At 42.7% G+C, this 141,230-nt stretch overlaps 7 protein-coding genes across 12 annotated transcripts; 4 read left to right on the top strand and 3 right to left on the bottom strand.

The window, feature by feature from the left end:
• Positions 1 to 18,056: 18,056 nt before the first annotated feature.
• On the top strand, positions 18,057 to 47,995 carry MMEL1 (membrane metalloendopeptidase like 1). Of its 2 annotated transcripts, none has more exons than XM_072884037.1 (22): positions 18,057 to 18,290; positions 26,363 to 26,398; positions 27,257 to 27,418; positions 27,837 to 27,917; positions 28,413 to 28,508; positions 29,158 to 29,276; positions 29,963 to 30,028; positions 32,885 to 33,019; positions 33,638 to 33,727; positions 33,999 to 34,135; positions 34,636 to 34,729; positions 35,009 to 35,137; positions 35,421 to 35,519; positions 36,184 to 36,267; positions 36,552 to 36,655; positions 39,886 to 39,944; positions 42,075 to 42,194; positions 43,308 to 43,441; positions 44,010 to 44,075; positions 46,353 to 46,448; positions 47,389 to 47,465; positions 47,896 to 47,995. In XM_072884037.1, exons 1-22 carry the CDS (start codon positions 18,137 to 18,139, stop codon positions 47,993 to 47,995), a joined length of 2,238 nt encoding a protein of 745 aa, XP_072740138.1. In that variant the 5' UTR covers positions 18,057 to 18,136. The 2 variants fall into 2 exon arrangements, with proteins under 2 accessions (XP_072740138.1, XP_072740136.1); XM_072884035.1 differs by having other exon boundaries at positions 18,127 to 18,290; positions 26,339 to 26,398.
• Positions 47,996 to 56,980: 8,985 nt separating this feature from the next.
• Positions 56,981 to 66,639, bottom strand: TNFRSF14 (TNF receptor superfamily member 14). The gene is made up of 8 exons (XM_072884038.1): positions 66,259 to 66,639; positions 65,903 to 66,008; positions 65,290 to 65,415; positions 60,547 to 60,702; positions 60,032 to 60,122; positions 59,324 to 59,481; positions 58,995 to 59,011; positions 56,981 to 58,392 (listed from the first exon to the last, which is right to left on the bottom strand). Exons 1-8 carry the CDS (start codon positions 66,355 to 66,357, stop codon positions 58,285 to 58,287), a joined length of 861 nt encoding a protein of 286 aa, XP_072740139.1. The 5' UTR covers positions 66,358 to 66,639; the 3' UTR covers positions 56,981 to 58,284.
• A 6,809-nt stretch (positions 66,640 to 73,448) lies between these two features.
• On the bottom strand, positions 73,449 to 100,457 carry LOC140661453 (transcription factor HES-5-like). Its single transcript, XM_072883569.1, has 5 exons — positions 100,325 to 100,457; positions 75,665 to 75,775; positions 75,033 to 75,100; positions 74,671 to 74,851; positions 73,449 to 74,542 (listed from the first exon to the last, which is right to left on the bottom strand). The coding sequence occupies exons 3-5, from the start codon at positions 75,093 to 75,095 to the stop codon at positions 74,301 to 74,303; spliced, it is 486 nt and encodes a 161-aa protein (XP_072739670.1). The 5' UTR covers positions 75,096 to 75,100; positions 75,665 to 75,775; positions 100,325 to 100,457; the 3' UTR covers positions 73,449 to 74,300.
• Positions 88,166 to 89,248, top strand: LOC140661456 (transcription factor HES-5-like). Its single transcript, XM_072883572.1, has 3 exons — positions 88,166 to 88,246; positions 88,568 to 88,748; positions 88,983 to 89,248. Exons 1-3 carry the CDS (start codon positions 88,181 to 88,183, stop codon positions 89,246 to 89,248), a joined length of 513 nt encoding a protein of 170 aa, XP_072739673.1. The 5' UTR covers positions 88,166 to 88,180.
• On the top strand, positions 97,516 to 98,218 carry HES5 (hes family bHLH transcription factor 5). The gene is made up of 3 exons (XM_072883570.1): positions 97,516 to 97,569; positions 97,704 to 97,869; positions 97,965 to 98,218. Exons 1-3 carry the CDS (start codon positions 97,516 to 97,518, stop codon positions 98,216 to 98,218), a joined length of 474 nt encoding a protein of 157 aa, XP_072739671.1.
• On the top strand, positions 100,332 to 133,654 carry PANK4 (pantothenate kinase 4 (inactive)). 5 transcript variants are annotated; one of them, XR_012045763.1, is made up of 22 exons: positions 100,332 to 100,490; positions 103,922 to 104,004; positions 104,857 to 105,065; positions 107,179 to 107,362; positions 107,913 to 108,005; positions 109,514 to 109,667; positions 110,643 to 110,824; positions 112,369 to 112,450; positions 113,597 to 113,697; positions 115,625 to 115,780; positions 116,738 to 116,850; positions 117,436 to 117,523; positions 119,437 to 119,588; positions 121,068 to 121,123; positions 121,713 to 121,762; positions 123,174 to 123,281; positions 123,701 to 123,801; positions 124,306 to 124,374; positions 124,952 to 125,061; positions 127,165 to 127,236; positions 132,654 to 132,721; positions 133,374 to 133,654. XR_012045763.1 is itself a non-coding variant. In XM_072883566.1 (20 exons), exons 1-20 carry the CDS (start codon positions 100,337 to 100,339, stop codon positions 127,185 to 127,187), a joined length of 2,268 nt encoding a protein of 755 aa, XP_072739667.1. In that variant the 5' UTR covers positions 100,332 to 100,336; the 3' UTR covers positions 127,188 to 127,440. The 5 variants fall into 5 exon arrangements, 4 of the variants coding, with proteins under 4 accessions (XP_072739667.1, XP_072739666.1, XP_072739669.1 ...); XM_072883566.1 differs by lacking the exons at positions 132,654 to 132,721; positions 133,374 to 133,654 and having other exon boundaries at positions 127,165 to 127,440; XM_072883567.1 differs by lacking the exons at positions 132,654 to 132,721; positions 133,374 to 133,654 and adding an exon at positions 101,290 to 101,415 and having other exon boundaries at positions 100,394 to 100,490; positions 124,952 to 127,738.
• LOC140661455 (probable glutamate receptor) lies at positions 127,083 to 140,961 on the bottom strand. The gene is made up of 11 exons (XM_072883571.1): positions 140,810 to 140,961; positions 138,663 to 138,773; positions 135,557 to 135,588; positions 133,040 to 133,099; positions 132,056 to 132,235; positions 131,156 to 131,382; positions 130,228 to 130,325; positions 129,457 to 129,674; positions 128,657 to 128,882; positions 127,768 to 128,015; positions 127,083 to 127,206 (listed from the first exon to the last, which is right to left on the bottom strand). The coding sequence occupies exons 2-11, from the start codon at positions 138,733 to 138,735 to the stop codon at positions 127,105 to 127,107; spliced, it is 1,464 nt and encodes a 487-aa protein (XP_072739672.1). The 5' UTR covers positions 138,736 to 138,773; positions 140,810 to 140,961; the 3' UTR covers positions 127,083 to 127,104.
• Between the last annotated feature and the right edge of the window lie 269 nt (positions 140,962 to 141,230).

Genomic DNA, 141,230 nt, shown 5'->3' with positions numbered 1-141,230 from the left:
TTTGCAATGATGAGCACCAATATAGGGGAGTGGAGCAGTACAAATGCCGAGTAAACTGTTTTTCTGTCCCAGGGAACACAGATAATATGAAGGATGAGACTCAACAGAGATGAAACATCCAATCCAGTGATTAATACCCTGTTATCTGGGACACACAGGCAGCTATACTCCAGACTTCACCTTGGACTTCCAGATCCCTGGGTCTCAGTTTGTCAGTGCAGAGTCATGGAGATAATCTCTCAGTAGGGGTGTCTACAAGAGCCCGCTAAATATCATCTTTCACACTCCTGGATGTTTGTGCAGAAAAGACAGCACTGGAGCATGAACTAATCAAGAAGTGATCAATGTACAAGTAGGAGGTCAGGGTTGGAGGCAACAGCCAAGATGGTAATGTGATTGCAGGGATTCAGCACTCATTCTTCCTCATCCATGCTGGACAGCATGGGAATCAACATCTCACATGCTCTGAAGGGTTTTGCCCTCTGTCACGTATATAGTTTCACCACCTGTAAGGACAGCTAGACTTAGCGGGCAGCACAGAGATAGTGCCGATATACCCAGTCTCTGCATGGTTTGGTGTTTCGTCTGTGCAATGGGAGCCTATAGCTTAGCGTGGAAGCAGTATGCCTATGCTGTGCGAAAAGGAAGCCATGAGGTGGGGCCCAAACCAACAGACTTGTACATTTGTTTTGACTGCTCCAAGTGAATTCCTCCCAATGTTTTTGGAGTGTGATAATACAACCATGAAGAAAAATAGAAACTACTATTGAAAACAAAGATTAAAGCAATACTGAGAACTGCTCTCCTGCTTTGATTAGGAAGAAAGGGAAACGGAACATTTTCTTTTTTGTTACATTGTTTTCTGAAAGGAACATTCCAGAGTGAAACTTCATTCAGCAGCCGTGCTATCAACCCAATATGCGATGATACCATCTGTACCCTTGCATCTTTTTTTCTTCTCTGCATGCTCCTTTTTTTCTTCCTTAAGAGCACAGATAAGAGTGGGCTTCTTTCCTTTCCAATTCAAGAAAAGTTACTCTGATTTTAATCCTAGTGACACTGAGGAGTACTTTTTACTCCTAATTGGCATCAAGATGCTACAGGATAGTTTCTTTCCAAGCATGAAATTATATCCTTAAACAAGTGTTGTCTACATTTGCAAGCTGAAAGAAATAACTTTGCTCATTTTTCTTCAAGTAGTAATCAACAGATAGGAATTTCTCTGTGTCTCACGGTGAAATTTTTGAGAAGCAGTTGTTTAGGGCTTTGGAATTTTTTTTTTCCTTCATTTTTGTTTTGGGTTTTTGATTGACTGGAATAATAAATCTCTTTACAGCTTCACATTAGCTATTCTGTTAGCATTCCCTCTTTTAGTTGCAGGTTTGGTTCAGTGTCAGTCAGGCAACAGTATCTCTCTTTAGCAGTTTGATCCTTCTGTGGCTTTTAGAATAGAACAGTTCTGGTTGGAAGGGACTTACAATGATCATCTAGTCCAACTGCCTGACCACTTCAGGGCTGACCAAAAGTTAAAGCATATTATTAAGGGCATTGTCCAATTGCCTCTTAAACACTGACAGCCCTGGGGCATTGACCACCTCTAGGAAGCCTCTTCAGTGTTTGACCACCCTCTCGGTAAAGAAACTTCCCTAATATCTAGTCTGAGATGTCTATGACTATACAATGTATTTGCTCACTGTACAGACAGTTGAGACAATATGTAGTCTCCATTGCCACAATTAATATTGCTGAAGATGTTATATAAGCATGGAAATCTAGACACACAAAGAACAGACACACAGATGTTCAGCTGCACTCGAGTAAAATAACTTCATTACAGAGAGACAATGAATCTGGTTCTCCTCCCACTTATCCATGCTGACAGACAGGAATAATATCAGTACACAAACTGTGTGAAGAAAGAATCAGGGTTTAAATCAAAAAGAGAAGAAAACAGTCCACATAGCCTACTGGATTCGTAGCCTCTCTGCTGAGAGAAGCAGAACCAACTCTCTGAATTTTCCTATGTAATTTCTAGTAAACTGAGATTTTCTTAAAGCCCCAAGTCTTTCCATTATGTAAAAACAGGATACTCAACTTTTCTCGGACCACCTGATAGTCATGGAGAGTACTGGGAAGACAATCGAGTTGTCCTGTCTCCTGGGCTAATATTCCATCCATTGGCCTGGGCTGCCTCTTAGGAAGTTTGGGGCGTTTTGGCATGTTTTGTTTTGTTAAGTAATATATATTCTTCTTTGCTGCTCTGAATAGAGTGCATTTATTGCTCCTAAAGAAATTATTCCTTAAAAATAGGGACCACTTGCATCCCTGCAAGATTGCTATAGAGTTATGCTGAGGAAAAATTTGTTTTCAGGTGCCTATAGCTGCTGTTTAGGTACCAGGAAGGCACATAACTTCTTATCTATTCCTCATGGTCTAGATTAATGGCTGCTTCTCTCAGCAGATCCTAACTGTTCTCATCAGCATTTTTATTTGTTTCTTTTATCTTCTCTGTCCTCTTTCTGTGCCCACTAAACCACTGTGATCAAAGTCCTTATCTTTGCCTGTGCCTAAGCTTTTGATTTGTTCTTTATTTCTCCGTTACGCACTTGCTCTTCCAACTAATTTCTTGGAATATCAAGTAGATCTTTCTGATTAGACACAGTGAGAGGGGTTTGATTAGTAGCGTCACTGCATTATGCACGCCTAGCACAATTTCACACTCACCACAACCCATTCTGACACTCATTTCCTGGAGTCCTGGGGAGCAGACAGGTTTAAATGTGACCCACCTATTTCAGCTACTGCCCAGTCTATGCACCTAATAGCCAAAAGCATCCCTATGCCTGCACATTCACATACCTCCACCTCTCTGTTACACTCTGCTTTGCCAGAAGATGGTATCTTCCAAAACAACATGCTGCAGTTTGCAGGGAAGGAGTCCTTTCTGAGTACCCAGCATTTTTAATAGACAGTGACCATCACTGGCTTTGGTCATAACTCAGGCTAATTGTGGTCTTTCATTCAGTGCTAGTGAGGCCATGAAGATCATTTAAGATGCCTTAATAGGATCACTGCACTTGAGTCTGGCTCTAGCCAGACTGCTGCTATGTTTAAACAAGCTATCGCAGCAATCGGCTGAGAAGGCATTGTTCTCGCTAGGGAGCTAGCTTTGGCTGCTTTCCTTTCAGCCCAGTCTCCCCTGCCAGCAATAGTTATGCACCAGAAATCTATCAGTATTTATCAACAAACATCTCCCTCCCCTCCAGGCTGATAAATCTCATTCTTATCTGTTGCCATACCCATCTCAGGGTCTGGGGCCACTCAGCTGAATCACCTACTTTGTTATATACATGCCATTTTCTAACAGGGTATTGTTTCCACTTCTTCCAGATCGAAGAATCCGGATAGAAAAACTGCAGTGGTCATTTCTGTATGTTTCTTTAACGTTAAGCTGCACTTCATAAAGATTGCGGAGCTGTTTCCAACTGCTTTGAGATGCAGCCCTCATTCTGTGCGTGCAGCCGATGGTTGAAGTTATTTAGAAAAAGAACTCTGTTGTAACACTTGCTCCTTGAAAGTCTCTTGTGCAACGTGCTTTAGGACATATTCTTATGGCATGATGCTGTAAATGTTAGATACCTGTGAAGAATTTATATTTAAGTATATTTATATGAATCAACACTAATGTAATCAAGAAGAGAATATGGCCTGATAACCTCTGTAAATAGCAGAACTGGATACCCGTTGATTTGTAAACCAGCTTGAAGCTACATTCATCCCAAGGAAAGATGACATATCTGTAGCTTATCAACTCTGAGCTGTATAGAGACACTACCAAATACTTCTTTGCTCCCTATGAATTTTGTTCCCTTAAAGTATTCTGCAACCTTAGTAATGCACCAGTCAGGCTGTAATAATTGCAGAAAGACTACCTTGTTGCACATTGTCACCAGGTAATGAATAATGAAAGAAAACTTTGAAATCATGACTGAGAATGTTTCTACACAAACGATTGCCTGCCAGTCTTGCCTCTATGAAGTATTCAACATTCCTTACAAGAATATAAAAGGAAAATCAGATGTGAGAATATTTGCATCGCACATACAGTTACACAGGTAAAGTTTCCTGACCTTTATGCTCTGCGGTCCAGCAGGCAAAGAGCAGCTTAGAAATGATGGCAAATTGTTTGGAATTAAATATTCAACGGGAAGCTTTTCCTCAGTGTTCAGACAGAGCTAAACTTCGAACTTTTGTGATCTCAAAAGGTTTTATTTCCTTTAAACTCATATCACTCACATTTATTTTTCCTATTTCAGTTAGTTATGTGCTCCCAGATACTAAGAGAATCTAAACACATCAGCCAACTTGAGCAACTGATCAAATGCATTTTTGAAGCTGACATATTGCCTAGGAAGTCATCTTCCTGACTTTCAGTCTAATTCATTGTGCTTCCCAGATTTACATCGTGGTGGAAATTTGGCTCTGGCTTACAGCCATGCAAACCCAGTAACTTTAATGAGTTTCCGTGTGCATAAGTGAGGACATTCCACTTGACTTGCAGAGGCAGATGTTTCACTTTAATGACAGCTAATCTAAAAGCCATTTCTTTTACTATCATTTCCCTGCGGAAGATTAACCATGTTATCATTGTACTGCTTCTGCATCAAGCAATTTCCAATTTGCCAGGGCTCTGAGGAGTCGCTGTCACCATTAATTTAATATGTTACATGAAATTATCACTGCCATTATAGTCTGCCTTTGCAGTCTTGGCTATTTCAATCATATTTCAGCTAAACTGGTCTATGTTGGAATCTGTTGGTTCAGTCAGCCATTACTCAATGACACCTTAAGGAAAGTGACTCATTACTTAGAAGGCACAGCACTCCAAAGCTGTGGGATTCCGAAGGCTCTTTCTTCTCCCACTCCTGCTGTGGGTTCCAGAAATGACTTTTTCATGTTCATTTGTTCTGTAGGATGCCAAAGAATACTGCAGACCTGCACCTGCCTCACAGATGTGCACAACTTTGACACCCCAAGCACAGAACCAGTGGTTTATTTGGTCACAAAAGGGCTTGGAAGGTAGAAGACAAATACAGGATGATAGTGCTGTTTGTAGCATTCAGCAGTTGAGACTGTATGCGGATAGGTGGGCAACAAATTGCTATCCCAAATGGCAAGGTTAGAGAACATGAGCCAGTCCCAAAGATATGTCAGCAGAGAGTGGAAGACAATCATGATCATAGTGATGTTATTTTCAGTTTCTCACCAATGGACTGGCAGTAGGTGTGCAAGTTAAAAAACACAGCTTCTATGCCGCTCAGCTGCCATTGCCCAGTCTTGGCCTTCCCTTTTGTCTCAGCCTGGTGCCACTGACCCTCTGGGTTCCACACCTCAATACAGATGTATAACCGACACATCTAAGACCCGTGCAACTATTTAATTTTCAATTAATTTCATTTCCAAAGTTTATTTTGCGCATATGATGCACGGCCAAAACCTCCTTGAGACCTTGACAAGTCTGCTCTGTGTTCCTGAGAGCTGCTCAGTACTTGTTCTGCATGCAATGCAAGACTGAGTTTAACCTGCCAGATTAGCTGTGGCTTTAGCTGTCTTACCATCCAACCCGATCTTTTTTGTATTTGTATGTTCCCTACATGATTCCAAAAAGTCAAGAGTTACAGAGAATAAACTAGCATAAGGATTTCCCCACAGACTGTAAAGGAAATTAGGAACAGTATCTGATAATAAGTTTGCATATCTCATTCCTGAACTGCGTCACAGTAAATGAGAAAATTTAGCTGTAAAGCCAGAGGGGGAGTGTAGGAGGGAGCAGGAAACACAGGAGGATGTTAATGATTCCATTCCATTCCATTCCATTCCATTCCTGTTTTGCATTTTGTTATGCCCCTCAGTTGTACTTTCGTCTCCAGGTCAGTGCTGTGTATGCCTAATGCAACTTAGCAAATATGCTTCATGGGTGTCACATAGCATGATGTATGGGGATCTGAAGTCACAAGGGGGACAGATGTTTAGATGCAGATCAGTAGTGGATGAAATGAAAAACTGACAGTGATTAGTATTTCCCCACTTAAAATGACCATCTCATGGAGCATCTTGATTGCTTAGAAACCTCAGATGTCATATTATAAGGCATTCAAACACTGGAAACATACTCGATATGTTCTCTAAAAGTTACATTAAAATCTTACAATATTAGGAACACCTCTGAGTGCTGGTAACGGTGTAGAGTTTGTTCTTTTAGTATAGAGTTTTAACAATAGAAACATTTATACCTTGCAATTTTCTTTTTTTTTTTTTTTTTTGCAACCTTGCCAACCTTGCCAACAGTATTTTTGCAATGCTGTTTCTTTTCTTCTCATGCATCATTTGTCCATTCTTGGGCAATAAAATCTACTTACTGGAGAAAACAGGTAATTAGCCATCTACACAAATTGCCCTGTGTCTACATCATTAATGTGTTTGGATGTTTTAATTGATTGCATTCTCAACTGTTTTGGATGGCTTAAATGCCAGCTAATGCAATCCAATTAAGCCTCCTAATAAACCTGACTGATGAACTGCAATATAATCACACATCAAGTAGAGATGTAGAGGGAAATGCCACAGAACTGACAGTTTAGAACAGACCGTGTCATTTTGAACAACCCAAATCACTTCTCAACAGGGAAACTTCTAATTGACTATAACTGGTGGTGGATTTGGTATCCAAGACCTGATTCAACACACCTTTTAAGCACACACTTAAGCCAATTCCTATCCACAAAACATTTTTCACATAATCATGGAACAGTCCAGGTTGGAAGGGACCTCAAAAGATCATCTGAGCCAACCTCTCATGGGAAAGAGAGCCTAGATGAGATTATCTAGTACCCTGTCCAACCGCATCTTGAAAACCTCCAGTGATAGGGACTCTACCATGTCCCTGGGGAGGCTGTTCCAGTGATTGATTGCTCTCACTGTAAAAAAAAAAAAAATTATTTATTGTATCAAGATGAAACCTTTCCCAGTGCAACTTGCACCCATTGCCCCATGTCTTCTCTGTGCTGCTCCTTGTGAAGAGAGTGCCTCTGTCCTCTCCGTAGCTGCCCTTTAAGTACTGGAATACTGTGATGAGGTGCCCCTGAGCTTTCCCTTCTACGGGCAGAAAAGTCCTAGCTCCCTCAGTCTTTCCTCATGGGGCAGGTTCTCCAGCCCTTTGATCATCGTGGCCCTCCTCTGGACCTTCTCCAGCCTGTCTGCGTAAGTCTGTTACTGACTGAGATTCCTCCCAAGAGCTTCCCCTAAAATTGTCCTCTCCATTCTGTAACATTTGCTAAAATTTATTGCCGTTTCTGAAATTATTTATTTTCTAGACTTTTCAAACTCATAGGGACATCAATTTATTCAATTCATAGACATCTAAAAAGTTTATTCAACAAATACGTAAAGTCATAAGAGTCCTAGAGGTAAGATTAGGAGTTTTACTTTAAGCTAAGCTAAACTAAGTAGTAATTTTACTAGAAAACTGCCTTTTAATAGTCTGTGATCAGTCACCTGAGTACCAACTGTAGAGTTAAGGTTTCTCAAGTTGATTGTATTGCTATTATTTTTGGTGTATTACACACAAATAGTAATGCACAGAAGACCTTATTAATGAAGGCTCTAATTCTACAAACACCGGACCACTCATATTTCCAAAGATTCTCATACTATAGGCATTGCAATAGGGGCCAAAATTTTTTTTAAAATGCAGCAGAGAAATAAACCAGACAAGGTGGGAGAGAAGAAATTAACAGTAAATACTATGGACACTTTCTAAAAATAATCTAGCATTTCTTTTAATTTTGAAAAGCCTAAGCCCTTTTACGTAAAAAAATGAGTTAAAAACATGTGTAGACTAAAGCAATAAAGAAACTCAGTGTTGTCAGCTTATCCCGGAGAAGGTAGCAACTTGATAATTATCTCTAGGCAGCAGAAATGCAAAGGAAATTTTAGGCAATATGGGGGCCTCTTAAAAAAAAACATTATTCAAACAAATCTAGATGAGGCAGCTAGAAGTTAAATAAACTCATACTGGAATATGATGCAAACTTCCAATAGTGCCCTGCAAGCAACTTACTTAAAGATGGTGTAGTGTCTTTATGGCAGCTCTGGAGGTCTTTTTCTAAGTCCAAACAGAGGTTATAGATTTAATGGAGTAATCTGCATGAAATTCTCTGCTCTGTTCTGCCAGATGCTGAACAAGACATAATAGCTCCTCTGGCATCAATGTCTATTAATCTAATCTTGACTTTGATTCTCTGTGTGACTTTCTTTCATCTGTAAAATGGGGATAATACTCTATTTCAGATGCTTGTCAGTATCTCTTTGTTCTGGGTACAAAGTGCTTTGAAGATTACATTATTTTTACATTTTACATTATTGTTAAAGAGCTGCGGGTTGTCACCAAACCCCTTCCCCAATCAGCGATGCTGGTAAAGGTCACCCCTCTGTTCTGTGTCCGATCCCCGCCTGTTTATTTGTACCACTGTCTCTGGCGCAAGTAAAGGCAGAGCCTCAGCCCTCAGTGGGAACAAGAAAGCATCCTGGGCACCCCACAGCATGCAGCCCACGGGTACTGATTTTGTGTTTACTTTGTTGACAATAGCAAGGGTTAAGAAACAAAAAACCATTTAGATACCTTCCTATAGGCATGACGCTGCCTAAGTTTTAGCCCCAGAGTCTTTGCTGTACATTGGAATCCACATGCCACTTAGGCCCCCTGTACTGCACGCAGAGTTGGCTGCTTCTGAGGGTAAACCATGTGCCATCCAACTCGTACCTAATGGGAAACTCTAACCACCGAGGTGCATCCAGAATCCAAATCCTTTTCTAGTGGGCAGTCAGGTACCTCTCTGCATCTCCAGAGCCAGCGTCCATTCCTAACGAAAGGCCCCTCCAGCAGTTCCCTCGTGAAGGAACTGACCAGACCCCTCTACCTTCTTTCATCCTGCAGCTCCTGATGCTGCCACAACCACTTTCCACACAACCACCAATTGTTCATTCAGGATGCAAGTTCAGTACCTCTTCAGGCTGAATGATGCAGCCCTTCTAGCTTCCACAACAGTGTCCTAACTGTCAGTGGGCATGCAAGAAAGAGGTAAGGTATGGGTAAAAAGGGGAAGTTTGCTAGAAGTTAAGCATATTTATAAGCATTTTGATAATTCAGGACTTCATACCATGGACAGTCTTGCCGAAACCAAGCGTAACAATTTATTGAAGAGGACTGGACTGGTTTGGCCTTCTGTGTTCAATTAAATGATATGTGCATGGTGTCTAAATGCATACGACTATGGTTATATACTGTAAATTTTTCAACTGGTCTGAATATCTTTCCTTGGAAAATGGAACTATCTTCTGTCATTTGTAAGATATAAACAGTACATTTAATGGATATCACAGCTGAAATTTGAATGTGCTCTAGCCAAAAATAATTTCATGTAAAATGTCTTAAATTCATTTTGTTTGTAATCCATCTTCCCATACAGCAAAATAATGCAAAAATATACCCTTTAAGTCACGTGCACACAATTTTAAAACATTGTGCCATTAAAAATATAATTGCAATATTCATCACTGTACTGAAATTAAGCGTACGGAAAATGAGACACTGCCTTCCAGAAGAAGTCTTCCTGCCATAGATTCTTGAAAAATCTCTTGGGAAAGAAGTAAAGCATGTCATGTAAAATGAGAACTTTCCTAAGAACGAATTACTATAATAGAAGAAACTTTCTAAATGCTAACAAGCTAGGAAATCATCTTGTCCACTTAAGGACAGCATTGCTCGTGCCTGCTGCACAATTTTCCAGTCTAGATAGAAAATCAACTGATTTCAAATATGGTGGAAAGGGTTAATTCTCCCTGCTAAGTCTCTGAGCACAGCATTTGATTCATTGGGCATTCTAAGCCACCTGTGTGCGAGAGTGAATGTACCAGGGAAAGAGAGAGGGAGATTTAGGCACAGTACTTTGCAAGACCATTATTGGGGAGAGCCTGTCAAAGAGATCAATGCTGATGGTACGAATAAGCATTTGCTTCTGACTGCCAGAAAATGTAAACATTCCAATTACATCCCAGAAACTACACAAGCCACCTGACCTCTGCAGCTGAAAACCATTCTCCACAAGACAGAGGTAAGACAACGTCACATTTTTACCTGCTTCTCTGTGCAAAGTGCATGCATTTAGAAATTCATTGCAGAAATCATTGCATACCTTTTATACATAACACCACTGATGTCTGATATTTTTTTCTTCCGATGATGTTCAAAAGATCATTATCTCTAAAGGGAGGGTGAGTGAAGAGTTTTGAAACATCATCTAAACTTCAAGGTTTTCCCAATTCTAATCTGTTTCAGGTGTGCATCTACTAGGACTTATTTACACGACACACATCTGGTAGCCAGCCAGCTATAAGAAGATATTTGAGTACTGATTTATTTTTTTTTTAATGCTAGTTGACAGATGACAGGGTTACACTGGGTCTCAAAGACAAGCCCGTTATTTTGGGGGACAATGGGTTATCCTCTGTAGTCGGCATCCCTGCTACAATAAATCAAAGGGTAGCGTCCAGCCATTGTCCTGGAGTCATTCATTGTGCTGATTTACTGGGGACTAGGCTGTTTGGTTGTTTGCTTTTTTAACGTCACCCTACAGCTTCAGATTGTCTTCTGTATTTAAGGTAAATGTGTATACTAGGCTCATTTCTATCACAGATTCTTAAGTACTCCTTTCACTCTTGAGAAGGCAACGGCTTGGACTGAGGAGGCTGAGGTTAATGACGACATTTACTAACATTCGACAGCACTGGAATAGTGCATACTGGTTTGGTTACTAAACAAAACTAGTGATGTTGATAGTAAATCTGACAATTTTAGACATGCATTATAAATCATGGTTCAGGTGAGTTTTCCTTTTGAGATTAATTCATACACAGAGAAGAAATATATCTTTGTGGCTGTGTAACCTGAACATTGAAACTCGGGTCACAACCCAGATTAGCTGTCTTTCCAGACTTGTGGTTCTTTATTGTACAAAAGACAAAGAGGTAGGCAACAAAAGAGTTTTTAAGCAGTCTCTTCGGAGAGTTTTGAAGCTACTCTCCATACCCCTGCCTCACACACACCCACAGGAGGTGGTAATTTGTAATCTGCACTAAAGAAGAAATGTGAAATATTTCACATGCAAGTGATTTCAGATCTGGTATTGCACTTCTACCGGGATATGGGGATAGATACAGTTGCTGGATAAAACCAACTGAAAGGAAAAAAAATTAAGCTTTCACACATTTAAAAAAATCCACTCTTAACTGACCCATCTGTTCCGAGTATGAAATACTTGTTATCCATCAGTAGCAGAAACCAAAGCAATAGAATCAAAGTGAAATGCAAAGCTGCAATGCAAGGTAGCATAAGCATGTGCTTTGCCTATTAACACATTCATTTACATTCTTTATTTTGCCCTCATTAGAATTAAGGTGTCACCAGGTCCTAAAACTCTCGTAAGTTAAATAGAACACAATATCCCATATTGCTGTGTATTCCTCTATTGAAAGAGGAAAGGGCTCAGAAAGAAATCAGAAAGGAAAAAAGCAGACATGTAGGAAAAAAAGTATGAAGTTCATTGGTAAACCACTTGTCTTTGTGTTCTCACCTATGGATGACTTTTCAAAACAAGCTGCTTTTGCTGTTTGTTATCAGAGACACAGAAAATATCTTTCCACAGAGCAATTCTTGTTGAATTACTATTAGAAGAAAACTGTCCATCCAACACACATCACAGAATTTTTGCTTCCTAGATTTTGCAGCGTCCTTCTTTTTGCATGTGTGAGTCAAAAATCCCTGTCTATGTATGGTGTTTGTATATATGCATACATTACAGAATTGGGACATGAAACAGAGAAGTTTTCCAGCTAATCAGTTCTCATTTCTAAAGCCAGACTCAAAACATATGATCAACAAGTACGAAAGCAACACCCTTTCTGCAGGATTTGTGCTGAATTTTCAGAGACATTATTGCATGATGAAGTGCAGGGTCCTCTCCAGTCCTTCCTTGGAAGCTGCATCTGCATTATGTCGGTTTGACAATAGTGCTGCTGCATCAAAACAGAGATAGCTCTTCACACTTTCCCGTGCCAGCAGTACCCAGAACAGAAGGTTTGGCCGTTCCGGGGAAATAAATTTATAGAAAAGTTGCACATCATAGCCACATCACGCTCCACTAGGAGTTGCAGTGAATTCTTGTGGAATGTCACATTGCAAGTAGTTGCCAAAGCCAGCCCATTAGAGTCCTTCAAAAGCCTCTGCACTAACCACCTTGTACAGAAGTGATGTCACGACAGAAGCTGCACGCCCACACCACTCAAAAGGCTTTGGATGACTGCCTAAAATTCAAGATTTATATATGACTTTTGGATGGGCAAATTATTCAGGGCAAAGTACAAAACCCTGGCAGCCAGAGGTACGTGATTTTCTCTCACATCTTAGTATGGCTCAGTTTGTAAGGAGACACAAAGTGTACCAGATAGAGATGGATACCATTGTTTCCATGGTAACAATACTCAAGACACATCATACTACGGATGACGTCAGCGCCACGTCCTGTTTGGTTTTGACTGCTTTAGGACACTGAGTTGTTTATACATTTCATGTAGCTGTTTAATACCTGCAGGAGAACTCCAGAGCACTGGCTGGGAAATAACTGCCCTATTGTTCCCGCAGTCCCTGATTTTCTTGGGGTGTACAGAGAGCAGCAACCATTACAACACCTATTCAGATGACGCAGCCCATTCGATTACATCAATACTAAACACAGCAAATTGTCTTAGTGCAACCTGAATAAGTTGTTGGGAGAAGGTCATAGTCAGCACTGAGGAAAGACTGTGCAAAACCTCAGGATGGCAGGGAACTAAATTAGGTAATATATTCTCATATAATCCTAGAACAGGGTTTTTGAGGTACACATCACTGCTGGTAAAACAAACATATGCAGAGAAAAAAAAATGCACAACCCTTCACAATTTTTATCTTTAGAATCAATTGAAGAGTTGAAGGTCAATTTGACATCGTAGGCAACTAAGACAGAGCAACCAAACTTTTGAGAAAGGTAGTAGTATTGTTGAATACTATCTTCTCCCAGCGCAGTGTCCCAGGTGTAGCCATGGTTATTCCAGATTGTCCAAGGGAAATACGAAATATTTCACAGCCCTGAATCAAGTACAGTCTCCCAGGCAAGTGAGGCACCGGCTCGCCTATTTGCTGTTCAGGGCTGGAGATCTGTGACCATAAATTCCTCCCAGACTTGAGAAATTTCCCAAGAAGAAAAGCATTGCATAAAAACTCCAGACCAGCTCCCTCTCTCTATACCAGAACTGCAATAGTTCTGTGCGGTTTGGGAGGCCTTATGCCTGAGGAAGCACCTCTTTAGTAAATAGTCATAGGTGGGGTCTTAAAGTTCACCGTAAAAACATCCTCAAAGGAGGCGGTCATCCAGATTGGCTACTCAAGCCCCACCCCTCCAGGATCCAAGTGTAAAAATCTATGAGTTGAGGCTTTTTAAAAACTGCAACCCTGCCATTGCAAGTTCTTTACAAATCCGAATTCCAGTAACAGAAGAACCTCCTTTAGTTACAAAGCAAGCAAAAAGGGAAAAATCCTTTCAAAGTAGCCCAATACAAACAGCAAATACCTCATTGCTTCGTATGTTTTGCATCTACGTTGCTTTGGGGAAAGAGCACGTTTTCCAATAACTGAAAACCCTTACTGTTTCTCAGTTTCTGGAAGAAGAAATCCCCAGATCAGTGTTCACCTTCACATTACTGTAAATAGAGAGAACACTTTCTAAGCTGATTTGTAAAATAAGGGTCTAATGGATTGTGGACTAGACCAGCAGATGAAAGACTAGTACGTGAAAACTTCTGCAGGCAGCGACTGCCATCGTAACTTTGGCAAGTCACAACACTTTCCTGTGCTTCAGTTTCCGCATTAGGATATAAAGCAACTGAACTTCTTTTAGCAATTTCTGGTTGAAATGCACTGCAGAAAGAAAAGTTTTATGAATAATTTAGTTGACTGTGAGATTTAGGAAAAAAAAAAAAAAAACCCAAAAAACCCCACTTCCACTTGGCATCATCAGATCTCCTTTGCCATAAAGGCTACAAGGTGATACCGAGACTGTGTCAGAAACCAAAATAGGTCTTTCCCCTTAGAAGCAATGAACAGAACAGGGACCTCCCTGCACTGGTGGAGAACTGTCAAAATGACGGATTACTCTATTTCAGTGACCACACAAAGTTGCTCAAGACAATCAAAATTAATGATTCTGCAAATACGTCCTTTACAGTTGCTGGTCCTTCTCATACAGAAGAGGAGCACTTTTTTTTTTTTTTTTTTAGTTTCTTACAGCACAGCAATTTAAATACTTGTTACCAGATTTCAGATTTCCCATCACAAAGAGAAACAGCTAATAAAAACAAGATACATCATTCTTAAATCAAAATCATACTGTCTAGTATTGCTATCTCTGTGTCTATCAACGTGTATTTTATAGCTCATGTCTCCCTCTCAAACTCTCAGCACAAACCAGAAACATATCATGTCACAAGATCCTCTCAGACCCGTAAAAGTCCTTTACAAAATATTCAAGTCTTCCCACCCTCAGCATGTCCATACTAAGGGCATAATTCTGCTCTCACATACATAATTACAGCTCCCTTGACTGCCTTTAACATTAGCTCTGCTTGCCCCTCCTTAGGGAGGGAATTTGCCAATAGATGCATCAAGTACAAGAAAAAAATGTTTCCTTCTGAGTTAAAAGGTACGAAAGGATTCTCTTCAGGAATGTCCATGTCAAATTTTCCTAGTGTATTTCATCAGCAAAAGTGCCGAGTGGTTCATTTCACCGATACCTTGAGAACAACGACCCATTTCAGCTTCTTTAGGTCCAGCGCATGGGATTTTATTATCTGCTTTCTGTATATTCTGTATAATTTAATTGTCTGAAAGCACACACTGATGGGATGTTCATTAGTTGCAACAATTGCTCCTAAGCCTACAGGCCGTTCCGGTTGTCTTCAGAGCCTGTGTTGGCACTGTCGGGCACATCCCATTGCCTTCCAGTTGGCTTGGTCATACTTGCCTGGAAAAGACAATGTATATATACCCAAGACACTTAAATTATATGCTGTGTTTGCCAGTTAGTCTAAATTTGAATCTTAAGAGGATAAAAACAACTTTACCCAATAGAAAATGGTATTAATAGTCAGGCACTTCCTTTACTTCTCTGCAACAACTGGAAACTTCTGGATGACTGCTTTGGGTTGTGCACTGCTACTGCTCACCCAGATGCTGACTTAGTGTAAAAACACAGGTAAAAAAAATAATTTAAAATAGGACCTGAAGGAACGTGATAAACTTACTAATCCGTTTTCTCCCTTTTCTGACATTCTCTAACCCAAACAGGCTCAGCACTACCTAAACCATGTCCCTGATACCTGCCTGAGAAGTGACAATGGAAGTATTTTCATTACAAATACTAAGCAGTATATTTCAGAGCTAAACTGCAAGAGTAAAAGAAATACAAAATATTTGCCACTACTGACTTTCCAGTCTAATGTTCAAATTGGCCTAACATAGCCTTTAGAAAATGCAAGCCAATGCCATTGCTACACCCAAAGTTCCTTGTACTTCCTATTGGAAACAGTACACCTTTTCCTCAGCTCTACAAGGAAGCGAAGCCATTATAGATACAGGAAAAAATTCTTGATATAGTTCCCACTTCCTCACAAAGTTTAAAAAAAAAAAAAAAGTATTTTCTTTATGGTTAGATTAATGCTTTTTGAGGGAATCTATGAATTTTCTGAGGACATAAGAGAGATCTACATTCTTGGTGCTCATGTATGACCTCAATTAAGTCACTTTGGGCTACGCTCAAATCATTTATTACAGATGCTACTTAGGGCTTTGTAAGTCCTTTGGCTCTCAATTACATGGGGGGCCAGGGTCCGCACCCTGAGTAGCAGGCAGTCTGAATCACTCATAGCACTGAGCGATGAGACCCTGCCAGTCACGATGGCTACAACAGGCATGCAGAGGAAGCAGAGGAATAACGCCCTCAGATTCTTGGCATCTTGATTCTCCACCTGTGAAATGGGCAAAATAACACCCTTCCATATCTTATAGCCACGTTACAAGAATAACTACGTTAAATCCTGTGAGGCGCTTGTCTGTTGCAGTATTATGGACCTGAACTTGGTAGACCTTCCTCCGAGCAAGCTACAATGTAAGGTACCAATAAAACTGTTCAGCAATAAGGAAGATTCACATACACAGAAAACTAATCCTTTGTTAGATGTAGAACTTAGTGCAAACAGAAATAAGAGCTCACTTAACTCATCGTTAAATGTATAGCTTTGTCCTTATAAGCAACCTTCCCTTCTGTAGCTAGTTGTCACATATGGACACCCAGGATCTGCAAGTGCATCGATTTCTTTCAGATCTTTGTGTTCTTATACTCCTCTTCAGATGGTGGGATGAGAATAGCTGCCTTCACACTTGACAGAAGCCTAAGATAACATGACTCTGAAAAAAAAAAAAAAAGCAAATTCTCATAGGGGTTTTGAGGCAGAGCACTGACTAGCAGAGGAGGCTTAGACTCCTGGCAGAAGAAACTGGCATTCATTGTTTCCTACCCCATTCACGGAAACAGGTCTGCGTTCACATTCTTGGAACATTCTGCGTGTACGTTCCCAGTAAACAGGACTGCTGCAAAGAAATCCCTGCTCTGCCCTCAGCACCTCCTCCTGAATACACACAAAACTTGGAGTGCTGGTGAAGCACTCAGGTCGAGAGAGGTACCAACCAAAAAATTTATATAGTGTGAACTTTGGCAGCGAGTGACACTAGCTCAATAAAGCAGTTTGCAGGGGTGTGGGTGTGTGTGTGTGTGTAAAACCACCAACCTGCTTCTCCCTCATTCCAAAGTCAGTTCTGGAAAAGAATAAAATAAAACCCGAGGGAAATCACATGCATATCCTGCCCTTGCTTTACTCTCTTTCCCAGTTGTTACCAGATAGATTTCCAAGCAGCAGCATAAAAGAATTCTGTGCGTAGCCTGCAACAATCTATAAATCGGTGTGTTTTCAAACAAGAAGCTGTTCCCATACATCGCACCCAAAAGCCGCCAGCCCTCTCGGAGCCAGAGGGTTTCAATAGGTTTGCACCTCTCTGACTTCACGCTCCTTCTGTGAGCGCAGCAGCCAAATAACCTGGCGGCAGATCGCAGGAAAGCCAGAGGAAACTTCGGAGAAGCTGCAGCAGAGCGGAGCTGGTGCTGCTTGCAGGCTGGGAGTGCGCAGCCCTGGCTGGTGCTGTCATGCAGCCCCTCCTCCTGCTGCTCAGGAGCATTTGCCTGGAGCTGGGAGCTGCACAGGCTGAGCTGGAAGTTTGAGGATGGCTCTGAGAAGACTGAGAAGCCGGAGGTCACAAACTCCTGCAGACCTGGCAGCTGACACGTGTTCTAGGAGCCTTCTACTTTCCAAACCCTTCATCTGTGCTAAGGACGGAGCAGGCACAGCTCAAAGGCACTCGCACCTGGAAGGATCTCTCTTTGGATTCTACGGCTGTTAACAGAGCTCTGCAGACCTACTCGTATCCACCGAGGAAAAAGAGGAAAATTCTTTGAAACAGCAAGACACTTTCCAAGTGGGGAGTGGAAGGAGGCAGTTTTTCCCCTCCTCCCCTGCTTGGGAGAAAGGAGTTGCCCAACCTGGCCGTGAGACTTTCCCATACTTCCCCAAAGCGGGCTCCTGAAGTTATGACGCTGCACCACGGGGAGCCCAGGCTAGCGTAGTCCAGAACAGCCCCCCAGCAGCGCGCCCCGAGTGCGGCCAATCTGGTAGGCACAGGAGATGGAGAATGAGGTTGGCAAATCTGTGGACAATCAAATGGACAAATACATGTAATAATTTGGAAGTTTTCTTTATCTTTGCTTTTATTCTGCTTCCTTTTTCTCCCTGATTTGTCATGCATTTATCCCTATATTGATTTAGCTGTGCTGTTAATTCTTTTTTACCCTCCCCTCCTCGATTTAGAGTTACAATAATGGGGAAATCAGAAAGTCAAATGGATATTGTGGAAAAATCAACAAAATCTGGGAAGAAATCCTGGAGCTTTGTGGCAATCGGTCTGGCTGTCTTGCTGCTCCTCATGACTTGTGCAGTGGTCGCCCTGGTGATCCTGTATGCCAGCAGCAGAGGTAAGGAACCTGTGAATAATTCTCCTCTTCCCTCTGCAAACAACATACAAGTCTTTTTGCAGAGCTAAATGAAAACAAAAATACAGGGAGACAGTGAGGTCACCTCTGTGAGGGACTTGGCTATCTCTGCCTTGTTCCAAGCTTATGCACAGAAAGGATTATATTGGATTTTATTTCATTTTTAAATTATGTGATGTAAGATTCTATGTTTTTAATTAATGCTATGCCTTTTATTGAATTCAGCAGTGTTTTGACAAAGGTAAGAAAAATGTTGCGCTATTTTAGAGGGGAAGGTGTGCATTTGTGTGTAAAGCTTGACATTTCCTTATTTTATAGAAGCCTGAGTCAAGATTCATTATTGCCAGGAGTTATAAAGCAACAGCTGCTTAGCAGATCTGAAGGGGAGATTGCTTATTACAATGTGAAAGCTTTTTTTTTTTTTTTTTTAAAAGAGATGGCAGTGTGCTGCTGAGGAAAGGGAGACTTTTGTAGTATTACATCAGGCAATTTGATCTCTAGGTGAGATTTGGTTCAGAGACTTTCATGCAAATGTCATGCCAGGAACCTGACAGTGAGGCATATTACTCTGAGGTGCTTTGCCTAAATATGTTAACTGCAGAGCATGCTTACTCTCAAAACGAAGTTTTTCCACTAGCACACCAAATGCAAAGTCCTGTTTAAAAATTCTGTGAAGCAATCAAGGTGATTGGTAGCAGCACCTGCCTCCTGTTTGTCATTTCCATGAACGCCTCTGGGATTCAGCCCTTTGCTAAAACACGAGAGAATACAACGAAGAAGTACGAGTAGCAAAACTGAAGCAAGGCATTGTTTTCTCCTTACATTGTCTCTGCATCCCCTGCCTGCAGTGATCTGCTTTCCTCAGCACTTGTAAGTACAACGCTGCACAATTCCGAGTAATAATTCATGAGAAAAGCCTTTTTATTGTTTACTCCTTCTGCCACCAGCAATTGAATGTTACCAGCTTTGTTCCAGTGTTAGATGAAGTCTCTGAGTATTTGGTATTCATAATATTCATCAGAAAGTTACTTATATTTATTCTATTAGCTCAGGAGACAGAAGGAAAAATATTCCCCAGAGCTAGGTCCTAGGATAGGAGTTTCTGTATCAAAATATTGAGCTATGCAGAGATTTGTTGCTTGCATGCATAAGGCTTTGAGAAATCTGCTCTACATCTTGCTGCTTGGGTTCAGGCAAATCAGACTTCAGGTATTAATAATGTTTGCCCAAATATTGGTAGCTCATCCAAAGCCATGGGAGGAGCCTGTGCGTTGTAAAGGAAGTGCTAACTATTACATTTTTTTTAATGAAAGGCTTATCTGTGAGAAAGCAGTTCCAAAATCTAAATATTTTGCAGGCTCATATCATCAGTTAAACTTTCATTGGAAATGTTTCCCAAATTCAGACATTCCTGAGCAAACTCTGAGGGCACAGCGATTGCCGAGCTGATACGCTGCTTGTCCTGTACAGCGCGCAGCTCCTCCCGGCTGCTTTCTCATGCCTTAAAGGAGTGTTTGCAGCACTGACCTACAGTCAGCTTCTCCCTCTCTCAGCTTACATTTAAGCGTGCATAGCTGAACTACTGCAACAGGAGACACCAAGATGTAGTCATACCCTCGGGTAGCCACGAGCTTTAGGCGATTCACAGGTAGGAATTGAGCAGCGGGAACTTTAGTCTACACCATCTTTTAGATGCGTGCCTATGTGCACTATTTGCATCTAACGCCGAGAAAGCAAGAGCTCCTCAGTGCAACCAGTGAATGTTCCTGCAGAACAGGAACTTTTTTTGGCTTGAAAAGTTTTGTCCAACTACTCCACTTGGTTCTGTTTTGATGTTACATCTAGGCCCATACCCAAAGCTCAGGCAAAAGGCTGAAGTCTCTCAGACTTACCAAGTAAAAAGCACGTATTGCTCAAAGCTGTGTAACATAAATATAAATCCTACACAGCAACAGGAAAAAAAAAATGTGGCTGAGCAGCATTCTTGTGATAGAACTGAGAATATTATCCTTGGGATTCTTTTATTTCTAATTTCACTCAAATGTTAATTTTGAAATGCGTATAGGGCGGTAGATTGTTTACGAAGAGCAGCTTCAGGTTCACCACTTCATCTTTGTACATCCTTTATCAGAATGACACTACCCAGACAGGCTTCTAGAAAATAATTCTGTTTAGCTAACGGAAAATAAAAAGGATTACCTGGGACAGGCCTTACATTCTCTCTTTTTTTATATATGAAGGTATATATAGGCTTTGTGGTTCAGGGAGAGGGAGTATATTTTTGTTCTGCTTGTATATAGCTTGCAGAAGAGCACTGTGGTGCATGAAACTGGCCTCTGGTTATAGCAATAATGCCTGTAATACATGTTAATACTGACTGCGATTTTCATCTATATACCCAGACAAAAAAACCCACTGAAGCTCTCACAGCAATGCAGTTACATAGTTCTAGAAGCAGTTTGGGGATTTTTGACATCCAAAGAAGTTTTCGTACCCATAAAACCTTGTCTAAATAAGCTAAAAGAAAATATAGTAAGAATAGCAGAGTAATATTTGGGTGATCATAGAAAGGGAAGCAGACAGAACTGAAGTCGTTCGTTTTTGAATACACCATGCTCTCAATCTTTCCATCACGCCCACACATACATCTTTGCAGCCTTTTCACAGCTCTCTCTCAGCTATGTTCTACAAATATTTACTAAACTCCAAATCTCATCACTTGTTGGAAAGGTTACAATCTGAAGAACATTGCAACACTTACGGTAGCATCAAGTCACAGTCAGTGACTTCTCCAGACAACTTTGTTACAAACAACTTCCATTCTCACCTAATTGCTGGTCCTGACTGCTCAGAAGTCACGTTATTAGTTTAATTGATATTTTATTCACTTCCTGGCTTCCAAGTTAGTAGGGTTTCTCACAAGGAACATTCGCAGATAATTTTTTTGTGTGTCTGCATCCCCACAGGTTGTCACTATTCACATCTGTTATAGAGGCTGTTACAAAGCTGGAAGGCATGCTTATGCTCTGCCCTTTTAGGCAGGCTACCAACAAATAACCAAAGAGAAATACAACACTTGGACTAAGCAGCACCTTGTTCTGGGAGTGGATTTCAAAAAGCCATGTTACGCCCCTGCATTTCCTACGCCGTAAATGCCATTAATGTGCACTTGAAGAATAGATTCGCAAGAACCTGCTGACTAGGGGCAATATCTGAACTGGTCACTGGCACACTAAGAAAAGGATCTGGCCTGTCTCCTAGACTGATGCCTGGTCATTCTTTGACTTCGTGAATGTTCATGAATGAGGCATCTATTCAAAGGAAGTGGAGAATTTAAAGAAGCGGCAGCTAACACAAAAGTCATGATGAAATGACATTTGGGTGGCAAGACTCCTCTCAATTCTACTCAGATGGAGCTACATGAATGTAAAGTGTGAACGTGAAGTGACAGGCCATACAGGGCTGCAAAAGTGGGCAAGTACTCAGTTTACTGATTCTCAAGAAATTCTGTCTCAGCCATGCTTACAGATAAACTATAGGTAAGAAATCATAAGAAAGGTGGAATAAAAACCAAACACTTGTGTTATGGAGTCCATTTGAAGACACTGACATCTGGTATAGACAGCCGTCTCAGAGGACGAAAAGCTACATTTGGCAACTACATTATTTGCTGCGAACAATTCACTGTTATAACAGTAACAAAGGCAGTCTGCAGTGCTGACAGCACTTCTGCAGCTGAGATATGTGTCAGAAATAGATAAGGTGCTGAAAGGTAAAGCTCACACTTGACTGCCTGATGACAACTGTGGATCTAATTGTTCCAATGTGTGCCATCCCCAGCCATCTGTGGTCTTCAAAACGCACAGTGGGGAAACACTAAACACAAACTGTGTGCTTCAGACACTGTACAGAATGATTTGCTTCGCTTTTGTTGTCTAAAAAGGAACTTCTATAAGGTTGTGAAAAGCAACTTGTATTTTAAAAAATTGTCATTCAAAAGATGAACTGCTGAAGAGCGCTACAGTGCTCTACAGATCTCAGAAGTTACTCTTATGTCCTGCTGCTGATCAGTAAATGCAGTACTGTTCAGTGGCTGCTTGTAAAGTCAAATTAAGACAACAGAATTCTCTACAGTGAATCCAGTAGGGTCTGAACCATGTCCCAGCTCTGCCATTTTTCAGGTGAGCAGTTGACCTCTGAAGTAGTGTCTAGAGTGCTTATTTTCCCTCAATTTCTTCCATCTGGAGTAGTCCCACAGCTAAGGTTATTTTATTTAGCTTCATTAAAGCTTACCTTCCCTTACAAATTCTCTGATGGTGCTCTGTCAGACTGAAAGTGAGGAAAGTCTTCAGTCTGCAGAGGGTTCAACGGTTCTTTTCTACTTACAAGACCATCAACAGAGCAAGAGCATGACTTTCTTAATGAAATAAATGCAAGGGTAATACTGCAGAGGTCCTGAATTTTGAGAGCCATGAAGGAACTTAGTACTGCACAAAGTAGTTCCCATGATGAAATCTTTCTGGCCCATTTCTGTTCTTTTGACATCCCTCTTTGATAGTTTTAAAAGGTATACCCAAGGAAGGGTAGCTCAGAAGAAAGAGATGGGAAAATGGAGTGATTAATTTTAAAAGAGAAAAAAAAATGTTGTAAGAAGCTAGATCCTAGATGAACCTGGCTGTGGGAGAAGACAAGTGGGAGGTAAGGTTTGATAGGAAGAAACAAGCATTGCTTCTCCACAAACCCTTCCTCTGATGTGTTTACTTTCTATGCAGCAGGGGCAACATGGGATTCAGAGCAGAACAATCTGTGCCAGTGTTCCTCTGCTACAAATCACTATCTTCATGCCTTACATTATTGTCAAACATGAGCCCAGGTCCCACTCATGACTTTACGTTCAGAAATTTCCCGTCACATCCGTCTAAGCCCTGCTAGAAATGTGTTTTGTTTCAACTTTTAGGCTTCACAGAACATTAACCTGAGTTCTCCCTCCCATGTCTGTACTTGCAGCAGTCTTTTCCATGGATGTCAAAGGAGAAGTCTCTGTGTCATTATAGCTCAATCTGTCAGCAATATTTAACCAGGGAGGAAAAATAAATATATAGAGAAATACCTATATTTATCCTGAAAATTTGGGCCAGTTTTTAGCAAAGTAGTTTGAGAAAATGAAGTGCATAGTTGTCTAGCTGAGACCTTAGAAGGTGCATTTTACATTTGTTTCTAGTTATTTGAAGCTCAAGAGGTGCAGTAGACAGAGCCTCAGTCAAGTGAGCAAAGACCCAACAAATATATTGCGAAGTAAAACAGGGCAGTGTTGGTCATATCTCATACAGAGTCAGGTTGGCTTGGTTCTTTGTCAGGAATGGTACTGAGGCATGAGAGATAATTGATAGAAAAACAAAGGAGCCACTTTTAGAAGTAAACTGAGAGCCCCTCACCAGCCATTTCTAATCATCTGGTTTTGTGGCAGAGTTTCAGAGCCCTGAGTGTGCAACCAAGGTTTCAAAACAGATTTGGCTTCCCTGCTTATACAGCTCCGTTACCTTTTCACAATCATAAGGCCTTTTTTGAATGTGGGCAGTTAGAATCTTGTTGAAAGCAGTTGGGTTCTGGAAACTGAAGTTAGACATTGTCAGGTTATATTAAAGAGAGAAGCTTTGATTTAAAAAAAAAAAAAAAGCGGCTTCATTTGAGTCCTCCCTGGTCCCTGAGAAACGATGAGAGACATACAGCATACTTGTAGTGCAGTTATCTCTTTCTCACCTTACCCATTGCTATTTCTCCTTTATGGAAAATTTCCATATGCCTTTGAACTACTAGTTTCTTTTCCCCAAAAGGATTTTTTTTTTTTTTGGTCTTGGAAATACCCTGGGCTTTTAGTTTTTGTTTGGTTGGGTTTTTTTAATTATTAGAGAGTTTAGGAAACTCAAAAAATTTGGTTTAGCTTCATCCAGTACAAAAAAAAAACCCAACCAAAAAAAAGCAGCACTAAACCCTTCTATGTGAAGCTTCACATTGTTACATGTATTTTGCTCATCCCATGTTCAGATTGCTAGACAGCAAACTATAATAAGGCATGCAGTTATTCTAATGCAGATCTACTCCCACGCAGCACGACGGCACTCGGCTGAACCCTGAATGTTACATTCCCAATCACAGTGGGGGCTTTTTATGTTGCTTCCACTGATGAACTTCAAAGCCCTCTTTTCTTCCCTACTGTTTTATTTCTATCTGAATTACTGTAATCTTGTTTGCTCTCATGTAAAACACTTGTTTTCATTGGAAGGATTTTTTTTTTCCGTAACTCTTTTCTGCAAACATCCTAGTGTAAGGATCAAAAAAAAGTTTAAAAACATGGCTAATCCTGTTGGAAAGTGAGGGTATCAAGATTTTGTTTTCCAGTGTGGAACCAAGTAGTTGTCTATTTAACAGAAGCAGATACTAAGCTAGTCCACTTTCACAAATGGGAAATTAAAACAGCAAAATTAGTTTTCTTGTGCCCAGGGTCAAGGCCACTCATCAGGCTGGGGTGCTTAGATACCTCCCGTTCCAGTTCTATAGTGAGCAGCACACAAGAGAGTGACATGACCAGCATCACAAACACATTCACTCTAGTATTCAGCGTAAGAAGTTATGTGTTCATGTACAAAGGCTTCGATGTAAGTCTGCAGCAGAACTTATGGCTCTGAATTCACATCGAGACCCTCCGTAATCGCTGCCATCAAACTCATAGCAGTATATTTAGTGGAGAGCACCAAGCAATAAGAGCTAGGGACTGTTCCAGTTTCAGTTTCTGCTCACCACTGACGCATTAGGCTTTTTGTGGATCTTCTTCACCAGAAGAATTTCACAAACCAAGACTAAGTGGTCAAAACCAGAAAATTAATAGCCAAGAGTAACGCTTTCCAGCTTCTGCTGGAATGAGCATACAGACCCATTTCCCCACGTAGAGGCACACATCATTTTCTTCTGTTTTAGAAGTCACAGCAAAATGCTTCTGCTAAGGTTTCATTGCCTGTGCTCCCCCTCAAATTCCTTGTCACATCACTCCTTCTCTGCAGGCTGAAACTAGCAAGTCGTGAAGGTCCCCAGAATTCCTAAGTCTGATTACTTTCAGACTACTGAGGAAAGTGAGCAATAGGACTGAGCCAAGGTCTTAATGGAAAAATATTCATATTTTATTAGAGAGGTGTCTCATGTCACAACAGACCCAGCTGACACTAGCACACCCGTTAGCTCGTAGCACAGGTTGTACGACACTTACTCAGATCTGCCTCTTGGAGTACTGAGATGCATTGAGATGACCGATAATGACTTCACTGGACTTTTCCAGGCTGATCTCAAAGGCAGAATGCAGACTTGAACATAGGTCCACAGTCTCCTTCATTACACACTATTTCATCAGCCCTAAACATTACTGATTAGGGAGCAACCTCTCTGCTGAACAGCAAGGAGTAACCTTAAAGGGCACATCAGAAATTTTGACCAGACACAGGTCTGTTACCTTCTTCCACCCCCCACCACCCTACCCCCTCACCCCCCCGTAGAGAAGTAAAAATAATTTCTTTTCTTAAATTTGCTCTTTGACTCAAAGCAGCATGAAAGCGTTAATCCAGCTATGGACTTTTTGCCTCCTGTTGAAACCTCTCAGTCACAGTGACTTTGAAGATCGTGAAAGAGCTCAGATGCTCAAAGCATCTTAGTATATTGTCTAGAAAGGGATCTCATCCTTTCAGTATGTGTCAGAAAGACTGTGGAGACAGTTAGCCGGTAAAAAAACTGGTTGTCTTCTCCTTCCAGGAGAGTTAAAACTCACTGTCAATACTGCTTCCAATAAATTTTCCTCATAAATCTGCAGATAAGAGATTTCTTCACAGTTGTCATTTGGTATATTTTACTGGCACTAATATTCACTCCCTTGCTCTGAAGCTAACAGAGCTGTCACTACGGCTGGGCTGCTGGCATGTGACATTGGTAGCAATTTCTTTCCAAAACAACTAATTCTATCTGCTTTCTTGTTCCTCTCCCTGCAGGCACTCGCTATGGCACCAATTCAGGCAACATATGCACCACACCTGGATGTGTTACAGCAGGTAATTGTTACTATGAATGATTATTGCAGAGGTGACGTTTTACATGTTGCTACTTCTACCGAACCTGAATAAACAACAGTTCGGGCTTTAAGACTGAAGAAGTTGAAAAGGAATTAAATTTCCCCTTGGGCTAGATACACATTGCTGTTACTGTCAAAGGCAGCAAGTACAGCTGTCCTCAAATACAGTTCCATGTGTAAACACTGAGCAAAAACCCCCTATTCTTCTCCGTTGTATGCTTAGTTTGTCACCAGGAGTATCATTCATAAGGAAGCAGTACAGTAAAATTGCCAGTGTGGTCAACAGTTCTCTGGCTCTGGGCTGAGCCACTAGGATGTGGCTTGACCAACACGGTCTGTATCTATGAAGTGTATAAGAATCCCCTTAGACCAAATTTTCTCTCAAAGAGAATGCATTCTACACATGGGGCTATTCACCTTCTAATTTTTGGCATCTACTTGTACACCTCAGGAGAGGCAAGACTCCACCACAGGTGTTCCCAGTTGCCCCTGGGAACGCTGCCTTCACAGGCAGGTACTGAAGCCAGGGCCGCAGGCAGAGCACCGGGCAGCACGCTCCTGCCTGTAAGGCACCGTGCTCTGGGAGAATGACTGCCATTTAGAGGCTCTCTCTGTAAAGCAGTGCAATTGCAGTGCAAATGTCTGCTGTCAGATGCTTCCTTGCATTTTTAAGCAGAAAATAGGATCCTTTGAGTCTCAATACATGAGAATGAGTCTTATCCACTATAAGCAGCATAAGCAAGGTGCCTTCTTACCAAGCAGCTTCTTGACAGTCTTTGGTAGTCCCAGAGATTACTGGGCAGCCTGTGGAATTCAACTCTCCAATTTTGATACCTAGCTGCTAGAATAATTCAGAATATGGACCCAACAGCTGACCCTTGCAAGGATTTCTACCAGTATGCCTGTGGGGGCTGGCTGAACCGGCACGTTATCCCAGAAACTAGCTCCAGATACAGCATTTTTGACATCCTGAGAGATGAGCTGGAGATCATCCTAAAAGGTAGGAAAGAGGCTACCTCTATCCTTGGTTATGCACTTGTGTTTAGTTTCAGATGTTATTTACTGCATGTTATACAGAGAAATAAACTTCCAGAGAAGTGTTGATTGTGATTTTTTTCTCTGGTCCTTTAATCTCTACATGTCTTACTACACCCATTTTGTGGGAACATCCTGTTCCCACTGAAAATTAGCCATAGGTGATTTGGTACTAACTTCAAAAGGAGCAGGACAAGCTGTATGCATGCCCTCCTTTCCTGACACTTTTTCCATTAATAGCTCCTTTAAAGAGCACTCTAGTTTCACAGTAATTGAAGCATACAGTAACAAGTATTTATCATAGCCCTGAATTCTCAGTGATTTCTATGAAAAGATCAAAGCTCTCCAGGGCAAAAATCTCACTGCAACGATTCCTTCCCCAGGTGTGCTGGAGACTTCAGATCAAGGGGACAGAGAAGCATTTCAGAAAGCTAAAATACTTTACAAGTCATGCATGAATGAGAGTGAGTCTCTTCTTGTTCCATTGATTCTCTTGTTCAGTACCAAATGTACAAAAGTACCAATGTACTTTTAAGCAAAAGTCCAGTCAATATCTATCTAATCTGCATGGCCTTGCCTGGAAAGCTAATCTCCAGATGAATGAAGATGCCTTAGCACATCATTAAGGCTTAATATACACATTCTGGGATATAGAAAGGCTGGATGTCTATTACCTACCTCTGGTATCAATGCAAAGCCTTCCCTTCTGAAGGCAAAAAATGTGTCTCGTTTCAGCCTTTCCAAACCGATTCAGTCAAAATTGGTACTGAAGTCAACAGAAGTATTTTCATTACTTTTCTGAAGACTAATGTAGGAGACCGATGATTTCATGGCATCTCTTATTTTCATAACTGAATTATGACAAATTCAGTTTCAGATTTAAACTGTTAGGCCCATTACCTATTTGTCTTCATTATTTTTCTGTGAAAACAATATAGTATTTGTTTTTCCTCTCTCAGGTCTTATAGAGCAACGAGATTCATTGCCTCTGCTAGAGGCCTTAACGATGGTTGGAGATTGGCCAGTGGCTTCTGCAGACTGGAATAAGACCAAAGGTAATGCTGTGCTGAAGAGTTCAGCAGTGTTAAGTCAGAATTATCCACTGCACTAAAGAGACTACTGTCATTGAATGAGATCCTCTGTTTTAACTTTTTCTTCGTAAACTAAAGTCAGGGTATCATACATATTTAGCACATAGTAATCTGTATAAATAAGAGTATAAATTTAATACCCGTGTTATAAGATCTCATTCATGAACAGTGTACATTTTAAGACAGTTAGGAAACCTAAAGGACCAACATGAATAATGAAAACAAAAGCAATAGAGCCAATATAGCTGTGTTCAAATGCTTGCGTATTAATTAGGGTTTGGAGCATAACTGCCTAACTAGGCAAGGTCATGGTGATTTATACTATGCATAGGCAGGTTTTTTATGTATAAAATACAATATAATTATATAATATATATATTTATATATATATGAAAACTATCATTTACTGATTACTTTATATCACTGAGACAGATAAGGCCAGTAAGAACAGTCTAGCAATTTCTAGCCACTATGGGAATGTCCTGTACAAATATCCTTACATCCTGTCCAGTCTGGTTTTAAACAATTTCAGCAATAAGCTTGCAAACTGTACAACTTAATCAGTCCTGATACATATTGATAAATTATGTATATTTTCCCTTTTACCTCCCAGAGCCAAATTGGAGCATGGAAGAAAAACTCTCCATAATGAACTCCCGATTTAACAAACGTGTCCTCATTGACATGTTTGTATGGAATGATGACCGGGATTCCAGCAGACACATCATTTACGTAAGAAAAAAATGCAGGGAATTATTCATATGCCAGAATTATAATGGCTAGTTATTTACACTGCATACAGATTAGCTTTCCATAAGTCAATGGGTATGCCTAATACTGGCAAAATGTATGCAACAGTTCTGTACCCCAAGAGGTAGGTCTGTCTCAAAGTCATATTGGGAAGCATTTTATGGTAGCATAATTTTTGTTTCAGTTAAATAAATAAAAATCAATGGACCTTTGCAGAGTTACAGCATTTAAGGGTTGTAAATTCTTGTGACTTGCAAAATGATGGTGAGGTTTAATATATAGCAGGAAACCATGTTTTTAAAACATGTAAATAATATTTCAGAGTTTGTTCATGTATGCTTATGCACGAAGTCTAGCCCTCAAGTCAAGCAACTTCTTTTCTAAGTTGCTTGAATTTATTCTTAGATCCCAATGGTTACCAAAAGATTTTGCTTAATAACCCACACTAAGTATCCATCGTGTCCTCATCTAGAAATCCAGAGGCAAAAGTTGTACTTCCCAGTTCCTAGAAAGGTAAAGTTCTTCGATTGTTTGGTAAGGGTCTACTATTGTCGTTCCAACACTGAAAGGATGGCACATGCAGCATTTCGTGGTGCCTTTCAAGGATACCGTGGGACATCACCAGTTCCTGTTCATCACTAACTAAAGAAATGTATGATTTCCTTCAGATTGACCAGCCAAGTTTAGGAATGCCATCCAGGGATTACTACTTTAATGGGGGCAACTATCAAAGAGTAAGTATTCCTTGTAATTTATTTACTATGTGCGACTAAAACAACTTTATTACTTATCCCTGTGTTTTGGAAAACTCAAATATATGAACCCTTCATGTTACATAACAATCAGAATGAGACTGTGACATTCATTGCTACATTTTTTCCTCACCATGCCAAAATTTAGTGAAGTTTACAAAAGGACTGAATAGCTGTATAAATATCAAGCCTCCCCAGAACTGGCCAATTCATACAGATGAGAAGGTTGTGGGAAAATAAATCATCATGTTTTATAGCTTAAAACAGTCTCTAATTTTGAAGGATAGATTCACATTATCAGTGCAGGTTATCCTGGATTCACTTATATCTTCTTCTAAAGCCACTGATTCTGGACACTATTTTACAAGATACTGGAAAGATGGATTATAGATATAGGAGAAGAATTGTCATACTGGATCATATTTGAACATACAATACCCCAAAATACATTTTGTTGAGCACTGAAGTATTCAGAATTTTTCACGTGTTCATTCAGGGGAAAAAAAGTTAAAAAAAATAAAGAAGGTTTACATGGAGCAGCAAAAGCTATATCAATGGAACAGATACTCCGCTAGTAAGAATCTGCTGCCGCTTACCCCCCCCTTTCCCCAAAATTACATGAGAATTGTGAGAGATTATTTTCTAGCTGCCTTTCTCTGCCAGTGCTCAGAGCAAAAATGTGAGGGTTTCTGTAAATACAGAGAAAGCTGTTGCAAACATAGCCAGATAATTTATCAGTTTCCAAGATGAAAATACTGCTTCAGTACATTTTCTTTTCCTCAATTATGTCACACTAACAAAGAGTATTTGCAGCCTAACATCAAACTAATTTTCCTAACACGAATGGAAGGGAATACAGAGAGACAACAATCAGCATTTTAGACTCTTTTGTCTAGTGGTTGTAAAGGCAGATGAAAACATCAGCGAGACTAGTTTTCTTCGTACTTCAATATATTTGACTATATTCTCATATATAATATAGTCTAAAATATAGTCCTGTGAAGTTTTTATGGGATTGTTTCCACACCTTCTGGACACCTTTATAAACTACCAACTTCTGTTAATCTGTCTCATGATACAAAACAATCTCCACGCAGTTGTGTTGGGAACTGCGGATAGCTACTGGAACTAGGATTCTATTCTGCAAGTTTCATCTATGTAGCGGCAGTTACAGTAGAAAAGAGGGATATTTATGCATCGTTGCATGAAAGTCAGACTTGGATTGACTTGTAGGAGGTAGAAAAGCAGGTACAGTACATAGATGATCCTAAATTAGCAAAAGAAAACCAGTACTGCTTAATACAGTTTTAATTTGAAGCTACAAAGAGGAAGGGCTAAGGCTGTGTTTTTAACCTTAATGAATAAGAAGGAGACACAACCCCTTTTTATTTGCTATTTAACAGCTCACTTCCCACAGACAATGAACCAAACTCTGATGACCCAAACTCCCCCTGTGCTTAGTCCAGCATCTTTTGGCAAAACTCATACTGAGGCCTGTGGGAGTCTGGCCTGATTAAGGCCTCAGCATTCAGCCTAAAAACACAAATCATCATCATGTAAGTGCCCAGACTCAATTTCACAACAGTTACTGTATTTTATCTGGTTTCCAAGGTCTATGGAGGAAGAAAAGTATGCAAGAAGACAAGGTAGTATTAAGGTTTCCTGCATCAGAGATCAGTACTCCCTCAGCAGCCAAATATCTTTTCAAGATCCATTCTGAGACATAAATCACAGCCATACCCTCCTGTTAGAAATAAAGCAAAGGTATCACTGAGAACCATCCGAGACAGAACTTTTCTTTCAGAAAGCAGAAGCAGAGAGCGTACAAAACTTACGGTATTACTTTCAGAGAACTTAAATCTTCCATGTTTACCCTGGTATTTTGGCTAGTAGGGATCACTATTCCCATAGCGTAACTCAAAGCCCAGAACTTTCTCTTTGCTCAAGTAGTAATTCTAACCCAGAATGCCAGAGTTGGATTGCACAGGGAAGCAGAAAGTGTTGCTTTCACTATGTATTTTGAGACTGGCAATGCACTGTAAGGTACTCCAGGATGAACTGAGGTCCTAGGCATTGCACTAGCATCTGTTATAGTAGAAAAAAAAGACGAGAATAATGGAGTGGGGAGGGTTGCATTGGAGACAAGGGCAGAGGCTGTGACCCCTGGGCCAAACTTCTTCACAGCACACTGTAAAGCTAAAATAACAAAAAGAATGGTTTGCTGAATGAGAAATGATAGACAGCAAATCTTTTCTTCACAATTGTCCTGGTTTCGGCTGGGATGGAGTTAATTTTCTTCCTAGTAGCTGGTATAGTGCTGTGTTTTGGATTTAGTAGGAGAATAATGTTGATAGCAACAACTAAAACATCAGTGTGTAAGTAGTGCTTACACTGGTCAAGGACTTTCCAGCTTCCCCTGCTCTGCCGGGTGCACAAGAAGCTGGGAGGGGGCACAGCCAGGACAGCTGACCCCAACTGCCCAAAGGGACATTCCATACCATAGGGCGTCGTGCTCAGTATAGAAACTGGGGGAGTTGGCCGGGGGCAGCAATCGCTGCTCAGGGACGGGCTGGGCATCGGTCAGTGGGTGGTGAGCAATTGCATTGTGCACCACTTGTTTTGTACATTCTTTTATCATTATTATTATTATTTTCTCTTCCTCTGCTGTGCTATTAAACTGTCTTTATCTCAACCCACAGGTTTTACTTTTTTTTCCCCCAATTCTCTCCCCCATCCCACCGGGGGGAGGACGAGCGAGCAGCTGTGTGGTGCTTAGTTGCTGACTGGGGTTAAACCACGACAACAATGCTACACACGTGTTCTGTCTCTTGTGTGCAGGTGAGAGAAGCTTACCTGCAGTTCATGATCACCATTGCCAAAATGATCCGGGAAGACAAGAATATGTCTAAAGATGATTCCTTTGTCCAAGAGGAAATGGCAAAGGTTATGGAGCTTGAAACAGAGATTGCAAATGTGAGTACAGAAATCAAGAACTTCTCAGGATGTTGGGGGGGCAAGGGGTGAGGGGGAGAGTCTCTTGCTCTTTTGTGCAGCAGTGTTCAACACAGTAGAAAACTCATGGCCTAGAATAAGGCAGAGGGAAGAAGACTTCTTGTGCCCTCAGCAGCCCAGAAATCAGAGCCTCTGTGTGTATAATTATGCCTACTGTATACACTGCTGCTGTGTCTGCTCTAGTCCTAGCCATATTTATTTTTGGAAGTCTCCTAAAGCAGGATAATCTATCTTCTGCTAAACATACACTATGATAACACCAGGGCTAGCTCCCTTGCATCCTTAGAAGTCTATAGCATGCTAAAAGTCTCTAAGAGCTTACTCTTCCATTCTAAAGAGGATAGGGGGAACCGCTTGGCTCAACATATTACGGAAACATTATTGAACTGGGGGGCCTGGGTTCCTGTACTGAAATTTAGAAAGCAGCACTGGACACCATCAAATGACCTTTCTTTTCCAAAATAAACTGTTTTATTGGCATGTTATTTGAGTGTGTATATGTGCACATGCATGCATGCAATTTCAGCCGTTGACACTTGTGTCAGTTGATTCTAGTAATAACCTTGTGAATGTCTTCAGGCAACTACCCCAGCAGAAGAAAGGCATGATGTAACCTTGTTGTACAACAAAATGACCTTAAAAGAGCTACAGGAAAAGTTTGCATTGAACGTAAGTGTTTAATGAGCAGTCTAATACTTTCAGCCTCCTCTTATTACTGTGCCAATTGGTACGGTAAAGGCTTTGTGAATTTATCAGTGATGCAACAGGAAGACATATAAAATCATTCCCATTCTTAATCTTGTCTTCAGAGTCTCTTAAAAAGCATTTTTCTACTGAACAACACTATAGCTACATTGAATCCCATGGACTGTATAAAGTCCAGACAGTTACTAAGACACTTAAACACCTGGCATTGGTACATGTCTTTCTGTCTGCCTAGGAATTTAACTGGACCTTCTTCATCCAAGGTGTCATGTCTTCAGTAAGTGTTCAGGTTGACCCAGAAGAAGAGGTTGTTGTATATGGCATGCCCTATCTGCAAGAGCTGAAAGCAATTATCTCAAAGTACTCAGCAAGGTAAAGAAACTGGAGAATATCCAAGACAAAAGTTATGGAAGTATGGTGGAAATGTAAATTATTGGGCCCACTTGCTAGTTCTGCCAGAGCTTCTCTGAGAAAAGTGACACCACTTCACTGTAAAACATGGGAAATGTCTTCTAAGGTCCTAGGCTCCCAAAGTACTGTTGTACTGGGTGTCTCGCCTGCTCACATGCTTAGAAAAGGTTAAATAGGAAGAAAAAGATGTAACATTTTTTAGCTCGTTACGTTCTAGAAGGGGAAAAAAAAAGTAATAAATTAATCCCTGAACAGATATGTAGTACACTCCTCAGTCTGGATGCCTCTACAGTTAGCCAGCCTGTTAAATAAGAACAGTCACCTGTAGATGCTATGAAACCGATGACTGGCACCAATCAGTTGCTTTCTTATCTCCATCCAAAACTAAGATCCCCCTCTGACTGTCTGGACTAGTGTTGCTTTTTACAGGGGATTAAACTCAGCTTTGCTTTCCCACACAGCACCATCCAGAACTACCTCATTTGGCGATTGGTAATTGATCGAGTCAGCAGCTTGAGTCGGCGTTTCAAGGATGCTCGGGCCAGCTACAGGAAGGTATTTCCTCTCTTCCGACAGAGACCATAGAGCAGAGTACTGGAAGAGAGTCCCAAAACAAGTCCTTGTCAATACAGTGATATTATGTCACGTAATCCCCAAACAAATCTAAGAACAGCAATCACAACAATGGAAGCCTTTGTCATAGGTTAACCTCCTCTCCAGGCAATCATAGGTTAACCTCCTCTTCAGGCAATCATAGGTTAACCTCCTCTTCAGGCAATCATTTAGAAGAGAGATGCGTAGGCAGAATTAATCCTGCGGTGTCTTGTGTTGCAGGCGCTTTATGGGACAACACTGGAAGAAGCCCGCTGGAGGGAGTGTGTGAGCTACGTCAACAACAACATGGAGAACGCAGTGGGAGCAATGTATGTCAGGGAGACATTTGCTGGTGAGAGCAAGAGGATGGTATGTAGTTTACCCTTCATACTATTGTACATCCACAATGTCTACAGTGCCCATTCCCCTCCATCTGATGTCCCAACCTATTTTGTCTGTTAAAGATATCCATCAGCCAAGAGTCAGAAGGCATAAGAACTCATTTATGATGCTCTTTTAAATGCCGAGTACCATGTTTTAGAGCATAGAATCTGGGGACATAATCTCTCAGTAGGAAGCTTTTCACCCCTCCTTAGCTGTGCCTGGGAAAAATAGCATGTAAATGACTAATTTCTTACTGCCTCTCTTTTAGGTCCGAGACTTAATAGATAAGATTCGTGAAGTGTTCATTGAGACTTTAGATGAGTTACAGTGGATGGATGAGGCATCTAAAGAGAAAGCTCGTGAGAAGGTCAGAGATAATGAGGAACTTCAGTATTCTGTCATGAATATGAAATCTTTGAAATTTTGTAGCACCACTATTCCCAGTTCCTCTACAATTGAGAGGAATAAGACCTTTGATGTTCACTATCCTGTTATTCATTATCCTGTTACATTGTCCTTTTCTTTTTAATCCTTTGTTAGCTCACATACATTTTTATTTCCTTTAATGAATCTTGTGAACCATGTTATAAATGAGAAGATGGCACCCAATGCATCAACGAGAATGACAACTGAATACAATGCAGTCCCCCAAAGAAAACTTTTTAAACTTTTCATTGACTTTAGGACCATCAGCACTGTTCCAATAGCAAAGGGGGGGGGGGGGGGGTACTAAATGAGGGTTAAGCCCAATCCCTGTCGGATGGTGCTGTAGGGTCTGCAAGTCTGCCATAGTGGCTGGACACCAGGAGATGAGGGGAAGGCTGTATGTTCCATACTAAAAAAAAAGTCTCACTAGGCAATAGGGTGCATTTGAACAAGGTCTTTAAATATTTGCATCCAGTTTCTCACAAACAGGTGGAAAATAGCAATAAAGAATTTGAACATGAATTCAATTATATTTATTGAAACTTAAAAAAAAGCCCCAAAACACTCCCACAATTAAGAGGAAACATTAAACTCTTTTCTTCTAGGCAATGGCAATTAAAGAACAAATTGGCTATCCAGATTACATTTTGGAAGATCAGAATGAAAAACTAGATCAGGAATATGCCAATGTAAGTATGCTGTGCATATCTCAATAAGTACCTCAATATAGAAGCCTACACTTATTTCTTGCCACTTGGAATACTTATTACCTGTGCAACTGCTATTTCCGAGTGTCTGGACAGCATACAAACTTGATTGTGTTGAACATTTTATTTATAAGTGCATGCAAAGAGCTAACAATTAAGTGATACCTTGCAATCAAAACATTTTTTAGAAGATAAATCCAGTGGCATGAGAAATTCCTCTTTCTTACTAATAGCTTACTAATATACTTGGATATCTGTTTCTTTAGTTAAACTTCAGTGAACACAATTACTTTGAAAACATTCTGGAAAACCTGAGAGCTGGAGCCCAAAAGAGCTTGAAAAAACTTCGAGAGAGAGTTGACCAAGATATGTAAGTTTCCAGACTGCATGCTACAGACACAATCTAAATTCTGAAATAATGGGTATCATGTTTAAGTCATATGCTGTGGATAGCCAAGAATGCTTATGTCCAAGATCTTCTAAGTTATTTTCTGGAATTAGACAGGTAGTTCATTGCCTCTTGTGGTAGGAATTCATGCAGTTCTCTTGGAATCTCTAATCCTTCATCAAGCTGCTTCACATTCAGATATTACATTGAAGCTACTTAACACAAAAGCAGTGACAGATCCTTCAGACAACTCAGCAAGGAGGAGACGAGATAGGCAATATCATGGAGCCTCTAGATGTTTATAATCAGAGGGAGAAAGCTTAAAATATTCTGGCCAGAATTCTGTTGGAAGTGTGCCCAATCTTGGGGAAGTTGCACACCAGATCTAATTTATGTCCCATTTCCAGCCGATTACTTCGCACTGCACCTAGTGAAGTGTAAGTGTCTTTTTCAGGCAGTGCCTGTCATAGGTGCAGGTTTGGCTGCTTCACAATCCCTTCTTTGACTCCATGAATGCATCCTGAGTAGGCCTCAGGTCTTAGCCTGTATTGTCCTAGCTGTTACCTCACAGTTCTCTAGTCTTAAGCAAATCCTCAGCTAATGTTAGTCTTAAAACAATCAAAAGTAGCATGTTCATAAGTTGTTACTAACAGCTCCAAGGTGAGCAGCTGGCGTCACTAACCAGTATAAGCATTACTACACAACAACACCAGGACGACTCCTCCAGTCCTTCACGTGCAGTTGAGCTCCTGCCAAGTCCATGACATGGATACATCCCAGAAGCCCTGGCTTGCACGGTCAGCAACAAATGCCTTGGAATGTGACCTGATTTCCAGAGCTATGAGCTAGCCAATCTGAACTTTTAATAGTCCAGTTAGCTGCGTTGGAGGTATCCAGCTCAAGGGAGCTGTCTGGCAAAGCTACTACTGAATACATTCATGACAGATACACTGCAATGGAAGGCAGAAGTAAGGAAGCCAATACCAACTTGATGTGTTGTTCGCTAGTAACAACATCAAGCAACACGTGATGTTCACCACAAGTACCAACTCGATGTGTTGTTCACAGACGCTTAGAAACCTCCAGTGAATTACTGATTAATAATTCACCAAGGGAGTTTTCTGATCAGTCAGCTAAATAACAGAGCATTTTTTCTGTTTCCTCATTTCTTGAGGAATCAGTCGTGGTGCTCTTCAGAGCAAAAAAATTCTTGCACAGCAGTGGTGTCCTTAATCCACAATCACATGCCTGTGCGATGCTGGAAGAGAATGTCTTGAGAGGAAGGAAAGTAGATTCCAACAAGAATTTCAAACACCTCTTCACAAAATGTAAAACAACACAGACTTATTAATAAGCAAGCAAACAAAAACTCTCCAAAGGGAAGCATTAGTCAAATTGTTGCAGAGCCTATTCATTTTTTCTATCCCTCTTCCTGTGAAGTGGTTTTAACTCAAAATGTGACCACACAACGCAGACACTTAGAAACCTCTAGTGAATTACTGATTAATAATTCACCAAGGGAGTCTTCTGATCAGTCAGCTAAATAACCGAGCATTTTTTCTGTTCCTCATTTCTTGAGGAATCAGTCGTGGTGGTCTTCATAGCAAGATTTCTTGCACAGCATTGGTGTTCTTAATCCACAAACTGTGTTACAGATCACTGCTGCCTTTTACAGTCTGTCCACAGAGACGGATGGTAGCCCTTTAGCCAAAATGCCCAATACCTCCTAGAATACAATCACTCTAGGTGTGGTTTAAAGCACATTTGTGGGAACCTTTTCATGGATTCAGGAATTAGACTGCCTTTGCCTGGTAGTTTGGTGATACATGAAATACCAATAATTTGCACTTTTTCCATGTTAATGAACTACATCTTTCTAGTGATGCCTCTCCAGCAGCTTGAAGGGTTTCCCCAAGGAGACATAAAACCACTTGTCACTCCAGATCACTGTTTAATTAAAGTGAAGGAGAGTATATAACTAATGCTGCTGATATTATTAGCTAATCACTGCAATTAAGAAAATTAGCTATTGTTCATAATCATAGCCTTCGGGGTGGTGGGGGGATAGTTATTACAAGCTACCTGGCCAGCTACAAACATTTCATGTCAGGCATGCCAAGGAGAAGCTTATGGACCAAGAACATGTTTTGACAACAGGCTGGCCTTCAGAGCAAAACTGTTTTGAAAAATTCTCAAGTACCCCCTCGAATTCAGAAACAGATTCCTACTCCCTCTCTATGCACGTTACACACAGGTTCGTGGCAATATCAGCACAACCCATTTCGACCACTTATTCCTGTTCCCAGGCTGTGATGAGCAGTCCTCTCTGTTCTGTTAGTCCAGAACAACCAGCTTCTCAAAAACTGAAAGCTATAGACCTGTGCTGTATTTCTTAAGCAGGAAATTTGATTCCATTCCAGAGCAGCCCATGAGTAGTTATGTCAAAATAACAGCAGATACAGCACCTAGGACATGACAAGATACTATAAGGACAAGAGATGTGGCAAGAAGAGTATCTTAGGCTGATGCTGCTGAATACTTATCATGAGTTCATGGTTTCAGACTGTTATTGCATGGTTCATTAGAGCAGGGTGACTAGAAGTGTATGTCAGAGGTAGAAGAGAAGGGGAGGAGAAAGAGAAATACAAAGAATAACTTTATCAAATTATTGGAGAGAGTTTCCAGAAGTAGCCTACTTAAAAATTACTTCTCAAAGTTAACACTCATTATCTAAGAAATATTGGAGCCCCAATGCAGACATGTACATATCTGACTGTGATTCTTCAGTTTTAATTTTTCAACAAAGTTTGGTCTTAACGTCCAATTTGAGTAACTGCCTTCTGCTGCTCAAAGTGTCCTCTAAATGCTAATTTTCTTTTGAATGTAAACTATTCGTTTCTTCTCAAGCTCAGATAGTGTTAAGATGAGCTGGTAAACAGTTACCACATTCCACCCCAACGTGGCTGTTGGGCACTCGAGCAAATGCATTTCTCACTTTAACTTGGCATTGTTTTGGATGAAAGCTGCCCATAAATGAGACCCCAGTTATTTCCTGGGGTTAGTATTTCTTTACAGCTGTGTTCAATGCCACCCTTCTTCCCTACCTCAATCCTTTCCTTATATGCAGCCTGCAGTTTTTTAACAATAATAACTCAATAAAAACAATGTCTAAAAAAAGCATTACTAACTTTGTGTGCAACATTTATTTTTAGATGGATAATTGGAGCTGCAGTGGTCAATGCATTCTATTCCCCCAATCGGAACCAGATAGGTACGTCTACAACAGTTTTAAACAGCTGCATGGAACTAATTAATCAGGTTTTGCACCATAAGGGTGCAAGTCTGCTCTCCAGAGGCAAACCTGCCTGTGCCCTTATGGAAGTTCTGGGCAAGGTAGACAAGCTGTTCTTTTCAAGCAGTCATTTTGTTGATGAATATCCACCTCCCCCCCACCACACTTGGCAGGCATAGTTTATATACTGTAATTGGAACAGCCTTATGTTTGAAAGCCTGAGACAGTAACTGCTACTATACGAGTGCCAGCTTCAGAGATCAGAGAATGCTCACAGTGTGTTCTGGGCTGTTTGCACTCACGTTTCCACATTCCCGATAAACATATGGGCAGCACTCCAGTTTGCTATCTGTACAGATGGTACCGAAATGATATTGGTAAGAGGCATACCAGACTAAAGAAACCTGCCTCTGCTTACAGAATGGCAGATCTGCCACTTTTTGTAGAGGTGCTAGGCTGACCTTTCTTGTTCTTAGCAGAGAAGATGATCTTCAGACTTCAGACACAGTGAACCTGTCTGGCTCCCCGTGCTCCCTGATCTCTGAGCTGGTGCAGGTGGCCAGAAGTTTAGGTTAAGCCCACAGATGCTGTAGTCTTTGCTGAATTCTGAGCACCCCAAACAGGAGAAGAACCAAATAATTTCTACTAAGTAGTGCTTATGCAAATTCCCAGACTGCCAAGAAGATCTGCTATCCAAGTACTGCCAAGTACCATAAGAGGAAAAATCCATGCCTTTTTTAGACCAGGCAGCAACCGTATCCTGCTCACAGGGCAAAGGCCAGAAATGGAAAACAACTCAACCAACCAACAGTCACAAGGGAAAACTTAGATAATTGCTAAAAGCAGAAACATCCAAAATGCTCAGAATTGAGCCCTCTAGCCTCATCAGAAAGAGCTGGTTTCCATTTTTGTAGCTTCCACTTACCTCCATATTATGGGCACAGTAAAAGCTGTGACCAGTCCTTCAGCCATAGCAGGGCCCTCCGTCAGCTTGCTAGTGCATGTCCTCTTGGAGCCATACTTGTAGTCAAGCTCAGGCTCCCTGTTGATGCACAGTGGTTTTATGCTGATCGTAATCAGCTGTGAGCCAGCTTTCCAGACAGGGAACTCAGGTCTTAAAGAACACTGGTTCCTCTACAATTTTGCCCTTATAAGTAATATGGAAGTAACTGGTTTAAGCAACTTGAAGATGAATATGCAAGCCAAAAATCCAAGCATAGCTACCCACAATAGTGTAGATGTCAGTTAAATCCTGTTTCTTCCTGTCTCCAGTTTGAGGAAAATCATTTTCCACGCTACTTTCAGTTTCCTGCTTCTGTCTTACTGCAGTCTGTCTTATACATTTCTCCGCAAAATTGTACAGATAAAACCTTCTATATAGTCAAAATGTTTTTTGTCTCTAAATTAAGTATTTGCTATATAATTTCAATATCTCCCTTCTTAGAAAGTATCTTATTAGAATGAATTGCTCGTGGTCTTAATTCTTCTAGGAGTGTATATGCTTTTCATCTTATGTACATGGGATGAAGACTAAATCCCATGGATTCTATACAAGCTTTTGCCAGTAGACTGAAGGACAGACCTCCTTCTGCCCCCCCCACCCCAGACTGGCATCCAAGTGCACTTGGTGGTTTGTAGGAATTACTACTGTGCGTGTTTTACACACCGAGTGTTGCTGGTAATCACCATATGATTGCTAACCTTTCTTTAACAAAAATTAAGCAATAAAACATCCATTAGTTCCCCTAGAAAATGGCTCTAAAACACAAACTGTACTTCTCTCCAAAAGACAGTTACTAAACATTTTGGTCTTGACTTACTGCAGCATACATTATAGATCAAATTAGGCTGAAGTTGAAATGTAAATGATACTTGGTTCTCAAACAAGGAGATATTGTAGTTGCAGATGTGCTAAATTAAACCTTTATTAACTTGTCATTTTCCATTTATCAAGGGAAACAATTTCACATGAGGAGACATGATGTTCTTTTTAATCATTTTATATATTATGTTCCTTCCCGATCCTCAAACCAAGCAAAAATCTGTCTGCAAAGTATGCAAAAATAAAGCTACCTTACAGTATCTGCCTCTCTCTCCCCCTCTTTGCAGTTTTTCCTGCCGGGATTCTACAGCCCCCCTTCTTCAGCAAACACCAACCACAAGCCCTGAACTTTGGAGGGATCGGAATGGTTATTGGGCATGAAATTACTCATGGGTTTGATGACAACGGTGAGAAAATAACTGAGAAAATACTGTTCTTTCAGTTGCACTCATTGCACTGTAAGAAATCAGAGTTACGCACTGCTGTGACTGAAGTATCGGTGCAGACACGATCACACGCCCGTGCAGACGCTGTCTGGGAGCAACACCAGGCACACTATCAACGTTCTGTTGAACGTTTTGCAGTGAGTGTTTCATGAGCTAAGCAGGTTGCACAAGAAGTAAGCGGACGTTAAAAATAAATTGAGTCAATGACAATTCTCAGGAAGAGCTGTTACTTTTACAGCATCGTCAGATTGGAAATACAATGCAAGCAGATATGCTGGCTCCTAAAGTAAAATGAAATCTGTGAACTACATTCTTGGGATAAAAGAGCTGTCAGTAGTGTCTTGAAATCACAGGAGACTTTTTTTTTTCCCCCAACATGAACATTTGAAATAAATTGACTTTATTATCTTTCTAGAATGCTATGTAAAATAGTTTTGGGCAAAAACTCATTTCTGATACAATAAGCCAGTAATTTCTTATACATGCATTTTCTTCAATGTGTTTTTTAATGTTAATTAAGCTTGTGCACACATTACACATAAGCACACAATATACCCTCAGAAATCTAGATCCATAGTAAATAAAAAGCATGCTCCAGCCAGAGAGCCGAGCACACAAACACCAGAACTGCAACTCCAGCTTTCCCCTGCTGTGGCAAAGTAATTAATTCTCTATTCTGTCTCATGGACACACAGAATAAGCACCTTAGACACCTCAAAGGTGGTGGTAAGCTTTGTCACATGATCTCTGCATAATCCAATTTGAAATAAACCTAGGCCTTAGTGCTGTAACTGAAGTCAGGGCTGCTGGCTGAACAGGAAATCACAGAATAATAGAGAATACAGACGAAAGGACCGCAGTTGATCTTGTTCATTCCCTTGTGCCAAAGGAGAATCAACTGTGCCAAAAACATTTCTGATAAATCTCTGTAGCACAGGCCATCTAAATCAAAGGAGGAAAGAGGGGAGGAAGTGCAGCTCTCACATCAAAAAGAAACAGGTGCTACCCTGGAAGAACGGCTGCTCTAACAGACTCTCACTCAAAACTTTCCTTTTTTCTTGGATTTTTGTACAGGTAGAAATTTTGATAAAGATGGAAATATGTTGGACTGGTGGAGCAATTTCTCAGCTATGCATTTCAAGGAGCAGTCTCATTGCATGGTTTATCAGTATGGGAACTACACGTGGGAGCTGGCTGGAGGACAAAATGTAAGTAAAAACAAACCATTTCCACACCACTGGCTTTCTACACAGAAAAATAATGAATGTAAATGGAGAATCTCTACAGACGATAAGCATAAAGCCCCACATACTACAGGATAATTGTTCTGGAAATAAGATACAAGGGTTGTTTCTTGTAAATTAGGGACACCAGCATAGCCTAGAAAACCAGCAATATCTGTGCGCAGTTGGGTTAATGGTGAACTGGGCCCACGCGTGCTTTTGCTGCCAGACCCCCTTGCAAAAAACACCTCCTAGGGAGGGAAATCTGGTGTTTGCTACTGTATTTTGCCAGTCCTGGTAGCATACGGTCCACCCAGCAGCCCATATTCTGCTCATGTTATATTCATCTATATCCTCTCTATTCTAATCTACAGCTCTTACCCTATTAGTTTTTTATTTTCATTCTCTCCTTTCTTTGCCCCAGCACAAAGTCACTGCTTCCTTCTGTTCCAGACATGACTGTCTATCTGTGATGTATGGCTGTGCTTCAGCTTGTGGCTCTTAGGGTTGCTGTTACCGACTCTAGAGTGAATGAATGATTATTCTTTTACAGGTCAGTGGAATAAGCACATTAGGAGAAAATATTGCAGATAACGGAGGAGTCCGACAGGCTTATAAGGTAACTTTCAAACATATTGTGAGTTAACTTCACCCCTGGGATTCAGCAATGGGGTTACCTATTCTGTCACTAAAAAATTTGACAATTAACATGTTATTACCATATTCAAAAACTTAAAGCCGCAATTATATATCTAGAAGCTTATGTCCCCATAGATCTAATCACAGTGTAGGATTGCTGGCATTCTTGCACCCAGGAGAAGACCACCTAATTCTCCTAGCTATTCTTTGATGTACTACAGTGCTTGATGCTGCATACTTCTGTCTCAGGTAAACAGGGCGATGTTCATAAATAGGCACAGTATTAGCTAGGCAAAAGCTAAAGCACCCTCCATTTTCTAAACCCCTTAATTCTGCAAATGGCAGCTACAACTTCAAACAGCTTGTCACATGGCAACAGAGCAGTAATTTCTTGGCAACCCAGTTTGGTGATACTAGGAAGCAGAGCAACTGTTTTTTCCAAGTTTATTTCTCTCACACTTTTCATCTTTGATCTCAAAAGCGACACGTCAGGTACGACATGAAAAGAATAGATGGAAACACCATCTCTTTCCCAAGAGGGATACAGATCCAAAATACCTGTCTTTAAAAGCCAAGCTCCTTTTCATGTGTTCTTTATGTGTTTTATAAGCTTTAGGAAAATAACACAGAGAAGTCCCTTCTACCTTGCTGCTATTTATTTTTCATGCAGCTAGAAAGCAGAATAAAAATGCAAGGATTGATAATCTCAGGACTGCCTGCCTCTTTCCAAGGTAAAAGGTTGCTTCAAGCAGTCAATTATTTTCAAAACAAGAGAAATGCAACTGATATTTCAGAGCACTACCTCCGTGCTGTGGTTGAAAAACTATGTTGTTCAGCATGGTTTTACCCGTTACAAACACTATTGCATATCGCCTTATTTTTCCTGCTCTACCACGGGAAGTCATCTTCCAGGCTCAGGGAAGTCCAGTATCTTTAATCCTCCAGGTTTACAAACCATCGTTATGAATAGGAACACAGTATTTGTCAGCACAAAGGCTCTTTCCATATGGAGCTCAGGTGTGAGCATGGAATGTTCTTTTCTACGAATAATCCTAACAGATGTCATGGTAAAACTTTTTCGCTCTGGTGTTTTGAATATGGCAACAGTTAAGGGTGTTTATAGAAGAACAGAGATTTCTGAATTTTCAGAAATCTAAACTGACAATTCTGACTCTGAGGGATACCGTTAAGATTAATTATTCAGTTAAAGTGAATATGTACATTGTTCTAAAAGCTGTTACAAATGTGGAAGAGTAGTGTGGTACGACATAAACCGCCTGCATACAGAGTCCTCTGATGTTCTGTGGTGCTGAATGTATTTTTACCCTCAGCTCTACCTTTTATGTTTGGTGTGCTTTGGGACTCAGAGGTAACAGAACGTTTGAAATTAACCAGCATGAGGACACATTAACTTGTCTCCATTATGTCAATATACCTAAAAAAAGAAAATTGGCCAATTAATGTGTAACAATAACAGGTAATGGATTTAACATTGAGCAAGGTTATTATCTGCTATTTTATGAGCAGTTACCTGAAGAGATAAAAATCATCACCATAGAACTGTGGAGAAGACTTAACACTTTATTTCCAGATACAAATGCCTATAGAAAAAGTAATGTGAAAGCTGATGATTTTACTTCAAACTGCAGTCACGGGCATTCAGTCTCCGTAGCATTATTGACTTAATATATATCACCAGCTACACTTAAACATGATATTAGCAGTCACGCTTTGTCATGCCTGCTTGCCGAGACACAACGGCAACCTAGTGGTCCATCAGGGTAGTGGCATACCTTTCGCTAACGCGGTGTGTTGCCACCTTGCTCAAGAAATTCAGAATAGATCTCCAAGTGACTCCATGGAGAACACGCATAGCTTCTTGCGGCAAAGGTCAACTGGCCAACAATAACTACTACTCTAAACCTCCACTTCCATAGAAGAGTTTGGTATTTTTTCCTGCTTTATAACAGTTTTCAGTTCAGAGATTACTGTACTTAAGAAGCTGAATGCCAATTATCTTTGTGTTTCATTTTTTTCCTAGAAAAGTCAACAGAGTACTTATGATGACAGCTTTTTCATCGAATTAGCTGTACTACTTGTATTAGATAAAAACTACAAAAATACAGAAGGGAAGACAGGTTGGGTTCATACACATTGTGACTAAAATCTCTCACCCCAAAATAACATTCAAAATACCCATCATGCCTGAATATGCCATCCTCCTGCTTCTCTGAATTGAATCTGTGATCATTTCTAGGCCTACTTAAAATGGCTGGAATGGGAAGGGAAGGAGCCAAAGTTGCCTGGACTGAATCTGTCCCACAAACAGCTTTTCTTCCTCAACTTTGCCCAGGTAAGAACACTTGGATGCAGCCACTACATGCTGCACAAATGTATAAATTAGGTGATCCTGAAGGTTAGAGAGAAAAATCAGTCCCCAGCTCTACTTGGGACAGTGATTCACCATTGACTGCACTCATCAAAAGGTCCCCAAGACCTTCTGAAAAGGTGAAAAAGATGGTTTAGTGATTAGGGGAGTTTTCAGTAACTTTTCTGAGGGCACTACTGCAACCTGCTGGAGTGAGGATACAGAGAGACAGGGCATCTACCAACAAAAAGGCACATCAGACAACAACTTACAGGGGACAACAACTTTCAAGAGCTTGCCATTTCATGTAATATTGGTTCCACTAACATTTATGAGAAAACTCCTTTTGCTTTCGATACGGACAGGGTTTCATCCATTTTTTTAACATGTGCCGGAGAAAACTCAATGCCCGAGAAATACCAAGCCAGTAGCCCTGAAATAGGAATACATATTCAGATCACAGACGTTGCTACAGATTCCACTTATTTTCCTCTATACCACTTTATTACAGTGCAGAAACAGTAAGTTTGCCGAGTTGAATTTCACCCTTCAGCCTGGATGAGAAACTCCCATATGTTTACACTCCTAGAGTAACAAATATTTAACAGTAGGTCAAATATTTGACAGTAGGCCAACACATTTAGTGTTGTGCCTCAGACTCTCGGACTTCAGCTCATCTGGTTGAGGAATCACATGGGTGAAATCAAGAGCTAATATATCTATCCCAGAGCATCAGATCTTGATCCAAGAACTTGATAAAACAAAAACTAATTGTATCTATTCTGCCTCCTCTATAAAATGTACTCCAACTATATTGTAACAAATTGGGATGGCTCTTAGGAAAAACTTTGAAAAACAGTGAGAAGGTCCCCAAACTGAATTCCCTTTAATACTGACCCACTAATGATTAATCTTCCTTGTCTAGGTTTGGTGTGGTTCCTACAGACCAGAATATGCTAGCCAGTCAATAAAGACAGATGTCCACAGCCCTCTGAAATACAGGTGGGTTTTACAAACTGATTTACTAATTGGTAACTTACTTGGTTCAACCCCTTGCACCAATACAGTGCAAAAGGAGAGAGTGGCTCGTTGCCAGCAGCTATATTCTAACAGACAAGATAAATCTAGGCTAACTTTCAGAATTTCTCCCATAGCTTGTAGGACGCTGCTGAAGAGTACATTCCTTTACTTGGCCTGGTAAATTTGCCAGTCTATAGGGAATGGAGCAGAACCCACTTACTGTGTGCTCTGTTTGTTCTAGCATTTTCTTCGTCATATTAGCTATATTTTTCTTGCATAATGTATCCCATATTCTGAGACTGTAATTGACTCATGAGACTCTAAATCACTTTATGGACATAGCTTTCTGTTTGCCAGAGCAACAATCTCCATGCACCGTACCCATGTAAATAAGTTCCTTCTCTTTGTTTAGGGTGATGGGATCTTTGCAGAACTTTGAAGCATTCTCAGAGGTGTTCCACTGTAAAAAAGGCACAGCCATGCATCCTGCAGAGAAATGCAGAGTGTGGTAACCAAAAAGAACACTGGGAGAATGACACATACTCTGGTGACACAAGGAACAGTTCTTGCCAATGATGTGCCTGATGTGCTCCCATTCAGTCGCAGCCAAGGCTAACGGTGCAGCTACTGTAGTGAGAATCAAGGAAACGGCAGCACTCAAGCTCTTACAGTTCCACGGGGAAGTACACAGGTATCGCGGTGACTGACGGGCTGTGCTGAAAGCCACGGTATGCTCCAGAACAGAACCGACTGTTTCAAATGACATCCTGACTGTTATTAAGATACCGCATCAGGGTTACAAAGACTAGTTCTTAAATAAAAAACAAAACCAACAAACAACTATATTTTTCAGAAAGGAACAATAATTTTAATATGTCTTACAACTACGCCTTCTGAGACTCAGCAAACCTGTTTGAGATGTTTCACTGAACTGTTTTCCGGGATTCTGATTCAGTTTCTGGTGCACTCTTCCCAAATTCAGGTTAGAGCTAGCTTAAACTCTCGTGCTGTCTGTATACTTGCACTTTGATTACTGCTTTGTTGTAAGAGATTGCTATTTGTCTTGGTATGTTACAAAGTGAGCCGTATGTGAAGATGCCTGTTGGCTGCCAACTTAATGCAAAGCTGCACTCGAGTTCCTCTGCTCCAAAGAACAACTGAAACGTGACCTTAAAGTGAGGTATTCCTAGATAGAAAGATCGCATTTTTAGGCGTACAAATTCTGTTGTTATGGTTAAAATTACAGAGTCCCTCCCTTCAGAGATATATTTAAAATGATGCTTATTCTTGTAGAAAGTGTATAAAATACGTTTTGCCAAATAGCAAACATGTATCCATGGAAACAATTAAGCTGTTTTTAATCCTGTGCCTTTTCATTTTGCCATAGGCTATTTTTCAGTATTTACACTTGAAAATGTAACAACTATTAATTTTTAATAAAAAAAAAAAATCACAGTAGCCAATTCAGCAAGCATTTTACTATAGAGAGTTTTGGGTGGCTTTTCTCAGTAAGAATTCTAATATAATGATAATATTTTAAACTGCCAACACTTAATAGTGAATTTTAAATACTCTTTCAGCAAATGCTTTTCTTTCTAGCACAGAAATCACTAGAAAGCAAGACAGTACCTACTAGTGCTTAGCTTACAAAGTGCCAAATCCCACTATTGATTTGCTTCCCAGGTTTCGTTAGCGCACCACTACCACCAGGTCTGATTATCTAAACAGCAGGGGAGGAAATGAAAATCACTGCACAGAAGCAGCTTTGCCAGAAGAGGTGACCCACTGAATTATTCTGGGCATCTGACAATAAGAGCTGGCTAAGTCACTGAATGCAACCCTCCTGATTTTTGCATGAATTTTACCTGCTAAAGCAAAATCAGCCTACAGATAAATTGCCGCTTTTACCGTAGCTGAGACTATATAGTTCGATTACATTGTATTTCTATCTTAAAAGTAATCCGGGAAGATAACTTTGTCAGAGAATCAGTGCTACCTCAGGGATCAACCACCCTTCTATGCCCTTCAAAGGCTGAGAGTTAAGTACAGAAGGGAGGATAAGTCGTAAGAGGGTTTAGTTGCAAGTTTGTTTATTTAATCTCTTCAAAAGGCTAAGAACAGACTGTTCAGCACCCACCAGTAGAGTTGCCTACTGCAAATAAATATTACACAAAGCATGGAATTTGGCTTTCAACGCAGTTAATAGTAATAGAAAAAGCATTTAAAATCTAATTCTTTCCTAGGCTGTACCTCAGATGACCATATATACAGACCTCTTCAAGGGAATGCAACCTGAATTACCTTTTGGGTTTGTGTTTATTTCAGCTATGTCTGTCACCTGAGGAGAACTGCACTTGACCGCATTAATTCTAACAAAGATCCTGATTCAAGGCAGATTAAGGGGGAGGAGAGGATATTTTTTTCAGATGGGAATTGTTGGATCCACATATACAAGTGCCTGGAAACCTTACGATTGACCCACACTAAAAAAAACCACCACAAAAAAATGGTGACTAGGAGAGTGCACTAACAAGCTCTGAGAGCCCTTTAAAAAAAAAAAAGTTACAATATTCTACACTAGGATTAAGCTCCCTTTTAAGTGACTTAAAAGCTCTTAAAGGAAACCTGGAGGTACAGAACCTGGCACGTCTGTGTCCTGCTCACACCTCCATACAGTTTGAAGTGCTTCAGACGTTAAAACTTCTGGTTCTGCCGAGACACATGAGATGTTTCTTTCCTGCTCGACAGTCGGATAAGGTACCGTGTGTTCCTGGTACTTCACCTCAGAGCTGGATTAGTTTAGAATACAACCCCCCCCACATTCACAGCCGTGAATCACTACATCATCACTACACTTGATGCTTGTCCGTTTTGGTAAGTTCCAGTTCTCTCTGATACTGAGCACCAAAACCTTTTGAAGTCAGACTTAATAATGCTACTAAAACACGACAGAAGCAATTTCGTATAATATCATAGTAAATCATCCATACGACTTAAAGATTAACAAAGAGGATACAAGTTAAAGCTAGTTAGGAGATAACACAGACTTTGTAAAACACAGATGGACAGTAACTAATTTAGACATTAATCATGGTTCAACTCAAACTATGACTAACCATGAGCTTTTGGCTCCATCTGGGACTAGAACCGTGTAGTTAGATTACAGATGTAGCGGATTGGTGAGATTCCGACGTCCTAAAAGGCTTCATGCCAATTATATTATTTTCTGCCTACCATCATTAGAGAGGTAAGAGGCCAATATATCGTGATCTGGTGAGAATTATGAAGCCTAAGTTCTGCATAACAACAGTGCTTTAAGACGTTTGCAACTGGATGTTGAAGACAAGCCTAATTATGTTCCATTCTGGTTTTTATTCACTTTAAAAGAGCTTTTGCTCTTGAATTAACCAAATGCTCATGGCCCATGCCTTGTTAAAACTGACTCTCATACAGACGAGGTTTGTATTTGCTCCTGGATTGGATTATACATGTAATAGGCTAGGGACTTTATTTTTCTAAATTGTTCTTTATCTGTATAAAAACTGACATGATCTACAACCCTCCTTAGTATGAAATTCCATCCAAGCTTTGTTCTGGTCATTAACTGAGGTTCACCTTTCTCATCACATCTACAACTGACGTTCATAGAAAGATCATTTGACTACTGTTTCCTATTGGAAGGATTTTAATTTGTTTTAACATTAAATGACTGGTTGCAAGACAGTCAAGTGCTCTGATAAATCGGCTTTTGTTATTTAATTATTTGTGTATGGTGGCAGGCAAAATAAACTGTATTTAACTGCATTTTGTCCATTTTCACTTACTCAGATTTTCCATGTCAGATTGCACGCATACAGTAAAGCTAAATTTCATAGTCAGGTAATAAAAACTTTTTCCCTTGTGTAGCTGATATTTTCACATAGCACTTCCAGTGAGCTAAGCTGGCCAAAGTGCCTTTCTTTCCTCTGTCCTCGCATGCCTTTAAAAGCCAGGTGTTCACAGTGCAACGGACTCTCCAAGAAAAGCATCCTGGCCTGAGATGCCTTTAATATTTGCCCCCTAGACATCATAGTAATAGACACCTATTTTCTCAGCTTGTTCTGAGAAAAAGGAGTTATCCTAGGACACCTCAGGGGAGTCCTGCTACGCTGTGAACGTACAATTCCTTTTGCCAGCTTCTGCTCAGAGATTCATCCTAACAATTAGGTCTAGATTAGCCTGACAATCACAGATTTCATCACAGATTCAGGTAGTTTGCCTGCCATCATGAAAATGTTTTTATTCTAGGGTTAAGAAGAGCGTGGCATTTTAAATACTACACTGTTCAATAGTTTAACTTGTCTATTAAGTTGCCAGTAACAGTACCTCAGGATAAACTACAACTGGAATTCTTCTTTAGGGACGGAAAAATGAGGTAGCCTACATATTTTGGCAGCAGAATATCAGTAAAAAGAAGCAAATTTGAGGAGGAACTTTTTAATGTAAAATCCAAGAGAAAATATACGAAGGGGAAAAAAAAAAAGAAATAACACAAACTATTGATTGCCAATATGAACAATATCACAAATTCAAGGACATAATCTGGCACAGTATCTTTTACATATAACATTTACTCATATTTGCAGTGGTCCAGCTATCGTACAAGACTATCACTGCAAAAATGCAAGTTTACTGCAAAGAGGGAGTCACAGAACAAAGACAGTTCATGCTCCTGGCTTTTGTTATCACATGTAAACCTCTTCATTGCACTGTAAGAAATACAGACGTAATTATGGTTGGGGAGCAGGGTATATAGCCCAGTATGTTCCCAACACGCTGGAAAGGTCCCTTGCTCACGGGACAGGTGACACACAAGAACAAAAGCCTGAGATTACAGAAGAGTCAACCAAAGCTGTGACCAGTAATACGGTGCTATTAACTGTTTTAATTGGACTGTACCAGCTACACTATACAACAAATATTACAGTGATATTAACTTAGCACGTACTCTACAGGTAACAGAAATGGTGCTAGGGCTGGTCAGATTTGCAGATAATCCTTCTCTAACAGTACAAGTTATTGTTCTTTGTCACCATATTCATAGGACAGCTTTGGCCTTGAGAATTGCATTCTTCTATATTTGTTCGCTTAAGTCTTAGCAGAAGGACTGTGAAACTGTCTGATACTAGATTGCTAGGCACTCACTGCCTACCGTGAGGGAACTCGGGAAAGCGACAACAGTACGTATATGCCAAGCAAGGGAAACAGCACCCAGCCGTGCAGAGGTCAGGTGGAGGAGGTTCACATGGCTGACAATTTAATTACTCTGCAAAATCATTAAGCTCTGGAGATGTGCCATTAGAAGTTCTGGCACATGCAACTGCTAAAGGGATAATTAAAATGTGCCTGGGAGGTTTTATTCCAAGTTATTATTACAGCACATGGAAGTTACTTTATTTTTTCATGTAAGTTTATTACGCCTCCCACCTGCAGAAGACTCTTTCCATCTGTCGCTTTGTGTCTGTGCCAGCACAACCCAAGTGCATAAGCTACAACCTCCCTTTACAGTCCCACATGCGTCCTTCTATTTTAGCCCTACTGCATTGACACCTCCCCTCTCCAGTTACAGCCCCCTACATCACCCTCGCTACCAATGACCTTGACGAAACAAGAACAGAGATAAGAGATAGGCTCAAAACAACGAGGAAATCGCACTCCCTATTGACCACTATGTTACTTTTCCATAATCATAGGGTCACAGAAGAAGAGGAGATGTGCTACCACAAGCGAGAAAGAATTCAAGCTGAGGACAGGGGCAGCAGCAGAGTTTCACTGACCTTAACCTATCAGGGAGGGAACATCTACAAAGATAGAAATGCAGAGGACTTTCAAATTAAGATCGTGGCTCGTTAAGCAGGGTCTGTTACTGTGCACCTAGTTCACCATGTGGCAGTTGGTTTCCATCTGACACCTGTGCCATCTGTAAGCTTCCCTTCCATCTAAGTTTAACGCAACTGCCAACTCAAAGTTCAGAGCAGAGATGACAATACCTTTCCAGGAAGATCCAGGTCCTGACCAGATGGAGCTTCAAAAACCTTCAGTCTGTCAAGTAAAATTTTCCAGCACAGCTTGTTAGTATCGGGTGGTACAATCAGGCATCCTACTGTCCAGCCATTCTGCTGGACTCTCTGGCGTCTGGCCGTTACGTTGCTGGTGGCAGCAGCTACACGCTCAGTTGGTGAACACCAATGGTAGTGACAGAACACAGCTTTACAAGCATTCTACGTTCAAGAGCCGCTGTTGGTAGTACAGGGAGCATTTGCTGTGCTCCTAAGACACTGATTATCATTTATCCCCTGATCAGGTGAGGTTTAAGCTACAACTGGTTTCCCCATTTCAAATCAGGACAGCCGTTTCAGCTACAAGCAACACCTGCCCCTACCTGAGGTTTCATACTGTCTTCAGCAGTTGGGATGACTTTGCAGTTATTTTCAAAGGAACAGCGTCACCTGGGGAGCCCTGTACAGGACCATCTTTTTCTCCACCTGCACAAGTAAATAACGTATTTAGTGTTAGGTAAGAGTGAAACTGTTTGTCCCCAAAACAAGGTCTGTAATATTTTTTAAAGGAATTCCCAACAATCCAGAGCTTTCACTACCGAAACAGGGCTTATGCACTCCAGGAAGGAACAAGATGCATATTCATAACCTGCAGAGCTTTCAGACACGAAGGATTCTCCACACACATACTGCCCTACCCGAACCCAGACAATCTGTCAGACAGCAAGTCCGACACACACACCGTGCTTCTTTTGTCATTTACAGTTGCTTCCAGGCTGAGTTATGTATAACATATGTCCGTACGTCTCAGTCAGAGACTCTGCTGAACAGCCTCCATTTTAGCCCCTCTAACACCCCTCGCCCCAGCCACAACAGAGCACCTTAATCAATAACTAAGATAGTGGACAAATACATGTAACCGGACAAATACATGATACAGATCCTGCAGAAAATACTTTAGCCTAGTGGAAAATTCTGTACCCAGAGATGTTTTGGGCGGATCTAATTCCATTTTAGACTCGTAGGCAATTAAGCATCAGAGCAGCTTTATGACATACTTAGGAAAAGAAGAAAGATTCAGATGTTTCCCAGAATGAGAGGAAATGAAGTCTTTCCTTCTCCCATGCTGCCACCTGGTGACAAATCAGGCTCCAACTTCTAAAACAGACCAAAAGACACATCTAAACATTAGCAAGTTTTTTCAGACTCCATCAAATACACACTTGCTGCAGGCATTAAACACACTGCTGCTATGGCAGGCACCCAAAACCACATTTTTTTTAGTTGGTAGGTTGCTGATCCTAGCCTGATGCTGCAGCCCGTCTCTTTACCTGACTGAGCAAAGCTCCCAGATGATCTACAGCGTCTTCTCCCAACTGCAACTGAAGTCGTAGAAACCAGGAGTTCCTACCGAGGCCCAACTGCCTGACAGTACCTTTTAAAGGGTCTTTCCAATGGTTAGCAGGACAAACCTGGTTTCTCAAGTCAACAGGAAATACAAGCTGAAATGGTCTTCGTGGTGCTGGCCCCAGAACTGTAATCATAGGTTACCTCTTCCTACAAGTCTTGCCTCTCCAGTGTCAGGAGTAATGAGCAGCAAAGTTTCTGTGCTGTTTTAGATATGCATCTCTAGCTTCTGATCATCTAATAACTACGGGGCTGGAGGACAGATATTTCTTTGCAAAAATATCTTTGGAGCAATTGCTGCCTAAACACTACAATAAATCCTTCCTCCAAACGACAACACTGAACACCACTAATACTTAACTCCTCTCCCTTCTTAAGATCTTCATCTGCTTCACAGCTGTTTAATTAAAAGTTCATCTCAGTAAAAAAGTAATACTGAATAACTTAAGATCCAGAGTATGCCAATATAATAATTTAAATTAGTCTGCCACACAGACTGTAAGGCAACCAGACAGCCCATGGTCCAGCAGCAGCCTGCCAGCACACTTGCAGCACCTATAAAAGGTTTACACGTGTCCACCGAGGTTTACAAAGTGCTTTACGAACTCTAATTAACCCAAGGTGACAATTAACAGATCTGGATTATGCAGAGATGAACAGCAATGAAATCTTCAAAACGTGAATACCACCATATTGAGAGCAAGCTCTATGCCCGCCAAAAAGCCAGGCACCCTGTCAGGAATGTTACTGCCAGGTAATGAATTGCACAATTCACATTTTTGGAAGAAAACAGTGTACATATCAGCCAGTAAGGCACTGAGTAACACCTGCTACCTGTAAGCTGAAAGAAGTACTGAGAGTTGCGAAGCTGTAAGATGTGAAGTCTCCTCAAAGCCCCACGTATCACTAGTGCAGGTGCAAAAGCAGGATGCTACCGCCGCCAAAGCCGGCCTTCGACAATACCGTTAAGGCGTCAGAGGATAAGAAAAAGCCAGAACTTACCCCATGGTCGGCACGTAGCGCAGAGAAGGCTGAAGTCTCCTTGTCACTGTTCTCTGAACCCTCTCCGTTTGGGATTTTGGTTTTATCTTGAAACTTTGCTCAAGAAAGCTTTGTACTAAACAATGGAAGTAAGCCTTCATACACAAGTATTGCAGAGGAACAAGCAGCGGTTAACAATTAGAAAATTCTACAGTCAGCCAAATGTTGGAAAACAGCTACCAAAGAACTAATATAGAGAAAAAAGGTCAGAAAAAAAAATTCTGTTTGTCCAATGCGTATCTTTACTGTTCACGGTGACATATCCAGTAAGTCTTATCAGCCCAGCCACAAAACTGGCAAACACAAAAAATAGGAATGCATTTGCCAGGTGCCACTGATATTTTCAGAATGATATGTTAGAACTGCCTTACTGACTTGTCACGTATTTGACTACCGAAAGTAAAACTGATTCTAAAAATGCAATAAAGTCAGGGCTTGTTAAATTCTCTTTGTGTGACTCTCAGCAGACACACAAGAACCAACGAAGGCTGTATCTCTTTTCGTTTCAGATACTTTCAGAACTTTGACACTGGGATTGTAAATACTGCGGGCATCCTTTTTTATATCAAAATAGCTAGGAGTAAAAGAAATCGTAGACAGTTCGCCCTTCCATGATTACTGCAAGGTAAAGGTTTTCATAAACAAGACTTTTATTGGGACTTTTAAAAAAATCACAACAACATTTTTATTCTTAGAACTTTAACAGAAGGTATTTCTTCATGGACAGATTTGCATGTACACAGCACAAATTTTAAAAGGAATTTTAAAGGATTCTCTAAACCCTTTAATTTTTTGTTGCTTGCAGCTTGATTTTAAAACAGAGCTGTACTGTTGCATAGCTACCTGCAGCCATTCTTATAAAACATAATGCTGAGTTTCTGAAATGTCACCTTATTTTGCAAAAAAAAATACAGAACTAATTCTGCTGAGCAAACTAACTTAGTTTAAAAAAAAAAAAAAGAAGTCGTCGTCTATCATATTTTCCCTAAGCAAAAAGACAACCATTTCCCATTTTCATCCATTCCTCATAGTCATGTGGGGAAGACGTGTGTGAGTTTGTTGGTCAAAGAGCAGTGGTCTCTAGATCCGTGGCCTGGGTGAACATGAATTCAGAGGGACTGCATTAATGCAGTGAAAACATAGGCAACCTGTGTCAATTCCTGGAAGCTGTTCTCCTGTCTCCCGTCCGCTCCTCTGCTCTTCCTCAGAGTCATTCAAAATGGAAACGCCAAGACATCTCCCATGTCAGCCTCTCTCCAATTCCACTAACAGTTCCCCCTGCACCCTGTGCAACACAAGCTTCTCACCCTGACACTCCGATGCCTTCACAGTCCATCTCGGTATCTGCGCATTCCATCAGCCCCGGTACCTCCTCCCCGGCGTCCCACTGCACCCATCATGTGTCTTCTCCATGCCTCTCTCCATCTTCTTCTACATCTCATTTTATATACAATTCTTCACCTCAGGCTCAGCTGATAAATAAAGCATTACTATCCTCACCAAACCCTTCGTCAAAAATCTGCATCTACCACGATGCTCTTTAAGAATAACGCTTTTCCTCAAGATAATGCCAACAGCCAAGCAACTCGGTGTTTTCACTTCTTCAGGGAACAGGGAGGTTTTTAACAGAGAGAATGTGTTTCGTTAGTAAGAATTTTATTTCTAGGCATAATGTTCACGTAGGACCTTAACTTTCTTTGTTGTAACACATGATCACAGGTTAGAGCAGACGTGACTAGCAAAGACAGTAATTGTGTATGTGTCATGACATGCATGACATTACTAAAAGCTCCATGTTTCTTGCTCTACAAGAATCCTTTTCCCATCAATATTTTCTTTACTTCTAAAAAGGAAAAATCTGTACAAAATGCATTTGGAAAACATATTCTGTCTTAGTTATATGGGATCTTTAAAATGAAAAAAAGCTTTTTTTTTCCACTAACAAACATATCGTGGAATAATTACATACATAGCAAGTAACAACTGTCCAAGTTGGTGAGAAAGAAGCTCCAGGCATACCACACAGGCCACTGCTCCGTAAAGCGGGGATGTAAAAGGAAAGAGCTTCACAGCCGCTGACGATGCTGACCAATGCCTCCATCACCCAGCTACTGCAGACTTCGATGCTTCTGAAGATGCCACTTCGCTTCTTTGCAGATCCTCCTTTTCATTTTCCAGCTGTCTTTTTCTCCATGAATATTTGGAAAAAAGGTTGTACTTTTTCTGTTGCAGTATTTTGGAGGGGGTTTTGTGGTTGGTTTTTTTGTTTTTTTCTTTACCATGTCCATTGTCTACAATAGTTCAAACAAAAATGGCTATTCAGGCCTGGTTTCTTCAGGTTCGGCACCGGTTTCCTGCACAGGAACAGTTGTTTGATCCTCATTCTCTGTGGTTAATATCAAAGCCTGACCCTGCGGTCCACTCTTTAAAACATGTCAAAGGAAAACACAGAGTATGAAAAGTCAGCTTTTATTAGCAAGTGCCTGCTATTTTCACTACTAACAGCTAGACTTTTGCTTCTTCCTTAAGAGCAAGAGTCACCGTAGGTCCCCTCTCAAATCAGAAGTGTAAATTATACAGTCCCCATTCAATGTTTTTCCTATGAAACACATCACCGTCTGCACAGATATCAGATCTTGCAAATCACTAACAGGAACTTTTAGAGGATACATAACACCGTAGGATGGAGAGATAAACAAACACGGTTACACAAGACAGACTTGGATTTTTTAGTAGGAGTCCATCTCCTAAATCCCCTTATATATTCATTCTTAGACACTGTCAGGAGATAACAATGGCCTTGGGACTAGATCCCAAGCCTCCTAATGAGAATCATATAAAATGAGTTTCTACTGCATGTCTTGGGGATTCTGGAACTCACAGACACTCCCAGTATCCACAAGCTGCTCCAGTACACACGGAGCCCATGAAACACATAGCACGTACAAACACTAAACAAAAAACTTACTTCAGACTTCAACATATTACAAGAAAAAAAAAAACAAACAACGAGAGAGATACTCACGCCTGATTCCTGCACCGCTGCAAAGAAAATGAAACAGTCCCATCAAAATGCAGTAAGGTGAACTATATACTTAATGCGTTTTCCTAATCATGTTATCTTGTCCTTACACGTATGTAGGAGTGGTTCAGCAGTGAGCCTGCGTAGGCACACCCCCTAAGGGAGGCACGATTACAACAGGTTAACTGTGGCACACAGAAACGTAGAAATTCCCTTGCAATTCCCCTCTAATTGGCTGTTAAGGTTTCAACTCAACATCTAGCGAAGCGAAGACCACTCTTCAGCATACTATTACAAAACTACCCCTTTATACCCATGCTATTCGTACTTACGTGGCATGTAATTTTTCCTTTTCCTCCTTTGCCAGACATATATAAGGCAAACTGCAACAACTAACACAGTTCCAAGAACAGAAGCAACAATTGCTGTAACAGAGGAATTTGAGGAAGGATTCCCGTCCTCTCCTTGTACCAGGCCGTTCTCCTTAAGTCTGATGTGAGAAAAGAAATAATTGTGTTCTTAGAACGTGTCAGCAGACCTTGCAGCGGAACTGCTGGACTGTTTTTAACATCACACCTCCACATCCAGGGGCATTCACAAAGGTCTTTCTGGCTTGGTGGGTAATCCAAGAACGAGCTGACTTTTACCTCTTTGCTTCAATGCTTGTAAATGCAAATTGATTCTCCTCAAAGCAAACTCTCACCTGTTCTACTATAGCTAAGGGATGTGTCAGCTGAAATCCAGGTACCCAGAGGAGTGCACTGCTCTTCATGGGTCCAGATCCAGCTCTGTTAGAGCTGCCTCAGAGTCTCCTGTGCAGTGACAAGTTAGGACAAGAGGCTGAAGGCTAAATCTGTCATGTTAATGAGTTTATAAAGAGAGAAGTTAAGCTGTTCCCAAGAAAGAGTGGGACATAGGAACAGGATTCCACACTCGGTGCCTTAATGGAAGCAGGAAACTGCTGTTTCGAAGACAGCAAAATGCAGACCCAACAGTTAAAGAGAATAGTCCCGTGCCCATAAAGAGTAAGAGCTGCTTACCTGGGCCATGGTATACAACTGTCGGACATGTTGGCTGTTGAGGAGGTTCCAGGAGGACAGACTTCACACACATTGTCAGTGGTCTTTGTGCCTGTAAGGGAGAAGACAACAGGTTTTCTATCTGCACCTATGGCTAAGGAGAGCTTCAGTTCAGCATGGTCTTTGTGATTACTGCAGAGACCACGTGATTACTGCAGAGACTCTTCACTACAGACAAAAGCTCACACACTTCTGTCTTTGCAAACAGGAAAAAAGCATTCTTGGCCACATCAACTCTCTCAGCATCTAGGACTCATATGGATCCTGCAAGCTTTCAGCTGTGCACTGGTGCTCTGACAATTAGTCAGTACAGTGGACCAGAACACATCGTACCTAGTATGCGCTGGCCCTATCCATTCACATTGATGCTTCACTAATTTTTTTCTGGAAGAACTGACAGCTAGCCTCCTCAAAATCAAACCCCAAAGGCATTCCCCATAAGAAAGTTTGGTGCTATTGATGCTATGTTGGCTTACCCCTTTCTTTTACCATAGTACCAGGAAAGCAGACAGTGTAGCGTTGACAAAATTCACAGTCTTCAGTCCCAAAATAACTGCAGAAATAGCCAGGCAGACAGCCACACACAGTATTCTTCGTATAGGTACACGCTACTTCTGGCATTAGGTTGGCTCCTAAGAGAAATTTACAGGCACAGGCACAGTATTTACATGGGTACAATCAACAGATACAAAAGCAAAAGCAAACATTTAGCCTTGCCTTGATGCACTGCTGAAGAGCACCAGAACTAACAGGATTAGTGAAGATTACTCCTTTTTTCATGTATAAAGACGGCCCAGTTCCTCACAGACACAGCATCTTGAGTCACATTTACATCTAAGTGACTTGCATGGCAAAAGCAAAATACTCCCAACTCAGATGTTTTTAGATGTTTTTAGCAGGACAGCTCCACCAGGAGCTCTTTCAGGCCTGAAATTCCAAGTATTCTAAGACAGCTCTTTAGACACCATGCTGCAATCTAAATGAGCCTTTAAATCATAGAATCACAGAAATCATAGAACGGTTTGGGTTGGAAGGAGCCTTAAAGATCATCCAGTTCCAACCCCCGTGCCACGGGCTGGGACACCTTCCACTAGAGCTTTCTGGGCTGCAAGCGCACATTGCCAGGTCATGTTGAGCTTCTCATCAACCAACACCCCCACGTCCTTCTCCTCAGGGCTGCTCTCAATCCATTCCCCACCCAGCCATGGATTAGGATTGCCCTGACCCATGTGCAGGACCTTGCACTTGGCCTTGTTGAACTTCATGAGGTTCACACAGGCCCACCTCTCAAGCCTGTCAAGGTCCCTCTGGATGGCATCCCTTCCCTCCAGCGTGTCGACTGCACCACACAGCTTGGTGTCATCAGCAAACTTGCTGAGGGTGCACTCAATCCCACTGTCCATATCACCGACAAAGATGTTAAACAGCACTGGTCCCAATACCAACCCCCGAGGAACACCACTTGTCACTGGTCTCCACTTGGACATCGAGCCATTGACCACAACTCTTTGAGTGTGACCATTCAGCCAATTCCTTATGCACCAAGTGGTCCATCCATTAAATCCATGTCTTTCCAATTTAGAGACAAGGATGTCGTGCGGGACAGTGTCAATGCTTTGCACAAGTCCAGGCAGATTATGTCAGTTGCTCTTCCCTTATCCACCAAGGCTGTAACTCCATCATAGAAGGCCACCAAATTTGTCAGGCACGATTTGCCCTTAGTGAAGCAATGTTGGCTGTCACCAATCACCTCCTTATTTTCCATGTGCCTTAGCATAGTTGCCAGGAGGATCTGCTCCATGATCTTGCTGGGCACAGAGGTGAGACTGACTGGCCTGTAGCTCCCTGGGTCTTCCTTTTTTCCCTTTTTAAAAATGGGGGCTATGTCTCCCCTTTTCCAGTCAGTGGCAACTTCACTGGACTGCCATGACTTCTCAAACATGATGGACAGTGGCTTAGCAACTTCATCTGCCAGTTCCCTCAGGACCCATGGATGCACCTGATCACGTCCCATGGACTTGTGCACCTTCAGGTTCCTTAGATGGTCTCGAACCTGATCTTCTCCTACAGTGGGTGGTTCTTCATTTTCTCAGTCACCTTTGCGTTCTGCAACTTGGGCGGTGTGGCTTGACCACTTGCCGGTGAAGACAGGCAAAAAAGTCATTGAGTACCTCACTTTTCTCCATATCCTGGGTAACCAGTCTCCTGTTTCTTTCTGGAAAGGGCCCACATTTTCCCTAGTCTTCCTTTTATCACCATGGTACCTATAGAAGCTTTTCTTGTTGCCCTTGACATCCCTGGCCAGATTTAATTCTATCAGGGCTTTAGCTTTCCTAACCTGATCCCTGCCTGCTCAGACGATTTCTCTGTATTCCTCCCAGGCTACCTGTCCTTGCTTCCACCCTCTCTAGGCTTCCTTTTTGTGTTTGAATTTGTCCAAGAGCTCCTTGTTCATCCATGCAGGCCTCCTGGCGTTCTCGCCTGACTTCCTCTTTGTTGGGATGCATCACTCCTGAGCTTGGACGAGGCGATCCTTGAATATTAACCAGCTTTCTTGGGCCCCTCTTCCCTCCAGGGCTTTATCCCATGGTACTCTACCAAGCAGATCCCTGAAGAGGTCAAAGTCTGCTCTCCTGAAGTCCAGGGTAGTGAGCTTGCTGTGCGCCCTCCTCGCTGCCCTAAGGATCTTGAACTCCACCATTTCATGGTCACTGCAGCCAAGGCTGCCCTTGAGCTTCACGCTCCCCACCAGCTCCTCCTTGTTGGTGAGAACAAGGTCTAGCATAGGACATTTCTTCATTGGATCCTCTATCACTTGGAGAAGGAAGTTCTCATCAACGCATTCCAGGAACCTCCCGGATTGCTTATGCCCTGCTGTGTTGTCCCTCCAACAGATATCGGGGTGGTTGAAGTCCCCCATGAGGACCAGGGCTTGTGAACATAAGGCTGCTCCTATCTATAGAGGGCCTCATTTGCTCGGTCTTCCTGGTCAGGTGGCCTATAGCAGACCCCCACTGTAATGTCACCTGTCCCTGCCCTCCCTTTAATGCTGAGCCATAAGCTCTCAGTCGGCTCCTCATCCATCCCCAGGAGAACCTCCATGCACTCCAGCTGGTCATTGACATAGAGGGAAACACCCCCTCCTCAGTTCCCCTGCCTGTCCTTCCTGAAGAGCCTGTATCCTTCCATTCCAACACTCCAATCATAGGAGCCATCCCACCACACCTCCTGACGCCGATAAGATCGTAGCCCTGCAGGCGTGCGCATGTCTCTAACTCCTCTTGTTTATTCCTCATGCTACATGCATTGCATGGAGGCATTTAAGTTGGGCCCCCGATGAAGGTGACTTACTGGCTGGAGTGGCTGAAATTCCTTTGCGCTGCTCTTCAGGTGCTCTCCTGCTGACCTGTGATCCTTCTCCAGGCTCTGGGTATCTACTGCTGGCACTGGCATCAAACTGGCAGGAGTGGGATGGACTGAGGTTCCCCTCCCCCAGCAACTTTAGTTTAAAGCCCTCTTCACCAGCTTGGCAAGCCTACGTCTGAAGATGCTCTTCCCCTTCTCTGACAGATGGACCCCATCAGCCCCCAGTAGACCAGGTTTCTCAAAGCGAGTCCCATGGTCTAAGTAGCCGAACCCCTGGCTGTGGCACCAGTCCTGTAACCGTTTGTTGATTCGCCAGATTCAATTGGCCCTTCCAAACCCCTTCCCTTTGACCGGGAGGATTGATGAAAAAACTACCTGCACTCCAGAGTCCCTTACCACCACTCCCAGGGCTCTGTAACCCTTCTTGATACTCCTCAGACTGCTCCTGGCTGTATCACTGGTGCCCACATGAAACAACAGCAGCAGATGATAGTCAGCGGACTGTACGAGCCTTGGTGGTCCCTCGGTGACATCCCTAATACGAGCCCCTGGTAAGCAGCACACCTCTCTAGAGAGTGCGGCAAATGGGTGCCTCCGAACCTCGCAGAAGAGAGTCACCTACTACTATCACCCGCCGCCTTTTCTTAGTTGCGCTGGTTGTTCCACGGGGAGCAGATCGGGCTGCCTCGTCCAGCTCCAGCGTCTCTCCTGGCGTGACGAGTCTTTCCTCTTCAGATGCAGAGCGGTGAAGTGGTTCTGCAAGGGCACCTCAGGCTTCGGGTGAAGCCTCTTCCTCCTGCTGGTCCTTGCCATTGCAACCGTCCATTCTTCTGCATTATTGGCCCCCCTCCCTTCTGCGTGTGCTGGTGCGGGAGTTTTTGGCTGTTTGGCCGTGGGCTGCGGGTCCACCGCAGACTGCACTTGGAACCAGCCATCTAACTCCTTTCTCAGCCTCCCTGACGTTACACAGCCTTCTCACCGCCTCCTGCAGCTCAGCCACTTGCACCAGGAGGTCCTCCACCTGGGCACACCTTTTGGAAGCGGCTCTGCAGCCTGTCCCTGCCCCAGGAGAAAGGTCTAGGCACTCCCTGCAGTCTGAGGTCTGCACTGCAGCCTCTCCTTCAGCAGCTCCGTCTGGGTGGAGGCATCGGCCACCGCTGGGGAAGACGGTGCAGACCCCCCAGCCGGAGCTGCAGCCTTTGGTCTCAGACGAGTGCCACCATTCTGCCTTGAGGGTCAGGTAGGATGAGTGCCCTTGACCTGTTGCAGATGGTGACAGAACAGTGCCCGGTTGCTGGGTTATGTGGACTTCAAGTCTCCCACTCGGCCAGCAGAACGCCCCTTCTTCGAAGAGGGGCCCTCCCTGCGCGACCTGCCATGCCATGCCCTGTTTGCCCGTCCTGGGGCTGCCTTTTGTGGGAGTGGGGGGCGGCTGCCGCTACTCCTGTCCCTGCCCAGGTCTCGTCAGCCGCTCTCGTGAGAGCTCCTGGCAGGTCTCTGCACTCCCCTGGGGTTTCCCCGGCTCAGGAAACCCCCCTGTACGCTGTGATACCCCTCTCCACTGCGGAACGCGCCTGCACCGGAGCTGATCACCTCTGCGAGGCGCGTTAAGAGATGTTAAGAGAGAGGCTGCAGATCAAACTTGCACTGGTGCCAGCTGAAGATCTGTGCCAGTTTTTCCCTTCCATCGCCCCGTAGGTAGCATTCTGAGGTCTGCACAGTGACATGAGCCTCTCTGTTCTTCAACTCTAACCAATTCATCAAGCGAATGAGGCAAGAGAGGAAAAGGGGAGAACGTATCCATGAAAGGCATGAAAAATCCATTTAAACTGGTTCTTTAGCGTCCTACTTACCTTTATCACACAGTTTACATTTCCTGCAGTGTTCTAAACCATTGGGATGGTCTGTATATGTATCCTCAACACAAGGTATGCATGTCGTGCTGGAATTTGCAGTGCAATGCTTGAAAACCCGAAGTCCTAAAAACCAGAAACAACCCCCCCCAAAGAAGTGGCTCCATTAGCAAAGCTCACCTGGTCAGAGACCGACACTGGCATTAAGCCACCCATAACTACTATAAATAAACTACAAGGACCTCAGAAATATCCTAATAGCAATTGCAGAGCTAAACCTAAAACAGAAACCAGGACCCAAAATGAAAGTCCTTGGAAACGGTGAAATCATGAACTACCACAGCAGAGAGACTCTGGCGATCGCTGCTTTCACTCTGGAGGCTCCAAAGAAAGGGACAGGGCCTTGCGCTGCCGTCAGTGGGGCGTGAATGCAGGCTGAAGAGGACATTTTGGCGTGATGCTGACAACCGTGCGGTGCACGGGCTGCAGCGGGCATAGCCGGCTACGGCAGAGAAGGCAGGTCACCGCCATGACCCGCTGCCGTGCTGAGGGAGGGAGTGCGGGAGCCTTCCTCCGCAGTGACGTGGCGAGCAAGCAGTCCTCAGTTACCTACCCGCAGCGCACATCGGGCAGCACTCGGCACCTATGGGATATTCTCCCAGCTCACAGTCCAAGGCACCCACGCGATCCAGCTGCGTGACCAGCACGACGGCAAAAACCTTTAGGCGAGACAAGAACGGATTTCCACTTCACAGCTTGCTCACAGGACGCTCGCCTCTCCGCCCAGGGGACTCCTGAGGAGCGAGCCCGCCCGCAGGGCCGGGGCCTGGGCGGGGGCGGGGGCCGGGGCCGGGGCCGGGGCCGGGGCCGCTCCCCGCCCCGCCCCGCCCGGGACAGCGGCGGCGCCGCGCCCCCGGCCCGGGCGGAGAAGCAGCGGGAGGCCGGCCCCGCCGCGCGGGCCGCACTCACCAGGCGCATGGTCCGCCGGGCAGGGTCCGGGGGCCGCGGGGCTCCGCGGCACCTCAGCGGCCTCCCCACGCGCGGCGCGGCGCGGGCTCGCCGCCCCATGCAGCGGGCCGGGCCGCGCCGGGCCTGGCCGGGCCCCCCGCGGCCGCAGCGCTGGGACGCGGGCGAAAGCGAAAGCGAAAGGGCAAGGGCGGGCGGCGCGGCCGCATCCCCTTCCGCGGCGGGGAAGGGGAAGCGCTGGGCGGGGCGGGCCGGCCCCGGGCGGGGGCCGCGGCTCCGCCGCTGCCGGGCCCCGGGCCCCCTGCCCCGAGGACGCGGAGGGGCGCGGAGCACGGGCGTAGCCGGCGGCTCCCCGGTCTCGTAGCGGCGCTTTCCTCGCCTCCCGGCTGCTGGCAGCAGCGGAGGTGCTGGCAGGGAGCGAGGCGGGCCCGCAGGTCGGTAAACGTCTCAAAACGCGGCGTAGAGGCCGTGTTTGTGTCCCCGTTCGGGGAAACGTGTTCACCCACGTACGCGAGAGTCACCGGGAAACTGTCGGCTACTGCAAAAAGATGTTGCAGGTGCCTGACCGAGAAGTTACTTGACCTCAGAGCAAAACGCCCGAGCCCGCTGTCACAGTTGGTTCAGGTTCCTTCTGCACCTCTTGCATGTTTTTCAGCGTTGGCGAGCTGGTTAAGCCATTTAAGGTTCTGGCTTTTAGTCAGCTTCAACCTCCCAGCAGATGTTTGGATTAGCAAAAGCATAGGCAATATCTAAGAACAGCTGTTGTCATGAATATTAAAGATGTTGTTGAAATGGGTCACTGTTCCTTGAATACTACAGGGAAGCAGTTTATGTAAATGCAGATTTTCCCCTCTCTCTTTTGAAGAAAAAAGAAAAAGTGTTAACACTTTACTAGGTTCTGAAATGAGTAGGCAGCATTTCTTGCAGCAGGACACAGCATGAGAAGAGCGTGAAGAGATGAGCTTTTTGTCAAGGCCTTCGACGAGTTCAGAACTGCAGTGGATCTCTCACGGAGCAGGCAAGCGGGCTTGCAAGGCAAGGGAGCTGTACATCCGCTCCTCTGCCAGGATGTCCGCCAGCTACAAACAGCTCAACTAGAGTGTGTCAGGGATTGCACTTTCCGTCCACATCTCTTAAAAGTCTCTGTTACCTGCCTGCGTAGCAAAGGCAGCTAGCTTAAGAGGCGTCAAACTCTGTTGTTAGCATTTCATAATTCTGCTGACACCTAAACTTTTCAGGGCAAGCACATCAGGAGTCCCCAATCAGTTTAACTGGCACCAGCCCGCAGTGCTGCTGGAAGAAGAGGTCTGTCTCCTTTCAGTCCCATTCCACCAGTCCCACTGCACTACAAGCACACGTGAAGCAAGTGGCAATTGGGAAGTGGCTGAGGCTAGAATTAATTCTGAGGAGCAGGTGGAAGGGTCATCTGTAGCATTAGTTTCAATCCTCCGTTCCCCAGCCTATTGCACTATGTGGCTGCAAAACAGTTACAGCAGCTGCGGTAACAGGGAGGTGTTGGGGGGTGGCAGCGATGCTGCTTTCCTGCGTCAGCGTGTGTATGCTGGCTTACGGGCGATCGTGAGGTGGGATGGCTCGCCAAAGACCACGCAGTGAGTCAGACCGAGGTAGTGCCAGCGCTGACTTTGGACATGCCGGGGACGGCCGGCTCTGGCGCACACTCAGCACACGGAGCGTATGTGACCGACGGTCTGGGACATGAAGCACAAGCCTAGTGACACTGTGGCCTTATCATCAGCCCTGTCTCTAACTTGTGTTGATGGTGCACCGTGCATGTAGTTTGCTCAACTTTTCCTCTGGTTTTCAGGTGATTATGCTAACTTTTATAGCTATTTGGGATGGACAAAATAAGCTGAAAGAAAGTGAAAGGTCCTTTAGATTATGAAAACTGGGGAAGTACAGTTGTGAAATATGAATGTCAAGCTTCCTTTTTCATAATGACAGACTTTGGGGATTTCTAGATTTGCTGTCTGGGGGAGTGAGTTACTTTTCTCCGCTGTAAAGTGATCGCAGGTAGTCTCTTGACATGAACCGATTTTACCGTACGGCAGCTGCCTCGGCTTCCTACACATCACCACTTCTTTTCCACTGCTTCAGGTTTCCCTTGACACGGCGGATCATGCTTCTCTGAGAAAGGACAGCTGCTGCTCATGTGACAGGAAGGTCTGAGCTTGCCTCGCCTTGCCCTGAAATGGGTTTGACAAGTCAAAATTCATTGGTATTATCACATTTGCAACAGGATTTTCACTGTTAGAAACCTTTCAGGCTGTGGCCAGCATTCAGCGCTAATATAGCACGAACTTTTTAAGCAAGAAATCAGCAGTGCTGTCTACCACTGTGATCTAACAGCAGCTGGGAAAACCGAGGGGCCGTCCTACTTCAAGTGCAGTTCATGGCTGGGTGGGAAGTACGTATTTAGCTCAGCAGTGTTCCTGTAGTCAGGTCATTCCTGACTTGTCTCCCCAGCTGTGGGCCAAGATTTTTTTTTCCATGTTCCCACCACCATTTCAGAATACAATAAACCTGAGCCTGGGGTAGATTCATACCAGCTTCCATCAGATTCCAACAACCACAGATGGGTTGTGCCTGGTTCTTCACAAGAAAAAGGGCCTTCCTCGGTGTTAAGGTACAGAAATCCTGCTCTGGACAGCTGAAGGACAGTAGCTATTGTCTTCAACTGATTTAATACTGATTTACAGGATGTAGGAAAAAACAGGTCCCGAGAGAAGCCTTTTAGGACTATGAGGAGGGCAAAGACCTCCTCCCATTCCTTCACACCACTATCCCTTCCTTCACACGTGCGCACATACCAGCATCCTTAGTCCAGGATTTACCTTCGCAGTTGCCGTGTGTACAGATAACGTTCAAAGCTATCCCAGAGTTGTGTGCCCTCGATCACTTCTCAGAAGGTTAAAAACCACCAGTCTGATTCCTTAGTTTTGTTGTCGTTGGTAGAAGACATAGGGAGCCTGGAAGTTAAGATAGCAACAGTCTTCTCATGTTTTCAGGTTATTTTAACCGCTTATGGTTCTATCAGTCTGTTTGCTTTTTTGGACTGAAATATAACAGCTCTGCTCTTAAAGTGCAAATATGTCTCCTGGGGGGGGGTGGAATCAATAGACTTAATGCAGCCTGTTTGAGAATGAAAAGAGATACAGTTCCTATTGTGATCAAATATGCTTGTGAGCAGTGGAACTTACAAGGACAAGTTTCCCATAGCTTTATGTCTCATGCTCAAAATATTTTCTGCCTGATAGGGTACAAGCTCTGATCAAAGCTTGTCTTGTGGTGGAAAGACTTGTAACATTTCTCTCGTCTCCAAATTCTTCAATATAGAGCAATAAAGGTGAGTTCCTGTTGCTGTCTTTCCCTTAAGGGACTAGCAAATTTGAATCTCCCGCTCTATCTTGTTGCCTATTTTCCCCAAACTCATGTCAACATAATATTCCTGAGACCTCCAATTGCCTTCTAGGTTTGGGTGAAATTGCCAGTCAGTCTCAATGGGTTTTTTGCTCCTGTTTTGCTAGCAGCACCAGCACAGCGTCATGCATTTCAATTTCCCCAAGCAGGCAATGTCAGACCAAGACATAGAAGATATCTCTATTAGACACACCAGAGACAAATGAGGTCTGTGGCATCCTGGAGCGACCAATCCGTTCCAAACTGGTTATGGTTTTCCTGCTCTTGTGTTTTTTTCAGTGAGCATCTGAATCACCAACTCTTGCAAGTTGTTACTGCAGTTCTTTACTTCCTCCTTGCCCCAGGTCAACTGCACAGTAGGGTACTACAAGCCTACTTAATTTATGCTGATGGCTTCATTCCTACTGGCCAACACACATGCTGTTTCCTCATACAATTGGCCAAAATATTGCTCAATTTTTTATTTGAACCACGCTGTGCAGTGCACATGACACTGTAGTCAGTAGATCCCGTAACAGCAGTATTCGATTTATGAGGTAAGACAACAGCAGTCCTGTACCTAGAGATTCCATTGTCAGGTTTGGGAAGATCCACATACGCGCCCTCGCCCGGGAGCTTCCACGCAGCAAGGGCATTGCAAGGTGTGGAAGGCAGAGCCCCAGTCAAGGCTAGAATCTGAGCCTTCATTGCCAGGAGAGAAGGAAGAGGGGAAAAAAGTAACCCTAGATCTTGGGCAGGGGATAAGAGGGGATTAGTTCAAGACTAAGTAGAGGAAGTCTGTTTATGAACATCTGTTTATGCATCTCCTATTGTTCTTGCTTGGTCACCAAGCTGACAGGGGCCAGAGCCACCGTTCCATTGGCACCTGCCTGAACCTTCTGGCTGGTCCCAGTCCAAAGCTGCGATTCCAGATCAGCAATCCTGAACCTGCCTCAGTTCAATGTCCATCTAACCCTGGATTACGTGGTATAATCATGGTTGCTTTGGCACAGCACCTACAGAACATTTCCAGGGTGCTCTCTACCCAAAGAGCGTTGCAAGATTTCTGTGACTCAGGTATCTCAGTATGCAGGCTGGCGACTCAGGTGGGGTTGTTTTCTGGCTGGAGAATGGAAATTGGTTCTGTCACTGTCACACACTCAGATTTGCATTCAGATATCTAATGCCTGGGGCTGAAGACCTTAACTGCTTTAAGAAAGAACAACAGGGTTCTGATGCAAGCAGGCTGCATGCAGCTTATCTGTATTTTGAGAGTACTGACCAGCGCATGAAGACTGTACATTCATCTTTCAAAACAGGATCCACCAGCTACAAAGGCGCTGTGGATAATGCTGAACTTCCATTAACACAGACAGTGTCAAATTCTACCCCTTTAAAAAACAAAACCAAACCAAACCCCAGCATTATAAATGTGTTTCCGATAACATAGTAGCCTATGGTCCAGTCATCCTGCACGTTTTTAAAGCTTCATTCCCTATTTGTTTTGGTGGGGTTTTTCCCAGTGCTTTTCTTCTGCTGCAATATCATGACAGACCCATATAAGCCACCTGTGGCTTATACGTGGCCGCATATATGGCCACATTAATTCTGGCCACATACACAGCCACATATATAATGTGGCCAGAATTAAAAGTATTATTCCCTAGTACATATAGTGAAACGAAATGACTCCAATTTAAGTGATATTGAAGGCATCGGACAGAGAAAACTCCTTGTTCCTTCTAACTTTGATTATTTCTAAAGCTCTAGCTTTAGGAAGCATCAATAAAATAATATGTAAGTGTGTGCCAGTAATACATCAGTGGTGTCTTTTTAGAAGGACTTCAGTATGGAAATGTTGAGTAACATTTTGTGTGGGCAAAACGTTTAAGTGTAAATGGAAGTGACAGACCTGCTGAGTTCCAAGTTTTACAGCATCAAGGAATTGCTTAAATTATCCTTTACAGATACAGTTCAAGCACTAGTGAAAGAAGTGATAGAAAGTAGCTTACGCATCAGATCAGACAACCAACTTTTGAAAGAATTCTACTCCAGTACTGCTGGAAAAAATAAACTCTGTACATCACTTCTATGCTTCATCAAGTTACCCTAATCATCTGTCCACATACAAACAATTACAATGTCATACACAGGAACTGAGAGGTGGAAAAGATTTTATAAAGTCTCCAGCACTGGCTGACATCTGATATGAGATCATTAAAATGAAGCAAACAAAATCACATGAATCACATGCTTGAAAACCCCTAAAATTCTACTTGAGCTGACTTCTTTATTCATCCAAGGGGAAAGTGTTTTTACAGTAACTGTGACCCCTGGTGGCTAAAAATTAAAAAAAAAAGTTAAAATACAACTTACAAACTTTGCAAGGGCTTTAGCTTCATAAAATTGTATTCATACTGCAATATTTAAAAATTGTATATATCTAAGGAACGTTTTGCCGTAAGGACTCTTTAGTGTTCTAAATACTCTCACAATCGTTTTGCACAATTATAGAAGTTTATGTAGCAAGTTCTCTGTATCGCAAGCCAATTCACTTACTGGATAACAATAACAACGTCATGTCATTATAACTGTTACTATTTACATTTCAAATCCCCAAATGCCTATCGCTTTACAAAGTTACTGCCAAGAACTCCAGAGTGAGAGAGTGTGTGGGGACTCTGTCACTTAATGGTATCTCCTACCCCAGACCCCCAATTCCCTGTTGCAACAAAAAGCATATATACGACAAATCAGTGATAAAACGTGGCAGAACAAATCATTCCTTGTCACAACAAAAGACAAATGAAAACCTGCATAAGCAAGCAATGTGTGATTTCTGACTAACATAACTGGATTATGTATTTCTAGCCAAAACATTCAGTGACTTCATATGTAAATTGCAGAACTATTGTATTTCTTTTATCAAAATATAATGTTTGTGCTTGCACAAGCTTAGTTTATTATCATGAGTAGTTTATTGTCATAGGAAGGGAATTCGCACTGAGCGGTAGGTTATTTCCCTGCTCTGGGGACACATCCGAGGGATGTAACTCACTGCTGGCTCAGGCACACCTCCCACAAACTCTGATGAGGGATGCTCAGGGAGTCCTAATTCAGGTCGGCGCAACAGCCACAAAAGGCCTTACCCAGGTGTGCGTGTCCCTGCCAGGGTAGGGCTCACCCATCCGCGTCTGCAGGACCTCCACGGCTCTACCACCGCTGCCCCGCACTGCCGCACAGCTCCTTCCCGAGACTTTGTGGGACAGTTTATTTGCCCCTCTGCACTCTCGGAGAAGAAACTGTGGGAAGGCATTAGAGGATACACAGCACTGCAGCGATTGAGTCTGTTTCTTCTCAGTATCAGGTGAAAAAAATCCTGTGACAGGAGGGCTCAAATTCCAGCTGCTGCTTGTAGGGAGACCAGATGGGCGGGCTTAAGGCTTTAGTACTCAGGTGAGAAGGTTTTGTGTGGATGGGGGGCAGCCACTAAGGAATTGTTCAATGTGATTCAGCTGAGAGAATCTGTGTGGCACGAGCACTTGCTTACTTCTCTCGGGGTTAAGGATGTAAAGTACTCACGTGATGGGAGTCATGAGAACATATAGCGTAGATGGGAATATGAGCTCCTTTCGCTTTACAAAAAATCCCACTTCTTTGGAAGACTAACATACAAGTCTTTTTCAGGGGCGCAAGTGGCTGTGTATCCCTCAGAGGAAGAGGACCCAGACGGAAGTTGCACACAAATGCATTTTATTGCTCTCTACAAACACGGAGACGCATACACAGTATGCATGTAAGCCATAGGGCTGTCCCAGTAGTGGGAGAAACACTATCCACCATGAATTAAACCACTCAATACAGACAAAAATCATTATTATAATGAAAATGCTAGAAAAAGCATAGCTTACACCCAAAATGTATAACATTGACCAATTAAGCCTTTTACCTACTACCTTTTCTTTAACATAAAGCAGTAACATACTCTTTTTCTAAACTGAAAAAAGCAGCAAAATAGTAGAAATATTCCACATAGTTTCCTAGCTTCTGTTCATCTGTCACACTTTATATACTAGTACTATGAAAGGGTCACTGGGGAAAAATCCAAAACAAAACAAAAACCATCTTTGATGCTGTACAAGTTATAAGCAAACAGAGGGAAATAAATTGATTTTAATCAAGTGTGCATGAACCAAAGGGTAGTAAATTTATCCTCTGGAGTGACTGAGCAAACAAGTGTTGCTAGTCAAGCCAGAGCAAAGCTGATGGCTCTTACAAGCAATATTAGAGAAATCTCTCCTACAGCAATTCTTGTCCGTCACAACTGTAACATTTACAAAAATACCCTCCTTCATTTTGAAGACATTCGCCCCCTGACTGGGCAGCATGCTGCGTACCGTTACCACCAGCATCTACACAGCTTCAATACCACTCAACAGAATGCCTGAACTTTTGCCAAAGGATCCCATAAAAGTCAAAAGCATGCCATTCTTTTCACACATAAATAAAATACACAGGGAAATAAAATTCCCTACAGAAGAGAGGATCAGAGCTGGACTATCAGATGCAGTCAGATCCTTCCTCCGGACTGTAAAAGGCAAAGGTCTGCAAAGTAAGGACTCCCCTGACTACCAGGGCCTCCAGAGGGTACTGGCATCTTTCGGAGATGCTTGCTTCAGGGTGCTGGGGTTCCCAGGGGAAAAGGTGACCTCCGTAGTGGCTGACTGGCTCTTCTGGAAGTGGCTTAAAAGTTTGGTCTGTGTTTCAGTTCGAACTTTATGAAGAGAGAGGAAATGGAAAGCTTCTTGCAAACACCTAGAATAGCCCTCTCTGAAGTCAAACTGAGAGCTTTTGTGGAAGGATCCTGCAGCTAGAGAAGGGAAGAGAAGAGGGAGGGGCAAGAAAGAATAGTTTAGAGCAGTTGTTCATGGCTAGAGATTCATAAAACTGTCACAGATTTGCAGTAAGCTAGAGACTGGAATGAAATTCAATACTCACTCTTCATCTGCAGCTGGCTCTGCTGTTTCAGGTAGCTGACGGTCATCTCCAGGATGTCGGCTTTCTCCAGCTTGGAGTTGGGCTGGTGTCTCTGAAACTCCTTCTCCAGAAGCAGTTTCAGCTGCTCGATGCTGCTGTTAATCCGGTCACGGCGCATTTTCTCCACCACCGGCTTCCTCAGCTGTAAAAAGCAAAGGAAAAGAGACCTATTATTAGAAGGATCTTCTCTCTGCCATTTCACAGGACTGTTTGTTGCCCGTCACTGTTCCTAAACAATGTGGACCAGTTTCACAGCTGGTGTAAACTGCTATGAGAACAGCTGAGAGCGTGGCTCGAAGCTGCCTCGCTGTGCCTGGACTTACTTTGTTTTTCTCCTTTGGTGTCAGCAGGTTGTCAGGCTCCATGAAAACAGTGCTGGGAGCCATCTGTCCTGAGAAAGGAAGGACGGTCTCAGCGTGGAAGTCCAGGAGCAAGGTGTTGCTGGAAGCTGCCTCGGCCTGATATTTATGCTGTGCAACCTCAGTGAGAGTCTGTGGGTCTCCGGCTTGGTGGAGTTTCCCACACTCTACAGCCAATCAGGGAGATAGGCAGCACAATAGGAGAAGCATCTATTCTTGCATGCTCCATTGCCAGTGAATAGCCTGGGGATAATGACCTTCTCCCAGATGAGCAGGTGGGGAGTGTGCGGTACGTGAAAGGCTGGGATCAGAATTACGCGTCAGAAGCTGGGAAAGAGCTGGCCTTCAATGGGAAAAGGCTGCTGACTAATGCCGCAGATCAATAGCATTCCAGACGCAGCCTTGGGTTCACATGTGTGGAGGAAGGAGGAGGTCAGCTGCCCATGGCGGGAAATAAACTACTGCGGGCAGACTACTGCGTGGGGCTGCATTGCTCTCTGGGGAGGACACGCTTAGGCATGCACAAATGCACACGCACACACGAGCGTTTTCTGGCTTTCTGAGATAAAGAGCAGGATTTCTTGAAATCCACTCACCTTGTTTTCTCAGTAAGCCAGAGCCAGTTGTTCTCCCTCAGGTGACTGTGACACCAGTTTTGCTCATGTGAAGCAGAAAACAGCTTTTCCAGTTTGGCTTACTGCAAGTAACTACATTTAATTGTAAGTACACACAGTTATTGAAACGTATTCTGTTTTGATCTTTGTTCTCTTCCCTTGATATCGTATGCACCTCTTTAGAACACTCCCAAGCCATGTCACAAGCACTTTATGCTTCTGTTTTCAAATACCTGCAACACAAATCTGCAAGGAGAAGGGTCTCGGACTGCTTTGGGATCAGTTCAGTCTCACATGCTGCTTTCTCACTTCCTCCCCAAAACGTGTTTTACTCTAATTATTTTCATTTAATCTATGCACAAAGGAAAACTGAGTGCAGAAGAAATTCACATAGCCCATAAAATTATTAGAAACCAAATTCCTGATTCCCCATTCTCCACTGGGACAGTTTCTACACTGAGATGCACAGTCTTTGCTCAATAGGTGCCTGCAGCTGGAAGAGTTAACAGTCTTGCTATTTGTAGCCTATAAACACACAGACAGAGATTCAGGTTGGAAAACTTGAACCAGATCTGCCTGCATTTATCCTGCCTTCTGCCCGTGCAAGTACTGCTTTCTTTTATGAGCTCTAACCTCACACGAAGAGCTGAAGAAGGAAATGGCAGCAGAGTGTTTTCCGCATCCTCTGGACATGCTCCCTAGACTGTGTGGAGCAAGGCTGACAGCAATGGTGCCCTGTTATCCCACAAGAAGGGCGAAGCAGGCAGGCAGCAGCATTAACCACACATCTACAACCATGTGTTCTGGTCCCAGATATACTCCAAATGTGCTGCGTGACCTAATCAGTTCAACACGCTTCTCTGTGACCATCAGTATCTCCCTCTGAAAGATTCAGTATAGGAATAATAATAATTAGATAAACTACTGTCAAGTAAGATTAGGGCTTATGTTTGGGGATCTCTTACTGAAAAAGAAAGGCTAGTAAGTAAATACTGTTTGTCTTTACATTAATATGTGTGTATGTGTGTTGATGTATATATTAATATATATGTGTGTGGTCACGCATGTCTTTTAATGTGAATACACATACACACGGACACATTTCTCTCTCACTCTGCAACTCATTATTCATAAGACCAGGTAAGGCTTAAATGACCTCTTCCAGGATCTGCCTTTCCATCCCCATTGTACTGCTCTTGAATAGGCTCCCTTCTTTTCGTACAGAGCAGCAGCTGTTGAGCTCTGAGTCTTTTATGTCAAGTTGTGGGAAAGCTTTTGTGACACCATTTCACATGTTCTCCTCAAAGCTTGTGGATTATCTTTGAGCCCATGTAATGCCACCTCTGAAACCAATCTTTCGCTCCGTGCATCCCTCTTGGGGAGATTCTCTGAAACGGAAAGTCCTGAGTAGTAACTCATTTCTTGAGCTCATCAATCAAGTGCATGAAGAAGAAATGTGCCAATCCTGCGATCAGCAGGGTCCACTAGCAGTTTTGCTAGAGACAGTTTCTGTTTTCCAGATTAACTCACTAATAAGCGGCTATAAGAACGACAATAATTTCCCCTTCCAGCACAAGTCACATAAACAGGCACTCCAGTTTTAGTCCAACAAAGCTGTTTCAAGTGTCAGATGCCTTTCCTGCAATTACCCACAGTACACAACAAGAAACTAAGCCTACTTCTCAGGAATCTGTGCATTATTGCATTCCTGCATCATAGGACTTCTATTTTGGAGGAGGACAAATTAACTTTCCATGATAAAACTATAGTAGAGCAGATGTGTGACTTGAGTAACTCGGTCTGCCTCTGGCTTTCTTCTGTCACACTGGCGGGCTCTGGCTGTTTCTGGGATTTGCGCAGCAGTTCTGAAGATGTGAGGGAGAGAGGCCAGAGCCCAGAGTGGCTGTTGCTGCCTGCCTGGGGCAGCTGGCTGCAGCCCCTCAGCCGATCCAGACCAGGCCGAATGCACTGCCACCCACCTCTCTGCCACTGCTGATTCCACCTGGGATCTCTACAGCAGGATTTTACACATGAACTTCTTATTTCTCCACTCAGCACCCAGGGGATTACGAAGTTAACTCCATGGGAACAGTCGTGCTAGCCTGAACTACCTTACTCTCCTCGGTCTTGGTAGAAATGTTGCTTAATTCACTATTACAACATTTAGCTCAAGTTAAAAGAGAATGAAAACCTCTATCTCCTTTCTTGCTCCAAGAAAGTAACTTCCATAGACCTTCTTGAAGGAATGAATTGTATGGGATAAAAATGCCTGCTTGATTTTTTCCAGGATCCCAAACATCAAGTCCTGTTCCATGTCCGTTTACTGTGTGCGCTTGAGATGTGATGGACCATTTTTCTCCTGCTGCTTAGTAATTACATGGTTAGGCATTGTCGCTGTAACCCCAGCCTGCAGACTTCCTGCCTTTAACTCTGCCACTGACTCAGTGTCAGAGCTCAGGTCCCTTACAAAAAAACCATAGTCCAGCAAAGGCAGTATCAGCTTTCCTAGCAGGGATTCCAGAGCGGCTCCGCTGCCCCACATTTGGCCAGTCCAAAGCCAGATGGAAAGGAGCAGGAGACAGTTGTGCCAACACTTTGCCTGATTGCACTGTGGTAGTGGTTGTGCACTTGGCACAATCAAGGGGTCAGTGCTCAAAACTGCTTCTCCATTAGGATCCAAACTGACCTAAAGCCTGCTACTGAGCAGGCTGAATGCTAAATAATCTTCTGTGGCCTTGAGAAATTCACTTAACTACAGAGGCTGGAGGCCCCACATATTTAGAACGTGTGTGGTAATAAAAATTGCAATATTCAATGTATTACTGTGAGGTGAATGTAGCAAAATCTTCCCCAGATGGTAAATCCACTGAGGTTCCTACTTCCTCACTCTGTGTCACACATGAATTTTAAAGCATCTAAAATAAAAACATATATTTAAAATAGCTTTTTATTTTCTCTTTGGTTTCACAGTCTGTGAGGGGAAAAAGTAGCCAGTTACTGACCATCTTGGAAGAGTTACTCTAATTAGATACTCAGTAACCCAAAATACATGCTCTACTTCTGCTTTGGTTGGAAATCCTAAATAAAAGTGATTAAAAAAATTCCTCCCTATTATAAAGTTAGCAGAGTCAGTGGACTTTAAGGATAACGAATTCTGAATTACACACCTTCTACTGTGGTTCCAAACATACACAATATTGCATAGGAAACTTATTAGATCCCAAGATACTGGATCTGGATAACATTTGAAATACGGCATTAGCAATAGCCTTCCCCCAGAATCTCTGCCAGATGTTAGCGCTTTAGGAAGACTTTAGGAAGATGCTGCTGCTTTCCCAAGTCTTGAGAGATGCTCATTGCTCCCATTGCTTCTCTCCTGATACGTGCTGCCCAGATGGCCTTTTGGGAGCAGGGTTTCCCACTGAACACAATGCAGAGGCAAGCACCGTTGCTAATGTGGTTTGTAGTCAGGCACACTTCCTTTGTGACAGGAATGAATATAGTTAAGAAATGGTGTGGGAAACTCAGAGGTACGCAAACTTCCATAGCCTTATGTTAGTAAGTCATTTAGAAAGCTAAAACGCTTGGGAGCAATGCTTCTGAATAGAGCACGGGAAAGACAGCAAAATGCAGGAAACTCAATTAGTGCTGAGTCCTACAGACCATCCTGAGGTGAAAAATAAAATGGGTCCAATCCTAAGGGCCTTACTTGGATCCTCACTGAAGTCAATAGAAACTTTGGACTCCAGGAAGGGTGAAGCGGACTGCTAGATTTGGCCTGCAGCTTTTGTACCTCCAGAGCTATTTCCTGATCTCTGGTAAACTGGTGTAAATACAAATTACCTCTACACCTACAGTGGAATTTATCAAAATCCTAATCAGCAAAATTTGAGCCTGAATTTCCACCTGCCAAATACCAATACCAGAATCTGGTCTACTGTTTCCCATTTCTTTCATCCAAGCAGCACAGGATAGTTAGAAGTATTAATGAAGAGAAAAGCTTCCCCATAGTATCACTGGTATAAAATCTGATCTAATTTTCTTAAAAGCCAAGCCCAGCTCCTGTAGCTCTATATGGGTCATACAAAAGTATCATGATATCCTCATGGTCCATAGGAGTCATCTTTTTCCCTTAGCACTGTGCAGCAAAGAGGTGCAAAAGTCCCATTGCAGAACTGCCATGATGGCTGCCTGAACGAGACCTGCATTGGTTGTGTTTCAAAGCTGGGTATTTCCAAGTTTGCCCAAGGAAAGCACACCAACTGCCACGTGGAGCTAGGGAATCGGTGCCCTGCTGTGCCATTCTGGGTGATGTGCTGCAATGGTTGCCATCATATTTGGGCAGGCCAGCCTTTGATAAAAAGAACAGCAAGACAGAGGTACTGAGCAACCTGGGCTATGGGCAGTCTGACTGTCAAGTGACACCTGCTAGCAGAGTCTCTTGGTATCTGTCAGTGGCTCCATGGACAGTCCTAGCAAAAAAACCACATTATTCTTCCAGGCAAAGCTGAAGTGAGGCAATGCCTCACCTCAGAGGTGCCACAGCAGAGGATTGCCAAGCTGGCAGGAAGAAATCGGTCCTGTATTTAAACCCCATATTTAAATTACAGCAAACAGCAATTCAGATTAACATGCCAGGGCAATTAAGGATTGGAGGAGCTTCTGTATCTGTTTGCAACAGTTTGCATAAGCTTAGGAGCAGCTTGACTCATATCAAGGGTCTGTGTTTCCCGGGACATATTAAACAAATCTGGGGAATTCAAGAGGCAAACAGAATATGTGGCTCAGAAGTCTTAGTGTGGGCCAAAACCACCTCTGCCACCTTCAGTGGGACAATTATTTTCTTTGGCCTTACTGGTGGGTGAGCAAGATTCTGCTCCTGCAGCTCCTTTCCCTATTATTTCCTCCTAGCCCTTCCTTGCTTTGCTGCTTGGCAGTCCCCTGTTTGAGTCTGGCACAATTTTGGTTTGTCTGCATAGCTTCCTTCACTTCTTTCCTTTTACTCGGGGTTTATTTTTCCTTCATGAAGTTTTTATAATCTGATTTTTCGTTCTGTCACTCTTTTTCCCTCTGTCTGTCACAGGCAGATGTGGTTTGAGGACAGGAGTGTCTTACAGACCTGCAGACTGTGTGAGTTTGGAGTTCCTTCCAGTTTCCCACACTGCTCTCCTATTCACTGCATTCAGGCAGAGGATAAAGGAAGTGTGCCATGCTACAAGCTGAATTAGAAATGGTGTTTGACTTCCTATTGTACTTCACAGAAACCTTGCTCTGGGTAGACCATCTGCATTGCACTCACTGTGGAGAAAACCATTGATCAAGGCCTGTCAGCCCAGCTGGGGGAACTTGGGAAAGTAATTCCTTGTGCCACTTCAGTTCTTTAGGGCTTAACATCTGGCTAGAGGGGGAGGCGACAGTTGATGGTTTAACAGTCTTGCTTTCTTTCAAGTTTGGGATGCTGTTTTGATCCCCGATAAGCCTTTCTGAAATCCTGATTTTAATAACATGGAAAGCATCCAGAAGACTAAGAATAATGCACTGGCTTTGCATTTTCAAAGTGCTTTACAAATACCAGCTAATGAATTCTCAGCAACCTCCTCTGTGAGATAAGGATGTATTATTAGCAATGTTTTACAAAGGAAGAAAAATGAGGCAGACAGGAGAAAACCAAAATTTCAATATTTCAAATAGCCTACTGGTTGCAGTGCTTCTGTTGCCAAGTGGCTATTTGAGACATCTGGTTTGCAAAGATGCTCAGCACCCACTTTTGTTTTAATTAGCTTTGGCATCTCTGAAAAGGAGCCAACTCCCTAGCTTGTGGGAGAATTTGGATTACCAGCCTGGACCACACTCGCAGTGACGCACCACCTAGATAAGAAGATGCAAAAGTTCTTCTTTGTACTGAAGTTCAGTAGTGGTTTTTGAAAATGTTATTTAGTACAATTTGTTCAAGCCCATGAAATGGCTGAAAAGGAAGATGCACTCAAATCCTTGATCAGGAAATACTTAATGATCTATTCAACAGAAATTAACTTGATCTCTCTAGAAAGTAAACTAAGTTTTAATTTATTTATTTATGCTCCTGAAGACCTACCAAAACCTCAGTCTTAAGCTGCTCCTATCCTTAGTCCTTGTGCAGATCTGTCTGTCAGCACCATCTGATTTTGATCAGCTGCATCCCAGCAGTTACGGTTATTCTGGGCTTGGAGCTCCTTGGAGGAGAGGATGCAGTGTGCCCTGAACTACATGAACTCTCTGAGTTTATAAGGGAATTTCAGGCCCTAGACACTTGGCCTGGATAAAACCAGTGACTTAGAAATGAGAAAGGAGCCATACTGCTTTAGTTAACAAGTCCAGTGCTACCTGCAGCTACAGTGCTGAGTGCTGCTCATTGGTTGTACGCAAAAGGTGTCTGTGCAGTCTCCTGATGACAGCTCCTGGGGACTTCATGCCAGATTCCCAGTACCTAGTGCTGCAGATGATTGTAGAGCACGGTTTATGCTACCAGCTACACTGGAGATGTTCTGGGGGTCCTGGTCCTATTCTTAACCCTCTCTAGACTGTTTTCTTTAGAGTCTGGCTCTTTTTATTGCACTATATTCCCCTGATCCTGACATCCGACAATGTGCCTTGCCCTGTGGTATGGTGATGAGGGCATCCAACTCTGCCTTGTATGCTTTGTGAGGACCAAGGTCTGTCAGTTCTTGCATGTGCCCCTCTGCTAGTCCTTTGCCTGGCTCAGAACTAGGTTATCTAGCTTTTGAAAAACGTTCTTGCCTGCAAGGCAGGTGCCTGCTTTTATCAGACATGATCTCTTCATTCTGCTGCCACCTGAACATGGCAAAGATGTTCCTCAGTCCTCCAAAATCCACCTGCCTGGCAGGGCAGGACCTGACACTGAGCCCTAAGACACTTTCACCAGACACATGTCCATTGTGCTCCGCAGCGTGGTGCCTGACAGCCACCAAGCATGAGAAAGTAGATTCCAGTAGGAACTTCCATCCCAAAACTCAGGCTGAGCTTAAGGGAAGGGGAGAAATTCACTGGGGCATACGGGAGAATCAGCTTCAGGTTACAAACTTGTTCCCAAGGTAGGGAACAATCAAAAGAGGCTCAGGGGACACCAGGGAAGTCTGTGACTATTATCTCCCCTCTCCACTGCTGCCCTAGCTAGAGTTGAGTGATTAAATATCTGACACATGCAGATAGGATTAATTGCTGCTCTTATAAAGGGAGAGGTGACTGCCCTCCTATCTGGCATGAACACACCATTCCCATCTTGTCAATGACAGCAAGTGGTTGTTGGGGCCAGACCTCATGAACCACACTCCCAATTCTCAACCTGCTCCTCTGAAATATTCTCTCTGCTGGATACCTTCTTCTTGGCAAAATGCTTGGCAGCACTATTTGGTAAGTCTTGTTAAATTTATCATGAGACTCATAATACTTATGGCCTTCAGTGAGACATCATGTCCAAGCCTCATGATTCTATAAAGAGAGGAAATTAATTATATCAATCCAAACAAAGTCCAAATGCTCAATAATCAAAAGGTAAGTTAAAAAAATCCATCAAAATACTTTTAGGTTTATTAGAAACATCAAAATGTTTCTGTTAAATCCCTATGACTTTCAGTCCATTTCTTGAAGCCCAAATTTTGACATTTGAAAGGCTGGCAGCAATGCCAGAACCTCAGAGATGCTGAGCCCATTGTAAGAACTGAATACCACCATCTTCCACAAAAACCACCCAAAACAATGAAGGAAGTGCATGAACTCAGCAGCTTCTGTGCTTGCTCCCTCCACTCCATTGTTAGTGACAGGCTGTGCTCCCTTGGCCAGAGCTCAGTAGGTGACTGACTGATGTGGTCTGCGCATTTCAGAGGACTTTTGGGGAGCGTGTGCTCCCACTGAAGTCAGCAGTATCTGGGGTGCTTTAGAGCAAAACTCAAAACCATCTGGTAAAATGTGTGAGGGAACTGCTGGGTCTCAGCCCTGTTGCTGAGATGGGGAACAGTTATGTTACTGAGATCATAACTAACTTAGCACTGACTGGCGTAACTATAGAGCAAGGTATAGATGAGTCCCCTGGTAAAAGCAGAAGGATAGGATATATTCTGTGGTTGGTTTATATGGGTTTTTGAAGGAGGAGGGTGGTAAACACATAACATGGTGGCTCCCGCAAAGCCTGCTCCCAGGGCAATGTGTTCCTTTGAGACATAATTGATTCCTGCCATCAGGCACCAGCCTGCTCTCCCCCAGGGTCAGCGCTTTCCCACATCCAACCCCATTATCCCACAGACCATGCCTTTTGTACAACACACTCCAGCTATTCATGTGCAAAGCAGCTGTAATCCCCAGACCTTTCAGAGTCAATATACCAGGAAATAATAAATCCCTCTTGTGCACTCTTGAATATGCTGAGAGGTGACTTGTGGGAATTTCAGCTGGGCAGAAAAATAATAAATTCTCCTTAATTTTTAATTATTTAGAATACTCACTGTAGAAAGACTATGTCATTGGTGCATGACTATTTCAGGGTCACCCACACAAGCAGCTATAGAAATTGCTTTTGCCTCTAACAACCCTGACAATGCAGATCAAATTGTCTCATATGTTTCTTAATGATCAAAGTCCACTTTCCTTCACTTATGCACCTGGGAATGACAGTATATTAAGCATTCTGGATCTAAAGAAAAACTAATTAAAAAAGGTTAAACCTGTGAAGAATGTACTTTACAGTAATAAAAGACCCCTTTTTGCCAGGGTTCTAATGTCTAAAGGAGGCAAGATAATGCCATGCTAATGACATTTAATGGAATATTTTATACAATAGGTCTAATAACAACATAACCTTTTCCCCTGAAAGAGGTAGATTTGGTTGGTTCAGACAGCAGAAGCAGCCAATCCTGAATAGCAAGTTGGGCAGGATAATTCCTTTATATATTGCCTCCCATGCCAAACAATTTTTTAAACTATTTACTGTGTAGAATGTAGTCCACTGAAACACCCTGAGCAGAACATGGTAGGCAGGGTTAGGTGCACCTGGGGGGCTGGGAGAAGGGATCTTCATCTGTGACACCAAAGTAAGCAGTGGCTTGTAAGTTAAAAACTGTCAAAGGATCATTAGGATTCACCTTGAATAGGCAATACCCTGTCTTTTCAAACCTTATCCAAGAAACCGCCACGGAGCGAGTCATAAGAGTATGAGGATGATGAAGGGATGTGGTAATAGTGCAGGGATTTGTGGTGCTAAAATACAGGAATCTCAAACATTAGAACACGTCCACCCAGCAATAGTAAGGTCTGATGTGGCACAACACACAGACCCAATAGTTTCATCAAGGACTCAAAGATAATAATTTCCACACAGATGTGTCAGCACAGGTCTACTTGGCACCCCAGTAGGTGTTCTCATTGCTACTGTCTTCCTCAGTGATACTGCCACTAGCACATTACCTGTGAAAGTGAGATCAGAGCTAGCTTCGTCCTAAAAAGCCTTCCATTTTACCTGTGTAAATAAGCCTTTCCAGCAATGCTAACCATGGGCTGGCCTGAGGAAGAGACAAAAGCCCACTTGAGATCAGACTGCACACAGGACAGATCCTGCAAGGCCCTGCTCTCCTGGCAGCCGTGATGACAAAGGGGTGTTCCAGGGAAGTACCTCTGCCAGGCTCCTAACAGATGGGGAGAAAAGAAACTCCTCTGCAAGACAGTGAGAAGAGGCACCCTTAGCACTTCCACTGCAGAGGAGCACTATGCCCAGAGATGCTCATTCTCCACTTTGTTCTCACAGGTGTTCAGCAGTATCCCCGAGTGGTGCCAGAAAAGCACGAGGGCCACCACTTCAGCCCTCCTCCCACCTCCCTCAGTCCCCACCTCCCACCACAGACACGGGCTCAGCTCCTGATTCCAAGAGGGCTCTGTGAAAGAGTTTAGCAGCACCACTCCCATTTTGCAGAAGAGCAAACTGAGGCATGGTGAAGCAAACCAGCAGCCCCCAGGACAGCCAGTGCTGCAGGTGAGCTTAGTATTCCTGCTGGCCACCCCTGTGTGTGAACCAGTGTCTCTGCCCCCTTGCCCCACGTTGCCCCTTTCTCCTGGTAAACACAGATCTCCGAGAAACCCCTGCCTCCATGGTGAAACATGCGCTTTTCAGCCTTACTCCGTGAAAAAGCCATGTGAGTTCATCGTGCCTTGACAGAAGTGCAGGCTCCACAAAGGAGTTATTAGCACCAGGCTGTGTGGGTTTGAATTTCTCTGCGTTTCCCATACTTTTCCCCTATTGATAACATTTCTTGTTGGGACAATAGAAGTGTGCCTTGCAACTACTCACGATATTAGTGACGGTGCTTGAGCCTGAATGATTTAAAGGGAAAGAATCCAACTCCCAAAAGACCATCTGGCTATCAGTTATAACACAGCAATAAAGGTCAGGGCTGCTTCTCGGGAGTTGGGAAAAAGATGTTTTTTGACACTGAAGAGTCTCTTCAACCAGCTTGGTACATGCCTACCTGTCAGCTCTTAGCTTCAAGGCCTGCCACCATTACTCCCTTGCTAGGAAAGGGATAACACAGGACACCGACTTTTGGAGGAAGGCCAGCCAAAGAATACAGGAAAAAGGGCAACACCTTATCATAGCTGGCAAAAGCTAGGGCATGGTCTCTGAGCTGTGTCTTATTTTGTATCATAATCCTTTGACTGCTTCAAAGTGTTCATGAGATGTCTTGTCTCCTGGCTTTCCCACAAGGCAGGGAATAAAGGGCTCCAAGGACAACATCTGCCCTTCACAAAGAGCTAAGCCCATTCAGGCCCATACAATGAAAACCACGAAGCTGGCTATTTCAGTGACACCTCCCTCCTTCCTGTCAACTGCCCATTAAACTCAGGCTTCACTTCAGGATTTCCAAGTAAGAAATTGTCTTTGGCTTTCTTACCTCACTGCACACTTCCCTCCACCATTCCCATTTCCATATTCTCAGCCACGCTCCCGTGCACAGGCAATGCACTGGGAGAAGACAAGCACCCCTCTGCCTTGGGCACTACAGGCTAGACCCTCAGATGGCAGGCCGCAGCACAGCTTTTCTCAGGGAGGTCCTGGGTTATTTTCAGTGCTGCCTCAAGGACTGTATCCAGGCAGAGATTTTTCTCATAAGACAAAATCAGAACTGACCTAAAGCGTCTACACAACTTCATTCTTTTTCTTGCCTTTACCACAAAATAAATAATGTCTGCTTAATTTCTGTTGAAATTTTCATGCAAATACAAGCAAGCAGCACAATCCCCATTTTCCAGATAAGAAAATGGAGTGGGGATGACATGCTAAAGGTTACACAGGGAGGCAATTATGTGGTCTCTGAGATCTCACGTTCTGCAAACTGCAGCAGGTCCAGTCTGCAGTGGAGCGGTGTGGTGCTCCTTGGTCAGATGAGAGCAGAGCGCACCACAAATCTCAGGCAAGAAGCAGAACTGACCTCCTTGCTGAGGTCCGAAGATGGGCCCTCAGATAGTAAATCCCATTTACGACCTGCCTCTGACTTCCCAAGGCCTAGGGCTTCTGAGTTGAATCTGATGCTATTCTTTAGCCCAACTTAACCATCACTCTTGTAAATGTCTGTATGAAAGACAGAGTAGGAAAGGGAAAAGAAAGAGCTACAGGGGTGACTAAGCATGGGCCCAGTTCTGCTAGAAGGTGTGTGGCTGCCCTTAATGAAGGCAATGGGAACACTGGTGCAATGGGCTCACAGACCTCGGTGTGTGAAGAGAGAAACAGAGGTTACCATTTCCATTTGCTTCCCATTCCCTACTTATTCGCCCTGTCCATCCAACATCCCACCATCCTGACTGTAGATTCTCCACAGCATTTAGAAATGTCATGCAAACAAACCTGTCGTTTCACACTGATAAGACTTTGGCTCACCCATCAAAAATATAACAACTGTATGGACAAGCGCAGATACACTCACACTCTGGCAAACGGCAGCTGGGAGGCTGGCTGTAAAGTACCCTCCCTAGAAAGGGTAGAGAGATATCCTTGGTGCTGTTGATTTTGACCCCAACAGTGCTTCCCTTCTTCTGCTTTTCCCGCCTTCCCCCAAAAGCGTGCCTCCTCCACGCCACAAATGTGACTGGCACATGCAGGGACTCAGGAATGCAATTGATCCCAGACGACCAGCTGGAGGGTCAGTGTTTTCCCAGATCCCCAGGCAGCCCTGAAGAGCCACGCTGCACACTCCACCAGTCAGCGTGGGCAGAAGGTTATTCTCTCCAGGGCATTTGCAATCAATGTACCATGCGCTAATAGATGCTTCCTCTATTGTTCAGCTGTGTGCCTGGATTGGCTGAATGGCTGTGGGAAACACCAGCAATCCCCAGACTCACATATCTGCTGAAGCTCCCTGATGTATAAATAGAGGCAGTCGGTAACTGTCAAAGCATAGTCTTACGCTCAGCACAGCAGCCTGACGTGGGGGTCTGTGCCCAGGACTGAGAGCACTAAGAATGGCTCCCAGTAACACTCTCATGATCCACATGGAGGAGAAACTGCTGCTAAAAGAAAAGAATAAAGTAAGTAGAGCTCTTGACAGGATTGGAAAGGCTGGTCTGCGCTCTGTGCAATGGGCTGCCTCTATCAAATAAATACTACATGGGGAAAGATGAGGTAAGGAGGGAGAAAGTGGTCTGGGGGAAAGTCAATAGGTTAAAGAGAGATAAAGGAGACTATATAGATTTTAAAAAATGAAATGGAGGTGGGAACAGGAAGGCAGCATCGCAAAGCTCTCCTACCAAAAGAAAGCGTCTTTGAACATACGTGTATCAATGCATCAGAAGGGGAAATTAGCTCAGATCTCAGAAAATCCTTAACGATCTGCTCCACCTCTCTTACAGCTGAGGAAGCCGGTGGTGGAGAAAATGCGCCGTGACCGGATTAACAGCAGCATTGAGCAGCTGAAACTGCTCCTGGAGAAGGAGTTTCAGAGACACCAGCCCAACTCCAAGCTGGAGAAAGCCGACATCCTGGAAGTGGCTGTCAGCTACCTGAAGCAGCAGAGCCAGCTGCAGGACCAAAGTGAGTGCAGAGCATGTATTGCACACCACTTAAAGTCTACTCCCACAGGCCTTTGCCCTCCCGTATAGCCCTGGCCCCTGAAGCATGCAGGGGCTATAACACACCAGGTCTAGTCACATGAGCAAGGCTCGTGGACTCAAGGTCTTGAAAGAAACTTATTGCATGAATCACCACCCTCCCATGTTTTGGTCATGATCTTAACCCCCTGCGTTTGCTTCTTTCTTTCTTTTCTAGCATTGATTCACCAGAATCTCGAGCAGGACTTTAACAGTGGATACCTGCGGTGCCTCAAGGAAGCTATGCATTTTCTGTCCTACTATGAACCCAAGAAGGAAACTCAGGTGCAGCTAATCAAGCACTTCTGCAAAGCTCACATGGGTGCAGATGTCACGTACTCTCCTGCTCTGCGTAGTCCACCTCTGTCACCCTGTCTGTTTGCCAGAAAGCAACCTGCCCAGAAGACTGTGGCTGCTGCTTCTACCATCTGGAGACCCTGGTAGACCTGCTGAACTTTGCTTTATTCCTATGTTTTGCTACAAAAACTAGAGGGACCTGTGATTTAATAGTTCCTCTTTAAAGTAGGAAACATTGCTTTCCAAAGGTGGGAGGGGGGCAGTTATTGTTTTTCTGTCACAAGAAATGTGGGTCGCTGAGTAGTTGCCCTTCATAGTGAAGGAATGTGTTTGTATCTTGCAGCAAATTTGCTGCTTTTATTGGTGGCTCCTAGCCAAAGAGAGGACCAAGTTCTGCGGAGATTTAGAGAGCCAAATGCTGTTCAGTTTCCATCACACTTTTGCTTGGCAAGGCTGTTGAGCCTGTGGCTGTCAGTGGAAATCTTTCTACTAACTCCCTGGGTCACGGGTTCAAGTGCTCCATTGTCTCTAGATGATGTATTGACCTTCCTAAAGAAGGAGCACTTTGAAGAATGTATTTTGTATCATAAAGAGAGTATTGAGCCTTTACCTTCGGAGTGAAAGTTGTTATTAAGAAATGCTGATTCTTCTGAAGTTCCTATGCTATTTTTAGTATACCTTCTTACAGAAAGTTATGTTGATAACAGAGAGCTCTAGGGAAAATTCTTTTAATGTCAGTATGTGCTCCTCTCAGTTGAGGGATAATTGATGCCTTTTGTAAAGGAAATGCCTGTGATATACCTGAAGGAAAAGGGAGGGGAAGGGAGGCAATAAGTACTTTATAATCATTCACTGAACATGCTAAAGAGCTTAAAAAGCTTTTATAAAGTTGTGATGTATTCATCCTGTGTGATGTTCAACTTTGGTGTCTTTACTGTACAATACAATAAAAATGGGTTTAGTCATTAATCCTTTGGTTTGAAATGATTAAAATGGCTAATACTCCTGTCTTGCATGTATACTCCTGCAGTGGGGAAGCTATCAGGAGATGTCATATTTCTGAGCCCTTCATTCCAGTACATAGTTTATATTTGTGAAATTCATTTGGCAGAACAGGATTTCAGATCCTGCAAAGAAGCAACCTCTGGAAAAGTTATCAAAAATTAAAATGGAGGTGAAATTGAAGTGAGATACTGAGAGGTGTAGACCCAGATACTTAACAGCAACCTATTCAGACTTCAGCAAATCACTAATTTCACAGCCAGTTTGTTTCCCCCCATTCCCCATTAATTTACCCACCAACCTGACTTCAGTCTTACACTTTCTGTCCATTTAGGAGGTAGCAACATGCAAAACTCCTAATAACTTCCAAAGAGTTTGGTACCTGACTCTGCTTGGGGATCTTACCCTCCTCTTTGAAACTACCCACAACAGGGTGAACTTGTTTTTGTTGTCTTTTAATTTTAGCACCTTCTGATACCTAAACACGAATTCTGTTAGGCAATAACAGAATTGCTTTCTTTACTGAAGTGAAATCTGCCCGTAAAATGGCTAAAAGTATACATCATTTGATAGCAAACAGAGATTGAAAAAGCATTTCCTCTCCTAAATTATTTCCCCATACTGTTCTTTTCTTCAAACATTTTATTTTCTTTCTCTGACGTCCACCTAAGGGTCCAAAACATGCCATGAATAGGGCCTGTGCCTCAGAGTCAAGAAACTGCCACACTCCCCCAGGCTTTCAAGGTTTTTTCTATCCAGCCTGCTGTAGAGATGGTCTCTCTGCCAAGTATCTTTTAGATGATCCTCCCTTGATTTTTTCACCCCACCGCAATTCAGAAAACAAATGTAGCATATCCTCTTACACAGAGATATACAACAGCCTGCCTAGCTGGCTTGCACCAGCTGGGTGACCCAAAGCAAGCAGCCTGGGCTTCCCGTGAGTTGCAGAGAGAGGCACTGTAGCATCCATGCGCAGTCTCAGCTCGAGCCCTGTTAAGACTCTTCTGCAACTCTCCATGTACAGGCCACGCAATTCCTGTCTCCTGAGGATTAAGTCAGCTGCACTCTGGTGATGTGAGGAAGATTAGCACCTGTAGTAAAGGATGTGCTTGTCCTTCTCCCACACAGCTACACCAAGAGGGAATCGATGAGGTGAACAAGCAAAAAGGTATTCAGAAGGTATTTGGGGAAGCAGGAAGAAAAGCACAAGAAGGGGATCCTAAAGCCACCCTAGAGCACCTTAAATACCAACAATCTCTCCAAAACACAGTACTTTCCCCAATAACATTCACTCACTTTTCCTTAGAAGAGTTCCCATTCATTGCCCAGGGGGAACTATTCACCTTTTATTTGCCCTTTTCTTCAAAGTAAAATAAATCTGCACAAATAATCCGTTCACAAAACTATTATCTAACCACAGTAACACATGGATTTGGATATATGACAGGGAAACCTCCATTCTTCCAGAGATACAGTAACAGCATGAAACGCCATTGCTCAACAATTTCAACTCTCCTCAGATTCCCTGGGAGAGATGCCCTTGAAAAACTTTGTTTCTAGCATATGCTTTTTTCCTTAAGCAAAAGGAAACCTAGAATATCTGATCTTGTCAAATGGCTGCTTAGTTAAGCGCTAAGCAAACTGAGATCTGCTAAGGTGACAAGATCAAATGGCATTCAAACACTGCTAGCTGTACCTGGCCAGTCTTCACTTGATTTGTGATTAAACCCTTTGTTATACGTATGGAAAGGACCAAAAAGCCAGCTAGCCAGGTCAAGAACATATTGTTCTACCTCATTACAGTTGCATGGATCATTTTGGTTATTATTTTACCCTGAATGCATGAGCTGGTTGAGTGCTCTTCATCTGTCTGCCAGTGCAATACAAGGTGGGGTTTTGGTACAGTTCTGCAATTCATCAGGGGCTGATACCAATGCTGCAGATAGATTTGCTCTTCCTAATGAACTACTGAATAATTCAGAAGAGATATTTCTAGATTTTGTGGTTGCTTAGCGATCTTGAAAAAGTAACTTCACCTTACTGTGCTCAACTTGTCTTTGTCAATTAGTACAAGCTTCTGAATCCCAGCAAATTCAAGCTGTTCATCCATGCCTGTGCATTTTTAAATAAAGCCTAATTAAGGCAGTTTGCGGATAGGAAGTTTGGGGGAGTTCAGGCTCAGTCAAAATGCAATGTGCCCCAAAGCACACCACAACCTCACTATGCACCACAGGGACTGGGAATAGAGTCGCACATGGCACGGAGAAGTCTGCTGCTATTACGTGGATGGGTATCTTCTGCAGCTAATGTGTTATCACCCAAGTAAACCACGTTGTGAACGTCACAGTTGGCAGCGTCGCTACAGTTTGTTTAAAACTGACAGAATAAATGGAAAAGAGAAAAGAAAACCCAAGAAGAGCTGCACAAACTGAAGACTGTTGGATTTGAACCCAGTCCCTCTAGTTCTAGGTTAACACAGGAACAGACCATAGAAATGACAACTGCACAAAACTCATGTGAGATCACAGTCAGTCTTCTCAGCCCAGAACTCCTGCCACACATATTGGCACAAATCTGGAGAGACACGGCTACTGTCATTCAAACCACAAGGTCTGATTCTCGTTTACACTGAGGCCGTATTACATTACTGGCTGTAGTGGGGGAGCCGATCATGCTCAGCAGTTAGTGTACGTGAGATTCAGACCTACTGTTTGCAGAGTGGTGTAAGGGAGAGAAACAGTAAGTGCCTCCTTTCTGGGCAGGGGGAAGAAACCAAACCCCAGCAGAAAGCCTCCATTTGCTCCAGGGAGTCAGATCCCTGGCTGGTGCAAGTGCACCGCTTCTGTTTTTCGCCAGCCAAAGACTTGCCTCTCTGGGCTTTAGTTTACCAGTTACTTGAGAGTTAAAAGCCAGACCTCCGGTTTCACCAGTCTTAGCACAGCAAAGGTTATGTTTACAATTTATTAATTATTATCACTTATAATAATTGAACGCAAAGCTTCTTATTGCTCCTCTATCCCCTGGGGTGACTCTCCCCTGCTCCAACACATTCCCACCCTTAGGGAAGATATTGTTTATTATGCTGATCCCACAGCCCAGGAATACTCTCCTGACAAAGCTCCTATTAACCTCAGAGTGTGGGCCTGAGTTTCTCAGAGTTTCCCACACTTTCTTCCCTATTTATGACATTCAAAGGGACCACAAAGGAAGCGTGCCTCACAACAGCCCACATTAGTGACGCTTTTTGGCTCTGCATTGTGAAGACCAGCAATTCCTGTCCCGATAGACCATCTGGAGAGCTATTTTCCCAAGAAGCACATTGATCGATCAGTATTATGCGAGAGCCCTTTTAAAACTTGGGAACGTTATGCTCTTTGACACTAAATAGGTGTCTCGAGAGGGGTTGTCAGAAAGATTTTAAACCATTTAAGGAAGGCACAGAAAACATAAAAATCGTAATTATTTCTTTAAAAACACCATCAATAGAATTTGTGAGACAGGCTGACATGAATGTAGGAAATGGTCTAAAATAAAAATGCTCTAAAAGTGATATAGAAAGGAAAGCTTTAAGCCATCAAGTTGTGTGCCATAAGTACAGCCCCAGACATACAGGAGCACTACTTTTTAGACCTGCATAACATAGACAATGAAATTCTGGTTTCCTGTACTCTTCTCTGATAGTCCACCTTCCTCCAGACCTGTTGCTACATTGCAATATACTGGGTTGCTCTCCATGGAAAGCTAAGTATCAGATGGGCTAAGAGAGCTGCAGTTGGTATTACAAGTAGTAGCAGCTTTTGTGAAAACAGCGTGTGTAGTTAAGTCTGCACCTGGGCTGAAATCACCACCTACAAACCAGAAGCAGGAAGCTCCATGGCCCAGTATCAATTTCCTAGGCTAGCGGTCCTCCAGCTGTTTTGATTGATGGACTGTGATGAACACAAGCCTACCGATGATAGTCTTGGGGTTGGTTAATTAACCTTTCCTGGATCCTCTGTGGTTGTTCCTCAACTCAAAGCAATCTATGGCACACAGATTGTACACCATAGCTCAGGGTCAAATGGTGAGCATCTGCAGCTGGAGACAACTGACATGGTGGTTCTTGCCTTAGGAAAAGCTAGGAGTCCTGCCTGACATGCAAGGTCTGTAAGTACAGACATTGACAATTGTTTGCAGATTTCTATTTCCCCTTACACTCTTCAATATCTATACCAAGCAGGAGTGGAGACACCTCCCTGTTTTCATGTGTGATTTTGAAGACTGCATCTTCATGATGCAACTCATGACTGTGATGTAATTTAGAGAGGAACAAGGCCACTAAGAAAGCAAGCCTCTTTGTCCACAGCATAGCTGTCATCTCTCAAGAGCGGGTCCAGATTTCACACCATCCTCCAAAGAAGGGAATTATTGTGTCACATTTAGTAAACTCCACATGTTTGGCAATTTGGGTGATTTGTTTCTTTTAATCCTTCATTCCAAAAACAGAGAAACCCCTGCTTCTGAGCCTCAGACAATCAATCTTTCATTCTGGCTCTGCAGTGACAGTCAGAGAGAGGCACAAACTCCTCCCACAGATATGAAGGCAGTGACAAGGATTTGGATCACAAACATGTTTCAGTGGGACAGACTATTGCACTAACAGCTGAATTTTAAAAGAGCCCAAACCGAGCAAACTAGTTACAGACTTTTAACAAAGAGCAACTGGACTGCCTACAGCACAGGATTTTTTTTTTCCTTACTGAAATCCCTGCAGAAAGTGCATACTGCACGCAGTTCCATAATGAATATATTCTAGGGACAGCCTTAATCTAGACAATTTATTATTCTGAAGCATCAGTTGGGAAATATTGTTGCCATTAAGTTTTCAGACCTTAATAATCAAACCAGGGAGTGGGGGGGAGATATTTGGTTCTCTTTTCTCCGTTAACAGTATACAGAGGGAAGGTGAAGCAGGCAAGGGGGGAACTGAAGATTTGCTATCTTCTCAGCTGACAGAGAGAGGGGGACAGAAGCTGGGAGTTTGTGAGCCCAGAGAGCTGTTGTTTTGTGTGCTCGCTGCAAGGCAGCATGCCTGGTTCACCATTCACATCAGATGGTGCGAGTCCACAGTTCGGAGGATTTCCCACATTGCCCCATTCACAGTGTTAAACTGTCAACAAAAGAAGTGTGCCTCTGTGGGTCCCGAGAAGAAAGCTAACGCCTGCTGCACCATCTGCCCAGCACTTAAAGGAAGGGATAATGCTTTAATCAGTGGGAGTTGGTTTAGCCCTTTGGAGTCCAGGGGCATTGTGCTGGGGATAGGATGGCATTATTTAAAACCACTCATTTCATATTTCCAGAACTGCAAATTGGGTCAAAGCTTCCCTCCCATCTCACTGTGCCCGCTGCTGCTGCAAACATATTCCTTCCCATACGGTGCGTGGCAGGACCTGCTGTCCATTCCGTCTCATGTGACCCCTGAGAGAGATGCACAAAGCCCTGTGCTTGACTTCAAGCTCCAATAATGGCACAAGTACATGCAGCCGGGGCACTCCCTGGCTGCAAGTAATACTGCCGATTAGAAGCTGACAAAATAATTCAGGGAACTGATTTTGAATAGGACTCATACTCCCTGTTCAATTACAGGTTTTTGACAACCATCAACAATTAAAATTGTTACACCCTAAGTGATCCATCTAAGTGTAAAATGTCTTCGGGCTGCAAAGGGAGGAGGGGAGAATGGCTGACCTATGAAAATCACTGCCACGAGAAGCCAGGAAGTTAAAAGGGGCTTTGTAAGCTTCAGGTTAATAACTAGTTACAGGATCGTCCTTTGGAGGATCATATCCTTTTATGCAACAACCCTATGTGTGCTGGAACATGTTGCTATCTACGTACCCACAGACACAGGTTTTGGCCCTGGCTTATTGAGAGGGAAGCTGAGGGCAGCTGAAACAGGGTTACTGCAGTTGACAGTGAAATGAAAGGTTTCCTTTCTGGTTTTGAAAGGCAGACACAGGAAATAGATAGGGTTTTCATGAATATTGTTGTAGTAAGAAACAGGTATTCAAAAAGTAACATCCCCAACCTGCTAGCCTGTTAGCGACAATCCAGGTTTACTCCCTGTTCTAGCCTCTGACCATGGAACATGCGTTAAGGAAAAAAAATTATGCCCATGTACGACTCCCTTAAACATGCAGAGCTCCATGTACTACAGCTGAAACAGATGTATCATAAAGCATAACTGGGAATTTATCAATATGAGGCCTCATATGCCTGTCTGACAGATCTTAAATGTGACTAGCTTTGTATTGCATTGTGCTTGGGGGGGGGGAGGGGGGCAGTAGACCTGAGTAGGCAACCTACAATAGCCTGAAAAAAATGTCTCAAAAAGGCAGCTTTAATCCTGGGTTCTATCTGGTCCTTTCCACTTCGTTACCTGTGTTCATTGCAATACACGTGGCACATATACTGAGAAAGCCCAAGACGGAACAGAGTCATAGCACCTGTATTTACATTCTGCAAGTGGGATAATACAAGCAAAGTAATAGACAAGAATTGACTTTTCACTGCATCTCAGTTGTCTGTAAAGGGAAAATACATTTAGGTGCTTTACGTGGAGACTCAGGACCAAGGGAACAGTGAGGCATTTGCAAAGTGGCATGAAATTAAATAGGACATGTTTGGGAAAGGCATCATAATCATTACATGTCACGGGCTGCCATAGGAAAGCCCAAATTACCCAAACAAAAGCAAGGAAGAGCTCTGAATATAACTTACAGAGGGTCTTTAAGTATTTAAACAATGGAGAGGAAAATATTTCAAGCTAACTGCTTAACACAAATTGTTTTCAAGGTTCTTCCCTCCATTTTAGTCTTTAGTTGCCCAAAAATTATCTGGTACTGTATTCATCTAAGCATGGTTTAATGTCAATGAAAGGGTTTAGTCCCTCTAATTCTGCATCTTTTCCTTTTCAACCTCTCTTTTGGTCATGGGCACAGAGCATTATCTCTTCCCGGGATCAGTCTTCTGCACATAATTTCACCACAGCCTGGGAAAAGGCAGCACATTGAGATCTTGACATTCCCAACATCAGGCAGAAGTTTGATTATAATGACGGCAAACGCTTTCCCACGTTCTTACCCCAGCGCCATAATGCCAAGCCCTATTGTGTCACACGCTCCCCAGTCCACCTGCTCCTTTGGGAGCAGGGTATTATCCCCAGGCAATTCACAGTCAATTTGCCATGCTGTAATAGATGCTTTCTCTATTGTCCCAGGGCACGCATGGATTGGCTATCGACTGTGGGAAACTCAAAGTCGCTTAGGACCCATACATTTGTATGCAGCCACTGCGTATAAATAGAGGAACTCCCAGCTCCCTTCTCCACCTGCTAACCAGCAAGCTCTGAGTTGAAACCAGCACTGGGGATAATGGCACCCAGTGCTCTCTCCCTGGAAATCCTAACACCCAAAGAGAAAAACAGAGTAAGTATCTGCTGTCCCTGTGACCATGAGGGTGAAGAGCTGAGAAGGGCCGAATCCCTTTAGCAGCAGGTTATATAGAGATGGGAAGGGGAAAGTCTCACTGCTAACTGTCCTCTTCCTGTTTTGTGTTACAGCTCAGGAAACCCATTGTAGAAAAACTGCGTCGCGATCGGATTAACAGCAGCATCGAGCAGCTGAAACTGCTCCTGGAGAAGGAGTTTCAGAGATACCAGCCCAATTCCAAGCTGGAGAAAGCCGACATCCTGGAGATGACTGTCAGCTACCTGAAATACAGCCGAGGTGAGTACATCCCCCAATCACGCTTGCTGCCCTTACTTTTAGGCAAAACTCCAGCCTGAGTCTCCCTGTGTAACACTTCTCTTCTGCCTTTGCAGCTTTTGCAGCATCTACCAAAAGCCTACAGCAGGATTATTGCGAAGGGTATGCCTGGTGCCTCAAAGAAGCTCTGCAATTCCTGTCTCTCCATCCAGCAAACACAGAAACCCGGATGAAGCTGATCTGCCATTTCCAGAGGTCACAAGCACTGCCTAAGGACTCTGGTTCTTCTTCTGCACCCGCTTCCACCCATCAGCCCCCTGCAAAACAAGCAGCACTGAAATCCTCCTGCAGCCTCTGGAGGCCTTGGTAGCCCAAGAGTACGCTTACGTGTTTCCTGGACATTTATTCGTATTCCAGAGGAGATTGTGACTTGCTATACAAGTCCCCCCACTCCTCTCATGAGTAGGGAAGAATGTTTTCCTTTTGCAGAGCATTACTATGCTTGGACGTCTGCTTCCCTTCTTCCAGAAGGACTGACACGATCCCACCACGTGGAGAGAAAGTTATTCTAAAAGAATGTGAGATGTAATCCTCCTGCTAGGATGACTGAGAGGAGTTGTTCAGAGAGGAACACCGACTGTTCTTAACCTTAGTGAGGTTGTACGCGTACATCTGTTGAGAAAGCAGTAACTTCTAAGATGTTCAGGCTAGCATTTTCAAAAGTGTCCGTTCGGGAGGAGCCCTTTCCTCTGACCTGCCCCACTTGAGACTCCTAAGTGTCCCAAGCTATCCACACCTGTACTGCCTGGCTGTGGCCATAGCCCTGGGCGCCCAAGGTGTCTCAAAGCAGAGCAGCTAGTCTAACTGGACACATTTGAAAACCTAGCTTTCCTGTGGGTGCCATAATGGGTTCTATAATATTTGTAGACTGTACTGAGCATGCTCTGAAAATGGTTAAACCATAACTCAAACTATGTAGAGGAAATTCCTCAGAATGTCTTGCTCACAAAATCAGAGTAGTGTTTGTGAGGTTCAGGATATGTATGCCTTTTATAAAGGCAAAAGCTCATTTTTATATCCTTATAGGAAAGAAAGTTACGGCTGCGTTGTCGATTTTACAAGAAATATTTATCGAAGTCTTTCATGAAAGGCAGGTGTACAAATTATATTTACTCTTTGGTACCCTACCACCAGGGGAGAACGTGAATTCACTACTGTCCTTAGAGGATGCTATGACATGTTATGTGTGAGCTGCACCAATTGTATAACCTGTGCCAGAAATTATCTTGACCTTCAGAAGTTGCAGAAACTTTTAACAGTACAAAAATAAATAAAGATCTAGTTAATAAATCCAGCAAGTTATTCTTTCTTGAGTAGTTCACATAGCTGATTTCCCTGTGGTCCCTGGGGTTAAAGGGCATGAGACAAAGATATCAGTAAAAGCAAAGATATTCAGAATTGGTATTTAATTGCCTCACCATTTTTGTGTCCATTTGGAACCCTTGCAATGCTGTTTTCCATAGCAGAGAATGCGTAGCTCCAAAATATCAAACCCTAGCTCTCTCAATGCGAGACAAAAATAGAGACATGCCTAACCAACAAATTCTTTGGAAATTTAGACCCAAGAGACTTGTCAAGAAAGGTCACAGCAAGGGTGAAGTCAGGAGGATTTATGCCTGCCTCCCAAACATGGAAGATACTTTCACTGAATCGATAAAGTTTGCCAAGGTGCTTCACGTTACATTTCATGTTCTTGTGGCATGTATCCGAGTCACAAAACTGTCTGAAATGCAGGGAATTGAAATCTAGTTTTTTGTCTGAAGGGGAAACACGTATAGCTGCTCAATACGTGTGTGTACACATTTGTATATATGAGGCACGAGTCAACAAAGTTGACTCGTGCCTCATATATACACGGGCATATATATGCCTTATATATACACGAGCATATATACATATATACAAGGGCAACCCTGTAAAAGCAGTGTTGCCCTTCCTAGTTGCGTGAATAAGAGAAAGACTATCAGGGGATCACAGACTTTAAAGTCTCTGGTGGGGCATGACGCTGACCAGGCCCTACAGCACTGAAACGGTTCTCTGCTGCCTCTGTCAGCTCTGACTGACTTTGGCGACGTCCTCCCGTCCTCCCGCCCTCCGGCTCTCATCTCCGCACCTGCGAACTGCTGGCGGACTTACCGCCCCGGCGCCGCAGTCCGGGGGGGACCCGGCCCCGCTCCCCTCGCTCGGAAGCCCCACCCGCGTTCGCGCCGTGGCACTCGCCCCCCGCCGCCGCCGCCGCCGGCGGGCCCCGCGCGTGCGAGGGGGAGGGGGAGGGGCGGCGGCCTTCGCGCGCGCCCGCCAGCGCGCTCCCCGCAGGCGCGTGCCCGCACCCGCCCGGCGGTAGCCGCCGCCAGCTCCCGCCTCATTCGCATAATCTATGCGCCAGCCGTGTTAGTATGTAGATGTATGCGCATACATTTGCATGCCGATGAGGCCAGGCGAGGAGTGGGTCGCGTTCAAAATGGCGGAGCGGGGCGGGCGAGGTAGCGGCGGTCACGGCAGTTTGGACAAGAGCATCACCCTCCCGCCCGACGAAATCTTTCGCAACCTGGAGAACGCCAAGCGCTTCGCCATAGACATCGGTAACCGGGCGGGAGCCGCGGGGAGGAGGGGGCCGGCGGGGAGGGGGCGATGGTCGAGGAACGGGCGGCGGCTCTCGCCCGCTGAGGGGACTCGCCGGGGCCGGGCAGCCTGCCCGGGCGCGCGGGGCACGCTGGGAAATGCAGTCCCCTGAGGCGCCCGGGCCGGCGCGGGGTGCCGGGGGCGCACTACAGCGACCGGCAGGCGCCGCGGCGGGGGGGCGGCGCGGGGCACGACGGGACGGGGAGTCCCCCCGCCCGGCGGCGGCGAGGCGGAGGCCGGGAACGGCACTACAAGCCCCAGCCTGCCGTCCGCGGCTGCTAGCGGGCCGCGGAGGGAACCGGGTTAGGGACAGCTCGGGGCTGTCCTTGGCGGCGAAGCGGGGTGAGGCAACCCCGGCGGGCCGAGGCGGCGGCCCGGAGGGGTGCAGCGGGCTGTCCTGCCCGAAGGGGGACGGGGCCCGCGCCCCCCACGGCGGGGCCTGGGGGCGGCGGCCGCGCCTCCCCGGAGCTGCGCAGCGACCTCGGGCGAGAGGACGATGCGCCGGCTGCCCTAGGCCCGACCGGGGAGCAGTGCTGCCGATCCCCCCGACCGACCCTCGTACCTGGCCGCGGCGAGGAGGGCGCTGCGTGGCGCTCCTCCGTGCTCCCGAAACGGACCTTGAAGAAGAAGGAGGGCTGGGGAAAGCTGCTGTTCCACCTGCCCTGGCAGAGCAGGGTGGCTGCAGAGATGAGTGGGTTTGGCACGGGCTGGGGGCCTGTAACAGTAGCTGGCTGCACTTGCTTCCTCTGTCACCCCCAGAAACACCCCATGTCCTATGTATAAGCCTGAGAACATAACATTCCTGGGTGTACAACAGCCTGCACCAAGTGACAGATAGAGTAATGCACATCAAAGTGACACCTGAGCACCACAGCTCCCCAGCAGGTAATTGTGCTGGTGTGGGGGGCCATGCTGGGACACAGCTGAGCTAAGCCTATTAGCAATAGTGTCACCTGTGCAGGGATTAGCATTCATTCTGTGGAGATCTGCAAAACCAAAAGTGCCAGTTCACACAGTTTGCTTCTGTTTTGCAGTTACTAGGTCAGTGGAACTATTTAGTAGGGAAGCCAGAACAAAAGTGTTCTTCAGCCACAATACCATGTGGTACTGGTGCCAGCCTCCATTAGTCCTCTGGTTAACACTGCTCTGGGTGGTGTAGACTTACTGTGTAGTGGGAAGAATATACGCACCATAATATACAATCTTGTCATATCACAAGTCTACTTAACTCCTTCAGAAGCTACTTGTTTTATGCTTGTTAAAGTAACAGCTGGAATTGGTCCTTTCTGTGGGTCAGAGTGGAATTAGAGTTGTAGGATTAGTTATAAAGCCTAGTTACATGTCTCAGCTGGTGTTCTGAATAGATTTAAGTCTTTAAAAACTGGGAGAGGAAGGGCAGAATGTATAAAGCATAACTTTACATACCATTTATCTGGTAATAAATTAATTGCTGAAGCACCTGTATCACTATCGGTGTTGTACAAGCAGTACGACATTCCAACACAAGCTTTGCAATTCTTCTACCTAGAGGTTTGGAAGGAAGCTTTTCCTCATAGCACAGAGCTACTGAGTTTAGTTTTTTTAAAAAAAAAAACAAACAAAAAAGCTAAGAAAAACTTCACCTTTAAGCAATGAGCTAGCAGAACAGAGTTTGGATTTTGTTTACCAGAAACTTTAAAGCATTGGCTAGTACACTGAAATAAGATCTGAGGTCAGGAAAGTTTTATTGCTTTTGTTACTGTACGTGTCTGTCAGTGATCGCTCTAAGTTGACCTCACTTGAATTTTGCTGGAGAAAGCCACCTGTTTTTCTCCTACAAGTTGCAAAAAATTTCTGGCTTATTTGAGCACTATGGAAGAGATGAGAGTACTGTTATAAAGGCAAAGCTATAAGTACTAGCTGATTATTTTTTCCTTGCCCATGCTGCATTTCTTGATTACACTTGTTTATAAGGCAGCAGAGTGTAGGGCCACTGAATTTAGCCATTATATTATGATCTAACATTGCTAAGTTTTTATTTACTGTTGGGACTTCAATTTTAACCCAGCAGTTGGTCATAATTACTTCCCATCTTGTATGCAGCATGTTCTATGAGATGCATAGTAAGCTTGCTGAAAGGGGTAACATGCCAAATCTTTGGCAAGAGGCAGGTAATGCATGCAGACTTAAATTCAACTACACGTTAGGCCTCTAGCACTGAGATATGGACTGCCTGACTACCTTGTGCTCCTGTTCTGAGAGCATGGATGCAGTTACAACTGACTTTCTGTACAGATAAGGGTGGTTATGGTCTGCAGCCCAGGGTACTTTTAATGCAGAGTTAAAATTAAGAGTTTTTCCTCCAACAGCCAAACCAGCTTAGAGACTTATGAAGCAAACTGATACCTTAATCAGATCCTGATACTTGGGAGTAGTTGAAGAGGCATTTTTCTTTCTGAAGGGGGGAAAAAAAATTAAAAGCTTATTTTAACAAAAATAAGCAGGCTTTGACAGCCTCCTACTTTCAGGCTCAAACATCTACTTCATTAAGATACCAGAGGTATCAGAAGCACTAGCAGGTACTCTTTTGTCCTAAGGAAAATCAGTTAGTGAAGTTACTCAGTCTAACTTCATAAATTCACTTTGGCAGGTCAGATGCAAAGACAGCACAGATAGAACTTCACCACTTGCCCTGTTTCAAGATGAGAGTTGAAAGTTTTATTGTCTTGATGTAAGCAGACTCAAGGCCTCAAAAGAAGAGTGTGATGGGGCTGGTCTGCTCAGACTTGCATGTTGGTTATATCACTAATGGGTATGCTTGAGGGACATCATTCTAAGTGTTCTTTAACCCAAAGAATAGTCTTGCAAAATAATTACTCAGTGCATAGAGTCATCTTCTAACCACCTATGAATTTGTAGCTTGTCCTTGGAAGCAGGTTAAGAGTATTTACTTAAGTGTTCCTGAAGAAACACTTTTTGTTTGTGCATACGGCATGCATTGCTCAATTGTGGCAAACCTACTCATAAAATTCTCTTATAAGCAACAGATTTGGGGGTTTCTGTAATGAGTTTTCAAACGAGATAAATAACAGTGATATATGTGCTAGCCCAGCCAATTAAGAACTTCCACTTATTTCTGCTCATCTTCAGTCATCCCCACATCAGTTGGGCATAAGCTCAACTTGTGGAGCTTTTCCCATGAGTAGTGCATTTGGAGCTAACCATGCCAAATCAGTTTCCAGACAAAGGTTCTTTGGCTCACTGCATTATGCATTTAGCTTAATTATATCTGACTTTGGCTGAGGAGATCTTAAAAACCAAGAACTCTTAGGTAAAGCATACATAAATGTAAGTTATGTTGTATGCTCTAAGGTGAGGCATTAATCATAACTTGTCATCTTTTTATTAACAGGTGGTTCATTAACCAAGTTGGCTTATTATTCAACTGTGCAGCACAAAGTGGCACGAGTGAGATCCTTTGATCATTCTGGAAAGGTAGGAATTGTATCATTGATCAGTTGCATGCAATTGACTCCTGAGAGTGACGTATGGGACTGGCTTCTCATAGTAGAATAGAAATTTCATCTGAAACCCCTCTAGTAACTTGTTCTATATAAAACTTTACCTAGAAATTTCTTCAGAAGTATGACCTTCTGTAACGTCTGTTACTCTGAAGTTAGTTGTCACAACTGAAATAGTTATTTTCAACACACATTCTAGTATGTACTGACACTTACAGCCATCCCTAAGCATTTGTACTGCAGCTCAGATGAGCGTGTGGCTCCTGTTAATAACCCTTTGCTATATTCCAGGGGAAATTAGCCATTAGCATGGGTTTGGCAATTACTTTTGCTTTGCAAGCTCAATATAGCTCTAGATCTAAATTCACATGACAATACATCATACATGTTCTCTTTACTCAAAGACTGATTGCAGGGCTTCAGAGGTGTGCAGCCCATGCACAGGCAAACTCAGTTACGTTCCTTGCCTTCTTGGAAGTGCTTGAATTCCCAGTTAGCGTTTGAAATAGTTATTTTCTAGACAGATAAGTATGGTACTTTTGTAAAAAAACCCATAGTCCCATGTAAACATAACTTCTCATACAGAGATATTTCATGCATGTCTAATGCATGGGAGAATTGATTATATTCTCAGCTTAAGGAGTATTAAGATCTGTTGAAACTATATTCTTTGAAAGTAGCTTGGGATGTTATGTTTTTTATCAGCATTAACACAGTTTCAAGGCAAAGGAAGCACAGATATTGATGTTCAGTAGTTTAGCATATAACCTTGTTGCTTGAGGAAGGATTTTGAATGATCTACAAGAAATTCTTTTCTCTTTTAAAGGACATAGAAAATGAACCTTTGTATGAAATATCGGTTCAGGAGGAGATTACAGCTCGACTTCACTTCATTAAATTTGAAAACACTTATATTGAAACCTGCCTAGATTTCATCAAAGACCATCTTGTCAATACAGAGACAAAAGTCATCAAAGCTACAGGTGGTGGTGCCTATAAATTCAAAGATCTTATTGAGAAGAAATTGGGGTTGAAGTAAGTGGAACTGTTTAAACTTAGTTGTAGGATTGTATTTCTTCTTTGATGAGATTTTAGTAGGCTAACTTTCTACTTTGCCCGTCTGCCCTCAAAAGCTATCTACACCGCAAGAGTGAAGCAATAGAACATGCCTATGTATCTTGGTCAGACCAGGCTGAATGGACTTGTTAAGTGAACATAAGCTGCAAAAAGATAACTGTATCATTAACCGACATGGCGGAGGTGCAGGAATAGAGCCAACAGGCAGGAACACAGGGCTCAGGAGAAAGACAGTAACAAGAAAAAAGCAGGGTACTATCACAGCTTTTTCCTATAAAGGATCTAACTTGCACCTACTGCATTTTTAAGTTAAATTAGTCTCTATCATGATTATGGTAACGGTTTTTATTTTTCACCTTGCAAGTAGCAGCATTTCAGTGATGTATCCTATCAGTAGCATGCTTTGGATATAGCCTTGAACTCCACTGGAGTAGAGATCCAAATACACAAAACCTACAGTCATATATAAGATGAAATAATATTTGAAATAAAGTAGTAAGTAGTTAGTAAATTCATTACTAACGAGAATTTTAATTGAGAATCTTTGATCAGTTACTGTGATGAGGTGTGTTCAAGTGTGTCAGCCTTTCTACTTAAAGTCTAAGGATGAAATCCACAAGACAACTTTATTATTAAAAGGCAAAATTGTCAGCAAACACTTTTTTTCCTGGATGTATCTAATCTCTATAGTTGCCTAGGTTCTCAAGGTAGGGTTCCAAAAGCTTCTAACATTTTTCCGTACATGCTCAGAAGTGAGAAATTAATATGATATAGTAACTTACTGCATAGCTCCTACCAAAACTTCATGCAGAAGCATGGGCTTGCAGGAGACTAAAGGACAGTCTCATGAATTTACAGCCTCATGAACTTAACACTCAAACATCTTTATCAAACACCGTGTGCTAAAAAGCTGCTGTGAGTATAGATAAAAATATCATTAATTTACACCAATGTAAAGCATTACCTGATGTTACTGGGGAGAACTTCAAGGCACTTCTCATGCTGTAATTCTACACAGTACATGCTTCAGTTTCTGAGGTACTGTGTTCATCTTCTTTTATACTACTTTTTCAAATAACTGTCGTCTTCTAATAGGTAGGATTCTGTTAACTTTTTTCCAAACCAGCCTACACCAGTACCTTATTGGCTGTTCCTAAGTATCCATTAGTCAAGAAAAGGAGGTAATTCCCTCCTTTTCTTATGTGGCTTGTGTTTCTCTGTTTTTATTTAGTAATGACATACTTAATCGGTCCACAGGCCCAGAAAGCAGCACCTTCTCCATCTTGACAAACATAAAACATTCTGTATTAATTGAGATGCATATTTGTGCTTTGTCTATGTGTTTTCAACAAGGCTTATGATATTTCATGTAAGAAATTTACCATAAATCAGTAACAGTACATAAGATACAGAAGTCAGTAAGTGTTAGCTGACTTAACTACATCGTTCATCTTATCTAAATTATGTATCATGTTCCTAGACTCCATAATCACGATATATACTGTTGTGAATCCTATTATTCTTGTGAGAAGTCTTTTTTTCCTGTGTTTGTTAATCACAGTAGTAGGCTCCTCGCAGTCACTTTAATCTGTCATAAATGAGTGCTGAAATGTTGAGGGGGGCCTTTTTTCCTTGTTTGGGGAGGAAGGGGAAGAGCAATAGAAAATTATTCCGTGTTAGGAAGTTGTTTTGTTAAGTTAATTTCCAGATAAGTTTCCTGACCTACTTTATTGCACGGGTGCGCACATACTTGTGCTAGCACTAGGGCACTAAAGAGGCGGTGTAAACAAGCAAACAGGGGAGCAGGATTGTTTTTAATGACAGCATGGTTAACGTAAGATTAAAATTACTATGTAACTACAGTCTAACTTCAGACTGTGTGTTCTGGCATGGAAGATGAACATCAGAACATACGCAGATGTTTTAAGAGATCTGGACTTTTGCCATGTGGTGTGGGTTACTATCTCCTGTATGTAAAGTCTTTAAAAACTACTGTTCTAAAAGCATCCTTGCTTATCAATAGGACTGTGGAATTTATGTAAGGGGTTTTTTTTCTCCCCCTTCCCCTCAGAGTAGATAAAGAAGATGTAATGACCTGCCTAATTAAAGGATGCAACTTCGTGCTAAGGAACATACCCCATGAAGTGTTTGCGTACCAGAAAGATTCAGATACAGAATTCCGATTTCAGACAAACCATCCAAATATTTTCCCTTATTTACTGGTGAATATTGGCTCTGGTGTTTCTATAGTGAAGGTGAGTGGTTGCTAAAATGTTTTACTGTAGAATTTGATAAAGGTGATCTGAAACATCTTACTGTTTTAGATTTGTAGTTGTTTCTTCTTGGGTAATAAAAAGTTTAGAAAGAAAATAATGATTTTTTAAAATTTCAATTTCTTACTGAGTTATGAATGCTTTTCTGTTCACTACCATAGGTTTTTTTTAATCACGTTTAATTTGGTGTTTAGAGAAGTTGTTATATTAACTGATGAGGACAAAGGCTGTCAGATCAGAGTAATTTTTAATGTTTGTTTGTTTTGATACTCTGTTGAGGGGACAAAATTTAATGTCTATATTTAGGATTATTGGCCAAGAATTAAATACAAAGATTTCAGAAACTGCTTGTGGTATAAGTAGGTGGAACATGTACCTCTGGAGAACTTGTCACCTGATATTTACACAACTAAATAGTTCTGCCTGCACTAATTCCACTGTTCAAAAAAATCCCCACATGCTCTCATATCTTACTGTGTGTTTATAGTTATAGTAGGGCTTTCTAGACAAATCTGCTTTGTTTCATTGACAGGTAGAAACAGAAGACAAATTTGAATGGATTGGAGGGAGCTCAATTGGAGGTGGAACATTCTGGGGTCTTGGAGCACTGCTTACAAAAACAAAGGTATCGAAGGGTCAGTTTTAAGGGGTGTGGGATTAAATGAGATGCTAAGAAGCAGCTTGAAATGTTGGAATGCCAAACTCTTTGAATAGGGGGAAATAATTATTTTAAGTAATGTTTGTATGGAAAACCAGAAGTCCAACATTAGTGTACTAGAAGATACCAAAAAATTATGTCTTGTCTCTTGGGGGGATTTACCCTTTATTCAAAGAATTGCTGCCCTTGTGCAGAAACAGAACAATTGCTCAGGACAGTTTTAATACTCTCCATTAGGTGCTTGTGGTTGTAGACTGTTAGGTAACAAAGCTGAGTCCTTGATTTATGTTCATATTTTTGATGCTTCTGATGCATAAAAGGAGGCCTTAAATGCAAAAAGATACTGGTAGAATATAGGGATAAAAACGATAAGATGCTCATCAGTGGCAAAATAATAACCCTACTTGGGACTCGGAGTTTCTCAACAAGGACAAATCTTGTCTATAATGCAGAGAATAGCCTCCTCAAAGTGGCCTCTTAATTTTCTGTACTCTTTGTCAACATGAAATGCCTGCCTAGTTCCTGCAATATTATCTGCAGAAGCAAAGCAGAAAGCACCCAATTACTGCAAAATGTCTGGGAGTAGAGAGGAGGAATTCTGGCGCTCTCTGTTACACATTTCGGTTTCAGGGGCTCATCACTTAAATCCCAGGTTGGTAATCTGCCAGAATAAGGCCTAATTTAGTACTGCTCTGCCTAACTCAGCTCTTAAATCATGCTGGTTTTTCCTGTCTCAAAGATCCATGTGGCTTAAATAGGTGTCCCTAAATGTCAGTGGTGTAGAAAAAGCTAGAGTTACATATGCACCAAATAAGAAAATGTCAAAGGGAAGACCCATACTTGCAATATTTTGTTTGATGCTTTTAAAAAAGAGATCTTAAAACATGACAATGTTTGCTTTTAATTCTCTCAGATTTTGTACAAGAAGAAATTAGGGTTAACAGACTTATAAGTTAAGTATTGGTATCATGCAGATTGCATGTAAGTTTAATTTCAGGGACATTAATGCGTTTCTGCAACAGTAAAGGCAGACTTAGCCTTTTGGTTTATTAAACATTTTTTTCCTTATGCCTCAAGAAGACATAATTCTGTTTGCTCTTAGTTACTGTGTTTCGGACTTCATTCCAGGACAAGAGATGCATGAGGCTTCTGACTATTTTATATGTGCTGATCCATCTCTAGTTTTCAGGGGAAATTCAACAAATTATTTGCAGATAACTGCAGAAAACTGAAGAGGACAGTTGTGCTTTTCATCATTAAAGGAGCTCCACTTAAGATCAGTCTGTCTGATAAGACATGGACTCTGGATGAGTCCTTGTAATTAGAAATAATGTATCTTTTGCTGGGAAGGTTGATTCTAAGACAAGCCAAAACCCCTGGTTTTGGTCAGTAAAGATGCTGCAGAACTCTGCGTTTATGGGCAAGGTTCTCTGGCTGTCCAGGAAAGCTAGAGTAACTCTGCTTCTCATCCTCAGAAATTTGATGAATTGCTGCAACTCGCTTCAAAGGGACAGCACACAAATGTAGACATGCTGGTGAAAGATGTGTATGGAGGTGCCTACCAGACCCTGGGGCTAAGTGGAAATCTGATAGCTAGCAGCTTCGGGAAATCTACTACAGCAGATAAAGGTATTGGTATTTAAAAGATCTACCCAAGATTTGCTATACAGTTAATGCTTTATATTGCCTGTCAGCGTGGATTTGCTGCTTGTGCCAGCTTCCTGTGAACACTTAAATGGATGGAAAAACAGTTGCCAGCTTCATCAGCATAAACATGTCTTATCCATTTCCCCATGTTATGCATGCTGGGCTGAGAGGGGACATGAAGCACTGCTTGAGTTGCTCCAGTTATTTGGAGTTGGTGTTTGAAACTAATGAGAAGTGCAACCATCTCCTCTGGCCCTTGGGAATCTGATGTTTATAATGATCTAACAAGTAGAGCTGGAAAATAACCACCAGTCCTTTTCATGATCTTGCCTACATGTGTTTTGCCTGCAGAATGTTTTATTGACTAAAACTCTTATATAGTACTGCCTTACAAGCAGGCATTCAGATTTTCAGTTTGGGATTGCGTAAGTCTAGGCAAACGACAAAAATAGCTGTCTGGTTAGCCAATCAATTAACATTGGTTAATTGATTCATATGGGAAATATATGTGCTTTCTTGGTCCAGAAAAGGACCTATGGCAGTGATTTACTATAATTTGCAATTTTATTTTCAGTACTATAATAAAATGCTTGCAGTGCATCTCAGGTCAAGATGGACGGATGAACCATTATCCATGGTTCCTAGAGAGAAGAAATGAAGTTCTTGCCCATTTGCCGTTGGCCTTTCAAGCAGGTTTCTTTCAAGCAATATTTCACAGAGGCTTAGTGTTTTTTTCATGATATCTTCAGTCAAATACACACGCCTTGTTGTTTGAAGTACTTTTATATAAAAGATTTGGGGGGGGGCGGGGGGGAACACCTTTCTTCTATACACATAAAGAGACTGATCAAACTCCCTTTTTTTTTCTCCAGCTGTAGGCTATCTGTTAGAAAAGTACAGTCCATTTGAGTGCTCCTCAGCTGTGTTTAACTTGGTTTACTATTTCTTTCCTTTAAGAATTTTCCAAAGAAGATATGGCAAAAAGTTTACTACATATGATCAGCAATGACATCGGTCAACTCGCCTGCCTCTATGCCAAACTCCATAACTTAGATAAAATATATTTTGGAGGATTCTTTATTCGGGGTCACCCTGTTACTATGCGCACAATAACCTACAGTATCAACTTCTTCTCCAAGGTAATGAAAACAGAGATTTTCCTAATAGCAAAGTCACGTGTTTAGTTATCTTTCTAGGTTGTTGGGAGACTTTAATAAATTAATTTGCACATGAAGTAAGCTCAGAGGGCTGCTGTTTAGGTAGGTAAGGCAGGGCTATAAAAATCCGTTGTGGGAGGGGTAAAATCAATGTGAATTGCCTGGGAGTTCTGTCTGGCCTCTCTTTCTCTCTCCCTCCCTCCCTCCCTCTCTCTCTTTATTATTATTTTTTGATTGACAGTCTGTCTTGTAGCTGCCAAGTAATGAGTTTTCACTATTTTCTTGGATAGGTACCATTGTTACTCAGTTCCTCTTGCTGACTTGCAACTATTTCTTTTCACCCCCTAGGCTATGCAATGTGGGATTGTTCTGCTGAGATAGTTAGCAGTTAGTATCAGTGGGGGTTTTTGGTTTTCGTTTGTTTTTCAAAAAAAACCCCCCACCAAACCCAAAACAACCAAGCTGTAGTTCTTTGCAAGTTTTGAAGCTGTTGAAAATACTCAAGATTTTTCACTAGAAGAACAGTCAAGTCCAAAAGCTCACTTAATGGGTGTTACAGGTAGATTAGTTCCTGTGCTTTTGCAATTTTATGGAATAGATGACACAATTTTTTTTTCTCATCTCAGTGCTTCAGGCAAGAGACTCCTGTATACTGCTTTTTTTTCCCCCTTTATTTCACCATTGCAGTCCCTTTCTGTAAAACTCTGTTGGGTTTCAAGAAAACTGTTGCAAACCTGCAGCTTTAGGTTCTTGTAAGAGTAGTTTTATCAGTGATTCAAATCCAAATGTCCCTGTGAATTGTAGCTGATCTCTTACTATAGCTTACCTCAGTGTTAATTGTTCTTATAGTCGCTGCTGCAGACACAGCTGATTCTCCTTTAGAGTAGGCACTGTCTCACCCAGCCTTGCCTAGGAAAGCTAAGGGACCCTGCTGCTAGGATGGAGGGTGTTCTTATTCTCTCTAGCATTTGTGTATTATATGAACAATTAAACTAACTAATTTGATGGGGGAAATGCTTGCCTGTGGATAATATACAGAGTGTCTGTATGTTGTTGAATGTTGAATAGCAGTGTAATGAAATAAAGATAATGAGCAATGTCGCGAATGTGTTGGATGCGCAGTGGCACACACTTAGGTTGATGACTTAGAACTCAGATGACCTTATATTTCCAGCCTGTTCAAGCAAGAGGAGTTGAGTATTCATAGAATGATGCAGTGATCTTTTCTAGTGAAGGCACTGGCTTCCCTCTGCTTCTGTGGTTGTGCAGGCTTAGAATACGCGCCACTTCTGCATGTGTTTTTTTCCCCAGCTGTTTAATAATTGTGGAATGATGTATGTAAGCAGTTCCTCCTGAAGCTGTGTTTCAGAAGCACCATTAAAGTTACTGAATGTGTTAGAATGTAGCACAAATGAATATTACCATCGTCTAGTTGTTTCTATTAAATTTAAGTGTAAAACTAGTGACAAAGTAGTACATACTAGCCATCAGGGACCATCCAATTGCAATGTTTCATATTGTGGCAGGGAGAGGTTCAGGCATTGTTCCTGAGACATGAAGGCTACCTGGGAGCCATTGGGGCATTTTTAAAAGGAGCCGAACAAGACAGTAAGTACAGCACTGCTATGTTCTGTATATGCTGTGTTCTGAAATGTCAGTGTAATGTCCAAGTTTCTCTTAAGAGGCTGCATGTAAGTCATTGCCTAAATAAATACATTTGGCACTAATAAACACAGATGCTGGGCTTTGGTTTTATATATTCTGGCAGGGACATCTTAATTTCTCACTGTTTTTCCTGCTCACCTTTGAGAAGCCAGCAGGACTTGGCTCTTCTCTTTTCTGCATTTCTGCAAAGAACTGTCATAACTCTAAATCAACTTGGGGAAATGTGGTTTCTGAGAACTTTCCCCCTCTTTAAGAGGCCAGCTTCTGAATTCAGTTAATGTACTGAAGAACAGCATCTCAAAACTGTGTTTGAGAGTGAAAAGCCTCACAGACATTTATGAAGGATGAGACTTCTGTCCAGCATTCTTTGGGTATAGGGTGCTTTGGTTGAATTCTGCCATTTTTCTTTTTTTTTTCTGGTTGATGTACTAGCAAGCCAGTCAGTGTATTAGTTATAGTGGAACAGACAGTGGGGTTGTTAATGCTACTTAGTTTTAGTAAGCATCAAATATACCTCAGAATAATGGATGTGGAATTCTTTTCATACCCATTTTATAGATGTGGGCAAGGAACCAGCTACTGAGGAATTAGACATTACTTCTGCAGCATGTACTGTACATCTGAACTTGATTAAGCTTTTTCTCAAATAAAAAAAATTTCTATAAGTAACTTTAGTGTTTATATGAAACTTACATTGTGCTTTGAGAGTTTTGTAATTATATTTTGTTAATAATGGATCTAGATTTAGAAATAAGAAATTATGTCTATGATCAGTGATAGTGCTTTGAAGGCATGCTGGTTACAGCTGTTAATGACAATGACAAGTTATAAAAAAAAGAATTATTTTATAACTTTAATTGTCATGTCTCATTCAGGTTGAAGCTCTTTAGAGCTAGGTAATTCACTGAGTGGTTGAAACATTTCTTTTGGGGGTTAGAGGGAAAAATTATGTTTACTTTTAAAGACAAGGGAAGATGGCTTTTGTAGTGAAGCAGCTTCTCTGAAGGGATGCTAACTCTAGACTCACTCATGGGAGTATTTTCAGTTTTATTTTCAGATTATGTGTGTCTCTGTCTTTCTCTTTTCTAGATCCAAATCAGTATAGCTGGGGAGAGAATTATGCTGGGAGTTCTGGTCTTATGAGCACATCACCCGATGTTTACCCTATGCAGAGAACAAGGAGTGGTACAGTATGTGGTGTCTTTCCTAAAACTAAGTGCCTTTTCTTAGTAATGGTGATTTGAAAAGAGATGACTATTCTCAAGCTAGTTGTCTCTTGCCCCTGGGACTCCTGCTTACCAAAAGAAGTGACTAATATGGTGTCTTGTGTCATGTGTGATGTTGTCTTGTGTGATGGTTTGATGTAATGTCTCATAAAAACAGATTGCGGCTGCTACTTTATCTTATTCTCCTTCACCAAAGCAGGGGAGGGAGGGAAACATTCATCTCTTACCCTTTCTCTGAAGTAGCTGGATTTTGCTACAGCTGAAATATCGTGCTTCAGAATTTTGAATCTGATGTTCCACTGTCTTTAAGCAGCGCTTATTTACTTCCTATGAGAAGAGAAGTATATAATTGGACAGAAGAGCATGAGCCCAGTCATTTCTTAAATACACTGACAATACAGTAATTCCGATTTCACAGTGAAACTGGCATACAGTAAGCAATCAGAAAATACATTAAGGTTCTTAAAATATTCTAATACTGCATCTACTGAAGTGCTTTTGAGAAGAAGATAGAATAGTGGAGCTCATTGTGTTTTACTGTCTTTTACTGATCTGCATGTCAGTGTTTTTCATGTCAAGTTTTTTTAAATTTCCTCCATCGTTGATTTACCTCCTCCCCATTTTCAGGAATTAGTTTCCTATACTTGCTATAGGGTGCGGGGGGGAGGAGCAGGTGTTGGCTTTGGTTAGTTGTTTTCTCTTGGTTGCTTGGCTTTCTTAGGCCTGAAGATGAGGTGCAGAACTCTTACTGAATCGTTTCCCAGACCAAGCCTTAATATAAGTCCACTCTGAGCTGCAGATGATAGATTTTATGGGTTGTGCCTATATGTAAAAAATATACCTAATTTTAAGCTCTGCCATAACTGAAATTATTGTAATGAAATTGTGGATTACAAGTACGACCAAAAAAAATAACAACATGATCCTTCTTAATCATAAAATAGATGACATATTTTAAAAAGTATTTATGCAGATGTAAGGATCATCTGTTGTTTGTCAACCCTTTTAATCTGTGAAAAGATTATGTTTGTTTCATGCTGGCAGTGGTACAGGAGTCTCAAACCAGCTGTGGTGTGCTGTCCACAGCTTCTCCATTTTGAATTCTTCTATCGCTTGGCACTCACTTTGTTGACGTAAAGTGAAATGTCTTTGCAACAATCATAGCTCAGAAATGTCCGCTTTTAAGCAGTGAAATTAACACTGAAGACAATTGTTCTATAGCAACCACTTTGGTTTATGTACACAAAGTCTTGTTACGTTGTGGGCTTTAATCTTTACTTAGTCTGAACATTTCTAGGCCATGCAGTGTTCGCAAATGCAATGTGATTAGATAGTTGTATAAAATAAAGATAAATGTGCACAGGTTTTTTAGACGCAAGAAATAAGGCACCCTTTATGTACAGAGCTGTGTAACTAGACATATTTCACATGAATTTAATCTCTATCTTAGAAATTTGATCCCAAGCAGTGTTTTCACAAGGCATGAGGAAAAGTTTGGGAGATTTGATCAGGATTGTAGAAGGAAGTTGTAGAGCCGCATAGCAACATTCCTTTACAGACAAGCCTGTGCTCAGCTCTTTGTGCTCCTGTCTTTGAACCTGATAGCCCAGCAGATTTGACAGTACTGGGGAGGAAGGGAAGGAAAATAATAAAATAGAGGGCCTATAGTAAGTTTTCATCATGAAATTTGATAATCTCTATCTATAGGGTGGGCATGGATAAATAATCCATGGGGAGTGGATTATTTATGATGACACATACTCTAATATAGTTGTCCGCAAATTTGTCAGTCTTAACTGTGGATGGACTTCTGTAGCCCTTGTGCTAGTTTAATTTGTTATGAATCAGTTTCTGAGTAAGTTCTAATAAATCTCTTTCATTTTTCACCTAGTTTGACATGCTTGAAATGGATAGGTTGGAGAGACCGCTTGTTAACCTACCCCTGCTGAAAGACCCATCAACCTATATTCCAGACACTGTTGACCTCACAGATGATGCCATGGCCAGAAAATACTGGCTCACCTGCTTTGAGGAGGCACTGGATGGGGTAAATGTCACAAGACAGTCATATGTATGAATGACACAAATATTTAGCAAATAAATCTTCTGTGGACCAACGCGTTTACCCTGCAAAATATGCCTGCTGTGTCAAACCGATTGTGTGTAAGTACAGTTCTCTCTCCCCTGTTAAGAGGCATCTGACTTTGTTCCAGTCTCCTAAGGAAGGGCTTGGTGCCTTCAAAGGCAGAAGTATTCTTCTCCTATGGTGTTTTTTCTTTTTTTTAAGGTGTTTTCAAAGCATCTTCTCTCTTAAATGGCACTTACCACCTCTTTATACAGAGCTGGCAAGCAGGATGGTTATACAATCAAAGGCCAAAAAAGATACTTGCATTATTCTTCCTCTTGGGAGCAGTCCTGCTGACTTACAGCCACTTTTGCATTCGAAGAGCATGAGTTAATCATCAGACGTGTTATTTTTTCTGCACTGTGAAACTGATTCAGTCAGTGCATGCTAGTACTGAAGAGCTATATATACTTAATAAGCAAATCTGAATCAGAAGCTTCATGAGTGTGTGTCAGGAGGAAAAGGGCTGGGAAAAACACAGGGGCAGCATGTCGACTTGACCTTACTGTAGTAAAGAAAAAAAACCACAAGGGGTTGATGTGGACTCTTAAATTTCTGCCTGTTTCTCCTTTTGTGTGTGTGTGTGTTGTTATTTTTTTTTCCCTTCCTGTAAGTAGTTAGAACTTGTGTTTAATTTCTGAAAGTACAGTCTTGAAAATAAACTTTAAATCTTTTGGGAAGAAAGGAGGTATTTAAAATTATTCTTTGATGGTTGGAGTAAAGGAAAGCTGGAAGATACTGTGTGGGAGGGACTAGATGGCATGCAGGCACCGAACAGTATAGCAGATGGAGGGGTTATTTTTCAGGCTGAACTTCAGATCAGTTACATGGAGGAAGAACTCACTTAGTAACTTCTGTCTTGCCTCATTTCTGTACCAGGTGGCAAAGCGTGCTGCAGCCAGTCAACCAGACTCTATTGATGCACTGGAGAGAGCTGAAAAGTTCCGACAGAAATACTGGAATAAGCTCCAGACGCTCAGGCAGCAGCCTTTGTAAGTGTCTTTATTTTTCCCTTTTTCATCACTTGCTACTTCTGTTGAGCAGAGCAAATTAAAAGCTAACTAAAAGCTAATTAGGTTATGAAACAGAGCAAACTGAAAGCTAAGTATGCTGGAGTCTATAGCAAGTTGATGTGCCAGACATCAGGTCCTCTGCACAGAACTTTTGGATCTCAAATATTGGCATTTAATGGAAAAAATTTTATTGGCAGAAGATTTATTATTAAAAATTGTTACATGGTTATTAAAAATGGTAGCACGTTAATGCAAGTATCTGGCTTTGCTCTGAACATTGTCCCTCTCTGTATTTAAATAAATTGTATGGTAGATTTACCACTTAGATACCGTTTAGCACATGTAGCATGTAAACTTTTAACTTAAGTGCTTGTGTGATGTGCTATGACTTCCAGCGGAAACAGAGGAGAAAATAACTTTTTTCTGTTTGAAATAGTTGATCTTGTAGTGGACTTGGCAGTGCTAGGTTAACGGTTGGACTTGATGATCTTAAAGGTCTTTTCCAACCTAAATGATTCTATGATTCTATCTCTCTTTTTGTCCCCCCTTCTCCCTGTTTTAAAGTGCATATGGTACCTTAACAGTTAGAAGTCTTTTGGATACAAGGGAACACTGTTTAAACGAGTTCAATTTTCCGGATCCCTATTCAAAGGTAAGTTGTTCTTGCTTTACAGGGTGGACAACATGTAAGTTCAAGACGCTTTTTCCATACTCTGAAACTTTGTATAAGTAATGGCATATAGGGGAGAGATTAAACTGGCTACCTTGCAGCAGGTTTAACCAGTTGGTGGTTGTCGCTGAGGAGAAACAGCAATGGGTAATGGGGTATAAAGCCTTTGACCTCTAACATGCTCATGGTGAGGATAATGCTAACCAAAAATATTCCCAGCTTCAGTTGTCTGATACATCTGAGAAGCGAATTGATGGTGTCTGTCATCAGATACTGTTGTAACTTGCTCCTTCTGTGGGGAGGTGTTTCCTTCAGTTTAGGACTGAGGAAACTGCATGGAGAAGCCTGCACTTCTGATTGTGGAGTACCTCGCAAGTGACCTGAGAATTTCAATTTTGAGGACAGTCACTTGATTTCCCTTTATACTGAGGCTACTACTGCAGTCTGGCAGACTTCAGGGATTTTTCTTTTTTTCTCCTCTTTCTCATAATTCTCTTCATGGTGTGGAAACCATTTTCAAATTTAAAGCTATGTGTAGCTATGTAAGTGCTTTCCAATAAATATGTAAACTGCAGACTGTTGTAAAAGACACTTAGCATTGTTATCTTGTAGAGCAGTTAATGATCTCAACAGCTCCACGCAAAAGTCACCAATGCTATGAACTCACGTTTCTGTGTTCCTTTTACTGTCTTCAAGTGTGTTTTCTTTTCTGTCCTCACCACCCCCCCCCAAAGGGAAGGAAAGGAAGGGGGGATGTTCATAAACAGATAGTCATCCTCCCTCACCTCATCGTGTCCAAAAAAGGCCTGGAAAAAACCCAAACAAACCTTCCCACATTCCCTTACTTGCTGAGGCAATCTATCCTTAAACCAAACTGTGCGCTTTCCTACATAGTGTCTCTGGATTAATTTACTGCTGTGCTGTAAAAGGATTCTTGATTAGTTTTGTAATTTTTGAGATACTCAGCAGAGTTGGGCTGGAGTGTATACAAATGCCTAACCTCTAGCTCTTAAAAATATTTGTTGCCATTGTGCAGCTGTTTACGCTTTGTCTCTTATTGTGCAACGTAATATGGTTGGGGGAGAGGACATGCGAAGTCAGTATTTCTCAAAAATAACTTGTGTAGGTCCGATCCTCACCGCTTGTCTGTGTGGACATAGAAATAACAGCAGTGCCAGTGTCTGGTTACAGACTTTTTTCTGACTGTTGATCTATTTCTACAAAATACATAGAAGGTTCTCCCTAGCTGTATTGTCACATGTTACATTGACTCTAAGAAAAAGGTAAAAAATATGTGAGGTGGCTTTTACTTATATTTGCTTTTTGGTAATTGAGATGAGATATTGCCAATAAAAGATCTTGATGTAAAGATGGAACCCAGTATCACTTAAATTTTTTAAGATAACTAGCTATGTAACACTGATCTCACTGGAGACAGAAGCAGAGAAAAAAATTCAAGAGCGTCTAAGCATCTGGGATGATGAAACTCTTGATGCAAAAATCACAAAAGTCTCTTCCAGTTTTTGTAAATCTGCTAGTGGTAAGCCTTCTCTTGGGAATTACCCAGGTTTGATGGATCATGTTACTACTAAAACTTTTTTGTGTGTCCACTCTCCCATTCCCCAATCTGCTCAAGATCTATTGCACCTCTAACTTATTAAGAAAAGTAATTCTTGGGCTACAGATCATATCCTAGCACTAATGAAGCTTTTTATTAGAATCCCAGGAAACTTTTTTCTTGTTGATACTAAGCATGCTGATAACAGTAACTTGTTGGTCCATTAGAGGCCATGAACGTAGAGGAGAATGCTTGAACGTGGTCTTGGGACTGAGACAACCAATGATGGGTAAGAAATTTTTGTCTATAAATCCAATGTTTCATGTCTTTCTTACAGGTAAAGCAGAAAGAAAATGGCATAGCCTTAAAATGTTTTCAAAGCGTAATCGAATCTTTGGATTCATTAGGCTGGGAGGAGAGGCAGTTTGCTCTGGTGAAAGGACTTCTTGCGGGGAATGTCTTTGACTGGGGAGCAAAAGCAGTCTCAGAGTAGGTGTTAAATATTTTAAAAGCACCCTTTTAAGATACAGAATATCCAATTGTTCTTTTTTTAAAGAAAATAAAGTGCACCAGTCTAACTTCAATTGTAGTTTGTATTTCACCTTAATCAAATGTTGGTTGTTTATTTCCAAGCGTTGTGGTGGTGCGGGAAAGTTTACATTTCCACCCTTGAAATCTGGCAGACATGTTACTGTGAATGTTTGAATTAAGTGGTAGAGCATGTAATATTCCCGTCTGGCTGCTTTGCTTGTAGCATTGTTATTAGCACTGCTTTTGGGTATGTGTTGTACTGTGTTCCTAGAACAGAAAATACGCTATTTTTCTGCAACCTCCAGTTGTCCTGATAACACAGTATATATTCTGTGGGCTGTAAGTTAGGTTGGTGGTCTCTTTTGATAACTAAATATTAAGTATTTTTGATCAACATAGATTTCTGTTGCTATTTGGAGAGCTTTTTTTCCTTATATCCTGTCAGCAGCCATGAATTCATTTGGGGATATTAATGCCAACAGTCTTGAAATATTTTTGATTTTTCAATTCTAGAACTTTCTTTTTGTGGGGCTGATAATATAGATCCAAGAGCGTGGGAGAGGGGCACTGTTTTACAGCTGACATTCAGCACTTCCTTTCCCTTTCTGCATCTTTGAGGAGTTTTCCCTCTGATTAAATCAAGAAAAGTCCATTAAAAACAAGGTGATTCAAGGCTCCATGGGCGTTCTTAGGCTTGTGTTACTTCTGATGTTGCCCACAACCAGAAACTTGAACTGGCACCAGTCGGAGCAGTTAGTCTACTTGCCGCTCGTGCTAAGTGTAGCGCTCATTCTCTCTAAGGAAGGAACTAAGAGATGCAGACTGAGTTAAATTCATACTAGATTTAAGGAACTTCAGGAGACTTGACTGGCAAGCATTCCCCACATGGTGTGGTATTTTAACTGAGAGCTTAGAATCCAACATCTCATTATGTAAATCCTCATCACCACCTAAGTGTTTGGGGCTACTTTCCTATACATATAGCCAATAGCAGTAGCTCTGTATCTGGTTATTTTGATTCCTTTTTTTCCCCACGCAGGTACAACTTTAAAAAAAACTTTTGTAGACCAATCTTCAAATCAGGCTTTGTAAAGCACTGTTTTACCATGCAGATATTTTAGATCATGACTATATTTTATGGTGGTCTGCAGATCAAAAGATGTCTTTTTTGCCTGTAGTCTAGTGCCTGCAAACATTTGTATATTGCTGAAACCTTTTTCTTTTAGCATAAGAACTCTAATTTAATGTACATCATCTGAGCCTTTTGTTTTTAACATAAGCACAAAGTATCTGTTTCTCAGTCATTGGACCTATCCACGCTCCCCATTATAACTGATGCAATAAAATTGCTGACCACCTGCTAAAGAAATGTTTGAATTATATTTATGTGAGATGAAGTTGCTTAACTGCGTACCCTTTATTTCTCTTCTGATACAGTGTTCTGGAATCTGAGCCACAATTTGGATTTGAAGAAGCCAAGTCAAAGCTACAAGGTATAGGGAGATCTGTGGTGGTGGTTGGAAGTGGATATGGTGTTAATATGAGAGTGGAGAAGAGTGTGAACATGTTTATTGTGGCAGTTCTGCTGCCCAGATGACAAGAAATCATTAGTACTTGCTAGGGTTATCTGAAATGCAGGCAACAGAGTTCCCGTGGAATGTTCCTCTTTGTGTTCCAAAGGAACTGAAATCTGAAAACCTCTCTCCTTGAACAGAAGCCTCAGCGGCACAGATAGTCAGAATATCTTGCCCATGCTGTTTTTCATCGCTGTTCTAATCCTGTCAAGGAGATAGTGTCCTGGGACGTACAACACCAGCCATCCTAGGACGAGTCATTGTGATAGCCAACTTGCATGCTTCCATTGCTTTATTATGAAAATTCCATTTCAAGACTGCTGGAATTGAGCTATTCTCATAATTAAGAGCTCAGGAACTCTTTGAATCTACACATTTAACATTCAAAACCTGAGCTCAAATGCTTTAATGCTGAAGCATCTGTAAAGAGACACCTCCTGCTTTTCATAATGTGCAGAATTCCTGTTTGCCTAAAAGAAATGCTAACATGATTTTGTCTGTGACACAGAACGTCCCTGGTTAGAAGATTCCTACAGTCAGTGGCTAGAGCGACTGAAGGTATGACTCCGCTATTGTTACTAACTATTGAGTAATTAAATACATTAATCATAAAATCACCTTATTAATCTTGGGGTTTTTTACCGGATTTAACAGACCTCTGTTCAGACAACTCAAAATAAATTCTGGTAATACAGTACCAGTAATTCAGCAGCCTTACCGTAAAGAAAGGAATAAAAGGAATAATTAGTGTGACACTTCATTACTTACCAGGCTTCTTAGCTGACTTCCTTCAGAAACTGCAGCATTTGGAACCCAGCTGCTTTCAAAGCTGTTCCAAAGTAACCATATTGTGTCCCTTCTTTATCAGGGCACTTATTTCCATACAGCTAGACCCGTAATTTTGAAAACTTGGGTCCAAGAGTAATGCTTGGATTGTTCCTCGATCTGAGTAGCCAACCTAAAAAGGACATTAATGTAGGAGCTTGCTGAAAGTAATTAACCTATCAATTAGCAAAGCTTTTTTTGCCCTGTGATCTCTATTGCTATTTAATTAAGGTTAATTGAAAAGCTTTTGTTTCTTTGTGTAAATCTCTATGTTGGAAATGATAGCCAAAGGTTTGGTCTGAGTAGACTATTACAAATCATTACATATTACATTACATTAAAACAAAAGCATCAGCTAATCTTGTATAACAGTGATAATTAAGGAACTTCAAGCACTGTCCTGACAACTTTTTATTAGGAATTAAGCATTGTTCACTATAAAAATTCTTCTGCTGGTATGAACTGGAGTGAACTAAGTTTCATAACATCAGATTCAGAACAAATTAAAAGGTTAACGGAGAACAGGAAATATCTTTTCATTTTAGGATGTTACTGCCCCCAGCAGTCCATCCTGCCCTTTCCTGGCAGAAGGGAATCCTGTTCACCCTACAGCATGCTAGCTTAAAACAGCCACAAAGGTAGGTTTACCCTGATAACCAGCGCGTTCACGTAGGCAGCTGCCCATGCTGCTGCTTTTATTTTAGAGAATGGTATTCTCCAGCGGCATGGCGTAACAAAATGCTAGCCATAATCTGCTCTCCAAACAGCAGGACTGTAGGCCTAAGTACCCGCTGTTCAGCAGCCCCTGAAGTACGTTCCTGTTCAGAGCTGCGGGAGTTAGGCGTGTCCGTAACTGGCAGATGTAGGTGTTATTAATGGAGTTTGAACGACCTCTCTCAAACAAAGCAAAGTAACTAAAGGCTGTTTTAAATAACTGTGCAAAGACAATGGTAGGGAAACCCATTTCTCCTAAGATCAAGGGTAGGTGATGTTCTGATGAGTTATGCTGCGACTAGATAACCAAAATTGCCAGTCATTTAAGGGTATAAATGTGGGGTCTTAAAGTGAGTAGTTTAAATAACATAAACTATTCACTGAAATGAATTGCGAACTCAATCCTGAATACATTGGTTTTCTCTTGCAGGAGGGTCCCCCTCATAAATGTGCCTTAATTTTCGCAGATAACAGTGGAATAGACATAATTTTAGGAGTCTTTCCTTTTGTCCGAGAGCTCCTTTCTAGAGGGACAGAGGTAAGTGGTTTTTGTTTTTTTTCATTGTGCATTCACTGTGTAATGGAGCTTTGGTAGCTGGTGAAAGGTTTGTTAACTACCTACCAGCAGTACACTTTACCAGACTGGCTCCTAACATTTGAATTGGGAATAATCCACATCCCTGGAACTCCAAAGTCTAACTGTAAGTAGAGTGAAAGGTAGCAAAGCAAAGCGAGCCTCGGTCAGACCCACGTTTGCTGAACAAGGGTCTATGATGTCAAAAGACCTGAAATAGCTGGGTAACTGAGGGGAAATGAGGACTGGGCCTCCAGCCTTTCTCTTCCCATTTCCTCTTTTGTACAATAAGTCAGGCAGTGGTGATTTTAAACAAATAAGCAGCTCTAACGCCATATGTGGACTGCGTTAATTGGTGAACTCTTCTGACATCTTTACCTCAGGTTATCTTGGCTTGTAACTCTGGCCCTGCCCTAAATGATGTCACCTACAGTGAATCGCTGATCGTAACTGAACGGATAGCAGCAATGGATCCAGTTATTCAGTAAGCATTTAACCAGTCTTCCTCATGTATCATACAATACATAGAAGGAAAAAGCAAGTTCCTTGTTACATACTGAGTTCATATTTAACTGTGTTAATTAGTGTCTGAAATCTGCAACCTGGAAGTAAGCTAAGGCAGATCATTACCTTCCATTAAGGTGAAGAATTTAGAAATCAGATCTTTCTGGAACATCCATAATTACATTTCTTGTCTGTGTCTTCCCTGATAAGCACTCAGGCTACTAAAACGTAAATTTTCTATGTTAAAAAAGTAGAGGAAAATACATATATTTCACATATGGAGTGTCCCCGGTAGAGGATACATAGCTGACTAAATCCTTTTGCTCAAGGAAACGTTGTGTTTCTTGGTGAAGTCCTAGCAGGAAAAGAAGCCTTTGCAAAGAAGACTTAGATATTTGTTGTCATCTGGCTTATTACCAGATTTGCATGACCCTGTTGATGTAGCTGTGTAATGTTTTTTTTGTCTTTTTTTTTTTACATAAAGATCTGCACTGAGGGAAGAGAAGCTGCTGTTGGTTCAGACAGGTTCGAGTTCTCCGTGTCTAGATCTAAGGTATATTGGCAAAGTACCAATTTGTGATTTGTCTCCATCAGCTGCAGGATGTTCACAGACAGCTCTGGAGTATCTCAGCCACCTTTCCTGATATGAATCACTTTTGCAAAACCATTAAGAGTTGCTTAGTCTGGATTTACAGACTTGTAATATTGATCAAGCCTTACTAGTTGTTGGGTGTCTTATTTATCATGTTTGTGTTCGGCAATGACACATTGTTGGTCTCATGAGCAGCTTAGTTACAGATGATGCAAAATCCTGCATGTGACCAAGAAATCCACTTGACTGTAAGAAGCATTTCATGTTGTTAACCTGTTTATTTTTGATGGGTTTCTCTATTGGAGTCAGAACTTACCTGTGTTTTCTGGGAAATCCCAATTCTGCATGCATTTAATGAAGCTTTTAAAACTACGTTTCAATCTTCACTTCCTTTGATTTAAAGTGTTCCTGTTTATTGGCATCAGTAACTCGATATCCCACCACATTTTATGTGAATGATAAAGCCCTTAGGACAGCCTGTCTTTCATGTGTAGCTTGTATAAGGATGACTGTTTCTAAACCAGACCTCTCGTTTCAGCCGTCTGGATAAAGGTTTGGCTGTGCTGGTCAGAGAGCGGAAGACAGACTTGGTTATCATTGAGGGCATGGGTCGTGCCATCCACACGAATTACTACGCGGCTTTGAAGTGTGAGAGCCTCAAACTTGCTGTTATCAAAAACTCCTGGCTTGCTGATCGTCTTGGAGGGAAAATTTTCAGTGTAATTTTTAAGTATGAAGTGCCATGTAAATGATAGGGATCTGGTCAACTGGGTGAATGGGAGCAGCAGAACGGACTTGCACTAGTTTTACTTTAACTGTAAAGAATGTATTTTTATTACAACAGGGAAAAGAGTTCACAGGAAATTCCATATTTATATTGTGCTTTTGTGACTTAAAAAGCAACAATATGATTCACTCTATAGTATACACACTCAAATATATATATGTATATCACTCATTGTTTATTTTGGTAAGTGTTTATTTTAATGCTGCAGTATTTGTGATGAAAAGACTTTATTTTTTTGTTCTGTGAGACATTCATATAGAAATATATTTAAATGTCAATGAAACCTTTTTTTATACATCTCTGCCTACTCTGCCAGCAATGACATGGCACATACCAAATAGTTTTTAAAGAGCTGAGTGAATCTGGCATTGCATTTTCCATGTCAGCTTTTAAACTTACCTAAAAAGTTTCATGCTCTTTGCAGTTAATTTGATTGAAGGACTGATCCACCTTCTAACCTAACAAACTTTGCTCAAGCTGTATTTAAAACAGAACTGTTGTGATCTGAGAGCGCGTAGCAGGTAACCAAACAGCACTAGTTTACCAACAGCTGGAAGAACTCCTAACTCCTGCGGCTGTCACTGTTTGGCCCTGTTAACAGTCAGGGGGAGGGGAATTCTGCACCTATACTAAATTACTTGGCAGTAGTTGGAAGCTGAGTCTCACTCAGTTACCCTCAAAGTGATGTGTAGTGCTTTATTCAGGAACACCCTGCTATTTTCCTGTCACAGGCACGTTAGTTTCTGTTGCCTTCCGTTATTTAATGCTGGGACTGATGAGAACTAGTCTCTTTGTTCATGCAGTGCAGTTAAAGCCATTTCCAAGTAACTGAATTGGCTTTTTTTTTCCCTCCATCAGATGTGCAGCACATAAATGGAGTGATTTAACCATGAATTTGCAAACCAGCATGTGCATGCATCAGTCATTCCAGCTCTGAAATGAAAAACAGCTTAATTAGAAAACTATTTAATATGCAACCGAGATAACTGTTCCCCATGACTTTCAAAGATCCTTCTTTGAGAGCAAGAGGATAATGCGAAATACCCATTACTCACTGCCTCACCCTTGCCTGGTGAACTTGTACTTTGTTTTAATTGACTGGTACCAAACTCCATGCTCCAGTACTGTTGGATTTCAGCTATCAGTCTTCTTCCTAAATACTTCTTGGTCAGGTTAACCAGGGCAAAACATCCCCCATAGCTGAACAGGGAAACTTAGCCTCTGATGGGAAACTGACAAAGGACACGTCCGTGTCTTGCATTTCTTAAGTCTAGTAGTTCCTTCATTGCATGGTCTCCCCCTTTCTCGGGTTTTAGGCCGCTGCAGAGAATGCAGTTAAGTCAGTCCTGCACTTTTGGGGTTTACACAACAGCACTGTCGTTTCTGATTCAGAAATGACCTTCACAGTGACCAGCATCTTCTGCTTAGAAGAGGGGAAGAGTACAGTCTCTTTATAACTAAATGTTTAAGAAGCAGTTGTTCTTGATTAGAACAGTCAGATGAGAGCTTTAATTTTCAAGATTGTACCTCATACTGTAATTAGTAAGCAGAGGCTTCGTATTAACCTATCCCAAGTCACTTACTCCTACAGGCATTCGTGTACTTACACAGTAAACTTCTAAACTAAATACGGATCCACCATCTTGGCCATCTCAACTTTATTTCACCAAGTTGTTAACCTCCCTTATTTTTAACGGTTGCACTCTGTCCCTTATCAATTTAAATTCTTCCAAGCCACTTAATTTTCTTCTGTATCCAGCTCCAGAAGTGCTCTCTGTGTGTGTTTGTAATTAGAAAACTAACACTCTAGACTTGCAGAAAAACATCTTTCTACAGTGATGTAGTTCCTATGAAATACATATGGTATCAACCTAATACATGCCCATTCCTTAAGCAAAAAATTCTTAAGCATTAGCCCTCCCTGAAGTCTCCTGGCTTTGTCTTGTATTTTCTTTTATACGTAGACGAGTGCACATTTCTTCTGTGAAAACGGAGCAACAAGATTTCTGAAAAACAAAAGGGGAGGAAACAAAGGGGTGAGTTGTTCTGTGTCAGAGAAGCCACCTTTTAAGTGTGCCCGACCCATCTGTTGGAATGGCTGGAGAACAGGAACGCCAAGGTGCACATTCAGATACTAGTGCAGTTTCATTTACATGTGTTTTCCTGCTTGTCAAATGACTTAAGAATAGCCATACTTGAGAATAAACTTGTTATTGATGATTCACTGTCCTCTGTACACACTCAGCATATTGGAGTGCAGTCTGGCTGCCTAGGAATTACAGTCTGTGTTTCTATTTCACATTTTGGGGGAGGGGAGGTTACTTTATTATTGTTACCCTGTTTGGGCTACAAGACTATCACGCAGCCCAAGCTGTGAAGTTTCAGGCTTTAAAGAGTGAATACATAGCACGTCTCCCCCCTCACCACACCACAGTGCTTTCCTTAGAAAACGCCAGATCCCCGTGGGAACCCAGCATTGTGCACAGCGGAGCACCGGTGCCTGGCTTGTCCGTGCTAAGCAGCAGGGACATGGGGAAGCAGGACGGGAGAGAGCAGCCATCACCTACCTTCACGTGCCCCGCAGCGTGTCTGCTCTTGTTTGACAGCTCCACCACAGCTGCGATCACTCCCAATGCAAGGCCAATTGCGAGAGTAAGAAAGAGCCCACCCAGAGCCTGGGGCTGCAGAGGACTCCATCTCTCTCTACTTTTGTGAAGGCAACTGGTCTCCCACCACTTGTTACGCAAGTAGTCAAGATCACCTGATTCACGCAGTTTGAGGACAGCAATGGAGAGCTTCTTAGTCCACCGGGATGCTGGCAGCAGTAGAATGAAAGAGAGAGAAGAGTATGGGAGAGATCACAGCCACTATAACATTTTTAAGCAATCTGCTGCTGCACTACCGAGCAGGGTTAGCTGGGTGCAGCTTCCCAACTGTCAGATGGTCATTCGGCAAACAGAATGCAACGGACTAAGCCAAGCGCTTTTTCTTGGATAGCAACCGTTCCGTTCCTATCCTATCCATAGAGGTATGCTAATACTCGCAGAATAATGACAGAGTGAAGGTACTTTGAGAAGTCCAAGCAGTCATGCTCCACAAGAGAACAAACCCTTCCCTGCTGACTGCAGCAGGAGCCCTGCATTACTGGCACCGAGGCAAAACCAAAGCAAAACCAAAAAAACCCACAGGAACCAATGACACCCCTGAGAGTTGGACTTTTTTGCTTATTACAGTTCAAAGAAAGGGTCAGCGAGTGCTAGCGATAACTCATCTACAGAAAGAAAACATTGCATAGCAGGGTTACCAATTTGTTATATGAGATTATTAGTGTTAAGGCAGAAAATGTGCGAGTTTCAGGGCGTGGCTATGCCAGGCTTTTTGCTCTGTCAGTCTGCTACTTCAGACCCATGAAATCCAGGCGGAGAAGTGGGACAGAAGCGGTGCACAAGGACTAACCCTGGGTAGTGGCAATGCCAAATCCTCTGGCTCCAATAACTTCAGGGGCCCTGATCAAATTGCAGTGCCTGGCAGCTGCAAGGTCTTGAGAGATGGATTCACCAATGAAGGCATAGTTTGATTCCATCACACGTTGAACTGCTTCCTGGTAGGTTTTGACTAAAACGTGGTCTCGTCTCTTGTCCATATATTCATAGACCATCTGATGGATAGGATTCTTGGAGTTCTGCAGCCCAAAAATACAAATGTCAAACAAGTGTAAAACAATTATCCAAAAAAATCTGCATATATGTGCAACGGTTGCAAAACAATGTGGAGAATAAGAGTACTTAAGCCACTGCCCTTTGAGCCCTCTGAACTGAAAACCAGCATATAGCTAGCGCAGATTTCCTCTCTAATGCAGTGTTACAGGGAGGTAAGTATTGAACATTTCCCACCCTCCCCCCAAAAAAACCCCCACCTTTGCAGGCATCCAGTTAACATATCCAGAAATTACCTACGTCAGTCCTCGTGTTCAAGGTACACAAGGACAACCCCTGAAGACTAGCACCACTTTCTTAAAAGAGAATACACTATAAAAATACAGCCCTCTGCATGCTTTTCTCTCTGAGAAAAGGTGGAAGAAGAGATGAACAAAACAACAGACACCAATCACATAATTTGAAGTATTACAGGAAAACTGATGGAGTCTACAGTGATGAGGGTGGTGTAAGGACCATTAGGCATGAGCTAGACAACTTGGCCCCAGCTTAGCGGTTCTACAGCACAATTGTGTATGTGCACAATTAGATTCTCTGCACCTTGAAGAAGTAGAAAGTAGAAGAGCCGTCCAGTGTCCCAAACTCAAGCTTTCTTTGCTTCACAAGATCTTCAAAAGTCTGGATGGGGAGCTGCTCGCTGCCAGAGCTCAGCAGAGCGGTGAAGTTGGCGATGTAGGCAGCCAGCAAGGCAATGGTGAACAGCCACCAGACGGCAGCGATGACCCGCACAGAGAGCGCTTTGGGCCGAGGGGTGACACCTGCACGACCAGAGGAGCCGATAAAATGTATGTGAGGTGACGTACGGTGAGAGAGAGACGAAGAACTTTACATCCATGAGCCTGAGTTAAAGACTTCCTTTTAAATAACTGCAATAACAACTTTGCCAAACTGCCAATCTTGCCCTGCAGCTACTTAATGCACAAGCCTGAACAGACTGACTATGGCTGGTTTGATCATCAATACTGCACGCGATGCAGAGTTGAAGCAACGTCAGTGGCCTAAAACCACAACAAAACACTCCAGTCTACAAAGCACCGGTGCAATGGTTAGCTTGACATTCCCCAGGGCAATTGTTACAGCAGAAAATAAGCATTCCCCAACTGAAGCCAGCCATCTGTACAATTCCGACAAGTCTGTAATCAAAACTCCCCAAACTGGGAGTTTTAGTGGTGCCAGGCGTCCCTATTGGAACATCTTTTCCCTCAACAGGCTAGCACACCAGTGTTACAGACAGATGAGAGCTGGATATACAATCAGCTTAAAGAACCACACTGCTCCCAGAGCTCCTTTCTTGCAGTCCTCCCGGCTCACCTTGCAGTGCAAGTGCTCCTGCTCCAAACCAGAGGCTATTTAGGAAGGTAAAGTGGTTCTCTTCATTCTTTGGCTCATTCCATTCACAGGGGCTCAGTCTGTGGGAAAACAAGAGGAGAAAACCAGACATTCAGGGGGGGCGGAAATAGAAATAATCCTGCAGTGTGACTGCAGCAGTGCAGATAGCCTGGAAGTGCCCTTTCCTTCCATGGTAGCTCCTCCTTCACCTGAGTTCCAGTTTAACCAGTGCAGAGGAAAGTACTCCTGCTCAACGCCTCAAGTAGTTTGCAACAGTGATGGCTCAGGGGTCCTGTCACGGGTTTGCCAGACACTTTCTTCCTGAGCCATGGCATAATCTAGTCTGCCTGGCACACCTGCGTGGCAATATTGGCTCTGTTCCGTAATATCGGGCTGAAGGCTGCTCCTGGGGCAAAACCTTACCTGTAAAGATTGTGCATAAAACTAGAAAGCAGCAATAGAGCTTCTGTTCAAGACTGCGGCCTAATCAAGAAAGGGGGAGAAAGCTGAATCTCCTGGGAAGGAGGTGGAGTGCTGGCAGAGAGAATCTCTTCCACCAGTCAGTGCAGGCCATAGTGCATGAAAATGCAGCAGGAGAGAGACCTGCACATAGGAACATGGTCGTAGTTCAAAACAAAGTGAGAAAGAAGAGCTGAAGTACGAACACACAGTCCTTTTAGCAGCCCTAGGTAATCCACATCAAGGGAGATGGTGCTCTTCATGGGGAGATCCTGCTCTTAATGCTGTCTTAATCTGGCATGACTTAAGCTTTATTAGCCCTGGTTCTGGACCTGTACAGAAGGTTCCTCAAAGCAAAATGCACTCTGGTACTTTCTTTAAAACTGAGATCTCTTCATAGCTGAGAAAGCAGTTGACTTGAACAAAATCTCTGAAACGAATTCATTTATACCTGGCAACAAGAAAGAGGCAGAAGCATGTCAGCACATAAGCAAATAAAAGGCCAGTCCAGGTCTCCTTACTGAAAGGAGCCAGGAAGTGGAAGAAAGACATCTCCTGAGAGACGGTGTCTTTTCGAAGCAAGATTCCAATCCCAGTCTGCAGGAACGGCGTGGTGAAGGAGACCACCTCTTCCCTTGCTGACGTGACTGTCAAGGGAGCCACTGCAATATCTGCTTCCTATAAGATGGAGATAAAAAATAATCAGCCATCCAACCTACCTGAAGATTTCTGTCACTCGAATAGAACGCTTCCCAAGCTGAGCAGGCAGATATCTACATGGCAAATCACTTCTCTGCGTCAACAGACAGCTACCATCTTAGACTGTGAGCTCTGAGAAATAGGACAGTTTTCCACTTTGCATTGTTCATAGTGGGGTGCTGGTTGGTATCTGGGGCTTCTGGTTTTCTGCTACAGCATCACACACACAAGCTGAGGAGTGCGCCACGAACCACATTGGTTTTGTTTACCAAAACCAGAAGGCTGTTTTTGGCTGCAGCATCTACCGACAGCTGGGCACAGTGCTGAGTGCAGGGGAGCAAAGAAGGTTTAATTCAAATGTTACCAACAGATGACAGAACACTAGCCATAGGGAATGGCACACGATGGGGTAAGATGTGCATTCAAGTGTCTCCTTGAAGAGTCTAGGGGATTACCATTCTGAAAGAGACAAGTTTCACCTAGTGGTTACGTTCAAGGCAAGTTTTCCTTAAAGCCATTATCTTTGTTTCATTAGTGAGCTCAGATGTCTGTACAGTCTCTCGGACTACAAAGAAACACTGGGTAGCCTCTGAGACAAGACAAGCACTGCACCAAGAGCTGCAGTTTGTCAAAAACTTAAATTGAAAATTACCTGTCTCAAAATCTCGCCAATCATCCCTGTCCAGTTCCCATTGGAAGAGACGGCACCATACTGCCCATCTCCCACCACCTTCACCTTGTAGCCGAAGTGAAGCATTGCAGCAAGTGCTTTCAGCAAATCAATGCAGTATCCCTCCAGTTCTGCACTTCTCACCATGACATAAGGATCTTCCTGCACATGGAGGGAAAAATACACAATTACATGCTCCCACAGTCTGCAGTGCAACTGATTGTGAATTGCACCATATTTTTGACAAACCCTCCCCAAAGACTTCTGTCCACGTTATCAGGGGGACAACATTTCCAACCTTGAAAGATATTCACTGGAGTCCTGTGCCACCACTAGTCATAGACTACAGCTCCAGCAGGACAGCTGCATTCTGCAAGTCACGTGCACCACAGAAGTAAGTGATCATCTCTTCTCAGCCTAAAAGCCCAAATACATTTCATCTGGCCCATCAAAGCATCAGATGAGGGTCACAGGCTGGTGCAGGACCTGGCATCAGAATTAGAAAACTTACTGCTGCAGCTTCTCCTGAATAGTCCTGCTTGTCTGTTGCATGTGGTAATGCATTTTCTTTTTTTTATAGCCTGTTTTGAATCCCTGCACATGTGTGATCTTCACATATTTCCACTGCAGAACAGAAACAACTTACAGGTAACATGAAAACCCTTAGATGTAGCTAAACAGAGTGAAGAGGCCTGGCTGTGGTCGCAGAGCAGTCATTTATAGAAGCGTATGCCCAGTCCGTTTTGTGGGCTGACTTTGATAGCCCTCAAATCTTCCCATTGCAAACTACAGACAGCCTGCACCTCTACACCACTGAGCCGGCACTCCAAAAACACTGTGATGAACAGGGCTATCAGTGTCAAAGCCAGCCCAAACAAAGCACCTGCAAATATATGGGTGGGAAAAAAAGGCAAAGTATAACTCCAGCTATCTCCCAGCCACTCCAGTGTTGTGTCACTGCCTTACCAGGATTGTTGTGACAGTCAAAGTTGGAAGACCCTCTTCTGGTCCCCTCGAGTCAGTGCCCTGCAAATCAAAAAACGAAGGAGAAATAATTGGATTTCAAAGTTCCAGGCACGGCCCCACTGAGCTAGGGCTTACGTTAGGACTGGGGGTGGGTGTCGGGAGGGTGTGTGCATGTGTTAAGCCAGCTATAAATCTGCCCCTGTACGCTGCAGCAATCTCACCACCGCTGTTCCCTAACAGTAATTAATAAATCACAAGCATTTCACTTTATTGTGTGTTGTCAGCGTACTTTATCCAAACAAAAATCTCTCTAAATGTTGTTACAATTCTTCAGCTACACAGTGCATACAGTCTTCCGAAGACATCAATTCATGTTGCTGACAAAACAGCAGCCAATTAAGGTCTCATTAGAGAGCAATTCCAGGAGACACGGAACAGTAGGAAACCGGAGAGGAGGAGGAGAGGAAACATGGATTCCCTTCTGCATGGAACGCTGAATTCAAGAGTACATCTTCGAACCTTAGAGTCACCCAACTTGAGATGGTTTCTGATCAGTACTATGATCCGTACTACTTCAGGACAATTCCAGCTTTTCCCAGTAAAGCAGTCCAATTCTGTAAGATTTGTTGGTCTTAAGTGTATCCCTTTATTCTAAAATTACACAGTAGTATTGCTAGACAGAGTGAGGGAGCATGTGTGTGTGTATATATGTGTGCGTATATATATATATATATATGGAGTACGAGATCTGCAAAAGAAGCTCCAGTTCTTCCAGGAGCTGAATGATCTTGTTTCAATTCTCTCTTTGCAATGGAAGGATTTGAGGGACGAGCTTTGTCTTTGGAACTGTGATCAGAAGTTACCTAATGCAGAGTGTTCTGGAAGCAATGTTGTTATTGCCAGATAAGCTACAATTTGCTCTTAGATAAAAGGAAAAAAGTCACATTTCTTTTCAGATCTGTTTAAAAAATATTTATACCTACCGAACAAGAGGGTGAATAAAAGAAAAGACCAAAAAATCCTGGCCTATCCCTTTCACTTGGCTTCACCCACTAGTTATTGAAGGTTTCAAAGGGGTTCTTAAAAAAAATCTCAACAACATACTACAACTTTTGCAAATGTACCAGAAGAGTATTTTATTGGGCAAAAGTTGCAAGGTTTTGGTAGCAGGTGGGTGGGTGGCTCAGTGCTGGACACAGCCATTTCAAGCTGGCTTAGAAATGGACAAAACAGACCCACAGTGCACCAAAACTGAATGAATCAGACAAGTTTATGGTGCCTATGCAAAGACTTCTTTAAAAAAGGGTGGTAACTGCTGGCTGAGAGGCACGGCTAGGGCAAGAAGAGACACAAAAGACAACGTCAGGTCAGGAGAGTTGCCCAAGCGGGGGCAAAGCAGAAATAAGAAAGCTACCCAAGCAGGAGGGACAGTAGAGTAGGAGAAAGGCCAAAGAAGAAGAGCCGCCCCAAGCAAGAGCAGAAGCACGAGAGCCGCCCCCAGAAGGGACAGAGAGGAGGTGCAGGAGGAGGTAGAGCTGTCACGGGGCTGCAGTCAGTGGAGGAACCTGCACAGGAGCAAGAGAGTAGGAACCACAAAACCCTGACCCCGATCTCCCGTGCTGCCTTGTTGCCTCCAAAGGGACCGAGTGTAAAATGTGTGCAGGAGGAGCCTGGGGACCAGGAAGAGGGGAGGACAAGAGGGGAGTTGAGATGTGTTTCTGGGGGGGGGGTTGTTTGCTTGTGTTTATTTCTCACTGCTGTAATCAACAACTGGAGGTTTGTGCTAACTGAAACTGATTGAAATTCCATGACTTTCCCCAAAACTCTCTTTTTGGCACATGACAGGCATCCAGCATGCTTTGAGACTGAGAAATGAGCTGATACTCGGGTGACACAAGTTCTGTCTCTGCCTATGCCATTTGGACAATTAATTTCATTTCCCAACGCTGCCATAACCAACATTTTTGATTGGAAAGTCTTTAGGACAAATACTGTCCTGCACTATGCGAATATATACATGCTCTAGCAGGTCAGATTTTGAGTGACATTTGCCATCTTTCTTCTAAAGCCTAATTACATCCCACAGACACTTTTTATGTTAAGTGCAAACTTTTGGAAATAAAACAAAGCTCTTAAGAACTAATAAAGGTATCTCTGCATGTTCATATGTGTCTGAATTTTCTTTGATGTTAAGAAGTTTATAACGGTCATAAGTGACGGAATAGTTCTGAGGTTTAAATTCTATAAGCCATGAAGACAGGGCTATAGGCAGATTCTTCCCTGGGACATGACTGAATTTTGAATTCTGGACAAAAGATTGAGTAAAAAAAAGCATAGAAACACAGACAGACTTAGAAATGGCCATCACTAGCCATGCAAAGTATATTTAAAATAACAGCTCTTCTCAGATTAAAAGCATTGCACACTATGACCACATCTATTTCTGGATTATAAAATGTAAGACCTTTTGCACATGTGCCTTCATTAGTAGCTCTGCACCAATGAACTTAAACATACCTTACTCACAGCATCATCATTCCTTTTAGTTCCTGAAAAAAAACCAACAACAAAATCAACTTCTTGCAGGATTTATATTTACAGCTCCTTAAAAGTGAAGTTTCATACCTTCATTTCACATTGCACTTAAATAAACAGAATGATTATCCTTGACGCACAAGCTCACAGTGCAGTTGACTTGCAGCAGTTTTGTCGTTCCCTCAGTCACAGCACAGTATTGGCGTGAAACAAACAGAAGCAGGAACAGACACAGCCAGATTCAGGCTGCAGAAGGTTCTAATTGTAACTTAATGACTATGGCTGTCACTCACACACCGAGGAATGGATTCTGCAGAATCCATTGCCTTATTTCCTTATCGTCCTCCCTGACAAGGTGAAAAGCCGTCTCTCCTGCTACTTCACACAACAAAGATTTCGCCCTAACTCCTGCAAAACCTTGTCTATACCCCTAAGGAAAAGCCCGTAAACAACCAAAAGTTCATCACCATTAAGTTCCAAGACAAAAGGTTTTCTTATTCTTCCCGTCCCCTACTAAGGATAGGTTCCTACTGTCAAAGCAGCCAAAGCGGTTGCAGCCACTGGGGTAGAAACCCTTCTCCACCACGTCCTACTCCGTTCGCCTCCTCAAATTATAAGGACCCTGACTTTTCATTCCTGTGAAAATTAAAACCTCCAAAAGGGCCATGACCAAACCCAGGAACCAGCAGTGACAGGGCTAAAGAAAGAGGGAGCAGGAAGCCTGCCTTGTGGTGCCTGTTCTCTGCACCCCGTCAAGGAACAGAGTAAGGGAAGTACCTAAAATTGACAAAGAGTTTAAGTGTGATGAGAGCCAGTGCAACCCTGTAGACTGCATTGGAGTGAACACCAAATGTCAAATGGTCAGATCTGCTGTTGACCTTTCCTGTGTTACCGCTCCATCCTATGCCACAGTTCCCCATTTGTAAAACAAAGGTAATGATACTCCCCTCTTTGGTGAAACCACAAGATCCACCCATAAAAGTACTATTATTGAGGTTATTCATGCTCCTGGGTTCTACTCTCTGCTCTGCTGTGTGACTTCTAACAAGTCCTGTTAAATTATTTGAGCCACAGCTTCCCATTTCATAATACTCAGGAAAATACCTCAATCCCACCCCAGCTGCAAAAGAGCCAAACTACAAAGATCGAGATGCTGAATTAAAACCACAGTTGTGTCAATATATGACTCATTAATTGCCCAGGATGTTTTTTCTAGAATGTGCACAGCATTGCTCCTTGGAATCAAAGAATTCACAGCGCAAAAGCCAAAAATCCCTCAAGATAAAACAAAAAATTTAGGGTGTTTTCACTCTTTCAAGCAAAAGCTGTGAGTTTTTCATTAAATATAACAACATATTCATTCATTATGTATTATTCATTCTTTGGTTTTGCATTTTCTGGCCTTGTGCTGAACTCCACATTATTGTAAAACAAAACCTGCTTTTTCCCTCTCCACTACAGTTCTCCATGGGAGCTGGAAATCTTCACAAAGGAGTTCTCTTGTCTCCTTTTAGAAACTCATTAAAGCCAGTAAAAGCTTTTTGAGGCTCCTTTTTGAAGACCTGCTAGGGTTTCTTGGAAGAAAACAGTCTGTACCGAGGGCTCAGCTCCCCCACAGTGGCCCTGGATGCAGCTGTTCAAAGCCCCATTGTAAGGACTCCTGAAAGGACCATAAGTAATCAAGCTGCAGCACTAACTCAAAGTTCATTGCAGTGACACTTCTCAGAAGCCAAGTCCTCATTGTGAGAATCCCTTGTGAGAGTCTACAAAAACATAAGACAAAGAAGAGAGGCTCATCCCTCCACTCTTGTTCCCCAAAGGCCAGTGGCTGCAGGAAACGACTGGTTGCAAAAATCAGCCTTGTCCTTACCCCTTCCACTCTGAGCATGCCCAGCCTTCTAACGGGAGATGACTCCCCGCTTAACTTCACGTGAAAAAGCTTGTAGCGCTGCTAAGAACTGGCCACCTCACCCCGGTTTTCTACCCCGTCCTCCCTCTCTAGGCTGGGACCCTTGCCGTTGCATCCTTTGCCAGCATTTCCCCTTTCGCAGCTTGTGACCAGGAGAGATAGCTGAGCTAAAAGAAGAGGCGATGGGTCAGGTGGGTTACAGTTTTGGAGTACACGGGGACATTTAGGATGAGAGAATTCTCAGTATAAGAGAATCTGACCATCATCACAGAAGAAAATGGCTGAAGTATCTGTAACCTGAGGTGAACTGCTGCTACCACAGCTATGCAATTACCAGCTCTGGGTAGACGGGAGATGGACGGGAGAGACAGCAGAGGAAGGGAAGTTGCTCTCCCAACCCTCTAAACAGAGAACCAATTTTTATCTCCCAGTGATTTTGCAAGGCCAAGCTACTCCTTAGCCTGAGTCTGGACTCCAGGCATAGAACACCAAAAAGCCACACTAAGATCGAAACAATAGCATTTGTTGTCCAGTTGCAAAAGCAAGCTCCCCAGCTCCTCGCCCGGAGAGCAAAGTGTGATCCAGCTGGCTGATCGCTGTGCAAAGCCCCTGGCAGGCTCCTGCTGCTGTCCCTTAGGAACCGTGGGGGAATGTAGTGTTACCCTTTGTCTGCAGAAAGTTTGGGGGCTCACAGAGCTGACAACTTCAATGCACTAAATCCCCTCTTCCTCCCAAAATATGCCATGAGGAGAGGAGCTAAACAAGTCACATGGAAAACATTACTCTCAGAAGAACAAGTTAATCAGTAGATCTTGCTGCAATTCAAGGGCCCATAGACTCAAAAGAGTGCAGCTTTAACCATGATAATGGTGTTCAAGGACACCTAACCACCCTTTTTCTAGGCTTTTTCATCTTCCCTGATCTCTGTCATCCGATTTACAACTATAGCAGCAAAGACACTTAGTAACAGCACTCATAACATGATAAAGTCACAATCACAAGCTGTAACAACAAGGTAGGTCCTGGTGATGTCTTCAAAATCAATTCGAAAGCCAATTCTTAGATTAAGACAAAATCCTGTAAGCACTAGCCAGTTAAAGACTGAAAGAATTAACACTCTGTAAAGGAGAACAAAACCAGATTTGGATGCAGCCAGCATTTTTGGATCATTTTTCTCACCTGTCTGGCTTGATTCTCTCAGGAGCAGCATGGTTGTAATCACACAGAAGAGGAAGTGAAGACCTTTGTCCATTGGAGCAGAAATATCTACTGTCTAAAGGAAACTTCCTGCTAGAGATGAAAGGCAAGTAGTTAAAGCTGGTTTTACAGTTCCTCATTGCTGGGTTAAAATCAGTATGTCCTGGATTTTCTGCACCTCATTCTGAAGAGTCCCAGTTCCAACACAGGTCCCCAGGTGAGAACACAGTCACCTCTGAGCCCAGCCATAACAAATACTAAAGAAAAGCGTTCTGGTGAACGCTTCACTGCAGCAAAAAGGGTGTGACAAACCTATAAAGTGGATTTATCCACTGGTTGTTGCACCGTTTCTCTCCCGGTCAGCTCTCCACAAAGGAGAGGCGTGCCACAACCAGCGTGCAGGCTCTGGAGAGGCGGCGGTAGGTATGAACAGTAACGGGGGCTGGAGGAGGCACGCACCCCTGGGCTCGCAGGGAAGGGGAAGGAAGCAACCCAAGTGGACTGCTCCCGAGTACCAGGCCCTTATGCTCTGAGAAATGGGAAGGTGCTATCGAAGAAATTTTAGTAGCCAGTTGAGGCACTAATAAAACAACCTCCTCCAGGAGATTCTCATTTGGGGGGCTTAAAAACAAAACCTTAATTTCACTTTCCATTTGGGTTGCGGAGAACAAAGGTGTTTATTTCATTTGCACCAAAACGATCTGAAACAAAGCTGTTTCACCCTGCGTCAAAAGACATGAGAAATAATTTCTGAAGCTCTCTTTTGTCTCAACATCCTACTCTTAACTGAACAAGGAAAAAGGGGTAGGGGCGAGGAGGGTGAAAGCCAGCATATTTTATTAACTTTTTTAATTTCAAACTCTGCAACAAAATTTCTGCATGGCTCAAAATAATTGTACATTTGTCATTGTAAAACAGCAACAAGACTATGAAAAACAATCAATGCCAGGTTATATTAAGTCTCAAGCTGCTGCAGTATTTTTGATTGTATTTGTTGTCATAGTGTCAAACAAGGTTCAGGACACCATTACCCCAGAAACTATAAAAACTGTATTAAAAATGCGCAAGAAAACTTACCATTTAGGACACTATGTAGGCAAAAAAATCCTACATGTGGTATTACTTGCTTCTGACTGATGCTGAGCAAACACTGGCTTCAGTTAAGCTTACCTCTTCAACTTTTCTGAAGTTTTCCCAAACCTGCACTCCTGTGAAAACTCTTGACATTACAGCTCAGCAGTTTCCCTCACTCATTTTCTCTACCTGTTTCACCTGATAAGAGGTGAATAAAATTTACACAGAAGATTCTTTCTGGGTTAAATTTAAATGCTGTCTTTTGTTGTGGTTGTAAAAAATACTTCAAAATGGGAATATTTTGATCCTTGTGAAAGGATCAAAGGAGAGGACTGACATTTGAGTTATGGATCAGCCTACATTTTTCTGAAAAGCAATTGTAGAAAATAGACAAAGTGGTAGCTACTGTTAGCTGTTGCCAGAGCAGCACACGAACTGAACAGCTAAATCACCCACCAGGGCACATAAAGGAGAAGTAGCAGTAGTCTGCAGGTTGAGCCAGTGAGGAACTGCCTTTTTCCTGGTAGATTTAACCTGTAAATTACTGCTACTTTTTCCTTACAATTTGGTACATACTATAAATTGATCTTTATTTCAAGTGTCCTCCTTCAAGAAAAGCTACTCAGAGCTGGTAATACATTGCTTGCATCACCTTGAAAAGAAAGAGTTGTTAACACACTGGCTGCTGACTGTCTAAAAGAACAAACAGAGTGTAGATATGTGCAAAAAAAAGAATTTTGCAAAGGCTAATCCACGTCCCTAGCTCTAATTTAGTACTAGAGTCATTTAAGGACAAACGGAATCAGTTAGAGAGTAACGGGAGGGCAGAGGGGTTTAGTTTAGTGCCTCCCAGTGTGTAAAGAGTTCCTTAGGTACTGCTTAAATTAACCATTGCAATATCCATTCACCATCTACCTGAGGAGGTACTGCAAAGTTTTCTCACGCTGGCTTTACAGCAAAACAAACTAAGGATTTAAAAAGTTACTTTGCTAGAATCAGCTCTCACTCCTCAGATTTTCAGTCTTTCAAAATGTAAACAAAAAAGACAACATTACTCCTCAACCAGTCTTCTGTATGCAGTGCTGAAGAAAGGCATCAGTATTCAAACAGCAGTGGAAAGATGAACAACCATCAGCTAGGAAGGCGACAGCCTGTTGCACGCAGGCTTTGATCCGTGTCATCTAGAACAAGAACAGCAGCGATTGAAGGCAGTATCTCACTTACAGCAATTCTTTAGCCTCTCCTAGTTCCGTTTGTCTGACTGGGTACTAGCAGAAGCAACTCGATGAACAGGCACAATGAAACTGCTGGAACACTGAATGCTCACAAGCATTCAACGCTATTATAAGATAAAAGAGAGGGAGGAGCCAGGCTAAGGGGCTTCTGCAGAACATGCCAGCTCTACTGCAGACTCTAGGGGCACCTTGGCTTTTGGGAAAGAGAGGAGGAGACTACACCCAGCAAAAAGACAACGTT

Source organism: Ciconia boyciana, chromosome 19, assembly GCF_034638445.1.
Source record: "Ciconia boyciana chromosome 19, ASM3463844v1, whole genome shotgun sequence".
Taxonomy (NCBI): Eukaryota; Metazoa; Chordata; class Aves; order Ciconiiformes; family Ciconiidae; genus Ciconia; species Ciconia boyciana.
This window is presented reverse-complemented; position numbering and strand designations above follow the sequence as displayed.

Excerpts from the sequence above, each read along its gene's own strand:
- LOC140661456 (XM_072883572.1), top strand. The coding sequence starts at position 88,181 with ATGGCTCCCAGTAACACTCTCATGATCCACATGGAGGAGAAACTGCTG. Across the intron at positions 88,247-88,567 it reads TGCTAAAAGAAAAGAATAAA|CTGAGGAAGCCGGTGGTGGA; the intron begins GTAAGTAGAGCT and ends CCTCTCTTACAG. Across the intron at positions 88,749-88,982 it reads GAGCCAGCTGCAGGACCAAA|CATTGATTCACCAGAATCTC; the intron begins GTGAGTGCAGAG and ends TTTCTTTTCTAG.
- HES5 (XM_072883570.1), top strand. The coding sequence starts at position 97,516 with ATGGCACCCAGTGCTCTCTCCCTGGAAATCCTAACACCCAAAGAGAAA. Across the intron at positions 97,570-97,703 it reads CACCCAAAGAGAAAAACAGA|CTCAGGAAACCCATTGTAGA; the intron begins GTAAGTATCTGC and ends TTTGTGTTACAG. Across the intron at positions 97,870-97,964 it reads CTACCTGAAATACAGCCGAG|CTTTTGCAGCATCTACCAAA; the intron begins GTGAGTACATCC and ends CTGCCTTTGCAG.
- LOC140661453 (XM_072883569.1), bottom strand. The coding sequence starts at position 75,095 with ATGGCTCCCAGCACTGTTTTCATGGAGCCTGACAACCTGCTGACACCA. Across the intron at positions 74,852-75,032 it reads CACCAAAGGAGAAAAACAAA|CTGAGGAAGCCGGTGGTGGA; the intron begins GTAAGTCCAGGC and ends TGCTTTTTACAG. Across the intron at positions 74,543-74,670 it reads GAGCCAGCTGCAGATGAAGA|CTGCAGGATCCTTCCACAAA; the intron begins GTGAGTATTGAA and ends TCCCTTCTCTAG.
- MMEL1 (XM_072884035.1), top strand. The coding sequence starts at position 18,137 with ATGGGGAAATCAGAAAGTCAAATGGATATTGTGGAAAAATCAACAAAA. Across the intron at positions 35,138-35,420 it reads CTGGTGAGAGCAAGAGGATG|GTCCGAGACTTAATAGATAA; the intron begins GTATGTAGTTTA and ends CCTCTCTTTTAG. Across the intron at positions 35,520-36,183 it reads AAGAGAAAGCTCGTGAGAAG|GCAATGGCAATTAAAGAACA; the intron begins GTCAGAGATAAT and ends CTTTTCTTCTAG.
- TNFRSF14 (XM_072884038.1), bottom strand. The coding sequence starts at position 66,357 with ATGGGGCGGCGAGCCCGCGCCGCGCCGCGCGTGGGGAGGCCGCTGAGG. Across the intron at positions 65,416-65,902 it reads CTGCCCGATGTGCGCTGCGG|GACTTCGGGTTTTCAAGCAT; the intron begins GTAGGTAACTGA and ends TCTGGTTTTTAG. Across the intron at positions 60,123-60,546 it reads TACTATGGTAAAAGAAAGGG|GCACAAAGACCACTGACAAT; the intron begins GTAAGCCAACAT and ends TCTCCCTTACAG.
- LOC140661455 (XM_072883571.1), bottom strand. The coding sequence starts at position 138,735 with ATGGACAAAGGTCTTCACTTCCTCTTCTGTGTGATTACAACCATGCTG. Across the intron at positions 130,326-131,155 it reads TGCCTCTTTCTTGTTGCCAG|ACTGAGCCCCTGTGAATGGA; the intron begins GTATAAATGAAT and ends GTTTTCCCACAG. Across the intron at positions 129,675-130,227 it reads AGGAGCACTTGCACTGCAAG|GTGTCACCCCTCGGCCCAAA; the intron begins GTGAGCCGGGAG and ends CTGGTCGTGCAG.
- PANK4 (XM_072883565.1), top strand. The coding sequence starts at position 100,337 with ATGAGGCCAGGCGAGGAGTGGGTCGCGTTCAAAATGGCGGAGCGGGGC. Across the intron at positions 109,668-110,642 it reads ATCTACTACAGCAGATAAAG|AATTTTCCAAAGAAGATATG; the intron begins GTATTGGTATTT and ends CTTTCCTTTAAG. Across the intron at positions 121,763-123,173 it reads AGTGGCTAGAGCGACTGAAG|GAGGGTCCCCCTCATAAATG; the intron begins GTATGACTCCGC and ends TTTCTCTTGCAG.